At 39.7% G+C, this 112,618-nt stretch overlaps 4 protein-coding genes and 2 long non-coding RNA genes across 9 annotated transcripts; 5 read left to right on the forward strand and 1 right to left on the reverse strand.

Annotated features, from left to right (window-relative positions):
* Nucleotides 1–327: 327 nt before the first annotated feature.
* si:ch211-215c18.3 lies at nt 328–5,116 on the reverse strand. 2 transcript variants are annotated; one of them, XM_040032855.1, is made up of 4 exons: nt 4,940–5,116; nt 4,718–4,843; nt 2,789–3,136; nt 328–2,713 (listed from the first exon to the last, which is right to left on the reverse strand). In XM_040032855.1, the coding sequence occupies exons 2-4, from the start codon at nt 4,788–4,790 to the stop codon at nt 2,607–2,609; spliced, it is 528 nt and encodes a 175-aa protein (XP_039888789.1). In that variant the 5' UTR covers nt 4,791–4,843; nt 4,940–5,116; the 3' UTR covers nt 328–2,606. The 2 variants fall into 2 exon arrangements, with proteins under 2 accessions (XP_039888789.1, XP_039888788.1); XM_040032854.1 differs by having other exon boundaries at nt 329–2,713; nt 4,953–5,114.
* A 2,651-nt stretch (nt 5,117–7,767) lies between these two features.
* LOC120734204 lies at nt 7,768–10,887 on the forward strand. The gene is made up of 4 exons (XM_040032852.1): nt 7,768–8,072; nt 8,588–8,631; nt 8,717–9,040; nt 9,177–10,887. Exons 1-4 carry the CDS (start codon nt 7,891–7,893, stop codon nt 9,281–9,283), a joined length of 657 nt encoding a protein of 218 aa, XP_039888786.1. The 5' UTR covers nt 7,768–7,890; the 3' UTR covers nt 9,284–10,887.
* Nucleotides 10,888–12,519: 1,632 nt separating this feature from the next.
* f11r.1 (F11 receptor, tandem duplicate 1) lies at nt 12,520–19,744 on the forward strand. Its single transcript, XM_040032851.1, has 10 exons — nt 12,520–12,794; nt 16,881–16,940; nt 17,286–17,402; nt 17,973–18,122; nt 18,217–18,419; nt 18,510–18,612; nt 18,731–18,838; nt 19,001–19,013; nt 19,145–19,199; nt 19,589–19,744. Exons 1-10 carry the CDS (start codon nt 12,743–12,745, stop codon nt 19,622–19,624), a joined length of 897 nt encoding a protein of 298 aa, XP_039888785.1. The 5' UTR covers nt 12,520–12,742; the 3' UTR covers nt 19,625–19,744.
* A 3,143-nt stretch (nt 19,745–22,887) lies between these two features.
* On the forward strand, nt 22,888–42,682 carry ubash3ba (ubiquitin associated and SH3 domain containing Ba). 2 transcript variants are annotated; one of them, XM_040032850.1, is made up of 15 exons: nt 22,888–23,482; nt 23,669–23,843; nt 36,368–36,421; nt 36,671–36,857; nt 38,248–38,446; nt 39,149–39,318; nt 39,434–39,642; nt 39,732–39,876; nt 40,062–40,182; nt 40,280–40,402; nt 40,551–40,643; nt 40,951–41,095; nt 41,189–41,295; nt 41,566–41,675; nt 41,784–42,682. In XM_040032850.1, exons 2-15 carry the CDS (start codon nt 23,716–23,718, stop codon nt 41,919–41,921), a joined length of 1,929 nt encoding a protein of 642 aa, XP_039888784.1. In that variant the 5' UTR covers nt 22,888–23,482; nt 23,669–23,715; the 3' UTR covers nt 41,922–42,682. The 2 variants fall into 2 exon arrangements, with proteins under 2 accessions (XP_039888784.1, XP_039888783.1); XM_040032849.1 differs by having other exon boundaries at nt 22,893–23,843.
* A 4,125-nt stretch (nt 42,683–46,807) lies between these two features.
* On the forward strand, nt 46,808–68,308 carry LOC120734207. Of its 2 annotated transcripts, none has more exons than XR_005695981.1 (2): nt 46,808–51,866; nt 65,571–68,308. It is a non-coding gene; the product is annotated as an uncharacterized LOC120734207 (long non-coding RNA). The 2 variants fall into 2 exon arrangements; XR_005695982.1 differs by having other exon boundaries at nt 46,820–48,605.
* Nucleotides 68,309–72,726: 4,418 nt separating this feature from the next.
* Nucleotides 72,727–100,849, forward strand: LOC120734206. Its single transcript, XR_005695980.1, has 2 exons — nt 72,727–72,778; nt 73,710–100,849. It is a non-coding gene; the product is annotated as an uncharacterized LOC120734206 (long non-coding RNA).
* The last annotated feature ends 11,769 nt before the right edge of the window (nt 100,850–112,618 follow it).

Consider the following 112,618-nt stretch of genomic DNA (forward strand, 5'->3'; position numbering starts at 1 on the left):
ATCATGCATATGACTCTGACTAAATAGAATAAAATAGAATTCAACTTTATTGTCATTGCACATGTCACTAGTACAAGGCAACGAAATGCAGTTTGCATCCATCCAGAAAGTGCTTAGCAATAATATAGACATATTACAAAATATATATTACCAATAATATAGATATATAGCTATATTACAAATATGGGTCTATTATAGGTATGTTACAATGTACACGGTATGAAGGTATGTTATGAATATGCTATAACTATAAGTATGTACAGGCTGTAGTGAGTGTACAAGTTATGTACAGGCTATGAAGAGGATATAAATATGAAAACTATACAGAAATATGAAATATGAACTATACAAGTTATAAACAGTTGTAGAACTATAATTATTATAGTATGATCTATTATGTAAATCTATGTAAATCTATTATGTTCCACCATTGCAAAGGTGTAACTCGTAATCACACTGATTATAATCAGGATGCACGACACAAAAGATCTGGGCCCCCAAAAAACAAAAACTAATGTTGATAATATTAATAATTACACCTGAGATTTCCTGTAATATAGCCGTGTGTAGTGCCGGTGACAAAGACCCACAGGCAATACAATATGAGACAAGTTTATTTTTACAGCACCTTTCAATACCAAGACAATGAATGTGCTTTACATACATTAAGTCATAAAAGGCATTTTATGTATAGGTCTTTATGGATACTATACTACACATATAATGGCTTTCTATATATTGCAAAAGTGCTCCCTCTACTGGACAGAAATAGTAAGGTAGCAAAACCAAAAAGAATCAGAATCAATATTGCTAACTTGTTTTGGTAGTGTTTAGACATGTGTACACGTGTTCTTCTATCCTAACCTGAAATGAGTGCGAGATAAGACTCACCTCTTGTCCTCCAACTATATTTTAATTTGTTTCATACATTTTATTTCTGTGAAATGAGTCGGCACAGGGCCAAGCAATAAAAACAAACCATAACACAATAAATTAAAAAACACATTCTTTCAAAATAGTGACTTGTGCAGAGAAAATGCAGGTAACGTTCATAATTCATTATCTTTATTTTTCAATATAGTTTAGCAAACCTCAGTACACCTTTAGTGTTACAGTAAAACAATCAAAAATGATAACTAGAAGAAAAATATCAGGCCGTCTTCCAAGAATCATTTTCTAAATAATACTGAAAAAAGGTGCCTTGAAAATAGTTAAACGGAGAAAAACTGCAGACACAATTATTCGTACACTGTGATCATTAAAACTAAAAAATGCATAAAACAGCCTAGCAGGGCCCCAAACGTTGGTGTTGGATAGTATGGAAGGTGAGTACATTTTAAAGATAACATAATAAAATTGAAACACTCTAATATTACTTTCATATTTTGCCAATACTATGCACATTAATGTTTTAAGCAATAGCTCGTTTAAACACCCAAGGTGTGCTGCAGCGATTACTTGAAATGCAAAAAGTTACACTTCCAATATCTATTGCTTATGTTTCATATCTTGGAGGTGTGTTTCTGCTGGACTGCTGCTATTTAAGTTTTTATTTAATCAATGCAAAGCTGCAAAAGTCGAAACAGCTACACCAACTCCGTGTCTTTTTGAGCTTTGGGGTGGAATGATGATGATAATAACATGAGAAATCCTTTAAAGTAAAGACTGAAACGCGGGGGAGTGACTGCAAGATCTTCTCCGAGATCTTCGAGGGAAGGAGCGATCGTTCCAGCTATGTTATTGCTCTCCAAAAAAAGGTTTTATTTGAGTGATTTTCTTATTATCAGGTGGGCCGTCTGTGCAGATCCAGTGTCCAGGTTTAATTTAAATGAGCTAAAGGTCAAAGAGGTCCAGTGCTAGCAGGAAAGGCAGTGTTAGTGCAGTTATGTATTACTGTCATTCAAATGTCATAGCGGCCACATGAATACATCTTTAGGTTTACAGACCGTATGAGCTCTTGCGCACTCTCTATTCTTTTATAGATATGTCTCTATGATAGAAGAACAAAAGCCCTCAGAGATGACCTCCACTCTTAATATAGGCATATATAGACTTCTTCTGTCAGCTTCTCTAATATGATAAAACGTATTTGTAATAAATTTCATTAACAAAATATTTGTATATCCCAAAACTTATTTACAAGAGAGACCTAATAAAGACAGACAAACAAACGGAACCGATTACGTACTCCCACCATTTGGGGTGAGGAAAAAAAATCTGATTTAAAACAAATCATAAAAGATTTGTTAGGGAAGAAATCTTTTATCATAAAAGAGAACGAACACCCTTTAGCGCTGCATTCATTTGCCGTGTTTGCTATTTCCACTTGTCATGAATTCTTTTCCCTTGTGAAACAAAGGTGATCAAGGTACTGAGGTGACAGTGAGGTCTAATACATACAATCTCTTACACATCAGCGGTACATTTTTGAAGAGTAGTCCAATGCTAAGGGAGAGGTTATTTAAAATTTTTTATTCAGTCTTCATTTAGAGAGCTTCTACTCTCTGCCTATAACTTGATTTAATGCACAACCATCATGCCAGAGAGAGAAATAAATCGTGTACTAAAAAAGGCCCACTGAGTTGCTATCCTGTGAAAGCAAGAGATCAAGGACTCAGAAGACCCACACCCACAGGAAGTGAAAACACCAGCGATAAAAGCCAAGGTGCTGATTTGAACATAACACTGATTGCAGAGCAGATTGGAAGAAGCCCTGTAAAGGAGAAAAGCTTAAGTTTAGTTTCCACCGGTGTTTGTGGGAAACAGATAATGAGTAAACACTACTCACTGTGATGAACGGCCATGCTGTTCTCCTTCCAAGTGCTCCCCTGATAAACCCTGCAGGTGTAGGTGTACGGCTTCTCATCGGCCATCGGCGCCCAGGTGAGGCGGCACAGATTAGGGTGGACCAGGCTTACGTTGCTCCTTCTACGGTCGTCTATGGACACGTAGATGACCTGGTTGGGGAAGGTGGTCCCCACCAGCCGGCTGTCCTGCCGATACTCGCAGTAGGGGCCGGGGACCTCGTAGGTCTCCGGGAACTCACAGTCCACCCTAACATTTCGCTCCAGGTAGGTGAGACATGGAAACATCTGGGGCCCACGTGGAGCAAACAGGAATGTAGTCACCGGGTTCACTGAAACAGAAGCAGCCAGGATGTTTGCTCTGTGATGGAAATTTTTAAGATAAGACGATAAGATTTCAAATTTAAGACAAGAACACACAGAGAGCGCAATTACCCTGAAAGTCAAAGGTTATACTAAAACTTTGATATTTTATGCTAAGGTCAGCAGTGGTAATACGGACCGAGCGTAGTATATTAATCTTTTGGTGTCATTGTGAAGTTATATAATGTTGTATTGAAAAAATAATAATTAGTGCTCAGACAAAGAATGTGCTTATCTCCCCCAATATTACTTTTAAAATTTGGAGATAGTCTAACGGAAATAAAAGCTTTTTCTTAATTTGTTTAACCTTATGGTTTCTTTTTTTTTTCAAGGTCACCTTTGATCTCGGGCGCTAATATATTGCGGTGAAGTTTGAAGACGATCCATGAATACAGTTTTTACCGGTTTTCACATTTGGTGTGATCTTGATCATTAAATCAGTGAGTCCAAGCTGTTATTAACAAATTATTATGAAATATAATTTCATTACCCATTATTAGTGTTATAACACTACAACTGAAGTAGAATGTTTTTCACTTCAAGATACAGAGGCCATCATTCACAAGGCTACTCACTGAGCTAGCTAACAAGCTAATTTAGCATGTAAACATAAAATATGACCCTGCAAATGTTTTTATTCACATTCCAGTTCATTCACACAACAGTGTTGTGCGTCTTTCTCAGATGAAGAGATTAAAAGTAACCCTCAAATATCTGTAACTCTGAATAATAAATGAATGTTAGCTGCTATCGAACAAAGTGCTCATGTGCCAAGATATTCAACAAGCTAGCTGGCATGTGTATTGTTGTTGGGCCAAAGTAATTGTAATTGTTTGATAATTTACATTCTTTATTTTGTATTAGTTTATTTTGAAGATATAGCTTTGCTGTTCACACTAACTTAAGAGAGCTGCGGGCTTCTTGACTGGTTGAAAAGAGAAATGGCAGGGACAGCAAAAGTGTCATTGGGAAATAAAGCCAAATTTATTACAGCTTTGCTTGAAAAATATAGTTTATGTACAGCCAATTCATTAACTAATTATAATATTAGACAAAGACAACAAATAAATACAAAATAGAGTTTTTAAATGATTATTTTATTAAGTGCCGTTTTTATTCTGAACATTGCTCTCTCTGTATATATCTAACTATATCTATTCATGTGTGCCTGTGTGTTCTCCTATCCACTCAGGTCAAAAGTTATAACAAATAATTTGTGATAAAAGACTCTTTCCTTGTATATTACATAATCTATATGAATCTTTACTGATCTCTGTGGTGAAACTGAGCAACAACATCTTCACTGCAGTAACACAGAAAGATTTTTGACTCGATCACAAGGACTGTGGAGCTTAAATTTCAGTAACGGTTTTTTATATATATATAGATAGATATCTATCTATCTATATATATATATATCTAGATATCTAGATATATAGATAGATAATATCTTTCGTGTTATCAGCATTCTCGTCCTAGTAATAAATTCCAATTAAAACGGGGCTGGATGCCAATGGATGGTAACAAAAAGAGTAATTAAAGAGACATACTGTGAGTCGTCTGATGCGTTATCATTATGTTGCCAAAGAGGAGACAGCCTATGACGGACAGGTGCAGCTCCATGGCGATAGACAGGCTATCTGTCGGATCAGATCAACCTTCACACCAGCCGGAGCCTGGCAAAGTTCATCATGGGACAAAACGTTAAAGTTACGCTGCCGCAGAATGCCACCACAAGATATGTCAGACAAACACATATACGAGCATGCAACCTTCAAATCGCACCTATTAGCCTCCTGTAGCCTCTAATAGCGTAATTCTAACAGGCCTGGATGTGGGGCTCTGTCTGCAGCCCGAATGCCGATAGGACTACGCCCCTGCGGTGTCCGTGCACTGCAGCAGACTGCTGAGCGGTCCACGTTTCAGGCGGGTAAAACTGAATTCTTGCCGCAAAACAAGAGTTCCCCCTGCAGGTCAAAAAGTAGAAGCACAACCGAGAAATACAGCAGTCACTTCTCTGCAAGTACACGCGGGGAAGCATGCTGAATCCAAACTCAGGGGAGCTTTAAGCATACTGATAGCTGACATCATTTCTCTTCAGTAGTCTTAAAAAACATTTTACCCACGGACAAGTAAATGTGTAGAGGTGGTGTTTGTTATTGCACTGTACTGTATATATTTGCTTCCCCTAAATACTGACTTCCTTATATTTTTAAGGACTAAATGTCAAATCAGGCAGTGAACCCTAATAAGTGGCAGAAGAAGCCTTTAAATTCTTAGGACAAGTAAAATGAGTTTGGCATTTCAGTAAAATAGAGTACCTATAGTATTAACATCCCTTCATGCTCTAGTCTGGTGTGATCAGTGTTTGTTGGTAAAACTATATAAAACACCTAAACTAAAGAGAAAGACATTCTAGCAACTGAAGACGCTGATATAGAGCTATATTTTATTAAACTTTAAGACATAAATATGACAAATATATATAAACAATAACCTTTATTATAGGTACATCTTGTAATACTGGGCTGGACCTTCTTATACCTTCAGAGCTGTCTTAAACCTTAAAGTCATAAATTCAGCAAACATTCCTCAGAGATTTTTTGGTCCATGTTGACAAGATGGGCTGTAGTGTTTAAACGGTGCTCAGTTGGTAGTGAAGGACCCAAAGTGTCCCTTGAGCAGTGTTCTTAGCTGACAGCAGTGGCATCTGGTGTGGTCTTCTGCTGCTTCAGAGATGGTATTCTGCATACCTTGGCTGTAAAGAGTTTTTGTTGCCTTCCTATCAGTAGTCTAGCCATTCTGACCTCTGACACCATCAAGAGTTAATCACACTGAGGCTTCCCCCCCCCCCCCAGTCTGTAAGCTGGTTCTCTGAGAAAATCCCAGTAGATCAGCAACCTGTCTATCACCAAGAAGCATGGCATGTTGAAAGTCACTGAAATCAGCCTTTCCCCCCCCATTCTGATGCTCAGTTTGAACTTCAGCAGGGCATCCTGACAATGTCTGCATATATTAAATGCACTGAGTATCTGCCATTTGATTGGCTGATTAGATGTTTGTGTTAACAAGAATTAGAACAGGTGTACCTAATGAAGTGACTGGTGAACATATACAAAACATTTAAAAATAAAAAAGGAAAACGAGGCAGTTTTTCATATATGGACATTACATTTTTAGATATAAATATGACATTTAACAGAGACAGATGTATGTAGCCTATCCACTGTCACACACCTGCATTCAAAATTTACTTTGGGGTCGCTGTAGCTCAGGAGGCAGAGCAGGTTATCCACTATTTGTAAGGCTGAATAGAAAGCACTTAAGCATAGAAAGTGTTTGTATGAATAAGTGTGAATGGGTGAATGAGGCATGTTGTATAAAGTCCTTTGAGTTCTATATAAGAGCCAGTTCATTTACCATTTTAGTTTCTTCCTTTCTTTCTTTGGAAAGGATAACACACAATACACATTTGACCCAGGAGGCATACCTCTGTACACCAAGAACAATAATGCTAAGTTTCCTAAAGTGGAAGAGAGATACCAGAAGCATGTATCATATTCTGCATAACAGAAAACTGTTATTTAGTAACAATTTCTTGATGATAATATAATACTAGTTATATGGTATGGCAACAGTAAAGGAGGAAAATACTTATTGGAAAAGAACAGGCGAGGGCTCGTCTTTCATCTGCAGTGTATTAGCAGCAGAGGACCAGCAGGGTTCACAGCTACAGAGTCTCTAATGAATACTTTTGGCATGCGGGGATCATCGCAGCCTGCACTCTCAGCTATTTATATTCGAAAAGGAGAAGACAATAAGAAAATGCAAGAAAACGTAGCGTCAGAATATTAAAAGGGAGGAGAGTAGCAGGCATCCTCTGCTATCAGAGACTGCTGAGGGTTGTGCCTTTCAGAGACCTCTGCAACACTTCTGTCAGGGAGACTGCTTCAGCATGGCAGCTGTTCAGGAAGGATCTTGATGAAGTGGATAAGCAGTGTGATGAGGATGCAGGGCACACTGTGGGTTTGGCTCTGGGAACTTTAACAAAATCTGGACAGTGCTGAGGATTTTAGACAGTATAAGATGATGTTGGACGTTAGATACAATTTTTACAACCCCCCCACCTGATTAAAGTGTTACTATTAAAAGTGTTTTGAAAAAGTAGGTGTGTAGTATCATATTTATGACAGCAATTCAGATTTACATTATATGGGTCTTTACCAGATTTAACTTAGTGCACAGTGCGGTTGTAGGAGTGGAAGCTGTGGTCTCTTGTTTGGCTTTTAAAAGCTTCTTCTTTCCACTTCCAATAATGTTTGCAGATTTATCCTCCCACATGATTCGCTATCAGGTTAATTAAATGACTGCTGATAAAGTATCAGCAGAAAGCTACTATATGATCCTGTCATCAGCCTCGTGATCTCGTGGTTTCTGTCTCCTTTTCTTCGTAAACGAATCTCCACATCTCTGTGTTTAAAATTCATGTTGGTGAAAGTAGCAGAGAAACTGCTGACACACATAGCGCTTGCACATATTGAGTAGATCAGCTGCGGAGGTGTGCCAGCTAATCAAATCCTCGTCACCACGTATCCCTTCTCATTCATCTGCCTCCTTCATTCTTTTCAGAATGAAACCAGAGGTTTGTGTACTGACACGTGATCCTCCGTCCTCTGGTAAAACAGCCTGAAAATCAATAGAAAACTGTACACAGTCCTAAGAAATGTCCCCAAAGTCCACCGGAGCAGCATTTTCTCCCCCTCCCCTCTCTGTGTCCCCCCCTCCCCTCCCTTCCTCGCGCCCTCCCTCTCTCCCCTGCTTCTTCTATAAGCCGACCTCTACTGTATCTACCCCCAGCATCACACTGCAGAGCACTGAGGAAGACTCAAAAATGCATCAGAGAAGGTGAGAGGGATTCATGCGCTATGTTTGTGCATGCTGTTTAATCTGAATGGCAAAATATCGAACCGTGGCATGCACAATGCATTTCTGTCATTCGGTTATTCTGGATGAAGTATATGGTCCAGCTGCTCTAAAGCAAATGTTTGAATGCAGGCAAGGGTTGGTTTGCATCAAGCAAATAAAATGAAGTGCTTAGTCTATTCTTTCTACATATCGAGGACGTGAATAATTAGCCGGTATCCTCTAAAGAGGTTAAGCACGGAAATGTGTCAGTAAAGTTTGTACTTCGATTCTTTGCATTGTGAACCGTGAGGCTGGATTGTGATCGATTGTGTAGCGTTAAGGGTACAGCGACTTTTCTGTGGTTTAGCACAGAGCAGCAGAAGTGTGATGTTCATGTCTCCGAAGTGACTTGACTCCACTCTTTACAGCTGACTCAGATTTATTTGGAATCCAGCTAATGTCGAGACAAACACAATAAAAAACTCTTAACTTCCTCTTTTTGTTTTGTTTTTTAGGAACCTCGGGAGAATGTCTTTGTTTACCACCATATTACTCTTTGGTAAAACACGCATCCTCACGTGAGCAACCCCAAATGTATACGTTTGTGTTCTTAATTCGGATCATCTCTTCCTGCTTCATTATAGGCTTTGCATCTGCTCAGAAGGTGATTCAGTTGTCCTACTGCTCTATAGACGAGGACCACCTCAGGATGGACTGCAAATACTCACTTCCTTCTGAGTCATCAGAAGTCTTTTGCAAGTACACGCACGGTGAACGCCTCTTCGACACCACTGACCCATCGGAGGAGCAGCACGCCCCCTTCAAGAAACGTGCCAAAGCCCGCATCTTCCCAGGCAACATCTGTCGCCTGCTGTATAAGAACCTGCCCAACGGCAAGTCCACCTTCACCTGCAACATCAAAGTGGGCGACTCGGCCCCTGTGACCAAAACTTCGGTAGTCGAGAAGAGTAAGATGCTTATCCTCATGCTCGTTTGACCCATATGTGCACTTCCTGTTGTTTTTACAAATAAGAATAGAACATGTGAGCTTGACAAACAAAACGCGCGTCCTTGTGAACCTGTGTTGCTTTTTTCTTATCGCAGAGCTCCTCCTCCCCTGTTCTGCATGGAGTGTCCTATTACAAAGCTGCAGTGGCCTACTGTTGACCTTGATGACCTTTCCCATGCTGCTGGAAATTCACTGGCTGTGAAGAAGGCGCCAAACTGCTGCATATCTTAACACTGCAACCATAACCATCTGGTCACTGATGCTGTACTCCCCCGAAGTTGCGTGTATGCACAAAGTGCAATAAGTTAAACTGAATGTACTCACAGTATATATTTGGTATGTCACACACTTGCACACTTGGCATTATGCACTCAATACTAAGCACACATACTGCTGCATATACACTATACTCTAAACTAATATCAGCTCTAAGCTATAAGTTACCTGTTGTATCTGGCAGACTTTCAGTAGGGTTAATGAGAAAAAAAGCATGATTTAAAATTGAAATCCTAGATTCTGCAGTGTTCACTATCTAGATTCTATCATCGTAGCAGATGTAGTCAAAGATATTGACAGATTGCTTCTTTAATAAGACAAAAACTGTCTGATTTAGAGGGTTTTTAAGAAGGGATGGAAACTAGTTTTGCTGTTCCATCTAATGAGTGAAATCTTCACAGCTCTAAAGTGCAGCGCTGCACTCTCCAATGTGAATTATTGCTGAGTCACGTCGCTCGTTAAGGTAAGCAATCTATTTTGCCTGACTGAAATCTGTCCCTAGTGTCTCCTCCTGGCTGTCAAAAAATGACAGCAGATGGCAGTGACCTTGTGCTGCACAGGCCCACTAACGGGAGACCGTGCTGTGTATTTGTCAATAGAAATTGGATGGAGCAATGAAGATAGCTGACAGGGTTTTAATGTAAGCTTCAAATGATGTTTTGACTTACTATTGCATGCAATCAAGTTTCTCTATTCTATCGTGTTCTATTCTATTCTGAGGAGAGGATCAATAGTCTGTATCAAGTCCCTCAACTACAGTTGCAAAGACACCCAAACACAGTTTTTTTCAATTTTGCCTTTCACGTGTGCCTAAAACACATAAGCCATGTTTGGCTGAGGCTTATTTAGTACATGTTTGAAACTATAAGCTAAGTCAGATACTCAGTCTTTATGAATTTATGAATTTACATTAAAAATTCTTTCACCGGTGCAGTGTTTTCTCCTGAGGTCAGCCTGTTCTGATGGCTGTTTCCAGCAGGATAACGCACCATGTCACAAAGCTCAGATCATCTCAGTCTGGCTCCTTTAACATGACAATGAGTTTACAGGATTCAAATGACCTCCACAGTCATCAGATCTCAGTGTCATCGGCAGCTGTGGGATGTGGTGGAGCAAGAGAGTTGCATCATGGATGTTCAGCCAGCAGTTTGTGCCAATACGGACCAAAATCTCAGAGGAACGTTTCCAGCACCTTGTTGAACCTGTGACATTAAGAACTGAAGTGATTCTGGAAACAAAAGGGGGTCCAGTCAAGTAGTAGAAAGGTGTATCTAATTAAGTAGCCAGTGAGTGTATACAGTGTCTGGTATTTCATACTATACTAAAGGCGCATATCCTTTGGCTGAGCCAAGTGAGTCAAATTGTATTTGAAGGTGTTGAAAAGCAACAGTGAAAGAGAAGGAAAAGAATATCTCGTTTCTATAAAAATCTGTGACTGACAGGATCTGTTTTGAAATTGCATCCTTTAACTGAAAATGAATGAATAATAAAATGAATGAATAAAATTCACACTTGAGTTCAGCTTCTGGAAAGTAGTCCTTGTAAACAAGAAATACAGTCCAACTACCATTTGAAAAAAATTATTTTACTGATTGTTTGTATTCTGCCAAAACAGGAAGATACAGAATAAAGAAATAATATGGATTTTCTTTTATAAAATACATTTTTTTTATAAAGTTGTATCATTAATCTCTCTTTTAAATAGAAATAACGTTGTTAAAATGCACATGCACATATACATTTCATGATCACAAGTATGTGGTGTCTCTATGCCCACATACCTTTGGTTGCATGATGTCATTTTACATCTACAGGCAATTTTAAAAATGCTTCTTCCTAAGAGTGAGCAGAAGATCTGATAATATGTTATCAGCATGCGGTTAAACAGCAACATTTCCAATGAAGCGCCAAACGAACCGAGTAACTCCTGTCATCGTGTTGCCCAATCCCGTGTGCCTGTGAGCATTATTTGAACAATTACTCAGTAACATGCTGGCGTTGCGTAACAAAGCACGGTGTCATCTCGGGGTCCAAAGTACCGAATCATGTACTGATGAATCCTTTGCACAGTTTCACTTTCCAGCACTTCTTGTTAACTTTATCTTACAAATAACAAGTGATAATATGACAAAGTTTTGAATATTATGATGCAAGAAACAGTCCATATCAGCCAGATGTGGGCTATATTTAAATCATGAATTAAATATTACTAATTGATTAAACATAAATTCCAATACAATTACTCATGCAGGGGAACTTGCCTTTAAAATGAGAGGAAATAAGAGACACACAAGCTAAAAATACAATCTGATTCATAGATTTTGAAAGGTGAAAACAGATGGCAGACAGAAAGTCAGGCAGCAGTTTGACTCTCATTGTTTGTCCAGATTGCAAAAGCAGTAAAACCAGGCTTACTGGAGGTGGTTTCATTGTTTGTTTGGTTCACATTTATCCACTTTTTTCTGTTTCTGTTTCAATAAGGATTCATTAGTTAATGTACCTAAAATAAACATGCATTTAAACACACATGCTTAAATATGTATTTTTTATATTGGTGTGTTTATTAGCAATTCTCTTTTTAATCTCTGTACATATGTTTAATAAGACAGATTGCTCTCTTAGGACTGAATTGTGCTGCATACAGCTCGGCTGTACCTTTAGTATAATGACAGCAAAGCTTGCGATTTTAATGTTAAGCTATATCCCGATTAAAATGAAATGTAATGGTGCTAATAATAAACTTTATTTATGCAGGACTTTTCTTAACACAGTTAAAACGTACTTCACATAAATGCATTACGAAAAAAGGGGCCAAGAAGCACACACAAACATTAAAACAAGGTAAAAAATATAAGAATCTGTACGAATCTATTCAAACAGTGCCATCGAAAGTCTACTCTGTTCCTCACTTCTGACTCAGCTGGAAAACATCACGGCAGGACCTAACTGCAAGCGCTTGCATGGCCTACAAACACGCACATCAGTTCCACGCAGAACCCACACAGCTGAGAATGTGTGTGGGTTAAAAGACTGGAAATGTCTAGAGTATTGACAAACTAGCCATTGCACATGCTTTCCTATCGGGGAGATGTAGTTTCTATTGGGCGTGTTCTAGTCAAACCTGTTTTTCTCCATCAGCGTCTGGGCGGCACCTGACAGGATCTTATTACCGGAAGTTAGGTGTTTGTAGTCACCTGCGCTGATTCTTTAGGTAACAAGAGGTGTTTACTCGAGCTGGAAACGTCGAAATAAGAGAAATAGGAGTCGGTGAAACGGAGACCATTCGTTCTTTATTCGACACAAAGAAGATTTTTGCGTACTTTCGGCTTGTTTTACTCGAATTTTTAAAGGAGAACGCCGTCGAATAATAAACAAGAAACCCGACATGACTGTGAGAGGAGTCCTTTGGCTGCTTTTGTTCTCTGGCGCAGCAATAGGTGAGAAAACTTGGGATTTCTTTTTATTTATCTATTAATTTTTTTTAAATGTTTATTTATGTGCTGTTCTTTTAGTCTTTGTAGCCATTCAACAGTTGAAGCTCCGTGTTTTTTTTGTTTTTTTTTTTTGTTGTTTTGTTGTTTTTTTGCTTGTTTGTTTTTTCATTTTTAAAGAAGATAGTAATCTTGTTTTGCAGTAGTTTTTGCCAAACCGTAATTATAAGCTTAACGGTTCTTTAAAAATATGAGCAGGTTCAGTTACAACGCCCTAGTCTTGAGCAAAACCATGAAAGGCCATTTTGAATTATTACATGACTGGAATTGTCCTACTCTTAAAACATCTTAACCTTCCGTTTCCACACCACCATTACTTTTACACAAATGTAAAGATGTTTAGCGAGGCCATATTCAATCAAATGCAATTCATCAAAAGAGCTGCTATTTACTTTGGTAAGTTCTTAAGCAGTTTCCTGTCACATGCCCACTTTAAAGGGGTCAGTAGGTATCGGTCAGTATCGTTTGTCCTGTTGTAATTCTCTGTGAGGTGCAGTGTGTTTTATATACAGCACGGCTTTTTGATAATCATCTCTGCAGAAAAACAAACAAACAAAAAAGGTGAATCTTCATGAAAAAAAAGCTCTTTATGGAAAAGGTAGGTTAATAGTAAAAATAAGAAAACTGTGATCAGGGACAAAAATCAGTTTAGTTTAGTGATTCATCCAGATACCCCCCCCCCCCCCCCCCCCACACACACACACACACACCCCCAGACCTGAACAATATCTGTAATATTATTCGTACTTCCGCCTTAATTTAAATGTCATCTCCTCGTTATTCTGTATTTTCCTTCCAAGTTTCCTTCTGCTGCTTGATGGTCATTTGTGTAATAGTGTAGTTATCAGTTTTAAGTTTGTGTTGTTTGCTTTTTTTTTTTTTTTTTTTTTTTTTTTTTAAAGGTTAATATGGAGCTGCTGCTGCTTTTGTTGTTGTGATTGTTTTGCATACAGTTTCACATTTGTCATTATACACACGTTGAGCGGCTTTTTATCCTTTATACTGTCTCGGATTTTCTGAATTGCTTGCAAGATGTCAAGTATTTTCACATTAATTTTTCTGGATTGGTATTAACAGTAAACTCAAAGTCTGTTCAGGTTATCACGTGTGTATGTTACGTACAAAAATAAAACAACTCCCCCACAAACTTGTAATGAAGTGAGGATTTTCATCCCCTACCATTCCTCTGTAGCCTCTTTAAAATTTGAGCAATACAATAAGCACACTCTGCTGTATGAATCAAACTCTGGCTTGTCAGACGAGTTCCTTTAAAACTTGTTTCACTTCTCAGGTACATTTGCTGTCAGGACTTCTCAGTATGTATGTACACTGAAACTCTAAAAGTATGCAAACAAGGAAGTCATGGTGTGTTCTTTCAGTTTGCACTCCAACCTTATTTTTCCATCAAACTTATCTCGGTTGAGATTGCCTATAAGAAATGCCCACAGGCTTTAGGTTGGTCTGCCATGAAAACACATGCCAGCAGTGTATTTGTATCAATGTTAATCTGAAGTTTAGCTTTATTTTTATCAGCACCTTGTAAAAAAACGTGATGAATGCTCACAGAATGAATTTGCACTGAGTTAATAATTATCTGCCTTCTGCTGTAGTTGAAGCTTCTCTGTGCCACCTAAGCTTAGCAGACAGGGCAGTGGTTAATCATGTAACTCTAAAGTAATGGCAGCTGTGCAGTGTAATGTGGAGTGGGGCAACAGATGGACATGTGGTGTGACAGAGAAGCTTTTTACTGGCTGCATTAATGATTTAGTGTCCCCGAAGCTCCGCTGACGTGCCTGAAAAGACCCAGTTTCACTCAGAGAGCCGATAGTTTCACCGGAAGCTTCCTGGTTCAGCAGACAGGAATGAGCCACTTTTGTTTTGGTGTTTTGCTTGACCACTCCCTGAAAGCTTCTGAGCATGCTCCAAGTGTTTAGGCAAAGGGTGTGTTTTTCAATCCTCAGTGCTGTATGCCTGATTATTTACATAATGGAAGATTGTGGTCTACTGGGAATACCATATAATTTTCCTGGTAATACAGAGGGAGGACTTGGGTTTTCTGATCGTGGCCGTCAGCCTAGAATGATTATTTTAATTTATTTAAATGAATGAAAACCTTCGATTGATTTTTAGACACCATTAGGTCTCTTTTGTTAAACAAAGTACAAAAAAAAAAAAAAAACTTTGAAATGATGTTACCTTTTGAAGCCTGAGTAATAAAATCTCCTCCTGGCGTCTCTTCACCTATTCCTGCATGCCATGTTTGTGGAGTGTTAAAACTGGGTTTATTAAAACCCAATTTTCAAAGCAGCAAGCAGAGCACTATCTGTGTATGTGTGTAGGGTTTTTGTTCTTTTTTTTAATCTGCTTTTTGTGTTCAGCAAATGGTTGGCACAAACTTCCTATGCTTCACTTTTCAGACAGGTTAGACCAGCGGTCCCCAACCCCCGGGCCTCGGACCGGTATCGGTCCATGAGTCATTTGGTACCGGGCCGCGAGAGTTGAGGCTCAGGTGTGAAATGTATGGTTTTCACGGTTTTTATCGGTTTTCAGCGTTATTTTGTTATCGTTTCTATCGTTTACTCTGTTTTCCTGGGTCTTTTCACGTGTGTTATGAATAAATCTTCTTTTTTTCGGTACCAGTACTAGTTTTATTGTGTTGTGTTTATCTGCGACACCTTAAAGGCCGGTCCGTGAAAATATTGTCGGGCATAAACCGGTCCGTGGTGCAAAAAAGGTTGGGGACCGCTGGGTTAGATTACACAGAGTACATTGAGTACACAATGAGTATTTTTAAACCCAAAAGGTTCCTATCCTGCAGGGCCTATTGTTAGTGTGTGTTATCAATAATCTTTTTTTTAATTTTTCTTTTTCTTTTATAAACCATTATGGGGTCTGTGTGTGTCCAAGTAAATGGTAAGGATATTGCTTATAGGTTTATTCAGTAAGCTTATTGTATTTTATACACTGGCTTATTTTAATATTATGTTGTTGTCTCTTTTGGTCATGTATATATGTATTTTTTTTATTTACACTGACAGTGCACATGTAATGAAACGTGTATAAATTACATTTGCGTTTCAAGAGTGCTTGGCCCGTATGCAGCCATACACACAAGCAGCATATAGACAAAAGTATAGAGCCACCTGTATATTACGCATACAAGAGCTGCTTAGTTGTGGAAACCTATGCTGTAAAGCTCCTGGTGCACTTTTTTCTTTTTTTTGTGTGTGTGTGTGCTGATATTAATGCTAGAGGTGGTTTGGATCGCTGGTGACTCAGTAACTGCTTCCACACAGTAATAATAGCACTTACAGCTGATCATGGAACCAGGGGCACCTCCAGAATGTTTTCATAGGCGTGGCCATACGGGGGCCACTAAAAATGTTCGGGTGACACAACAAAAAACAGAATTTCCGGTTTTATTATGCTTTGGTCAAATATAGGTTACCTGGAAAATATAGCAAAAAAAAAAGAAAGAAAATAAGTTGATATCACTAAAAATATGAAAACCAAACAAGATTTGATGACTATCATCCTTAGGCCCCCAAGTTATTGTTTCTGTTACGAGTTAACTAACATTAGTTTATGTTAGTTAACTATTGGCTGCGACCGACCAACCAACCTGGTGATGAAATGTTCCGTGCTGACAGAAGATGACGCTAAACATGTTTTTAAAACTTTTACTTTAACCACTTCTTTCTTAAATAAGCTTCACAGACAGAGTTGCATCCATGTCAGCTTTTATGAACAGGGCTCCATGAAGTAAATTAGTCATGTATCGCTACATGTCCACTTCAACACTTGTACCGATCACTCATATCAAACCTTCCATTACACAAGTTATGCTTTCCCTGTTTTGTAGTTTATTTCAGAGACAAAGAATGGTAGCTCTATCATGACCGTGCATTCACTTGCATTATATTCCTTTAGGCTACAAGCCAGTTCGCTTAAAGGAAGGGAGTATTTTGGACTTGACACTTGATGCTGAGTGTTCTATTTATTTACTTGTTTTATTTTAATCTGTGTGTCTAGGTGTAAGTGGATATTCGGTCACTACTTCAAAGGCAAATGTACGAGCGGAAGAGAACACAGGTGAGTTTTAAAACAAAATTTTGAATACCATACCACCTTTATTTATAAAGCACTTTAAAATAAACCAGGGTTCACAAAGTGCTGTTCATGTAAAAAAATAGCATAAACAGAAAATGAAATCAAACATGTTAAAAATAGAGAATTTAAAAAAACAAAACAAAAAATGGGATTGTGAATGATTACCCAGGAAAATTGCAAGCTGTCTATGATGTGTCTGCTAAAATCACAGATTCAGAGGTTTTCAAGATGAAGTCCTATAATAAGACAAAACTGCATTTAAATAATATACTGCAGAATTATGCAGGTTAATGGTGTCACCACACAAGTTTCCCTCTCTCTTTCCAGGTGTGGATTTGACATGCTCATTTTCGGGAGACTTTGGTTCAAACATTTTACTTAGATGGAAGTTTAAGGACCGAAAAGGCTCTCAGGTGTTTGTGGTTCACGATGGGAAACCAACAGGTAAGTTTGACGTTTCTTTCTTTTAACTGACACTTTAATTAGTTTAACTAAAAAAACAAAAACACATGAGGCATGTGAAATAAAACCACAATTTTCCAAAAATTCTATTTTGATGTCACTGTTGACAAAATTCGGTGAATGTAACAAATATCATCAATATCAGTCACGGTGATCACATTGGTGCCTGTCATGGTCCGTTTTATTTGACAGATCCAGATTTAGATTAAAAGAAAAAACTAGTTCATTCAGCATTAATCTCGTTAAAATGACGTTAACGCCAAAACTGCATTAACGCGGAAAATCTCTGTTAGCGAGTTACCGCAGATCGCCCCATGCGTGGGGGCTGCACGGCGTTAACGAGCTAACTGCACTAACACGTTGACGAGCTAACGGCGCTCGCCGAGTTAATGCAGTTATGGCGTTAACGTCATTTTAATTAGATTAACACTGACAACACTAGAAAAAACCTTTTTCTGTGACCAACCAAATAACTTGTCCTGAAACCCATCTGCTGAATGTGGTGTCTGAATACTTCCATGTTGGTTGCGTAATGCTGCGTTTCTTCCACAGCGCCGTATGCTGACCGTTTGAATGTGTATGGTGGTAGCAATCTGAGATTCTCCAAAGTCACTCGTAAAGATACTGGAGTGTACACCTGTGAGATAACCAGCGCTGACAAAACCCAAGTTGGGGAAACAGAAGTGACTCTGACTGTTCTGGGTAAGACTATATATCACATTTACTTGCTGTAATGAAGACCGTATGTTGCCATTTATAAGTGGTCCAGATAAAAACTAAACATTTTGTCCTACAGTGCCTCCATCTGTGCCATTTTGTAAAGTCCCCTCATCGGTAACAACGGGCAGCACAGCCATCCTGTATTGCTCTGATGAAAGCGCTTCACCGCGCCCCACATACAGGTGGTACAAAAACAACGTTCTTCTGCCTGATAACCCTAGTAACGTTGCTGGCTTCAAAAACGCCACCTACAAGTTGAATTCAACCAGTGGCGAACTGGTAAGCTTTAGCTAGTTACATGTGTAACCTTTACTATGACTGATATGGTGTGTTGGCCTTTAAGTTTAAAATATACCTGTGTGGCCACAGAAATTTCCTGCTGCAGCCAAGATGGATACAGCTGACTACTACTGTGAGTCTGTCAATGATGCTGGCCCTGCTCAGAAATGTAGAGCTATGAAGATGGAAGTTCGTAAGTTCCTTTCACACTTTAAACTCCACAAAATGCTTTCGCCTGAGCCATTTCTTCCTTACCTCACAAAGAAAGTGTGCTGGTTCACCTTATTATGTTTCCCTGTGTTTTCTTCAAGGCGACCTAAACACCGGAGGAATTGTCGCTGGTGTAATAGTGGCTCTGCTGCTTGTGGCCCTACTGATATTTGCCGTTTGGTTTGCCAAAAAGAAAGGATATCTGCCTGGTTAGTTTTCCACATTATATTCAAATCAGACTTTTACCGTCCTCATTGTTCTGACGATGATCAGCGAAAAGTTAGTTTGTTGATTCAGGCAGGCAGAGGTCTAAAAAGTGTATCTGTAAGAAGTACTCTGTGCTGATGTTGTTTCCTTTCTTCCTATTACAGCAAAGAAAGAAAGGTAAGTGCATATTTCTATGCATTTAAATGTTACTTAACATTAGTGCTTTTGGTTTAATAATGTAAAAATGATAGCGATCTATATTTGGTGATGTCAATACTGTGTTTTTTTCCCCCTCATTTTTCTTGCAGCAGTCCAAAGATGAACCCGTCTTACCAAGCAGCACCTAGTGGTGGTGGTGATGATGTAAGTACAACGTTGCCTTTTATTCCACTAGCAGATTCATTGTTATAATAAGTACTTTTAGCTCTCGTTATAATGAAGTGTGCTTGGTACATTTGAACTTTGAAATTGCCAGAAAATTGAATTTTTTTTTAAATTGGAGTGTTACTTGAACCTTCTAAGCTAAACTAAATATCAGTTTGCTTTATCGAAGGTTAAATTTTACATCTGTTTTTTTTTTTTTTTTTTTTTTTTTTTTTTTTTTTTTTTTTGTGTGCAACTAGTCAGCATAAACTAACTCATGTGTCACATGTGATACACTTTGCATACAGGGCTAAAACATGGTATCTGTGCAAAAACGGATTAAGTAGAGCTTTATTTTGATTGTGTTGTTTGATATGCTTGTTTCTCAGGCGGATTTCACACAGAAGTCATCATTTGTGGTATAGTGTACGAGCAGCAGTGGCGACAGCAAGCGCTCTGAGCGAGATGTCTCTTAAGTGTGTGGTTTTCCAGGAGTTTGAAAGTTTGTACAATGCAGTTTTTATAGACCATTGCAATATATATATATATATATATATATATATATATATATATATATATCTTTTTTTTTTAACCTGAGCCAGCTACAGTAGTCTGTCAAATGCATCAACACGTGAGGTTCATGCAGCAACACCCTACAGGAAATAAGGAAATAGATAACTAATGAACCTTGTACTGTATCTCTTTACTGAAATAAACTGTGGCCACTAGTGACCTATTTTCAGCAGAGACCAATTTTCTGCTCATCACCGATGTGTGCTTTTCTGTGTGCTTTTTATCTTCTGTCTTATGAAGAACAAGATTTTAAAGATATGCGCTTACTTGTGAAAACAAGGTTAATTAGAGTACCCTTACACCACCACCAGCAGCAGTAAATGAATAAATATATTTATTTGTTATCTTTACATTGAGGACAGACGTATATTGCTGCATTTATTATATTTGCTTTCCCATCACATTCATTTCCGCTAGCACAACTCTCTTATCGGTCTTTGTGGGTTAGCTGAAATGTTAACAGAGCCTCAATATCACGGCCACGTTTTTAAAGGTGTTTTATTTTTTATTTTTTTAATTTCTTCTTTTTCCAACCACAGATCTGATGTAATGTACATGATAATTTTTTTCTCTCTTTCTTTGTAAATAAAACTAATTTTAAAATTTGGATAGCTTCTTGGGATTAAATGGTCACTCTTATACCCCTTTCACTGCAGGAAAATGGTTCAATACTGTTTCCAAATTCACATAATGACTTCAGTTTATTTTAGAGGGTATGTGTCTGCGTCTGTGCGCCTTTGGCAACTAAAGTCATGAACTGCTACATTCCGTGTGTGTGTGTGTGTGTGCGCGTGTGTGTGTGCGCGTGTGTGTGCGCGCGTGCGCGCCTTTCCTGCTTAGTAAAAAGGCTTCCACTTATTTGGCATAGAGCCTGTTTAGGAAGGGTGAGACTTAATGCTGAGAGTGCGCAACCGTGAAGCAGTATTAGCAGTAAGCTAGCACACCCACCAATTTCACCATGATTCACACTGGAAAAACTTAACATCCATTTTATTCCAACAAGGGACCGACTGTCAGGTCCCAACCAGTTTATTTTTGGCTAGAATGCTCTGAAGGCTTCAAGATTAGGTGTACAGCCAGTACTGAACCGGTTTCCTGTTAGTGGAAAAGGGGTAAAAGTTTACTTTGTGAATAGGATTCATGGAGAAGGTTGTATGAAGTCAATCCCTTGGATCTACTTGCTTCTGACACATTCAATTTTCACACAACATATCTTAATGAAATGCTGTATACCTCTGGACGCTAACATTTAGATAGTGGTGTTATGAGATCCGAGTATATATTGATGGCATTCGATATTTAAGTGGATGTTGTTTTGTCCTTTTTGTATAAGTGTATAATTTTTCTGTGTGCTTATTTATAATAAACTCTTTTAAAATAGGTCTACATTTGTCTCGGAAGGGTAATATTTAGCTTTTGTGTCATCTACAGACTGACTGTTTGACTAACCAACCCTCACTGACCCTATAAATACTGCTCTTTTTTTTTTTTTTATAAAAATTAGTTGTACTTGCAAATACATGCTGATCCAATAAAGTTAAAGCACATGTACATCAATTCCTTATAAGCCTATTGCCGCATGTTAGATTTTTTTTGTCTGCCATGTATAGACTAAAATGACAGTGGAACAGCACTTTTATTTTTGAAACTGGGGAAAGTTCATTATACCCTTCTCAAAAAATAAATAAAGGAACACTTTATATCATATGTGTGGGGGAAAATCATGCTGGATTTCTATTTTAATATAGATTGGGTAATGTGTTAGGAACGAAAGGATCAACCTACAGAGGGCTGAATTCAAAGATACTCTTAAAATTAAAAGTACATTTTACTAAAATTTCACTGTAGCAACTTAAATTGTACTCAGGAGTTAGACTGGACAGTCTAAGGTGCAACCTGGTGGCATTAGATAGACAGAAACGTAATGTCCCAGAGGAGTTCAGCTGGATTTAGATCAGGTGAACATGGGACCTGTCAATGTATTAATTCTTTCATCCTCCAGCAACTGCCTGCATACTCACCACATAAGGCCCAGCATTGTTGTGGACTCAGGAGGAACCCAGGAACCCAGGAACAACTGAACCAACGTAGGGTCTTACAGTGGGTCCACAGATTTCAACCCGATACTTACTGGTAATCAGGGTGCCGTTGCCTAATCTGTAGCGGCCTTTGCTTCCATCCATGGACATGCCTCTCAAGACCATCACTGACCTACCACAAAACCGGTCGTGCTGAGCGATGGTGCAGGCAGCATAGCATTTTCCACAGCTTGTCCAGACCCTTTCATGTCTGTCACCTCTTCCCATGTGTGAAAAGCACAAGGCAAAAACGTTGTACTTTCAATTTCTGGTATTCTATGGCAAATGCCAATCAGGCTCCAAGGGGCTCAGCAGTGAGCACAGGGCCACCTAGAGGACATAGGACTAACTAAGAAACCTCTCTGTTATTTCCCTGACCACATACAGTAGGTTTAACTAATTTAATCCAACACTTTGATTAAAAAGTGTTCCTTTTGGTTTTTGAGTAGCGTCCATCCACCAAGCAACAATCCAAAGCAAATGCTGCCCGTCAGCTTTGAGTATGGAGCGAGGAATCCAGGTCATCGTAAAACATTTTTGTTATAATTCTGAAGTTTTAACTGTTGTTTCAATTTATGACTATTGGGATGTATGGAAAAATATACCTAATGCTAAGTATGCGTGATGGACACGATGGGCAGTGGACTGAATAAGAAGTAAACATTTTTGTCCATTGAGCTGTATGAGACATGTCGCCCTTCATTTTCAATACATGGCCACACGTGCACAAATATATAATCATAGTCATGCAGATGAGTTTAAAAATTAATGCTTCGTTTCAAACACGATGGGGTACTACTTATTATCATGATTATCTATTTTTATTGCAGTTCTTTGCTCTATTTTCTCCTTTAAAAGTGTACCTCACACACAAGCTGAAACGCTACAGCTGTCAATATGAAAGAAAATAAAGCTGCCATTAAAAAAAGTTGTGCTATTGTCTACACAGATACATTTTAAAATGACAAAAATCATTCACTTAACTGCAGGAGGAATTCACACATCACCGCGATCCGTAAGAGTTAGAAGTACCTATATTTCACGTAGTAATGTAGGGCAAATTGAGCGGGTTACTGTGGCAACTGATGGTGCTCGGATCCCCTTTGCCGTGCACTGCGCATGCGGAGTAGTGTCGACACCGACTTTCGCAGACAGGAAGTGTGACCAACTTTTTCCACCATCCAGCCGTACCTCGGCTCTTTACATCGCCCTTTCTCAAGTAATCTCATTACTTTCATCGCACACGTATGTAAGCAGAGGAGTGGGCTTTACTTTTAGTTTCACCCTGGTTCCGTTTATAACAGCTTTCCTGTCCTCTCACAAACAAGCGTATGCCCCTTTAACTGAGAGAGAGGGGCCGCGCAGTCAGACCTGCGACCGTTTACAGGCTGAGCCTTCCCCTCGCTCCGGGATTCATTCATAAATAAGACATCGTTTCGGCGTGGAAAGGCTGACTTTCTCACTCGAGCGCACCGGATGCGAACAGCGAGCGGGAGTCAGACACTTTCGCCTCCGCGCTCGGCGAATGTGGATCGGGGGCACGGCTGACAGCGCAGAAGTGACTTTCCATGGCTGAGCCCCCTGCTGTTGAGTTCATGTGCTAGTCCGTCAGGAGGCAGCTTGACAAGCTAAGTGCGTTTAGACCAAGTCTCACCATGCTCGCTTCCCCGCACTGTTTCGTGATTTCTACGCGCTTCCTCTTCAGCCGGGGCAGCCTGCTTTAAATAGCTCGCCTCTTCCTTTCTTCTTCTGGTTTACTCTCTACACCCATCGGTCTATCTATATCTATACACATCTATTACTTCCAACAAATGACAGTACATCGGAGGAGGGGTGGACCTGACGTACCGATGGAGCAGTGAGTTATGGCAGCTAAAGAGGAACTGTATGCCAAAGTGACCCCGCGGAGACAGCGCCAGAACCGGCCGAACACCATCAAACATGGGTCCACTCTGGACGTACTGCTGTCCATGGGCTTCCCCAAGACCAGGGCGTGAGTATACGCAGCTTCACACACTGCTCACACCATTAAACACTGTAGAGCTGACCATCAGCAGCCTGTCAAAGTTTTCCTTTATCTGCCTTTCGGCGTCAACATCAGCAGCTGATCAGCAGCATCTCCGCAGCTGGAAGGAGAGGCAGCGAGTCTGCTCAGCTGTGCGTGTTTGTTGATACATACTATCGCCCGTGGGATCTTCTTAGATGACTCCCGTAAAGAAAAATGCTACAGCAGCTTTACACAGTAGGATTTCGGCTTATCTATTGTGCCATGCGTTACTTTTTTTCTTTTCTTTCTGCGGTGCTGCAGAAAGTATTTAGTCCAACAATATGAACGCAAGCTACTCAATTTCAGCTAAAAAAGACAGCAACAATGACTTAAGCTCAAGTGTTGCCTCCCCAGCAAACCCAAGTACCTCAGTGCTGCTGTGCACGCACCTGTCCGTGTGTTGTTTGGTCTTCTTCCCACTGCTAGGGTAATAAAAAAATGGCAGGAGATGTTTAGTGCTGTCCGAGGCAGTCTTTTTTTTTTTTTTGCTTTTGTTTTTTTTTTCAATGAGAAGCTGACCCCCTGGGCCTCTCCTGGATGTGCCTCTCAATACTTCTTTTCATTCATCCCTGAGCAAAGAAGTTGCCAGGAAACAAGCAGTACTGGCTTGTGATTGTAGTCTGTGGATTATGTAATTATACTGGAAAATGACAATGTGTGGTCTGCTTACTACTATTGCACCCCCGCCCCCCCCCCCTCAAAAAAAAAAAATCATATAAATAACACATTTTCTTATAAAAAAAAAAAAGAGGGTTAATCAACAGAAGGATGCGTTTATTGAAACCAGGAAAGAAGAGAAGTTTAAAAAATGGATGCGCAGCTTTGTTAGTGAGTAAAGTTATGAACATTTCTGTCGCTGAGCCTTTTATTTCACTCGAGCCTGTGGGCAAAGGAGCGTTTTATCAAACATGATGTGGTTTGTGTAACCCGACATACTGAAGAGGTGTCAAATTTTAAGTTCTGCACAGAGCTCGGTTTTTACATCTCAGCCTCCTCTCGCTGCGCAAACTCCACATAATCACATAATCTGCAATCATAGTGTCTCTCATTGCTCGCTCTGCCGTTGACTCCCACATTACATATATTTCAGCAGCCTCATCTTCTCACACAAAAGCCTTTCTGTATGTTCAGCCTCTCCCCAGGTATCAAAAGAAAGCTGAAATTACTGCCACAGCAGACAAAAGTGAATTACCTGAGAGCGCCGCGATTAACATCGAGCTCTGATGCTTGTTTTGCCGTCTGGATCGTACAGATAGAAAACTGTCTGATCATTTAGAACAAGGAGTCAGAATTTAGCAGTGACAGTTGGCAGAGTTTTGCAAGTAGGCCGAAAGTGTTGAACAGTCTTTCGCTTTTGTTTAAGATGCAGCGTCTCCAAAATTAAGCCTTTTTATCGTCTGCAAAACTGGCTGAGGTCATCCCGGCTTTGATCGCTCCAGGCTGAAGCTCTCACTCGTTCTGCACAAAGAACCGATGCAGACAGAGCAACCTGTTTGCCAGGGCTCGCTTCTATTATTGATGACAGACTGATACACTTTGATTTGATTGAGGCTATTACATTCATAATGGAGCAGGATTATTAGGAGCCACTGCCTTCAAGGCTGTCTGGCCTCTCTGGCCTATTTATGATATTAGAAAACAAACATAAAAGGTGTTTTGTGCACACTCCCCCTAGAAAGCCTCATGAAGTGTGAGGCTCCTTTTTTACTTATATGACTAGTGATACCAAAATATAACATGACATTTTTATATTTTTGGAGCCTAATTACATGTGTGACTGCTTGCGGTTCTTTATCCCATTTTATTTTTAGGGAATCAAATATGCACAGGTTTTACTAACCATTTTCTGGTCTTGAAATAACTGCACACAAAGCTATTTGTTTTTTTCTCTAAGTGGAACATTAAAGACGTAAAAGATGAGGCGATAATGTCGCTCTGTATCTGATCGATGTGTAAACAGGCAACTGCTTTCGGACACGCTTGTCACGTCTGCTTTATCAAGCAATAATGCAATACGTCCCAGTGTTGTCTCTGTACCACAGACAGCTTTGCAGTAACCCTCTCTAAATGAAATACTCGTGTCAGAAACGGAGAAATCCACGATTAAGACATTTGGGGGCTGTAGTTCGATTCACTTAAAAGTTATCTGTGTTCTGCAGATGTGTTTCAAACGGTCAGAATCTACTCTGACGACCACGCCAGACACGTTGCTGTAAAATATCAAAAATAAACATCTGCTTATTAGGTTTTGTTGTCAGCTTCTCTCCCAGTTGGTATTGTGAGAGGGAGAGGTACTAATAGGAAAATCAGTTATCAGTCATGGCTCGAGCGAACAGCAGCTTCATTGTGCTAGAGTTCTTTTTTTTTTTTTTCAAGGAGTAGGGAGCATGAATCATGTACACACACGCATACACGAACACGGAGAATTGGGCTTTCTGTTTTAATTGGGCAGCGAGGGGTCTGCTGAGTCATCCAGGAACTGGCTTGTGTAATCAGATAGGACATGGACGGACAGTGGTCTCTCTTTCTCTGCGATAATGGTGTCAGATGGTTGGAAGACGGTTTGAAAACTGAGCCTTACAACACAGACTTGCCATAATAAAAGACCGAGGACATGATATAGAGTTAAGCTCCTTTTATTTGGATACTTGACCAAATATTTGGTATTTTAGCTTTAGATTAATATTATAATATTAATCTAGAGTTATATGACTATGGGTAGTTTTTCTTTTCTAGAAAATAAAAATGGCAAATATAATTTTATTTTAAATAAAATCTATGCCATAGTGAGCAATGTAAAGGGGCTGGACCTCTACTGAAGACAACTGGTGTATGATCACAGCATCTTTTCTATGGTAAAGAAAAGTGCTGAAACTCTCCATTATGTAGGCTCATCATTATCTAATCCCTCTGCAAAGAGAAGACTTCAAGAGAGAAAAACGTAGAGATTTCAAGGCGCAAAACACTCATCAGCCTCAAGAACAGAAAGGCCATTACTGAGCCGAAAATGGCCAAGCCGATCACTTGACTGACTTGGCCAGTCGAGCATGCATTCCACATACTGAATGCAAAAATGAAGGCAGAAGTACAAATAAAGAACAGCTACACACAGCTGCAGCAAAGGCCTGCAAAGCATGACAAAGAAAGAATCTTTGGTGAGGTCCACAGACTCCAGACATTTTTTGAAGCTACACCGAGCCATCTTCTGGACTTTTGGTGATCTTTTGTTGTGATGTTATATCCAAGCTTCTGGCCACTTCCAGATATGGTCTGTATAATGACAGATATTTTGTAAACAATATGTTCTGTGAAATTCCTTGATAAAGCATTTGCTTGCATTACTGCCACCGTAGTTAAATATTAACTTTTGCCATGAGTTTATATCCCCAGTATTCTCCGGCCTGCTATACTTTATCAGTAAGGCAGTTGCTCTGTCTTCCTTCCTCCGTCCTGACTTGGATCCTGACTTTTCTCTGACCTCCAATTATCAATAAGTGTGTAACGTCAGAGCAGTGTATTACCTGAGGCTAAATTTGACATAACTATGGTATCGGCTGACTGTAGGTACCTGTGCCGATGGCAGATTTAGGCGCAGTTTTACAGCTCGTGAGAAAAGTCAAGAGAGGAATTAAGCTCTTGATTTAAACAAATGATGAACTATGTTAAGAGAAACTACGAGAAACAGACAGCGTGTCTGCGGCTTCTTCATGTCAGCCATGCATGAAGCACAGACCTGCCTTGAAGCAGCTGTAAGAAAAAAAAATGTGACTGAAATAGAAACAAATTAGGATATGAGCCAGCATACTAATTCGTTAAAATGCCTTACCTCAGTGTTTATTGTGGCAGTTTGGAGCAACTGAAGCGTGAAGCTGATGACCACAATGCACCAGAACAAGAACCGCAGGAACAAAGAGCAAAGCGGGGAATTAAAAGAGTAAATAAAATATTTAGACACCCTTTTGCTCACTTTTACTTTCATGCTAACAGGATGTAGACAAACTAGAAGAGGTGAAGGCTTTTGTAATGCATTATGCAGCATGACCACTTCTCAGTCAGAAGGTCTGTGCTTCATCCCAAAAGTCACATAAACTCTCGTGCATCCAGGATTGTCACACAGAATCCAAAATCTGAAATAAAAATATATGTTATGGGGTAATCAGGTGATCAGGTTTTAATAAGTGGCGTATTAGAAAATATAACATCATAACTAAACACAAGTTCTAAGAAAATTGCTGCTTTTGAAAGGCTGGGTCTGTCTAATATCTGGCAGTTTAGCATAATAAATGCCATAAATGTGCCCTTCATTTGTTTATTTGGCCTAAATCTGGTGTTGATTGTGAAATAGAATGCAGCCCTTCTGAGCTCCAGTATAAACCCTGACAAATGCTGACCAAAAGCCTCTGTTTTGTATTCCTTAACACGTGCAATTATCTTCAGGCACTGCCATGTCTGTTGGTTTCTGACAGTGTGTCTAAAGTGAAGAGGGCGATGGCACTGCGGTTGCTGCGCCCTAACGTATCTATGCTCAGATAGCATAATATGTGGTAAATTTGTCGTTTCTGTCTTTGTTTCTGTTCTTTCTGTCTGTAAAGGCTTTTGTTTGTTTAAGAGGAAGTCGGTGTGGGACAATGTTCTCTTGCCTGCATCGGTTTCATAACTCCCGCCTCAACCATAGCAGCTACATGCATTAACTTTACTCCCGTGTAACACGCACCAAAGGCATCAATGAGGAACCGTTTAAGTTTAACTGAGGAAATCTTACAGCAGTCACTCAGTGTAGCTCATGAGAACATCAGACGTGTTAGTGCCTGCTTGCAGTAACAAACTCTGAGCTTGCATTGCAGACGGCCAAGAGGAAGTCGCCCATTTCCGGAAGTGGCTTGTGACCTTTAGAGTGTGCTCGTTTGAGGGTTGAAGGGTGGCTGACGCAGGGGATTCGCACGTCTCTTCTGCATTGTAAAAGCCTTTTATACCTCTTGAGTTGCTGTACTTTTTTTCTCAGTAGACAAATGCAAAACTTTAGGAAATGTAAGCAGTTAAAAACTCTATTTAGATTAAGCTTTTATTTGTTAACCTGTCGACAGGCCAATTTTAATCTGACCTTTGAGACCTGGAAACAAAATTTTCAGGTGTAATTTAACCCCAAAAAAACCCCCAAACTAGAATAAAGATCCTGATTTTAGTTTTCAGAAAGCATCCATGTGCGTGCCAACTGCAACTCTTGAACATTTGCTGTTTTGCTTTGCTTTGCATGACACATCCGCGGACTTTTGATGAATGCTGTGCTATGCGTCACAATTTTGGCACCGAGCCTCACATATTCTTAGTGAAACATTTGCCCTGTGCACTCATTTCACTGACGTCACGGGGCACTAAAAATAGCATGCTAAAACAGCACATTTTGTTTTAGTTATTTTAGAAGCATTTCTGATCAATTGCTCAAACGGCAAAGCTCGGCGAACACAGCGAGCGACTAAACATTAACTTTAGTAACACAAACGGCTCACAGTTCATTAACTGGTGTCAATCTCTGACTTTCTCCGTCGGATCTTGTGGATTTGATGTGTCGATTGTGTGGAAATAATGAAGAGTAGAGGCCCATGTCACGGGCCGTACACTGCTTGCTTTGTTAGAGGGGTGATACTGAAATGTTGCTTTGATAGCTCTAAAGAAAGCTCTGAATGTACAACACCAAGAGATCAAAGTATATATAGTTATGTATTCTCTAAATTTATTTCTTAATTTTTTTCAGTATTGAGTTTTTGTTTTAATTCAGTTTAGTTTCACTTAGTTTCCTTATTGCACTTCAGTTTTTATTATTTGAAAAAGCTAGTTTTTGTTTAGTTTTCAGTATTTTTAGTTTTTGTGTTTGTCTTTTTAATTACTTAAATATTGAGAGTATTTGTAAGGTGCAAGATTTAGGAAAATCAGAATTGGTATTTTAATAAACTGCTCAAAAAAATCATCAGATCTCAGTGGGAAAGTGATCATGCTGGATATCTATACTGATATGAACTACGTAATGTTTTAGGAACACGTTTGATGGAAATGAAAATGATCAACTTAGAGAGGCCTGAATTCAAAGACGCCCTGAAAAAAAAGTGAGGTTAGGCGGGTTAGGGGCGACCGTGGTTCAGGGGGTTGGGAAGCTCATCTTGTAACCGGTTCAATCACCAGCTCTCTCTGTCTTGGTCGTTGTGTCCTTGGGCAAGACCCTTCACCTGCCGCCTACTGGTGTTGGCCAGAGGGGCCGATGGCGCGATATGGCAGCCTCACTTCTGTCAGTCTGCCCCAGGGCAGCTGTGGCTACAACTGTAGCTTGCCTCCACCAGTGTGTGAATGTGAGAGTGAATGAATAGTGGAATTGTAAAGCGCTTTGAGCGTCTCGAAAAGTGCTGTATAAATGCAATCTATTATTATTATTATTATTATTTTGCTGAAATGTATTTGCTGCAATTCAAAACCTAATGGCTGCCACGGTGCCGTTGCCTAGCCTGTAGAGGTCTGTGACCCACCACCAAACCAGTCATGTGATGTTAGAGGCAGTATAATTTTCTACATGGCTTTTCCAGATCCTGTACATGTGCTCAGGGTGAACCTGCTCTCATCTTTGAAAAGCACAGGGTGCAAGTGGACCTGCCAATCCTGGCATTTCATGACAAACGCCAGTTGGACTCCACGGTGCTGGGCAGTGAGGACAGGGCCCGCTAGAGGACGCTGAGCCCTCGGGCCACCCTCATGAAGTCTGTTTCTGATTGTATGGTCAGATACATTCACACTAGCGGTTCCTAGCAGATTGCTGCGGTCACCTCTAGTTTGCAAACACAAACACTACAAACACTCACAAGCTGAGATGCCGTAAAACTAAAGAAAGTGTCATTAAAACTTGAAATATCATTTATCATATATAACCTGGCTTCTACACAATATATTATGTTGAGAACCAGTTAGCTACCAATATATCTTTATGTCATGTTATAATGTCATCATGTTGCCTAACAACTGCCTAGCAATGGCTTAAAATATCTATTTGTTGCGGTTATGCACCTACAGCACCTTATAAAAGCATCATATTGTTTTCATTTCAAGCCATTTCAACAGAACAAACAGGCCAAACAACACTGATGCACGGGCATCTACTAGTAGATTAAACAGACAAGATAAAACAAATTAGCTGTAGAGGTGTTAGCAGGCAAATGTCTAAACATTAGTGTGCTTACAACTTTGCGCTGCTTCCACTTTTTGTGCAAAGCAAATTGACCTCAAAGATGTGGCTAGTTTAATAGTGGGATTTTCAAACTTTTCAGGGTCAGAGATGGATCTCTTGATAGAAAATTTTGCAAGGACCTTTTTATAATCCTACCACAGATAGCTGGCTTAGTGTCACTAACTCTAAGGAAACAAAATGCCATAAAGCATCTCTTTCAACATATACAATAAACCTACATAATGGAAATGTTAAGTCGGTGAGCATTATTGCTTTGTTGGCATGAACGCATCAGCCTTGTTGTGTATAAGGATACTTGTAGGCAATGTATCGTGAACTATAATGATGAATCAGCTGTTCCGGCCTCATGTCTGGCTTGGGCTTACCACCCATTTGCATAGTCTGCTAGATTGGCCGAAGGGGAGCCCCTTTCCTCTCCTGATGGGGGCTTTCCTCAGGCTGCAGTCTGGTTTTAGCAGCATCAGTCCTCTCAGCCCTGTGGCTGTAATAAGTGGCAAAAACTGTGTGGCTTGTAAACAGGAAATGTTCATTTGCCTATTGAGTGAAGTCAGGAGGGGCCCCTGGGAGCATTTAACACATTTGTGTGTGTCCTAAGATGTGTTGATATGCTTCTTTTTTTAACTTCTGTTCTTCATTTGTGGTTTGCTACTTCTTTGGAAATTTATGTAGCTAACCTGCATGGAAAAATATCCAGTTCAGCTGTAATAAACAGTCCGCTGTATGTTTACACATGTGAAAAACCAGAAACACTGCTGTTTTAACACGCAACACAACACTTTATCTGAAGTGGGCTTAAATGTGGAAACAGGAACTAAACACAGTTGCCATGTGTGGCTGCCATGAAAAGCTGTTTTCTGTATTGCGTGCAGCCGTGGTGCATGTGCAAATTAAGTTAAAGCTCCATTCAATAATAGTCACTTTCTCTTATACTTCCGCGTGACGGAAACTATTACTAATCCAGAGTGCGTTCACTAACAAATATATATACTGGAACGACATAGAAAAACCATTTGAAACATGGAATTAATTCATGGTAAAAGAAAACGCATCGACTGCTATAGTCAAAAAGTCTTTGCCTTTTTTGGCATTTAACATTTTTAGTAAGTGAAGGCTGGAATAACTGGTTCAACTATTTTGTTTTCTGTACTTATGGCAGTGTTGTCTTTATTTATCATTCTACTCTAAAGTGGTTAAGGTGCATATATTTATTTTTAATGAAAAAAATAGACAATATTCTGTCTGTCAAGACTCTACATCTTGTCCTCACTTGGTCTTAAAATTAGTTAAATGTAACCATTATATTATTTATTTAACTTATAGATTCGCCTTTAGCACCAATCCAGTCGTTAAGTCTGACGTCACTAGCCGTGTCTGGGCCTAAACTCCGCTGCAGGTCCATATATCAAACGATCACTATGGCATTACTGAGAGTTGAAAAACTGTCTAAAGTCTTTCATCTTTAATAAAATGATCAGCGTTCTGCTCTACCAGGTGAGTTTAACATCCAGGCATCCATGAAAACGGAATTTATGACATTCAACGGAGTTAGAAGTTAGCAGGGAGTTAGCTCGCTAGCTTCTATCTAAATACAATATAGCATGTCCTGACTACCGGGTTTTGGAAACAAATTAAAACGCACAGCTCTGTTATCACTTCCAACATAAATGAAGACAGAAAACTAAACAGCAGTGACGTTTGTAGGGTTACTGAAGTTTGGCTAGCTGGTATATAATGATGTGCTACGTGACCGCTAGCGACACAACTATTTTAGGCCGGGAAGTAGGATTCATCATGTCATCACTTAACGACCGGATAACTGTATGACTGTCTCAGTCTCTCACATTGTTGTGGAGGATGTTTGACCCACTCTTCTTTCCAGCGTCGCTTTAGTTCAGCTGACTCTGTAACATTTTGCCATACAGACGACTTCATGGCTGACTCAACAGCTGCCAGGTGCTAAGGTCCTTTTACTGAAAAACAAGCCGAAATCATCACACCTCCACCACTGTGCTTGACAACCAGTATGAGGTGTTTGTCCTTATTAGAAAACCTTCGAAATGTACTCTCTTTTTACCAAGACTGCATCCAAATATCTACACTGATATGATCTACATGGGTTGTGCGACGCCTAGTTCTTGTTATCAGTCATAACCACTCTGTAAAGTAGGCACTCGTCTGAGGTTAGATTATGAAATGCAAGCAGGCCTGTAGGAATTTGCGGTGGCGAAAGTATACATGACACCTTTAAGCATGTCTGTTGGTGTACTACGACTTCCTTGTGGTCCCGCATGTCAGTCAAAATCAGACCATGAAAGTAAGGCTTTAAAAAAAGTTAAAGATATTTCTGAAAACGGCCTCACCACAGCTTGGAAATGATTGCAAGAAATACCAAGAACAACGCATACTTAAATCAGCTCATTTCTTTTTCCAAAACTATTAGAAATGTGGGAAAGTTTAATAAAGAAGGCACCGAATTTGAAAGTGGGGTTTTGAAAAAAGTATTGCTACATTTATAATTTAGTATAAGGATATTTCATTTTCAAAATGTGGAGCAGTTGATTATAATATTCCAATATGAGCGTTAAAAATTGTGGAAAGATTACCTTCTTTATTAAACTTCTGGCGAAGGAATACATCACATGCATGTGATTTCTTGCTTAATCAGTATCTTAATATAAAGATATTCTTTTCTAAGGGAACTATGCATGGAAGAGCTCATCGTGAGAACATTACACTTACAAGTTTTAACAAGTTCCACCAGAGGAGTGACACTAGAGGTTTGAGTGTGAATACTCTGGCCACCTGTATAACGATTCCAAAGTGAGCCATCAAGCACAATCATGAAGAAAAATGGTAGCAAAAAAAAAAAAAACACAGCACAAACCACAGTGAAACATGCTGCAACGAAGCAAGCCTGGTGGTATTTAGCACGGCTTCCTCACAGGAAGAGGCTCCTCTGTTTCTCCAGGCATGAAAAAACCTGCTCGGTTACTGTTACCTACTTCAGTCGAGGACACTCTCACAAAAGACATTCGGAAATCTCAAGAATTTTATTTATGGATTTAATAAAGGAGGAAAAATCGACAAGTTTCAGACAGACATATTTCTGAATCGGCTGTTAGCTGAAACGTATGATTTGATCAAACGTGTCAGCATCGATGTTTTTACTTTGAAGTGTTGCCAGAGTCGGTAACGATGTCCTTTTCACGTGGACTGATCCACGAAAAGCTTAAGCTTAAACTCCAATCTTGTGCGTTACATTTTCAAAATACACACATACAAAAAAATCTTTTGTTTAAAACATTGCCCTTTTTAAAAATCTGTGCCACACAGATGAATAAAAAACGGCAACACCATCCTGCTTGATGGTGTGTTATTGTTTATACATGGATCGGGGGTTCTTCTCCTTTGAAAAGCTTTTTAAAAAAAAGGAAGATTAAATTCAAGTGCCATTGCATCAGTTTGCTCTGTGACTCCGCACTAAGAGCATTACTATTATTTAATATCGCAAGGGTTCACTCTCATAAAATACCAAGGAGATAAGAAGCAAGAATCCAATGTTCCAGCCTGGATTGGATTTTGTGACGTCTCAGTCACATCTGCATGTAATCCCATCATGCCTTCTGAGAGAAAATCCCCTTCTTTTCCTCCTCCACACAGAACCAGGTGGAATCTTTTGAAAAGGACAACTGACTCTCTTTCTTAAAACCTCCTCCTTACAGTGGTGGTGTAGTGCTGAAATAGCATAAATAATAGATTAACCATAGACTAACCAAATTTTTTGACTCTCACTGTAGCTGATATATAACTCAAGTCTTTATGTAGATCTGTGTGAGCCATCTGTTAGGATCCTGTAAGGCTTGACGCTCTCAGCGTGCACGCTGTGCTCTTTCAGTGCGCGCTGCCCCAGGGTTGGGGGATTTCGCCGTATCTAGGACCCTCTCACTGGGACAAATTTAAAAATAGCTCATTGAGTTCGAACATCAGGGCGGCACAATGACCTCTGTCCGCATCACGCTATAAATTCAGACAAATGGTGACCATACAATGATGCAGAATACGACCCCTTGTTCATTTTATGGCTCATTAGATCTGCCATTAAGAGTACCAACAAGCAAAGCTCTCTTATGTGAGAATAGAGATATCATTTAGAAAAATGTGACATTATTTTGAAGGTTTTGCTTTTAGGGTTATCTGTTGCAATGAATGAGAGCTAAACAGACTCAGAGTTCTGCTTTATTTTCAAGCACCCTACAAAGCTCAAAGGAGATGGAGTTGGGTGGCTTGTAGCTGAGCTTTAAAGCTTAAATGCTACAAAGAAACGTGCAGTTACTTAACATGAATTCCCTGTTGTTTAAAAATGAAACTGTCTACTTCCTTTCTTTACTCGTTTATCAGGAATCCAGCTCTTACAGGCTGTAATACCAAGCATAAGATATATTCGACAAAACAGCAAAGTTTGTGCTACAGTGCACCAAAGATTTGCAGTGCGTGTGTGCTCTGAACCTTCTAAATTACCGTCTCTTGCAGATATAATCTGTGTTAGTCCTCTAAGAGCTGAAGAAACCTCCTTGAATCAGCAAATCCCTTCAGAGGCAGCCTGCGATAACAGAGCTTTTATAAAAAGATGCTAATTAGATTTTGAACACTCGAGAGTAATCATTCAATCAGCTCTCTGTTTCAGGAAAAAAAGAAAGAAATTAGAGTATAAAATGACACAGATAAATCTTGTGGTAGGAACCGTTCATTTTATATCATTTTAGAACCAAAGGCGTTATTTTATCTGTCATTTATAGCAGATCTTGGTATCGTGACACAGGGGTTTTGTTGGCCTACATTTTTAAGCAATGAGACGAGTGATTTGAATGTGTTGTTACCGTACTCGAGTGTGCTCGGCTTCAAGTTCAACCTCAGTTAACACTAACACAGGGAGATGCATCTCCCTGTAGGTGGCCACACCTAACTGATGATAGAACCAGACTGTCCTAATGCATTCTTAGTTCTTAGCAAAGAAGCTAGCTGCTTCAAGTCAGAGTGTTTCATGAACCTCTGGTATGAATAATGAAAGAATCATTGTGTGCTTGCTGTCTTTTTACTGGTCTCTCTGGATGTTTGTTCTTTGTTCACAGTCACACGGAGACGCAGCAGTCTCTTCCTAATAAATACAGTCCGGAAGAGAAAGTATTGATTTGTGTGGCTGTGCTTTGATCTCCCCCTCTTGCTTTCTCTTCCTGTTTTGCAGCCTAAAAGCTCTGGTTTCGACAGGAGGGAAAAACGTCCAGGCGGCTTGTGACTGGTGAGAGCAACACATGTGCACACTCATATTTACGCTCCCTGTTGTTATTGCTTAACAGGAAATCAAATGGATATTCTTGACAGGGCAAAAATATACTGACCTAATGTAACATTTTATTGACACGTCAGATTGCATTTACAACCATCGCTGCCCTCTGCTGGACATTAGCTGCTCCTTCCTTTTTATCTTCCATTATCACAGCTTTTTTTTTCTCCCTCTTTCCACTTGACGTGATCTTGGTCACTCCAGGCTCTTTTCCCATGTCGATGACCCCTTCCTGGATGACCCTCTACCCAGAGAGTATGTGTTATATCTGCGACCAAGTGGGCCACTGCTCCAGCAGCTCACGCACTTCTGGAAGCAGTCCCGCCTGTCTTGTGGCAAGAACAAGGCACACAACATCTTTCCCCACATTACCCTCTGCCAGTTCTTCATGGTCAGTCTCAACTTCCTGTGTGTGTGTGTGTGTGTGTGTGTGTGTGTGTGTGTGTGTGTGTGTGTGTGTGTGTGTGGGTGTGTGTGTGTGTGTGTGTGTGTGTGTGTGGGTGTGGTGTGTGTATTTAAATTATGTGTGCTCACCCAGAGGAAGTTGTTTTCAGTTTCTGCACATGTACAGTAAACATTTAATATATGCTGTCACATTTCCGTGTGAAGCTTGCTGCAGAGAACGCAGTGAACAGTTTAGAACTGAAAGAAGTGCTTGCAAATCCAACATGTTAGATTTGAGTTTGCTGCATTGGTTAACCTCCCGTAACCTCGTTGTGGTCTTCAAATTTAAAATCTGTCCCTCAGTTGTTAGCTAACTTATGACCCAAGTTCCTCTTTGTTAAAGCATTACGTCTATGTGTAGAATTTCAGCCCAATTTCTCCCAGTTCAAAGTCTTGCATGCATAGACGTGCATTGTGAGACAGGATTTGAAAGTGGTGAGTGTCACAGATGTCAAGGTGCGGAGCTGAGCAACTGAAAACTCTACTGTAAACATCATGGTAGTCAAAGGGACTGTGAGAAGAAGACCTTTGGGGCCAGTTAGGAGAAAGTCAGAGTTGCAAGCAAAGCAGATTTCCTGGAGGTGTCACAAGTGGGAGAGTGGTGTTAGGTTTGGTAGACAGGTAGAGCTGGATGTCATCAGGATAACAGTAGAAGCTTATATTAAAAAGTTGATTAAACTTACAGAAAATATATTCAGTGGAAATAAATAAGTAATGAATAGAAAAGGACCCAGAACAGATCCCTGGGGAGCACTGGCAATAACTGGAAATGGGTGGGATTTTACATGAGTGTGACCGAGAGCCAAGAGATGGGATTTAAACTAGTTTAAGGGCGCGTCTGCGATTCCAATACAGGCTAGTCTGTCTAGAAGGATGTTATGGATATATAGTCAAATGCTGCACACAGATCAAAGTGGATGGGGATGGTTGATAGACCGGAGTCAGCTGCCAGACTGTAATTGTTCACAAAGGTTATTGCCAGACAAGCGAGCATAAACTTGAGAAACAGCTATTTTCACAAGGACTAAAAGAGTAAATTGATATAGAACAAAAATGACTGATAATATTGGAATCTGAAGCAGGTTTTTTAAATACAGGAGTTATCACTGTTGATCTGAGAGATCAGGGAACGACATCTGTGACAGGCCTTCTTTGTTCTTCTAGTTGCCAAAGTTTTCTATTGATAGTCCTGTGTAATGAAAAAGGATCTAAACCAATGTTTGCACTAAACTCTATATTTGCCCATGTGCATGTATACATCTATACATATCACTAGCAATGACAGAGTGTTCAGTATATCACTGAGTTTCCTGTGTTGTTATCTCCTTTACACTCAGTGTACTGATGCGAAGGTGGAGGCTCTGTCCGATGCTCTCCAGACCACCATGGCCAAGTGGAAAGGTCGCATACCTATGCCCCTCCCCCTGGAGCTCTACGTCTCCTCAACCTTCATCGGTCTCTTCGTGGAGGAACAGATGGCAGAAGTTCTGAAGAGTTTTGCTGCTGACTTTGCCACTGAAGCCGCATCAAAAGCAGGTTCAAGTCCTCTTTTTCCCTTTGGTTAAGAGGTTATACATGAACGCTGTCTTGCAGACGCAGTGTTGGATACTAATGCTCCCAGGCTCTCTGCAGCAATGATTTAGTTCAAAGGAGTAGACAGACATTTGCATGCCTAATTGCTTTCTGACTAAGAGTTTTATGAAAGGATCAATACAATTCTCTCTTGCTTATCCCGTGTATTAGAATTATTTGGGCAGAACTGCTTAATGTATTATTATTTGGGGCTTGGTTCGCTAGTTGATACCATATCCTGGAAGTTCCTTTGCCTGGTTAAGAGAGTCCATCATGTAGCCATTGACGAAAAACTACAACCATGGAACTGTATCATGGTACAGAGCCAGGCTAGCTAATAGTAACATGAAAGATAGGCTGTATGCTATCGTCAAGGTTAAAGGTCAGAAGTGGTACTAGTATTTTCTATATTTTCAACTGGTGCATCCCAAGAAACCCTTAACTTTTGCATGGATAAGGCACATATTAGAGTTAGGCTTAATATGGTTGGGCTGAATTGGGGGTACTTGTAGGCTTTGGAAAGATGCTGAAGGCCAGGATCCAGGTTTTCCCATAAAAATATACCACTGTGACACGATCTGTAGTGTTAATTACTTTACCTGCCAGTGCTTTTATTATTGTGGATGACTGGTGTGTATATGCTGTTCTTTTTTATCCTTAATCCAGATGTTCATGTTGAGCCCCATAAGAAACAGCTTCATGTCACGTTGGCTTACCACTTTCAAGCCAGTAGCCTTCCGGCTTTGGAGAAGCTAGCCAAAAGTGTTGACGTGTCTGCAGGGTGTGACTGGCTGGCCGTGCTCTTCTCCAGGGATATTCGGTTTGCTAATCACGAGGTACACTCTCATTTAGTGCCATCTCTTAACAAGCATGTTTCCGCTCCTCAGTTGTAGCTCTGGCACTTGAAATTGCTGCCGTCTTAATGGCTCTTAATCATCTGGCCCCCCGCAGACACTGCAAGTCATGTACCCGTACATGCCTCAGAACGATGACGAGCTGGAGCTGTTGCAAGGAGACTTTATTTTCATGTCTCCGATGGAGCAGAGCACCGCTAGCGAAGGCTGGGTGTATGGCAGTTCGCTGAGTACGGGGCTGTCCGGCCTCCTGCCTGAGAACTACGTCAACCGTGCCGATGAGTCTGATACATGGGTCGTCCATGGGTAAGGAAGGGGAAAAGGGTTGCTGTGCCCTTTTTAAAACTATTAACAATTTAAATCATTTGTGTTTTGTTTTTTGTTTCATTCTCTAGGTCTTTCTCCTTTCTTAACTGTGCCTCTCCATCGAACTCTAGCAGCACTGTTGGTGGGCTATTTTTTGATGGACAGCAAAATGACAGTTTACTTGACAGTCTTGTGGATCCTCCCAGCCTTCCAGGCCTCTGTCTTCCTATGCAGGTACAGCCCATGTTAAAGTAAAAAAACAAAAACAAAAAAACACCACAAACCTCACTGTTGTCCTGTAACAATCCCAGTAAAGAGTTTGTTAATGACAATAATTACTGCGTGGGCTCCTAGCAGAGGCTCCAGATTAGTGCATGTTGTCTTTAATGACTCACAGTTTCAAACAATTCTAATCGTAGGTGTCAAGACCAGCTAGTCAGCCGTCCCTGTCCAGGATGAGGCTGTTTGTGTGTCGCCATGGAGAGAGGATGGATGTGGTGTTTGGCAAACACTGGGTCACTCAGTGCTTTGACTCCAAAGGTAAGGGTTTAATAGGGGGATGACCATGTTTTTTACACATCAGTATGGCATTAAATACGTTTAACTTGATTTGTTATATTTTATTTGTGTTGTGCAGGCAGATACATTCGCTCTAATCTCAACATGCCAACCAGTCTCCCAGCTCGAAGTGGTGGGCACCGGGACTTTGATAAGGATTGCCCAATTACTGTCTTTGGCGCCACACAGGCCCGTCTTGTTGGTTGGTATATTTTACTTTTATATCATTTACCAGTGTAAAGCTATCTGAGATTCTGAAGAATTGAGCTTTTTAAGGCTGAAATTTTTTATTTCCCATACTGCATGACATTCTTGCCTGTGGAATCACACTGTATTTTGTCCTATCTCAGGGGAAGCCCTGTTAGAAAGCCATACAACAATAGACTTTGTTTACTGCTCTCCTTCTCTTCGATGCATTCAGACTACTCAGCACATTCTTCAAGGTAGGACCTCATCTTCACAGGCGTCAGTGTACTGACACCAGCACCTACTCAGCTTCTTTCTACTGTGTGATATTTTCAATGTTAGCTTTGAGTCATAAATCTTTAGTTCAGGTCTTATCACAGTGAGGCTTTTCTAGGTCCATTTTATAAAGTGTAACGGGACCTTCGTAGTATTTATTTAGACACATCAATATGTCTGCTTTAAAAAGGCAAATCCTTTTTAAAGGTTACCTTGTTTGCACATATTTATACATTTCCTTTACATTTTACTCCAAAAAGAGTAAATCTCAGTTCAACTCTCTGCCAGGTCTCCAGCAGGACGGAAAGACAAAAATCCGTGTGGAGCCAGGATTGTTTGAATGGACCAAGTGGGTTTCAGGTACATGTTTACCTTCCTGGATCCCTCCAGCTGAGCTGGCTGCTGCTAACCTGAGTGTGGACACAACATATAGGTACACAGCAACACTAACACTATGGAGGTTGTGCTGTTTTCTCTGATCCTACAATCTACTTCACCCCTAGTATCTATTTCGTTTTTCTCCTAGACCTCATATTCCCATAAGTAAATTGACAGTTTCAGAGTCCTATGACACCTACATCAGCAGGAGCTTCCAGGTGACCCGAGAGATCCTGACTGAGTGCAAAAACTTGGGTAAAGTATAATAATTAACATGTATCCAGGATTTTTAAGTAATTGCTTAGTAAGCATTAAATGTTGCCAACATTCACAGGTTAAAACAGCCACTTTATGTAGATAAAACTGTAGTTTTCAGTGTTGTACTTTTAAACTTCTTAGCTAGACTTTTTAGCTCGTAAAACACGCGTATCCAAGAAACTAAACATCATCAATGGCTTAGTTTGGGACAGAAAGCTTATGGTATCTGAGGAATGTGACTCTATGTTCTCTACCTCTTTCACACAGGAAACACGGTCCTGTTTGTGGCCCATGCTTCCTCCCTGGAGGCCTGCACTCGCCAGATACAAGGCCTCAACCCCCAAAACTCCAAGGACTTTGTCCAAGTTGTCCGAAAGGTCAGTGTAGCGTTTCAGTTTCAGCGCTTCTTTGATTTCCTTTGTAACTTCTCCCTTTCCCAATGCTTTTTTTGGACAACATGCACATCTGTGTCTTCTTTTGTACAGATTCCTTACTTGGGATTCTGCAGTTGTGAAGAAATGGGAGAGACTGGGGTGTGGCAGCTGGTCGACCCACCGATTCTGCCTCTGACACATGGGCCCAATCACAGTTTCAACTGGAGGGAAATGCTAATGCAAGATTGAAGGATATGCTCTTTGGCTCTCTTATCTTGAACTGCTGAACAAAAAGTGGCTTCCATCAAAAGACATCATGCAAAAAAAAAAGAAAAAACAAAAAAGAAGCGCATAAATGAAGGCAAATGTATTCAAACACACTGCTCAGGAACGGGAATGTACAGTTTGTGTGGAGATTACAGAAAAATGTGTTACAGTTTGGGCGGGACTTTGCTGCATTATCCTCAGCGATATACTTGTTAACCCAAAATGTAGAGGTGCTGCGAGGAATGTAGATGGCTGTTTGATTTGTTGATGGTTGCCGATGAATCAGGTTTTATGTCACGAGAGGGTGCCTCACTGTGTCTGCGGGCCCCTCTTTGGCAGAGAGGGGAGTGGGTGACGACTTTGTGTTCTGCTGCCTTCTCACACACTGTGACCAGAATTAGTTGAGAAAGACTTGTGTATCAGAAAAACTATATTGCCGTGGGTCAAAAATAACTATTTAACTTGTAGCTGTGACCCTCTGGTGAAAAAAAACAAACACAAAAAGCACAAAGGAAATGTTGACAATCAGACAGGGCAGAACTGATCTTCATCGTTTTTTGGTGCTCAGGTGGGTAGCTTGTTATAGGTTTGATTCCTGTAAAATGTCATATCATTTTCTTCTGTGTTGACATTTACATGCCCACATGACTCATTTAATCTTGCTGTAAGCCATGGCCTATGGGATTTGTCTGGAGACAACCAAGTCAATATGACCAAGAAAATTTATATGATAATATACAGAATGTTGCTGTGTTGTTGTTTTTTATCGACTGAACCTTCTGCTTGCTTTCTCTGACAACGACAGTACTTTTTCGACAACGTGATGAATTTTACTTTTTCTGGATTACATAAGATACCAGTTATTTGCTGCATGAATCTGAAAATCCACCGATACTCTAAAAATTAATAAAACAAGGTTGTGGAGCTACGAAGGCCAGCATATATCAGCCCTCCATGTCTTCTGTAAAGACCTTACTCCCTCTTCTCGTGCAGCAAGAAAACGAGCATAAGTGGACACTGCAGTGCAGTAGAGCAGGGCTGCCAATATCCCCTTACTGTAAACTGTCTGCACAAATGCATATCAAATAAGTTTAGTTGCTTTAGGGTTTATTCTGTACCAGTTGCAACATCGGATTTGTTTTTAAAACAGTAATGAATACAGGGACATCAAACTCATTTTACACTTTGATATTAAATCTCTGAGCACAGGTTTAATGTATTTGTATTTTATGTTATGTATGTGTGGTGCTTTTGCACCACTATATTTTGGATACAATGTACTCAACACCATTTATTTGAAGGCTTTAGGTTTTTCTTGTGTTGCAGATAAATTGCATTTTATTAGAGCAAGCTATTCAGCAACATATAAGTAATTAAAATTATTAAAGAGACATACACATGAATGTATAATTATGACAATATGTATAATAATAATAATAATAATATGTATGAGTCTGAACATTGCCATTCTACATAATTAGTACAGGTACTATTTGAGGTAATACCTGTACTATATATGTACTTCAGGTATTTTAATGTTTGATTATACAAACTGAGTACTGTTAGGCTACCAAGTAAGGTTGTAATTTTTACTAAAGTAAAAAGTCTGAATGCTTTTTTCCACTTCAAAACAACTGTCCACCGCAGAGTTATATTTAAAGTCTTGTGCAGAACCCCTGCGCATGAATCTGAAAATAATTCTTTTCTATGATAACTTTATTTCTGATTAAATATCTGGATTTCCTGGAGCCCCCTGTGCCACCCTATTTTTTTTTTTTAAACCCAGTGGCATACATCTCTGATTAAAAACACTTGTGCAAGTCATAAACGAAAAGGAACTAGTTTTTTGCAGATACTTAGACCATTCACACATTTTATTTTCAGACATCATGCTGCCAGATGTGGTTTATAACATTTCAGACTTCCGTTTCTTTCAATTGCCTACTATAAACCTTGCACTGCCTGCAAAGAGGATTTCTTGCTTAATGTGTGAAATTTATCAACATTTTATGAATCTGACATATTAATTTAGGACATAGAAGAATTATATAAACTCACAAATAATACTATGCTAGCTAAAAGTAATTGCGCTAACCTGTTCACCTGAATTTCCTCCTAATTGTTCGAGGCGCTTAGTATAATGCACTTTTAATAGTGACGAAACTTTAAAAACTACATTTTATTTTAAATCCGTGGGACCACTAACAATATTTTAAACTCACTACAGGTTAAAGCGCACAGGTGAAAAGCACCTGGGACATGAATAACTACTGTATTAGCATGGTAGCCCCACAAAGGAAACTTTCTAGCTAATACAGGTTCTTCCACGTGATATGAGAAGCTGAGGAGGATATAAGGTATGTTTGATTTATGGCCTACTGCTTATTGCATAGTCTAGTTGTCAGAGTAGTTAAAGCCGATATAGTGTATAGCAAATATTACATTAACAGTATATCTTGTAGTATGTTAAGAGGATTGAAGATTCAAGAGTCAGTTACTACAGGTGGCGCAAAAAAAGAGACTTAACATAAACATACTGACATAGTATAAATAGAAATACAATAATTAAACACAATTTACTGACATGTAGTAAAAAGTAGAACGTGTGTGTATACACACACATATATACACATATGTTTATGTCTACACAACCCGTAAATACCTGCTCATACGGTAAGATTGGGTCTTAATATTGCACTGTTTTAATGAACATGAGCTATTTACAGGCTGTGTGCATGTCTATGTAAAACGTATTCAAGAGGGTTGTAATTGTGTGAAGCTGAGCTGTATAAAGTGCACTTTACGTGAGTTATTTAGCACATTATAAAATGTATATAAAGTAGTATGTCAGATTGAAGCAACATAGCTCAATCCGCCTTACAGTGTTTTAGATACTGTCACATGAAGTGCCTTTAGTTTCAATTCTTGCTGTAAATATGTAGCCTCAAACCTTTTTTTTTTTTTGTTACTGGCTTTTTTGACAACTGTAGGGATTATCTAAGGATATGCATCTTGTTCTAAACTGTATAAAAAACGGAATTATTACAGAATTTTAAATATAAATTATCACTAGGAGTAAATTGAGTGCTTCTGTTTCTCCTCAACATCACTCACACGTAAACTCTTGGCATGCAACACAGCGCCATCTAGCACTCACGCTAGATGGCGCTGTTAAACCAATCTCAGAGTCCCGCGTAGTCAGTTACTCACAGGCTCACAAACACTATGAGCCAGCAATTTCTAAATTCTGCCCCGGGTAACATGTAGATTAACACTGATCCTGGTGTTTGATTTGTTTTGCCTCAGAGAGCTGTGTGTTGGGCCTGAGTGGCATTTAAACTAATTCAGTTGTAGGTTCCCTGCACTAAAATCTAAGAAGAAAAATAGGACTTTATCTAAAATTGTCAAATGTAGTATTTTGACAGTGAAAATTTTTATTTTTTTAAATTGGGAATCGGAAAAACATGGATTGTTTTACTTAGCAGCGATTACTTAACAATTGCTTTTGATTGTTATTAATAATACATTACGAAGTAGTGTAAAAGACTAATGTTTAATGATAGCTGATCAACACATCATAAAGAAAACATCTACACAAAAACAGCACAGTAGGTATTTTTTAGGGCTTACTGGTTCGGTTATGATGGTTTACATTTCATGTATACATTCTTTGGTAAGGCCCTGAGGGTAGTCGCAATCTTGACCAACATCCCTTTAAGTATTCTGCAGGTGTTCATAACTTGATCACACATGTAAATAATCTCAGTCTATTAGTTAATTAATTTAGACAAATTAATGTTCAATTCAGCATAAAGAAATGCTTTAACAAAAGTCTGTAAACACAGTTCTGTCCTCTCCGTTGGTGCAGAGGCCAAGCACAGGCAAAGAAAGAAACCATGCAGAAACTGAGCAGATATTTTTGTTCAGAGGTGTGCGATTAGGCCTTGGCCCAGTATGCATTCTCCTTCGTCGAGTTATGCAGCCGCTGTGCTACACTTAAGATTGAATAACTAACTAATTGGGGTTAGGGTTTGGAAGACCGTAATTTTTAATGCTGAACAATGAATTGGTATTTTTAAAAAGGATTTCTTCCTTTATGCATGTATTTTCTATCAAATGAGTCTTGAAACATCAGTATGATTTTTTAAAACTTATTGTGTTATTACTACTTAGATAATCTCTTAACTATACGAGCTGTTTTTATACATCGAATTTTTAAGTCTGTCCTTCTTTCCTGTGAAAGCGCATTAAAGTTTTGGGTTTTTGGGGGGAACTTTGGGCATGGATTGCAGTGTAGAAACTGGAATATTAATTTAGTCGTTACGGTGATTAGAATGTGAAACAGTTACCTGTTTGCACATCTGTCTGGCTTTCATTTTGCAGTTGTGTCAAATTAAACTCAACTCACTCTTGTGTGAGATATCCTGCTCTTCAGTTGCTAAATGCTCCACTGTGTTCACAAGCTGTTTTCCTGCTTTGACTGTGTTTGGCTGTTTGAGCAGACCACTTAAAGTGTTTTCCAGAGCTTTTTGACTAAAAAAAGGGTTTTTGGGTGGGAGCAGTGAATCAAAACTGTGGAGCTGCCAGCTTTAAAACCCAAACGGTAAGCTGAAAAATGCTAAAACGAAGTTAAAAACAGAGGTTTGTGACTTCTTCCATTAGAGATAAGTGCTATGAAGACTTTCACAGTCCAATATTAAGGTGATCTGTAAATAATAGAAGAAGATTGTCGTTGATGAATATTTATGGGCTTGATTATAATGTCGATTTTACTCTGGGTTACATGTGCCACAATTACATTGCTGGTCTTTTTTATTTGTGTCCTCCGTCTAAACTTTTTGGAATTCAGAGTCATTGTGAGAGGTGTCTCTTGGCAACTTTGAAGGTCTTCAGACACATTGCAGAACAGCATTGGCAGTTTGCATGTCAGAGGAATCTAAAGTGGCTGTCATAAGTCCTTGGGCCTTCGTGTTGGCAATAACATGAACCAGATTACTGGGGGTCCTGACATATAGCTAAGTCAGTTTGGAAAAGAGTCAAAATTCTTGCTCTGTGTAGCGCCTTGGCTAGTTTATGACAAAACCAAGAATTATAAAAAAACATTTTTATTTCAGTACTACGCTTGACAGCATGACATCAAATGTGAAGTCATTGGCTTGTCACTCGAGCAAAGCAGCTCTAGCAAATAAACATGAAAATGTCAATTTTTCACAGAAGCACAAGCTTAGGATTAGGCAACCCGTTCCTGCAGAGCTAGTCATTCTGACCAGCGATAAGGTTGGACACAGCTGTCACGAGTTAAGTGAGGCCATAACACATCATCACGATGAGCTGAAGTGCCTGCAGAGCACAAGAACAGAAAAACATGGATATACTGTACTGTTACAGATTGATGGATGTCTTAGTGTTAGTGCTTCTCAATGTGGGGTACAGTTATTAATCGACTTTGGATATGTGGATGGACTTAAGCGCAAACATCATCAATCATAGTGGTACCAAATGAACAAACATTTTGGAGAGCTAGCAGAAGATATTTGAAAGCAGCATCCCTCCGAACAAAAACTTTTCCAGGAGCCTTCACCTTTACTGATTTATTAAAACAGGTTTCACCATCATCATGGCGAGCATTCGCATCTGCTCTACTGGGCACACAATGCAAGCCGTTACTAACTATAGTCAGTCGTACTGAAAATTCATAAGAAAGGTCAGTTAATGTGAGAGATTTCTAGCTGTTTGCCAGGATTAATGCAGCATGTGAAATATATGACATATGGCCATGCTTATAGGTCTTTGATTGCACAGGTATTTTTCATTCATGTATCTCTGTGACGAGTCACCTGAAATTGTGTCAAAGGATCATGAAATCTGGGCTATTTAAAGTAGAGCAGCTAAAGGATTACTGTGCATATAAAGTGTGTATCTTTTTTTCTCCGCACCACTGAAAAGACAGAAGCAAGCAAAAGGTTTGAGCTTTTTTTTTAAGGATTTAAAACGCTCGTGAACATTCAGTTTGACTGTTTCTGATTTTTATGTCAATAAAGAGGATCGTACTTTTAAACAAGTGTGGATAAAAACAAACATTTCACACTGTTTTGCTCTGCTTTGTCGTACAGAAGCAGTTCGGTGTTTTTTTTGGTTTTTTGTAACCAGGAAAAGACGACAGTTCTGCATTGTGCGTTGAACCGTTAACAGGAAAAAGTTGAAGAAAAAGAAACTTCTGAGCCCCTTTCTCTTTGTGTCTTGGAGCTGTTTAGGAGAGAGGGAGGGGAGGTGCGTGGAGGGGGAGGAGGAGGAGGAGGTAGGTGGAGTAAGGTTGGAGTTCCACACAAGGGGCGAACTGCTGGCAAAGGAGCTGTTTTATACTGTGCTTCTCTAAGCTGTCTATGCCTTCTCTGTTTGTGTTCACTGGGGGTCTGCGTGCACCTGTGTGTTTGAGCACTGGTGTCTGTCATTCCAGTTGGTTGTTTATCAGTGTTGTCATGTTAGCAGCTCATGCAGCAGTCAGTAGGAGAGAAGCAGAACCGGACCTGCTAATAACAAAAACTCAGAGCAAAGGAACGGTGTTTGGAGAGTTTCTGCCTCCATCTTGAGACGAAAGAAATCTGAGGAACAAACTTGCCTAGCTGGAATGAAAGACTGACAACAAGCAGACTTGTGGGGAAAAGGGTAAGTTTCACAAACAGCTAAAGTTACTTCAGGTTGTTTGGTTTGAGCCAGGATCACTGTGAAAGTTTTCACCTTGTTTATTTTGTTCCAAATTCTGTCACAAACCTCAGTAAACTGTACAGGACTGTGGCAGTGGTACACTTTTCTTGGACTTGAGCTTCTGTTTGTGCTCTTTGTGTATATGTGTGTGCCAACACGTTTGTGGGTGTGTGTTGAATTTTCTGTTGTCTAGTTTGTGGTTAATCTTAGCTGCTCTGCTTCTTTCAGGATGTGTCTTCTTTTGCTTTTCATTTGTTGCGACATCTCACATGTCCAGAGGTTAAAAAAAATAAAAAATAAATAAAAAGAACTGCACACAGGACAATGTGACGGCTTCACTCCAGAGCAGACAGCATTTACCCCTGCTGGCTTAAATTAAGGCAGTTCACTAGAAAACCCTTAATCCATTAGCCCTTACTGAAATGATGCTCACATGTTTAAAGTGGGAAAAAAAGTGTTGTTGCTAGATTATCTGCATTTGGAGATTTCAACATAGGGCCAGTCTGAGCACAAATGACAATATATCGCAGCAGGAGTGGATCACAGAGAACTGTTCTGCTAACTTTTCCAATGATGTTGCTGCTTTAAGGACTGTAGTGTAAAACATTTTACTTATTGGTAGCTTAAATGGATGCCAGCAGACAAGGGCAGAATTGATCAACCTGGCAATGACTAAAGAAGGTGGCACCAAATGACAGTTAACTCATGGGTCAGCATCATGTTTTTGAATTAACTATGCACAGTTATTTAATATGTTGCCCTTAATTATGTAATACTTGATACTTACCAAAACAATCATATATGATGGATTTGCATATCTGTGTACCAAAAGAGGGAAAAATTAGGAATTAAGGATTCGTTCTTTACAGTTCGGTGTGTCTGTGCATTTTGTTTTGATAACGTGTGAGTTTGATCTTTCCTCGGTGTCCACACTGTCCCCATCATTTTCCCCTGTGAATTCATTAATTTGATAAGCTCCATCACGAGGAGTCATGAAGTAGTGACTAAGTAAAACTGTTGGGGTAATGGGTTAGACCGCCTGAGTGTTTAAAATATCGATGCTGTTTGTTGACAGTATATTGATAACTTTTTGCAGGAGGAAGCTAATGGCGAAGCAAAGGAAGTTGATATTGCCTCACTGATATTTTTTCACCCCTAGGCTGGGTTCATATGGTCATAGAAAGCTTTTGGTCATGGAATTGGGAAATGGCAAATAAATATACTGGGAAACTTTAGAAAAGGCAAGACTGTGAATTTCTGAAGTACCTGGAAAATGCTAAATTAGGTTTCTATTGTAAAGTTATAGGGCATGACTTGAAAGACCAGTACCCAGGACATGAAGTGAAGACTATGTTGACTCATTTGGCGCTTTTAGAATGAGATAGCTAGCTAGCCATTCGATTGTAGATACGCTTTTGGTACCTCAAGAATATTAAGTCTCTTCTCCAGAACTGTCTCCCCCCCCTTCCTGGTGTGACACCTGCTAGCAGATGCACCGTTTCCTCTTGCCCACCATGAAGCAAACCATTGTGAGGAATGTGTCCAGAAATGTACCCCAATTTGCAAAGGAACTGTGGATGCTAAAGGTGGCTAACAGCTAATTTAGCTCTTACTTGCTATCTTCTCTGAAGATCGTTCCATTACAAGGTGGGGTATTTTTTCCAACGCTCCTACAGTAACTGTTAATTATGACTACACAATGAATTATCATGGTTTGGCACATTTTCTTTCTATAGACATTTTCCTGGTGTGTTGACCTTAAATGTTTATTTCATATTGAAACGTTTTTTTTTTTATCCCTTGAAAGGCTACTTGAAGTCATCCTTGAAGCTCTTTTCTGAACCCAGTGATTTCTGTCATATTTGAGGGCTTCTTATTGAACAAAATGACTGGGTTTGAATCAGAAGTTATAGTGAGGGTAGTCTCTGCCTAACTGCCCTTAGAAAAACCCAGAAACTATTTTAATGGTCATAATGATATAGACTGAGGTGTCAAAACTCATCATTATGGGTACTGGGGAGGTTGTCAAATGTTGTGTTTACGTGGGAAAAAGCTGAGACATATTAAGGTACCACTGTAATAGATTTAATCATTTTTATTTTCATTTTCAATGCAGATATTTTACACAACCATGCATTTCAGAGAATATGTGGTGATGAACATTTGCTTAAAAGTCATGTAAGTTTTGCTGTATGAGCCTAGTCTGACTCAGCATTGTAATAGAGGACTATTCAATGCTACTCAATTTGCCCTTTCTCCCAAAAGTCTTTACATTGTTCTTCCATATAACTTTCAGATTCAGAGAAAGACAGTTGGTAGTTTTATTTATTTTTTTATTATGATGCTAAACAGCCAAACCCATTTCTTGCTTACCTTACTTTCTTACTTACATGCACATCTTTCCCTCAAGCACACCCCACACATAATAATCTTAATCTTAAATTTAAATGTCATGTAAATTGATGCTTCTTTGGTATGGGAAATAAAATAAAAAACCCATCAACAACATAGTGACATTTAAAAACTGGTGAGTCTTTTGGATTGTTCAGAGCGACCAAAGAGAGGACTGAATGTTTGTAGCTAAGCTAATGAGCAAGGTAACGTCCATATAATGTTAAAATATTCTTGTGGTACTCTCTACACAATGTCTGTGTTTATGAAGGAAGAACCAGAACTTGGTGGTGCTGAAATCAGCTTCTGGGCGGGATCAGTGTGTGAAGCATCCACTCAGTTTATCTTCATTGAAATTTTGTGGGGATTCATTGAGATTTTCTACATTATATTTGTACACTTACCAGTAACCCCTACATTAGAGTGCTTTACAGAACAAAAACAAGAAGAAGTAGTCATGTTAAGGATGATTAAAAGCGATGAATTCTAGGTTCTGTGTACATGCAGTGCTGAGATGCATAATTTAAGATTGTGAATGCCACGAGCTTGAATGCACTCAGAATGGCTCGACTCAAGTTAATGTCTGTTGTGTGTGATTCTGTTTGACATGCTGTCCAAGGATATCCTGCAGGGAAACAGATTAAAATAGCTCTCCTATTTTTTTCTCAGGTCTCTCCAATGATTTGCTACTGTTCTTCAAAATACTGACCAGCGTCACCATGACATCCTATTTAGTGCTCACAATAGGGTGTGCTACAAACCTGAGGCAGCTGAAAGTGTAGGACAGGAAGAAAAAGCAGAGGACATATAGGATGGTGGAGTTACCTCAAGGTATGCTTCAAAATGTGCTTGGTTTCAAACAGAAATGAAGGTACTGTATAGGTATAGTAGAAAGAAAATGTAGAAAACAGTGTTGGAGGTTGTTGGGAAGAGAAAGGGATCTTTCAGGCTCTGCATGCTTCACATTCTTAGCTGCTGATCTCTGTGGAAAATAATAACAGCCGTACTTGAAGGTCACACCACCACAGCCAGTGGTGGAGTCAGCCTCGTTACTGGCTACAAATTGGATGTTTATAAAGTTATAAAGTGCACTTGTCTTCTCTAATTATCTAATTATAGCGGGATATTGCAGTTAGAGATTACTTAAGTTATTTGGAATGATTTTGTTGTTGTGAAACTGTCAAGTACTAAAGGTGTCTGCTCAGTACACTGTGTGGTCGATGAGACAGGACTATTTCTTATAGATCTACAGTAGTTAAGCAATTTTATAGAATGTATGAAGTACCCATCACAAGTGTTTGCCTGAGGTCATATCATTGTAGGGCTCCAAGGATATCTGGACATATTTTTTTCCCCTAGAAAATGTAAAAACTGAAAGCACCGTCACAGACTAAAGTTTAGGTGAAGGTGAAAGAATGTGACAGAGCACCTTTTTTTTCCTGCGGTAATCAGCAAGAGGCTTAGGTCTGAAAAGACAGTATCAGGCAGTGATCACACACCATTTCACTAAACGGTTTAGAGTAATCCCTAAACAAACCAAAGGCCAACCAACGCATTAGTGTCTGTGAAAACCTCTGCTTGGCTGGTTGCAAATGTGGGACATATATCTCTTTAAGTATAATCCTGGGGTTTCTGGACAAATAGCTTCGATGTTCTACCTAAATCTTCCCTAAAAGATTTCCTGTATATTTTTTAATGTGGTTGATTTGATGTATGTATTCGGGAAACTAAACACAAAACATCTGTAGCATCATCAGAATGACACTAGAGAGGACAAATTTGAAGGGTAACACTTTGTATGAATTATTATTTGTCAGCATTGTGCAAGCTGTAATCCTCCATAACCTTTCATCTACTTTTCTTACTTTCCCTGCTCCTTGTGTCTGCTGAGGTAATGTTTCGTAAATTAGTGCAGTGATGCAACATGTCATATCCTTTTTTTTTTTGCTTCTCTTTACATTAAACAAAGCGATTGCAATGACTGTCATTTCATCTCATTAAGATGAACAAAACTAATTTAATCCAAATTGTGCTGCTGTCAGACTTGTCAAGTTTTAATTGTTATGTTCATATCACAGCCTAGCATAGAAGTGTGTGCAGTCACTTACAAAGAGTAAGATTAGGTCTTGCTCATGTAAAGCTGTTAGCCATGAATTTTATAAAATTGAACAGCTTTGTTGTTTGGATGTTAAAGCTTGAGTAATCGACACAAGAAATGCTAAAATCCCATTCCGGCTTTATAGATTTAATTTGACTATATGAACACAGACACACTCCTGCTGATTGCTTGTTCTTTAGGTGTTATTTATGCAGTGATTTTTTTTTTACATGCAGATCTATGGATTGAGTCAAATAAAAGTATCATGCTTTGTAAAGACAGTGGGCTGAGATCAGTGTTCTGAACCGGCTCTTTTGTCTTTAGGACAACCCCTCTTAAAAGGAATAACGCTAATAAACGAACTCCTTATGTGCCTGCCACACCGCACGCCTGCTATCAGTGGTAAAATATGACCGTTTTACATTCCTTTTTCACTCTTCACCTCGCTCGTTTGACGAGCTCGTCTTTTTCTCTGTCTCTTTATGTTCTGTTTTCTCTTCCTTTTCTCTCTCTTCCTGTTTGACTTCTATCTGGTTTCTTCACAAATATGTTGTCTGGCTGTTTTGTCTCGCCTTTTGTCCCATTTCACCACGTGGTCGTTGCTGTAAACTAACCTCTGTTCTACTTCACCCTTTTTAATGCCAAATGGGAAAGCTGTGTATTTATTTAAACAAAGAGTTTAATGAAAATTTTAGTTGAATTCTTAAAACAATGGCAAAATTAAATGATGACTTGATATGGAGTAAGTAATACATCACTGTATCCTTGCTGCAATGTCTCTAATAATATACACCATATGGACAAAAGTACCAGGCTGCCTACCCATTACACCTACGGGAGCTGCTCAGCCATGGAAACCCATGCAGTGATGAATGTGCAAAGTTTTTGTGCTGATGTTAATGCCAGAGGAGGTTTGGAGCTCTGCAGCTATTTAGTCAGCAGTGTTGGCAACTTTTACGCACTGTGTGCCTCAGCACTCGGTGACCTCACTGTAACTTTATGTGGTCTGCCACTTTGGGGCTGAGTTACTGTGTTTCTGAAACTCTTCTAATTTGCAGTAACACCACTTACAGCTGATCTCAGAATATCTAGGAGGGAAGACATTTCACAAACTGACTTGTTGTAACCGTTAAACCCTGTTACGGTACCACGCTCAAACTCAGTGAGATCTTTAGACGACCCATTCATCCACAAATGTTTGTGAAGGCTGACTGCAAGGCTAGGTGCTTGATTTAACAATACCTGTGGCGACAAGACTCAAAACACCTGCATTCAAAGATTAAGAAGTGTGGCCCAGTGCTTTAGTGCACTTTTGAATTTATTCTAAAAACCTGGTAACACACAGACTAGATGAGACTTTTTACTTCCTGCTCCTTTCAAGTTATAGCCCCCCTTTATGTAATGAAGCTGAAAATCCCCCAATTAAAGCATAATTAAGTGGTAAATTTAGTCATTATGGCAGCTTGCGGGATGAATTGCAATGAAATCATTTTTATGGATCTTTCTGACTTGTGCTCTGCTTCTGAGAAAGAACTTTTTGTTTTGGGTTAATGCGTATTTAAGCTAGGAAAAGTTTGTAGAGTGGGATTTAATTACATTTCTCTGTAATATTGAAGTTTTTCCTTTTTAATTGAATTTCTTGGTGATTACTGGAAAAACGAGTACGCTGTGATATACTGAACTCAGCTGAGTTTCTTGGAAAAGATAAATCTGTTTGAATGTTGGATGAAGCAGACAAAATGTACCTATAGATTAGTAATCTTTAGCTGGAAAAAATGACTGCTTTTATTGTTTCCAATCTGTTGCGTATATTAGGCTCAGTATGTCATTCCCTTTGAAATGCTGCCTGCTTCTTAGAAAATCTGGCTATTGACGAAAGAACATGACCAAAATAAATAGCACACTGTGAGGGGATTAAGGTTGTTTAAGAGCTTCTAAAATTACAGCCCCCAGAACATATCCAGATGTTGCCTTCCTGATCCTCAGGTAACACAAGTGGCAGTGGGGTGGTGTGTAGAGGAGCTAGAGCAGTTCATGCAGAGCACCCCTCAGGTGTGAACACTTAAGATTTTTGCTGTCCTAGACTCCAGCTGATGTGACTATCATGCAGTATGGAGTTGGCTCTGTGTGTCCTGCTGATCAGATGTTGAGCCGGTTAGAGAAAAAAAAGAGAGAGGTCATGATTTTTCAGTATATTAATCTTTGAAGTTACTCTAAGGTTAGCATCTTAATACAGCAAAAAGCAAAAATTTGTTTTGGTGTAAAAAAAAAAGAAAAACGAACATAAAAAGAAAAGTACTGTTGATTTTACAAAGAGAGTGATGTGACGAGATTCTGTGTAAGAGGTGGGAACTCGGAGAATTTTCTGAACTGATTTTCCGACCAGCACATTTTTTTCTGAGACTTTTTTTTCTCAATGCACAAAATATATGGAGAGCAATGTTTCAACCAACAAATAATTTACTAATGTTTGCAACACAGACTTTCCTGCTAATTGTATCAGTATTTTATTGATTGCACTTCACCTTGAAATGAACTGAGTGCACCTGTGTTTTGATTGGCGAAGATTAGGTATTAGTGAAGAATTAGTGAGTCTTCTTCATAATTCTAAAACACTCTTTCAGAGCTACATATGGGATATCCTCCAGCCTTCCACATGAAAGAAAACGAGAGACAGATTTGTCATTGTATAACTTAGTAGCCAACATATGAAAATTACATGTTCAAAAATATGTTTCATTGAAGAAACATATATCTGAGAGTTCCTCTTAATTAAGCATTTATTAGGCGTTAGACTTCTGTACTTCAGGAGGTAGAGCAGGTCATCCATTAATCGGAAGGTTGGTGGTTTGATCCCTGGCTGCTCCCAGTCTGATTGCTAAATATCCTTGGGCAAGATACTAACCCCAAGTTGAATGCATTTGACACATTGGAGTATGGATGTGTGAGAAAAAGCAAAGAAAAAGTGCTTGTATGAATGGGTGTGAATGGGTGTGAATGGGTGAATGAAGCAATGTGTGTAAAGAGATTTGAGTGCTCAGACTAGAAAAGCACTATATAAGAACCAGCCCATTTATTATAACTTAGAGAAATCATTTACACAGAGAGCAAATTTGAACCAGGGATAAATGTATAACAGAGTGAAGCCATGTAAAGGTTATTGCACATTGCTCTTAATACATCAGCCTCCTCGCTATGGAAACTACTGGTGTTACAGAGATTCCAGTTGTTCTTCAAGTTGGGCAACATTCTCATCAGGATGACAGCTTTTACTTAAAAGAAAAATGTTCTCCATTCTTTACAGTCTCTTGTGTGATTCAGGACATATGCTTCCGGTGGAAGGAAACAATCTTGTAAGCTAGCATTTTGGTGTATCCACAGACATTCTGGTTGCATTCGTGAAGCCACATAAAGTCACACTACCACCTCTGTGTTTGAGTTGTGGGATAGTGCTCTCCCTGAGCGCTCACTGTGGTTGTTTTTTTCCCACCTCAAACATGCTGGATCCCATTTGAACTGAACAAATTTATCTTGGTTTCATCTGCATCTGACCATAGAATGTTCTCCTAATGTCTATCAGATGTCTCTTCATATTCTGTAGCAAAGACCAAACCTGCAAGGTTTTTGTTTGTGTCTGCAGTGTATAGGTTGACATTATTCAACGTCCTCAGACTGTCTGAGCGGTTACAGGAACATTAGTAACTCCTCTGCAACGTCTGAAGCACTTTTCAGTTTGTCTAGCATTTTTTTTCCCCATATGGAGCTATGATGCAGGAGGGTCTAGAATTGAGTTCTGGTGCTCACAAATCATAATTATGATCAGGTAGTTGGACTAATTTGTATTTACACATATATATTTTTTCAGTGATCGGGGTTTTCTATGTTGTTGGATTGGCTTCTACTTCTACTGGTGCTTTTTTTTTCACAGTCTTACAGTCTTTCAAAAAATATTGTTTTTTTTATTGTTCATAACAGGAACTATGCTACTTTCAATTATACAGAGGTCAATCTCAGCATGATTGATTTTTGTATAGGATGGCAATAGAAAAAGTACTAGGTAACTCTGAGATAGGGTTTAATAATTGGAGCGTGGGCAGCAGGAGCTTCATTAACTGCTCAGCTGTCTAGTGTTTAAACAGGAATGTTGACTAAAGTGATGACAATGATGCTCATGCATTAGTGCCACATGGAAGAAACACAGAAGAGCATGTTTTTCTCAGGTGACTGATTCAAGGAAATTATTAGTCTAGTCAGCAAAAAAGTAATTTCACTGACACTTATGTAGAGAAGGATTTTATGGTAGGAATGCAGTGCATAAAACCCTTTGTTTTAAAGAGGCTATTGTTCATCTTTGCATAAAAACTTTATATAGATCTCTATGCATATTAATTGTAAACTACTTTGTATATTGAAACAACATTTAATAATTAAGTCAACTTAATTTAAGTCTTTCTTTGGTTCTGTTTTGTGACTTGTACATAACTTTTAGTGGCTTAACTTTACTAGTTTAAAGTTTTTTATTTTCATATTACCTAAAGTGGTATAGGGCACTAGGAGTAACTGTCTATTATAATTAAATCGGCTCTCCTGCTCTCTGTCTTCTACTGGTAAATATGCAGTGAAACAAAAAGTTGAGAAGAGGTGTGGCTACACCACACCAAACTAAACATAACACATACCTTATGTTTTCTCTTATTTTCTTCTCATTTGATATACATGTGGCACATTTAATATGAATCTGTTAAATTAACCCTTTCACACATAGCGGTCACTACAGTGGACAGTCATCAAAGGCTTTTTTCTTGTATTTGTGTCAGTGTTGATGGTATACTTGCACATAAACCACTACATTGGACACTGATGTGTCACTCCATACCCTGCCACCCACTGGTCGTTTAATGTTACTATAGATGTATGAGGTGTGTCATTGCAATCATTGTTATTTAACCCTGTCAGGATTTTTTTCTTAAGTATTTTTAATCATCTTTTCATGTCTAAAGATGAATAAAAATACTTGATTAAAAACTAAAAATCCTGATTGAGGTTGTCATAATTCATGCATGGAAGGGTTAATACAATAATGGAATAACAAGCTTAAAAGTTGCCATGATTGACAAGCGATTGGTGATTATCTGGACCATCATTGATCCCCAAGACACAGCACTATATGATTAGATTGCTTCACAACTAATTGTATTTTTTATGTCTTTGTGACAACAAGTAGTTACAAACAAATTCTGTTCCTAAGATGGAATTTGATTACGAAAACTTTTACAGTTCTTTAGAGAAAGTATTAAGGAGCTAGAAAAAAGCTGAAAAGCTGTCAAAGCCTGGGGTCAAAATGGCTACAAGGACAACATCAACACAAAGACACAATGTGCAGGTCTTATTAAAAAAAAAACATCAAAACACCTGCAGAATTCTTTACAACTTCATTAATCATCTGCTCATTTAACCACTACAAGAAAAACTGTAAGGATGAAATTCTACCTTAAGAGAAAGAAAACACTGGTACCTTAAACCAAAAGGTATTTTGGCATATCTCGAGTTTGTAAAAGACAGACAGAATGTTCCACAAATTTTCTGTGGACGGATGATAAGTTGAAGAAGAGCTTTTTTTTGTCAAAAATCCACAAAGCTATGATATGAATGCAAAAGGCACCACATAAAATCCTGCTCGCACATCTAAGCCATGTTGCTGGGAGCAGCACAGTTTTTCAACTGCCTTGATATCTCAGAGCCTGGACATCTTGCATCAGTTAGGAAGCAGTTCATTTTAAATTATATCAATAAAATTTACAGGATGCTGAGGAAGCAGTGCAGGATAATAAGCAAGATGGTTGAAATGAAACCATAGGAAAAATCAGAGTCCCAATCTTAATCCAAAGGAAATGCAGTCACATGACCTAATGAACTAACACAATAGTCTGTTTTTTTAAATATGTGAGCTACCAGGGTGTTTACTGCTAATTTTACAAGCTTAGCGTTAGATAAAGCAGCTATTAATCATCTGTGTATTCTCAGTAATAATAAGTTCAGTAGAGGAGTTAATCAATTTGCCACAATCTTCTTATTTTACTGCTCTAGGTTATGAAATTAAACTTTCTTCTTTTTCCTTTACTGTCTATTTCTCAAAGTAAGCCTCTGTGTTGTTGGCTGAATCAGCATCTTGAGTGGAAATATAGACCTTTGGGCCAGAGAAGAGGCATTATATCTGCCTGCAGGATGCCCTTGCTGAGTGTGCAAGCTATCTGGAGAAAAAACACAAAAGTGTACATTTCCAAAGATTATCCTTACTCTGAAGAACCTGTGGATACTATATATACTTTGAGAACTGTATTTGTGTAAGTTTCATTTTTGCTAAAATCAAGCACAAAACAAAATGTGAAAATTAAATAAGTGGAAGAAAATATGTGGCTAGATAAACATAAACATACATATTGAAGATTGTTCACCCAGTATCCGTAAGGTCAGTCTCAACATTACACATGCATATAAAGTGTGTTATAAATAGCAGTTTGCTGCAGGCTCTTGGTCTGGAGCAAATAATTTTTCTGAAATTCTTTCTAATTATCAACAGATACAAAAATGGTACTGTCATCTGCATAAATGGCAATGCGTAAGTTATAGCAGATGTCCTAAATAGCCGCCCTGATCGACTTTACATTGTCATAATTTTAATGTTTGATTGTAAATCTCTTGGATTACTAACTTTCGTTCATGTACCAGCTGATGATTTCAATCCATATGCAGATTGTTTAATTAGACCATGATTTAAAAGATTAAAAGCAGCACTAATATCTACATGTGGAGTAGCAGATGTGGGAATTTAGAGTTGATATTGTTTTCAGTCAAACTGAACATTTTTGAACGCAATACTCTTCCGGAGTTTACTTAAAAAAGACAAAATATACTAGGAGCATGATCTTTATATTTATTTTTTAGTCAGTTTTGCTTTTATTGGATAGTTGATAGCACAGAGACAGACAGTGATTTATCCACTCTGTGATCAGAACATTATATGAAAGCAATTTAATGTCCCTGTATATGAAATAATGGCTGCAATGTAACAAATCATGGTCAGGTTTGTTGACCTTATGAGACCTATGGCACACACATTTTCAGTTTGCACACTTGGTTCGAAAGTGACGAAATTACAAAGCCAGTCTGAAGAATTTGCTTTGAGATTCCTTTTTTGTTTTTTATATTGGTGCATAAGGTTTTAAAAAAGCCACAAAGGTTTTAGTTGTGCAGTCAGCACCAGTCTCAGTGTTACGATGGCCTAGCAAAGTGAAGACCACATTTTTGCTTGACAACCAAAGGGTGGTTTGTGCAGCATTAAAAAGCTTTTAGTTAGATTAAGATGCATCGACTGATTGGTGGAATATTATTTTAAACGGACCCGGAGACACTGCCTTTAGTTTCATTAAAGAGATAATAATAGTACTTTGAAGTAACTTAACATTATTTCAGAAACTAAAATTGAAAACTACAAAGTCAAAACAGGTATTATTACCTTTTGTATTTCCTCTAAGTGTTATCAATTTATTTATTTTTTAATTCAAAATAAATCATGCCTACTTCTTCTAAAATTAAAGCTCTTTGTCCTTTTTATTCTGGTGGCCAAAAAGAATCTTTAATAACTTCACGGCAAATGTTTTCTACAGTTTCAGGGACAGGATAATAATTTATACTGAATAAGTTAAAACCAATTTTTTTTTATGTCCCACTCACCAAAAAGCATGTTTTCACACCACCACTTATCCACTTTTCGCACTTTATTATTTTGTTGAAAGGAAGAAAAGTATTTCAAGGATATATGAGATTTTTTTTCCCTCCTCCATCATTGGAGTGGCTTGTTGTTTGTGTTTGACAGCAGTCGGCATGCTGATCTCTGGTAGGGGCAGAGAGAAACAAAGTAAACATACTTGTGCTCGGACATACCTGTCGAGACATTGATGTGCTGTGTTAGCAGTTTTATTGTTAACAGCTGGATCGATGACTAAAAAACAGTCGGACCACTTAAAGGTTACAAAATAAACATTTGTAAATGAGGTTACAGAGTTGGTCCACCCTCTTGACATCTGTTGGATGGATTAATATGAAAATTTGTACATGTGTTGGCCCAGAGGTCATCACTAATGGCTTGGTGATCCCCTGAATATGCAGCTAAATATCTCATGAAATACTTGGTTTGTCATAAATTTTGCTACGTGGATCAGTTTTAATACATGTTACTCAAAACGTCTGCTAACCGATGATCTCCCCGTTACTTTCAGCTGCAGTGTGAACATGGTAAACATTAAATCAGAGGGGTGTACTGTGAAGTGAGGTTAATGAGTCAGTGAGCTACGTTGAGCTTAAAGACATGGCAACGCATACTGCACAGCTTACCTGGTCCGTTGGAGGGTGTGCTGTTTTGGCTTGCATAAGTATAAGTAGTATTTTCACCACTTATTTCCCTGAAATTATGATCTAAGTGCGATAAATGGTCTCATTTGATAAAATATTTTATGTACGCAAAACTGTTGAGTTGCTACTGATTGAACCCATGCAGTACAACTTCATCTGTGTCAGCTGTATACTATGTCTTGCAAGGAATTTACTCAATTGATGATGTTGGGGTTGGTTTTTTTAATTTAATTTATTTTTTTTGCTTGAATTTCTTGTTTGAAGCTCTCAGATTAAAAGACTGGTTATTTAGAGATATTTATCACATTTTTTTCACTTTCATGTCTCATCTAACTATGTTTTTTTCTCCATCTCCTGCTAAGTCAGCATTATCCCACAGCCTACCCAAGTGGTTTGATTAGTTTGGTATCAAGTGCAAAGTTGTTTGGACCCAATATTTGAGTGGCGACAAGTTATTAAGAATGAGGCCAAATGTTTAAAAATGCCCGAATTTCCTCTTTCTAAACCTGCCTGATTATTTGCATTTAATTGGCTGCAGCTGTTCTGGTCTCTAAATGAGACTGGTACCTCTGAATTGTGTACCCTTTCACTGTGGGCTGTTTGGATTTATCTGGATGAAAAAATCTCAGCTTGTATTCCTTTGTATACTTGATAGATTTGTTTGACATGTAATTGTCTGTACATGTGACTTAATTTTTTCCCCCATACGTGCAAACAAACATTTGAGTACACACAGTCAAGAAAATACTTCCTACCAACCAGTTAGTGGAGCACCGAAGGGCCTCCTGGTTCCTGTGTATTTCACAGAGCTTTACTTTTAGGGCGAGCCTCGCTACTTAGTTAAACAAAAGGGCCTCCATGTTGGTCCTCTAGGTAAACACACTTTCCTGAGAAAACACGGACACAGTTACACTTTAACCTGCCCGGGAGGCCACAACTACATCCTCCCGGACAGTTTAGATCGAACTGGGCTATAGTTCAGACCCTCAGTGAGAATCATGTGCTGCACGTGAAACCATGCAGGCCTGTCAAACAATGGTGCCTTTGACAGCCGTGCTCCCCCTCCCTAGTCCACAGTACAGTCAGAGCACTGTCTCTCTAGGGCTTGGATGTCACTCCCCATCTCTGTTGTGCTCCCCTGGAGCTGACCAGCTGGCTTCTAGGCTCTGGGATGTGAAAAGCAGCAGCACAGAGGAGCTACAGTCAAAGTTTAGCCCGCATTAGCTCTTCAGAGAGGCCAGGAGCAACTCAAGCCAACCAAGTTGAAGTTGTTCCACGTAAATAACCTGATAAGTTCAGCCACTTGAGAGTAGCCTGAGCTGGTCCTTTGACCCACCTGACATAATATCATCTTTTTCCCCTTAATCCTGCTCTGCAATGTTTTTCACATTTTCACACACATTATTTTTACATACACACTAACCACAGTGTAATAATCCTATACAGACAATATGCAGAATTTGCTTTCTCAGCATGGCAAAAATGTGAATTATAGTCTTTTTTAAGCAATGAACTACAATTAAAATCACTCCCGGTTAGCAAAGACTGCAGGGATTGAGCAATTGCCTGAAGAAACACAAGTCAGTCAAATTTTAATAAAATGCAGATGGCTAAGCTCAAATGTGTTTCATGCTCTGGATTCTCAAGTATCCACAAGGCATTGCAGCATTAACAATTGTTCAGCTCTATAAGTCGCTGGCGTGCAGTACAGGTACTGCATGTCGTGTCTAATTCACAGGTCATTCTAACTACATGCAGCAATGTCGCTTGTTGAAGTATCTCTGCCTGTAATGCAAAATAGAGAGAAGAAAGCATATTACTGTGCCTCCATTACTGCACAAACAAAGGTTTGAGTGTGCTTTGAAGCCATTGTGACTGGAGACATTTTTGTACACTCAGAATGAAGTGGCTGACTGAGGTCTCAAGCTTGAACAGATTTCAACATTAGGAACACTGAATAAAGCATTCTTATCTCTCTGCTAGATGATGGACATATAGGCAAGCGATGAGAGTTATATGATGTTATAGTTATGCAGAGCTGCCACCTCCCCCAGGCAGCGGCGGTCATGTAAACAGACAACGCTCTAGAGGAATGCTGGACTCTGTGACCTCCCGCCCCGACTGCTGTTACAGTGCACTGAGTTCAGTTAAAACAACCCTCCCCACGCTGCGCCTCCCCAGAGCTCCGCCTCGCCCGCCCTAGTCTGAGGCCCCTCAGGGTGGAAAAAACACACCTCTTTCACCCAACACCGCAGCCTGTTCACATATACATATACACGTACATGAACAGACACACACAGAAAGACAAGTGGCCCTTTTCTTTGCCATCCCAGCCATCAGGACATCAAGCTCCGGTTTCAGGCTGCCTTGTTCTTTGGTTAAACGTACTTGGTCCTCCTTTTATTCCTTCGTTCCTGTAGAGTTAAAAAAAAAAAAATCATGGGTATACTGTTCAGTCCTATATTTTCAGGCTTAGTTGTTTCTTTTTTTGGGAACCGGAGAATTTAATTGTAAAATTAGCCTGTCCCTGACACTGAGGAGCTCTAAGACATTCTTTCCTCTTACCAGTCAGTATTTCAAATTCGCTAACTGATAACACTGACCTCAATTTTTGTTAGAAAATAGAACCGAATGAATTTTTAAAAAAATTACTTTTGTAAAAAGCTTGTTTTTCTGATTAAACTCTTTCCCCGCTTTAAATAAACATTCAGTGAAATGTGGTTTGGGAGGCGTATACTACAGTGTCAAGCAGACACTGCCATCTGCTGGAGTGCAAATTGAGGTGAAAGAGCAGGTCAGCAAGGATGAAGGCTCTAAGATGCTGGTTTGTAAAGTCAAACAGACTTACATCTGACAAAGTGCTGAGCAGCAGAGGAAAAGCAAGACAGACACTGAGAGCCACATCTAACAGAAATTCACTCTGTTTCTCAGTCACACACGAGTTGTAACCCCGCTAAGATCCCTTGAATAAATCAAGTCAGTCAGAGGGAAGACCTAGTTAAAACGTAGCATGAAGCTGAGCTGCAGCTGCTTATATGTCATGGTTTATGAATCTTAAGTGGATTTTGTAATTGATTGCAGAAGCAGAGTGATGATTATCGCTTTGCTGGAACTCGTCACATTAAACACGAGAGGCCTAACACATGTATGCGTTACTTGTGCACACAGTTAGACATGTGGATGCACACATACACAGAGGCACACACACATGCAGACACACACACTCACACGCACACAATCACAGTTAGCCGTTGTCTGAGGAAATGAGGAGCTGTCTGGTGCCATAGCAACCAATGCGGATATCCCACCCTTCTAGAGCAAGACAGAAAAAAAAAAAACCAACAAAAAAACAAAAGTGGCAATGAGAGATTGACAAGGCCCTAATGAGATCCCTGCTACAGAGATTATCTATCTATTTATCTGTCTGTTTGTCTCATCTAGCTACTGTCTGTCTTGTGGTCCCATTCGGTTTATCACAGACCGAATGGGAAAAGTAGAAAACGTTAAACCGCAGCTACGGCAACATCAAGAAATTTTAGGAAACAAAATGTAAGGAACAGAATAGCCACGCGTGGGTGAGAAAGGTGAGCGCACACTGATGTGGAAGGAGAGAAATGAAACAAGGCAAGACAAAAAATGCTCAGACTACTCTCTGGGGCACGTCTGTCTGTTGTGAGCACTGAGCCATTGCCTAAAAACACAGACACTGCCGCAGTCTGCATCAGCCTCCCTTTCACCGCCGTGGCTCCCGTTTGAACTGCGCTCATATGTAATACTATTATTCTGGCCCATATACCAGGTTACATAACACTCCGAGCCAAATCCTGACCTCAATCTGCAAAACAGTCACTCTTGCACTGATCAGAATGTTAGATTCCTTATGAGCACTGACATATGTGGAGCACAGCAACAAAAAAATAGTCAAGACGTCACAGGACTGTTAATAGCCAAAGTTTGCTGGTTTGGTACTACCTACTCTGCATATGAGCTAATGATCATTGTTATTGTTTTTTCCCCTTCTGTAGGTGGCTCTAAGAACTTCTGGAATGGATGGAGAGCACCAACTGCGTTACCCCCCACCCGGTAAGTTTAGCCCTTATCGAGTCTCACTTCCTGGGCTGGCCTGCAGGTGGAAGTCACACCCACGGCTATGTACGCCACAAACAACATCCCTGTTGGAAAAAGACTCCACTCCCATTTACTTTTCCTATCTATCAAGTCTGTGTGATGTGATAATCATTGTTTGTGGCCACTTCATATCAGTAGTACAGCATGAGTGATAGTCTGTGTGTCTGTGTGGTGCTGATGCTATTTATGTCAGCAGCGTATGGCAGAAGACCACAAGAAGTGACTCACAGCACTGACATGACCTAAATCTTTTTTTTCTTTACTGCAGTGTCATTGTGTTGTCTTTGTGTGAAGCCAGCCAGCTTTGCTCACACTGTTGGGCTTTGATGTGCTGCCCTGAAGTGAGTGTGGAACATGTCAGTGAAACTGTAGAGTCAGAGAGATGGCTGAATGAGACTCGAGAGAGGCCGTGACTTTGACTTGTGTGAAAAAGCGCTTTATAGATTAAAATAAATGTGTCTCTTGTTAGACTGCTAGTCAGGGATCATCGTAGGGGAGGTAACCCCTTAGTACAGATCCAACTTTTCCCTAAAGATATATATTATCCTCACATGACCTAGTTTTACCATTTCAATAATTCTTTGTGGATGAATTTACAGCCCTCGAAAAATCTTAGTAGAGGTGCCTCAGTCCTCCACTGCACCTTTACACTTGGTCCACTTGTGAATGAAGTTTATTGAAAATCATTGGGCCGTTCATCTGCCTCCATGCTGTTGTTCTGTTACCTGGCGTGGCCCCGAGTGCCTCCTTCTCCTCTTCAGGAGTGCAGCGGCTGCAGCCCCACCTGACGCACTTAACTGTTTGCCTACTGATCTACGCCTTGGCTCGAGGAGATGGATGGAGTGGGGATTGGACTACCAGCCAATAACAGTCCTCATTCTGACAGCACTGAAGTGACTTGACACATGTATTCAGCCAATCAGAGAACACTGCAGCAAAGGAAGAAGGAGCCGTTAAAAAAAGGGGGGTGTCTTCGGTGTCCTGTGCTTTCACAGGTTTTGCAAGTCACAGCTAAATTGCAAAACTGAAATCAAACCAAGTTGTGCGGTTATTAACTAGCACGTAAAACCTCAACACGGCACTACTAGATGGGATTATTCATAATCAATACTGTCTTTGAATATAAGGCCTGTAGTTGATAGCAAAATGTTGGTTTTATGCTACATTGTTTAAAAGTAATCACTGCAGCTATTAATAGGCTTTTATGAGCAACACATCCCTGTCACACTGTTGCTCTTGACTGCAGTGGCTAAAGCACCATGGTTTGCTTTTCACTTTTGAGACATTTGAAAAGGTTGGTTTTGATTTTTGTTGGTTATCATTCACTCACTCATAGCTTGGATTCACTCTCGGCTTATCTGGATCTAAAAAGAGACCGTCTTCCAGCAATGATGATGCATATAAAGGAAAGAAAAGCTTTCATCTGTGGGGCCTTTAGGTATATTCACCACCTCAGAAATATGGAATGCCGTCCTAAAGAATCAACCCAGGATACAGGTTGTTATCTTTAGAGTCTGTAAAGTCAGTTACCGCAGTAAAAGGTCTATTACCTTGTCTGACACAGCGTGGCAGTGCCGTCTTAACGGCTGCAGACACATGCCACATATCAGTGTCCAGCCGGCAGAGGACCTCTCTATTAGTGTGCCCCTAACTGCACATGTTACAGTCCCCTTATCGGTCAATATTCCCTGGGAGCTTAGATGAGAGGTGGTTGTCTTGAGTTTTTATCTTGCAGTGCTGGTTGGTGATTGTGTTCGAATGATTTTTGCATTTTAACCAGATGGATACACGTTTATTTTTCACCAACGTGATGTGTGTTATGTAAGTAGGGTGTGGTCTAGTTGGCATCTGTCGGTTTACATTTAAGTACAATATTTTTAAAAAGTAATAAATAATCAACGCAGCTTTTTATTACTCAGAAATATGTAATATATTAACAGCGTGAGCATGCGCGCTTTATTGAGAGGTGATCCCGTGTGGTCGCTGCCTTTATCACCTTTGAAAAGGATATTTTCTGTTATTAGTTTTTAGCTGATTATTAATGTAACATGTTAAATGAAATTTCAACAAACTTTTGTGGAAAGTTCAGCTGTGTGGTTAAAAAAACAAACAAGTAATTAGTTTGTGTTGTGAGTCTGGATCAGGATGCAGGTCAAGGATTATTTTTAATGAATTTTTAAACACTGAGATATGACAAAATTTAAAAAAAGAAGCATTTTGCTTTTGCTTCCTGAGCATGAGTGTGATTGGGTTATTTTGACAAAGATTATCATTCTTTGTTTTGTTATCCTGACTTTTTGGAAAAATGTTCCTTCCATGAGCCTTGTAGGGTTTACTTTAAAGTCACGATATGTCCGTTTTTTTTTTTTAGTCTATAAAAAAAAACAAAGTTTCAGTTCTCGGGACGAAAGTCACAACAGCCGGTCCAATAATCCTTTGGTTCAGAACCTATAAAATCTACTTTTAAGTGACATATCATCATCTTCCGAACAACCATGTTTATATTCCTTTTGTGTTTGAACACTTACGTCGAAAAAGGTCATGTGATACCTGGGCCACAGGATAAGTTTATTTGTCTGCGTGTTGTTTTCTCTGTCTATATGAAAGGTAAAGCACTGATTTAAAAAAAAGAAAGTTGCTTATTAGATCCATGTTCAGTTTGCTTCAGCCAAACCAGTTTCTTTCTGCTACGGTTTTAATGGCAAAGCACTTACAGGCTTATTCACCCCTGGATCTAGTGCTGGGTGTATTGAAAACAGAGTTTGAAAAATATTTGTATTTAAAAAGTTAAAATGTTAGATTAAAAGATCAAAAACACCTCCTAGTCTCTTACTTAAATTGTCATTAAGGGAGCTTGTCATAAGCAGCGATTCACCTCTCTGTAATATCTTACGCTACTGTTTCTGCAGACCAGCATGTATTCATTACTCTGCACTGTTCTGCATGTTTACATGACTCATTTACAGACTGTAAATAATCCGTTCAAAATGAAGGGCTACAAAATTACAATTTGAGTTCTTTTTTTCATCTAGAAAATACATTTCTTGAATTGCTTCGTAGCAACATTGTTATATTTTACAGGTAAAACAATCACAGGACAGTCTGTATATACAGTGCACTCTCTCATTCAGAACGTGTTGATATTTAATGATTTCTGCATATCTGTGCGACTTCAGTATTCAGGTACCGATCAAAAATTAACATGGTTTTTGATTTTATCCCGTGACCGCATCAGTATTCACGTTGATGATCAGCTCTTTTAAAATTGCATTGTGAGAGCCTGCAGACTGTAGTAGCTCTACTCACTGTGTGTATCTTTTTCCTGCCTCCATCCTTCCAAGCCTTACAGCTACAGTTCATGACTCACAAGGTACTCTGTGTGTGTGTTTTCTGTTTTATTTGTGTGCCTGAGCGTCTGAGTATACTGGAAAAGGCTATAGAGGACACAGTCCTGCATGGACTGTCAACGCTGCACAGGAGTACGAAAAACAGACATACCGGATTATTCCAGATTAGGAAATCTATGTACTTTAGTGATCGAGGATATGATTCAATGTTCTTTGGGCGGTGTTAATGTGGTTGAATGACCAGTGTTTTTCATGTGGCCTCAAGAAGTGAAAGTGCGACTGAGTCATCAAATAGAGACACAATAGAACAGGAAACCACAGTGGTGCCTACACACCCTAGTGCCGTAAGCACACAGTTGGGTTACTTGATTGCTAAATTTGAAGAATTTTGCTTGCTCATTATGGCTTTCCACTGTTCAGAGTCATGTCTCACGTGTTTGGAAAGACACACCCAACAAGTGGTCTGATTTATTGCTTTGGAAACAAAAGGATTTGTTTTACAGAGGGATGTGCGGTGTTGAATCTTTCAGGCGAATTACTCACCGACATTTGAAAAAGAAGGCAATTGTGCTTTTTTAGTGTTAACTGTGGATGAATATGTATTGAAGAGAAATGAAGTAGAAGAAGAAAAAAATGGTACTGTACTGGCTCACATGGTGAATAGTGATTTATATTTTAGGAATTAGACAGTCTATTAAAAGTCAGGTGAAACAGAGAGGAAAATTTGTGAGGTTGCCGAGAACTACTGCTGTCATTTCCAAAATGCGTCGTTTCAAAATGATTAGACTAAATGCAAAAGTCCTACAGGAGAGAGGGAGAATATGTCAGCTACACAGATGTAACTTTACATGTTACTCTGAACATGTCTCATGCAGAAGAATAGCTTTCAAAGATTAGTTCCCTGTAGGAAATAAATTAATCTCAAGAACTTCCTATTCAAAACAATACAACATATAAAAAGAAATGAGATTTTCCTGACAATTTACAGACCATTTTTACTCTATATTATATCTTTTAAGGCATAGTGGCATCAACTATACCTATATGTCTTAAAGCGATATGTGAATGATTTAAAATTAGAATTAAAGGGCTGTTCCTATTTGTTGGATAAAAATAGCGAGGGATGACTTAGAGTCTGCTACTGATAATTATCGTGATTCTCCTTGAATGTAGCTTGCGGTCAGTGTACCGCTGTCTGGGGAATCCTGCATGCAAATGTTAATTTCTTCTTGTTTGCTGTCTTAATCTGGCTTTCATTCTTCCTGACCAATTGCTGTCATCTCAGAGGTTCAGATTATTGGCTCTCCTTTCCCTCCTCCACAGCAGACATGTGTAACAGTCTGGTAATGTCTGTGTAATATTTGGCATTTTCCAAACTAGGGTGATCCGCTTGGTGTTTATTAAAATGACTCAGCTTCCAGAGAGTGATGTCCAAAATAAAAAAGAGCAACTTGTTTGAGGTGAAAGGCGTGACCACACGCTGTAGACGCTACAAAGATGCAGTGTCTATGACATCACCCACAGGTTTGTGAAGGGAGGTTTTCACGCCAGGATCTGGGTTAGCCAGCCCAAATTTAGGCAAAGAGGAGGTGCATGGAAGGATATGCAATAATGACTGACTGTGAGAGGCTGAGACGCCTGCCTGTCAACAAAGACACTAGAAAGATGCTCTAGATTTAGGAGCCTATTGGTCTTTGAGAGTCTGTCACCTGTCCTGAATCTTATAGAAACATTTATCAAAATTAAGCAAAATTCATTTTGTTAAGAGGGTAAACCTCTCTGTTTTAAGAATTTGCCAGACCTGCTGTGCTTTTTCAGATTCTTATATATTTAGATTCGAATTTTGGTGACTGTTAAGTTACGTGCAGGTGACGCATGTTGAACGTGACACGCGAAACAAACGCAAATAGGTGGGATGATGAAGTGAACATAATACACAGGAAAATCAAAACAACTGGGACTTCAAATAAATGTTTTTTTTACACCCCCATAGATGTTAATAAGTGCTGTATGTCCGATTGGCACACCCATTATGGAGGAGATGTGCTACAATCTTTATAGTAAGATATATTGTTTTCTGTAATAAAAGTCACAAAATGAAATCTTTGCTAATAGGCAACGAGTATGGTAACACCTAACAGCAGCCTTTTATGGGCAGATATTTTAAATTCCATAAATTAAATAGAATTTGGTCACTGAGATTAAAAGACTGCATGTTTAGAATTAAAAGGGTTTCTTTTTGTTTGTTTTTATTTTTAAATTGAAGGCTGGAAAATTTACCCAAAGTAAAGTTTACAAAGCAAGTTACAATTGTGCTATGCATGTGCAAATTTATAGGTTATGGCTTTATGAATGGCTCAGTCTAATGTGTTGACACTATCATGTTTCCCAATATCTGAACAAATGCTATTCTAATGAGCACTAGCGAGGCAATTACCAAAGAAGAAATTATGGTAAAATGTCTTCTTTGTAATGTCTCTGCTAATACGAAGTAGTAGATGTGAAGTTCTGTTGTGGTTCTTGGATGATTTAGACTGAGTGTGCAGGACTGTCTGGTTAGTCGCTCACGTTTTCCCTGAAAATCCTCACCTTGATGCGTGTCTGACTTCAGTACTTCAAGCCCTTCACCTTTAATCCTCATTTAGTGTCATGTGATCATTTTATCCTTTTCACACTAATGGTGTGATTTGTTTCTGTCGTGTAACAGTGGGTAGAATTTTAATAGGAACGCACTGTTATTGTGCTCAATGTTTGTGATCTTTGACTTTTTCCACTTTTTTGATATGATCTTTAGCAGCTGCCCAAATAGCATAATTGTGTGCACAGTTGCACAAACTCTCTTGATGATTCACTGAGACATTTGGTGCAAATTAAGTTGTGGCACAAATATGACTCCCAAAATAATACTTGAACAGAGCAATTTAGATCCAGTCACAGCTGAAGCATACTTTACACACAGATAGATTGATCTCTCCGTCATGTGCTTGGCTCATTGGTTGCTGAGGTCCTGTGGTAATAATTACTTGGTGAAACTTGGTGTAAAGTGCACAGTGTTTTAAATTACCAAGAATAATTTAATGAGTAGTTCTAGTGCTTATTCATATCTATAAAGTAGCTGGGTCCTCAAGGTTTCTGGATAGTGACACTTTTTCTGTAATTTTGCCTCTGTTTGCAACCACAGTGGATTTTAAGTCAAATAATCAAGATGAGATTCAAGTGCAGGTCAATTCACGTTTAATTCAAGAGGTTTTACCAAAGTTTTAAATGAAAGGTTTACACTTCCACATTTTCAGAAGGTCAAAATTAATTGGACAAACGAACCTAAATTTAAATACAAGAATCGTTTTCTCCCCCTAAAAGGGAGGGTGTGCAGTCGGTTCCATTTGTTTGTTTGTCTGTCTGTTTGTATGGCATCCACAGTTTTCATTATATAGTGTTCAAATGTTGTGTGATGGTAGATAACAACATCTTAGGCTAGGGCTGTTTGATATAACTATATATATCGGATGACGATATAAAGACGTCTATCATTTCATTTTATGCTATCGTTTGTTTTGTGGTGTCGCAAAATAAACTGTTTACGGCAATATTTTTTCATCGTTCTGATGGTCACTGTAGTGGCTATATTAATTTCTTCTTTCTCTCTTTCTCTTATATTTAATATAACCACACTACAGACGGACAAGCGCATGTTTTATGCGTTGTCGTTAGCAACAACGACGGTAACACCATCGCGTGTCCGCTTGTTTATGTTCCACGTAAACCTTTCACAATAAAGCTCAAGATCCTGTTGAGACTTTTCAAAATAAACTGAATCATGTGAAAGAGCAGATTATTTACGGATGAGAAGTAAAAAAGAGCCGCCAGGTGCTAAAAAATAAACCTTAGACTCAAACGTTAGAACAGGCAACTCGCAGCACGCCGTGTAATAAATACTCACAAAGAAAACGGCGGCCGTTACAACTTATGTCTAAAAATGTATAGTTTCATGCATCGGTTAAAACACTCGACTCCAGCTACATGACGCGCAGCTGGAAACACTTCCCGCAAGACGAGCTGCTCGAGATTCACATAATTTACAGAAAGTGTTACATTTTTGTGATTTATATCGTTATCGGGACAATAGAATTCTTATATCAGGATATGAGATTTTGGTCATATCGCACAGCCCTATCTTAGGCTGATTTCATTTTGGCAAAAATCGGGTCAAGGTCAGTAAAAACTGACAATCATTTATGGATCCTCTTCAAACTTCACAACACTATACTAGAACCTGCAGGACGTGAATACTTCGGATGACTAAGCATTTAACCTTGATCTAACATTGTTAGCGCCCATGGACCTTGAAAAAAAAAGTTAAGAAACCAAATCGAGTAATATATCATATGAGAGGGCATGAAGAGAGCGGTACGATACACTTTTTATTTTTTCGATGTAATGCCCTGTGACATCACAATGACGCCATAAAGTTTCGCAAAATCACACACTGCATAAATATATGTTAACATTTACAGTTTTACAGTTTAGAAAAGCCAAAGATTTCAGCCAATTCTGTAAAGATAATAAAATACACAATTTTAATATGTAATGCTTTTAGGTCATAGAGCAAATTTACAAATCCTTTACTGCCTTGACTGATTGCCTGAACCCTAGAAACCAAATATAGTTTTCTCCTTTGAGATGCTCCAGACCTTCACTACAGCCGCCTCTGTAGTAAAGGGTTTCTGTTTGTCTGTGCGTCTCACTGACCTCAGTCAGGTGACTGACTTGAATGTTGGAGAATATTATCTTTCTTTACTTTAAGAAACTCTTGGGTTTCTTTTGCTATAAACTTTAGATCATTATCTATTTGCATTGTGAAGCTCTGTTTGATCGGTTTTGCAGCATTTGGCGAAATCTGAGCAGAGAGCATTGCGCTGTACACTTTATAATTTACCCTGATGCTTCTTCTATCTGCAGTCACATCATCAATAAACACTATTGGTGTGGTTCCAGTCACAGCCATGCATGCCCATGCCATAGCATGTTTGACATGTTTGACAGATGATGCGGTGTGTTTCGGATCACGAGCTGCTCTCCTTCTCCAAATTTTTCTCTTTCCATCATTGTGGTACAAATTAATATCGGTTTCAACTCTCCAATTTATATTTTCCTGAGCTGTGCAGTGTCTTTTCAAATGTTTTCTGACAAAGTCTAATCTGACCTTCTTTTTCTTGATTGTACCCAATGGCTGTTTCTTCTTGGCAGTGATACACTTACCTCCTTGAGAGTGTTCTCGACTCAGTCGTGAAGTTGTTTTTCCTGATATAATTCTATATCAAGCACTAAAGTCATTTTCTGTGGTCTTTCATGCTTTTGCATTTTGCTGAGCTGGCCACTGCATATATGAGATTGACGATAAGGCCACTCCTGAACTTTCCGCTACCTCTCTGATAAGTTTATGTTGGTTTTTTAGCCTAATCCGGCCTCCTTCTGTCACACCTGTATATCTTTGGATCTCATATTGAGAGTTCCAGTGACTATGCAAGATCAACACTTGGAATCAGCTCCATATCTTTTATATCCTTAATCTGTCTTGGGATAACAAGGGACCAGGCCTCACCTGGCCATGCAACAGCTTGTCAACTTTCCAGTTACTTTATCTGAAAATAGGGGACGGTGTATAAATATGGCTTACTTCTTAAACACCGGTGATATCTTTGTTAAATTCCTTAAATTAAAGCTGACATTCGATTGTTTGTTTTAATATTCACTGTGGGACCATACCAAAATATAAATTGCATAGTCGTGTCTTTCAATGTTATAAGGTGAAAGTGTAAAATCAGACTACTTTAGCAGATTTTAAAATGTTTGCTCTGTTTTCCGTGGATAAAATGGGATCATTCTAAGCAGTAATGCTGTTAATTTAAAAGAAAATGCATCAAACAACTTAATCGTCTCCTGAAATCCTTTCGCACAATATTACATGTCAGATGGAGATCTATTAGGCCGGTCCTTCTGTAAAGCTGGCAAGAGACTTGTGGCCATCCCATCATTAAGTGGGGAATTATAAATCCTGAGAAGTTGTTAATCGCCACAGTCATTCAGATTCCATATAGACTCTACACGGCTGAGGACATCTATGAGCTGTGGAAGGGGCATGGTCCTGGGGAAACTGGGCCAATGCTATTGGACCCAATAGTGTTTAATTAGAGGGAGAGCTTGGCAGGGACCGATGAAGGAGAAAGGCTCTCAGGATGTTAGTCCAGGGTGAGAGGGTTCGCACACAAAACAGTGGCTTTTCATCACTGCATGACTCACTCAGTTTGTGTGTAAAGTATAGTGCATGTGCGTATGTGTGCGCATGTAGGGGGTGGGGGGAGAGAGAAAGTGAGAAAATGTGTATGTGTGCTTGTACTGTTTCCGTGTGTGTGTGTGTGTGTGTGTGTGTGTGTTTCTTACCTCACTGCTCAGGCATTCCAGTAGAGAAAGTGGTGTGAAGTGAAAGAGTGGCTCTCACAGTGTGGGTATTCATGGATCGGGCCCCCGTGGGCCAGTCAGGGCTCCAATGTTCACAGACAAAGCCTCTCCAGCCGGACCCAGACACACTCATATAGAAAGGGGAGCAACAGAAGGAGAGGAACGCAGAAGAGGGAGACAAGGTAACAAGGGGAGAGAAAATTGGAGAAGGGGTGCGAGGGGGGCAACAGGAGAATGTCTGTTGGCAGCTCCCTTCTCCCAGGAATGCAGGTGTGATCGGTTACCGTCTATAAGTGGACCAACCCAAATATTTTCTGCTCTGAGCTACAGCCTGGAGTTTTGTTTGGGAAAAATCTAAATGGATGCCTGTCTTTTTTGAATATTGTGTTTCAGATTTCCTAAGGGTTAAACCCGAGATGCTTTGTAGTGCCTCTCATCTTTACTGTACCTTTACTTTAAATAACTGTTACACTGGAAACCACTTGCTAACCCCGTATTCATCGGCACCTTTGTCCTTTTTTTTCTCTCCCTGCTGCCGTCGGACTCCATAAATCTCTCTCTCCCTTCTGAGGAAGTGGCTCCTCCCTTTCTTTTTACATCAGCCAATCCTCTCCCTCTCCCAGTCCCCTCTACTCCCACTAGCATTAAGCCAGCAGCTTGAGCTCTTTGGATTCCATGAAAGTTTATTCCACTTGGCCGTCCCGTCACTGCTCCCCCTGCCCTGGCCCCTTCCCTAGATCGGGTAGCCTGGTTCACTGTGTCCTTAAACAACCCGTGTGCATGTACAGGAAAGGGGCCCCGAAGTAGGGAGGCCCATCTCTAATCCTTACTTTTCGAAGAGACAGACTCGCACTGGAAAGTCTTTATACTGGCTTCTCTTTATTTATTTCTGGCTACAGTCATCACACAGTCAAATTACCACAGTCATCAATAACAGTGTTATCTGGTAGAACAGATGTGGTAAAACAATATAATACAGTGCGTACGACGACTGCTTAGCATGTACTCTGCAACTGATAGGAATCATTTAGAAAAGATACAAAAACATACATCCTGAAGAGAGATGTTTTTCTTCCACAGCATCTTTTCATGTTAATATCTGGAATATACAAATATTTTTTTGTTTTCCCTTTTGGACAGTTTAAGAAAGACCCCTACAGTGCAGTATTCACAAGGCGTTTGTGATGCTTTATAACAACTTTCACGTTCCCCATGAAAATCTCAATCAAAGGGCTCTTGTGCATCATGACTTTTGAATCGAATTTGCATTTTTAAAGAAATCAGGTGCAATTTTCTTTGAGATACATTACGTATTTCTTAAATACATTTATCTCATATTGAGCTGTAGCTCTCCTCCTGCTTGCAAACGTGGAGCCCTTATCAGTGTTAAAATGGATGGGTGGGTGGCACCTGCTACCATGAAATTGATGGCCCTGTCCTGAAGGTGCATAGTCACACAAATTGTAAGTGCACAGCAGCCAAGAAATGGCCAGAAGACAGATGATATTCGATATGTGAAGTTAAATTAATCATGAGTCCACTGATATCAAACAAAAGCTGTTGATTATGAATTAAAAATGTGTATTTTTTGAGGCTTTCCTGAAATGTATTGTTTACAAAAGTATATTGCTCAGTATGTCATCAGTTAAGAATTTGTGGGGATGTTGTAGTAACGTGGAAGATAAGATTTTGCCAGTTACGGCTGTGAAAGCATAAAGTAACAAGGATACTTCCCATTAGACCTTGTTAAAATATTTCCCCGTGAGTTGGACAGAGCATCTGGTTTGTTAGAATTCCTCGCCATTAGAATTCCTTACTGAGACAAGAATTGTCTCTAAGCCATGAATTCACCAAACTGCTGAAAACTGGAATAAAAAAAATCAAAAAAAAAATCACCAAGGTCACAGCACTGGCACAAAAATAAGATTTGCAATATGCACATCTTAAAAGTTTGATTACAAGCTGGTTAAATGAATGTGCTGGCATTAACAGTAAGCTGTTTTTTGAATGATTCTGTTGACAACTAAATGCATAAACCTACTATAATGAATGGAGCACCGTTCGATTTGTGCAGATGTTTTAGGGTCGACTGATTTGATTACACTTTAGTAATAGTAATAATAGGTGATAAATTAATCAGGATATGGCAGTACAACTCACAGTAGCTATAAAGATGCATAAAGACGACTAAAAATATACCTAGTTATATTGGAAGGTATAATTAACTCAATTCATTTAATGATATTTTATCTTCCTCTTATGGATGGTGCTTTGATAACTTCTAAAATCTGTAGATGAAGCATACATGATGTGACTTCAGTTTCTGTGTATACCGAACCTACAGGTGGATGTTGGGTGTAGGTATGCCTTGTAAAATCCTAAGTTGGGCAGCTAAAGCGGGGGTGGAGCATTTGAGAAAGGGGGTGATGCAGTAAGTGGTGCAGGATGCTGTCTGCCTGAGCTGTCTTAAACTGCTATAGCTACACCCCGTGTTTAGAGATGTAGCTATTTATATTGGGTTTAACTGTAAAACCAGGAAAGCCAGAAACCACAGTTACAAATCACCTATCCAACAATGTTGGGCAACTTCAGATGAACTGTTCTACAATACAAAACAGGCACAATCACTCTTTTACATTATAAACTAGGGCATGAATGGATGGCTATTAAATATGAGTATACTGAAGGCACAGTAGACACACTGTCATATGGCTCTACGATCCCAGTGACTCCTGATCCCCTCAAATCCCTGATGAGCTAGAAGCCATGACCCTGGCATCTGCCAGCAGTAGCAGAAGAAGCAGGAAGCTATGACTGAGTCACACCTAGACAGATGCTGCGTATGACAAAGTCTCAGCAGTGAAACTGCCAGCAAGCTCTCTGCTACTGAAACTCTCACAGGGCAAGATGAATCGTTAAACATCGATCCCGACTTCTTTGGCTCCAAACTACACTAAATTATGCGAAGCAGCTGCTTTACATATTTGGATCACCCTATAAGGTTTCTGTTTGGTCTAAAACTGCTGTAAAATGTGGTCGTCTGAGACGTTCATCAGTGATATTTTACAGTATTTTTTGAGTGTGTCCTAAAAAGGGATACTATTTAAAAGACAGCAATAGTTGTGTTAAACCTTAAACTCGTGTTGAAATTCTGTCCTTCAGATGAACAAAGTACTTAGAGATGCCTGAGAGAACGCCTGGTCAGTCACTCTGTGCTCCTGCTGGTATGTGTTGCAGAGGTGCAGCTGATTTCAGATGCAATCTTTGTGGAAGACTTTCTTTTCAGCAGCAGTGTTTAAGTTGATACTGCATATGTCTCAGATGGAAGTAACCAAGCAAACAAGCATCACACTCAAATTTAGCAACAAGCATTTAAAAGGTGCGGTTTAAAGTCGTACAAATACAAAAGATTTGTGGCGATTACTAAACCCAAACGAAGGCTTTTACACACCCATACAGGACTTTTTATTGGATTCCCATGCTCATGTTTTTAAAATATATGTGTCTAACTTGTTGGATTGGTCGGGATTGGGGAAACTAGTATCACATTAAGCAGGAAACATCGTTCCTGAAAAAATTCTTCAAATTCAAAGATGCAAATGAATATCCAGTGAGACATGAGATGTAGCAACACTAACGATCATCTATAAAATTTGAAATAGCAGAGACAAACAAATCAAATGTCTGACTGACAAGATTTAAACAGATACACTTCTTTAGCTGTATAAAATGTTAATGTTACTCATTGGATTTTGCTATAGTTACGGTATAAACCTAAATAAAAATGCTTGCTTTTTAAGAAGAGGTTTACTCTGGCTTTCCATTGACTGCACTGAACACAGAAATGTCACTAAATACTTCCAAGTCATTGCAGTCAGGGTGAATTCAACCACCCCAGTGTGTCAGACAACACTTTGTCCAGTCAACCAGGTTTGAAGACTTTATTTTCCTAAATTAGTTCTTTGGTTTTTAACATCTGTGCTGCACTAATTTGTTTTTCCAAAGTTGCGATTATTTATTGTTATAAATTGCAGTATCACTCCTGACAGTTAAATGTTTTGTGAATTTAGATTTTACTCCTCACAGTTCAAGTCTTTCTATCTGCGAACACCAGAATTTAGAAAGAGGATTCTGTCTATGATTAAATAAAGATTCATGTTTAGTTTTTAGTCACATGGATTTAAAAATCTAAGTAATGAGATTATGACTTTATTTTTTTTCTCATAGCCACTCCGATTGTACACTGTGTGGAGGCCAACGGTATATGAATATTTAAATATACGCACATGTATTTTCCCATCTTTAGTTTGCTGTGTGTGTTTGTGAGCAGGTATGCATTTGTGCGTACATACATGTGGTGGTGCATGCATGCGAGTTAAGTTTGATGTGCGTAAGTGAAGCTGTTTGTCTCGTTCTGTCCTGTGTGTTCAGAAATCTCCTTTTGCTGCAGACAGTCTGGGGTGCAGAAATGGTGCGGGGCGTGGGGGAGGTAGGCAGCGGACATGGCGGCAGGCCAGAATCAATTGGCAGTGTAATGAGATGGCCTGGTGCCAGGTAACCATGGAGCTACCCTCTTTGCCTGTCTCCCAGTGCAGAGTTCAAAATTAAACTGAATGAATGAGAGAGAGAGGGAGGAGGGGGGGAAGAAGGGGAAGGAGGGCAGGGAAATGAGGGTCTGAAACGGCAGGAGTGGAGGGTGAGAGAAAGAAAGAAACGGCAAAAGAGGAGGGTGGCTGATGAGGGGCTGTGTACTATTTCTAAGCTCCGCTGTAAAATCTAACTTGAGCCCTTATTTCTGAAAAAGAGGAGAATGGAGGGGGTAAACTCAATATCCAGCCAGGGTTTTTTATACTCTGGAATATCTCAAAATGCTGTTTCTATCCGTCTTCATTTTGCTTCAGTGCGCTGCCAGTTAAAAGTAGACTTTAAAGGGAGGAACAAGTGCACTTCACGTAGCAAAAAAAGAAATCAGACTCCATGAGTTTTTATCCTTGATGTTGTCCACGTTGAGCTGCTTCCTTCCTTTTGCGAGTCTAAAAGCATTTCTTTCTTTAATTTCCCTGCAAATCTTTGCATTTCTTCAACCCCCCTCACAGGCCCCACACTCTTCTTCCTGTCACAGAAGATGTGTTAATATTGAGCATTTGGCTGCTTTCTTAAAGTGATTAGTTCAAGTCAGTGGATCCTTCAGATGAATAGAAATTAAGTAATTAATAGAGTAATTACATCTTTTTCTTCTTCCTACAGCCTTTACCCCTGCTATGTCATTGTGCTTGCTCTTTTTTTGTATCTCTTCCTGCACATCATCTTCAAGAAGCCACATTGGGTAGTTTTTCAGTTCTGCTTTGGCTGACGTATACAATGGTGAAACACTGGTGTACAACCATGATTACACCAACTGAAGATCTGTCAAAACCTTTTATTAAAATAATAATAACACTGAATGTGAAAATGTCACATTTCAAAGGCTCTTAGTTTATAATCTGCATTGATTTAAATGTGTTAAGTGAAAACCAAAGTGCAAATTAAACAATTTTTTGTTTTTGTTTTTGAATGATTCGCACTATGAAGGCAGTAAAGTCAAACAAATGAAGGAACATTTTTTTTGCACAGTCCATCACAAATCCGAAACTCTGTATAAACTTATTTCCAGTGACAGCAATTGAGTTTTCTGCACTAAAGCTTACGTCTTCAGTGTGTTAGAAACTGGCTGAAACAGGGCAGAGCAAGCCACATATCACCAACATTTCTGCAACAAGCCACTAGTTTTTATGTGGTGATGAAAGTAAATAGATGCTATATTTATGTTGCCACCTGTCCTGATATGACCTGCGCTTTCACTGGGATGTCGTCTTCATTTTCTAGCATATTTAGAGAGGGGGAGTGCTTGATGTCCTGTCTGCACGGTACACCCTGTACAGTAGAAAAGCATGCTCAACAGTAGGCCTCATAGCCTGCGAAAAACGGCCAGGCACTCTCTGCTGAAATGGCCCAGACTTTGAGACTTTTGAGTGCACATTGACAGAGAGACGAGACAGTGGGCCAAGATGTCTGTGGTGTGGATTAATGGGGAGGACTGGAGAAAGGGTGCCGCAGTTGTGCGTGAGCAGAATATTTGATGGGAGAAGCGAGAGGAGGGAACAGTGAGGGACAAGCAATTGAAAGAAATGGGTGAGATGAAAGGGGGAAAAGATATAAAAATTGGACTGCAACATTCAGAAGCAAAGATGTACGAGTGTGAATGAAAAAATATAGGAAAAAAAATATATGTTGCTGCTGTCTCATGTATCCCACTGGTTCTTTATCCTGCTCTCTCCTGCATGAGTGCGTCTTTTCCACATTCATCCTGCTGCACTGGGTTGATTATGGGGATGAATTCGCCATGAAGGCCGTCCTCACGGACACCTGAAATATGCATCCTAGTGATGTTAAGTAGAGTTATTGCTAAATATGTTAAAGTTTTTATTTTTTTCAAAGATGAAAAACAATAAAAATACAGGCACAAAAGCAGAGAACGAACAGTTAATTTTTGTGGGTACTAAGTAAAGCAAATGTCGAAAAAACTGTCATATAAAACACTTTAATTATGAAAATTATGAGGAATTCCTTAATCGTCTGCACATCTTTAATCATTAAGCTATTTTATTAACTTTTATTAACTTCCTCTTGTGTATCTAATGCCCTTATCTGCTTTTATTTGACTCAACCAGCAATAATTTTCCAAAAAAGACAACATTTGGGGGGCTTAAAACATGATATTTGCATGACTTGACTTGAGTAAGCTTAGTATGTTCTGTAACCGTATTTAACAATTATACCAAACCAAATTATAAATCCTACACAACATTGTTTTTATTTCACTTTTATATATAGATTTGACCTAAAATCTCAGCCTGAACCCTAAACTCTGGTGGATTTCACAGGTGTTACTGCACGTTTGTGGAAGTTCATGAGAAAATACATTTGGAGTGGGTGGTTATTTTATATTTTGACTGCTATACCCAAAAAATTAAAATCACCCATTATACTTTTTTATTTTTAGGTACTCATGAAAGGATCATTATTATGTATAATGCTATTAGACAAGACAAGAATCATGGCTGACATCACTGGACCATCCTTTTACTGTGGGAAGCACTAGCTGCCAAGAAGTCACTTAGTGTCAGTAACAGGAGTAACTTAGGGTGATATATAGGTTCTTGTAGAAACTTCTTTATCACAGACACAGCTATGACTCAACTGTGAATCATAGCCTTAACATGATTAGACATTTACCAATGAAGTAATAAAACAAGTGAGAGTGAACTATTGATGTTGCCTTTCCTGTAATCTTCCACATATCAATATTTGCAAAATACACAGTATATAATTCTGTCCCTTTAAACATTTGAATGGGTTAAACATATTATAAATAATGTATTAAGCCCAGAATAGTTTCGTGTTTACATTTCAGTCTACTGATGTTATGAATTCAAAGGTAGCAGTGGTATTGTTCATGTCTCAGTGTTCTTATCAGCACATTCTTTCCAAATAAAAATATTGCAGCTTATCTTAAAAATGCTGTGGCTTTACAACATGGATGCAATAACAGTTTAAACAGTGCATCATGATCCTGAGTGATCTGAGTAATAAATACCCCCTGTGATGTGTAAATATTCATGCATTTTAAGGTATTTTACATACTTTAAGCTCATAATGAGATTAAACTCCAGCAGCCTGTTAAGGGCCTGTCTTAAAAAATGCACAATTCAGTAAAAGTACAGAAAAGAAAACCAGTGTGAAGTTTTGATTCAACAATCCTACAGGTTCAGTAGTAACACCCCAATTATAATGCTGAAGGTGTTTTAAGCCCAGTGGGTATCAAGAGCTATAGCTAGCATGTCATTATAGTAGAGTGTTAAAAAAGGTCATTATGTATTAATAAAAGCCTCACTCCTGGGGTGGAAAATACAAGTTGGTTGGATGTACAGCATCCAAAGAGGCTACCGACAGACCGGTGCAGCAGGACAATAATAAGGGCACGTATTGTAAGGAGACAGTTAAAAGGTCACAAAATCTAATTAAAACAATGAAATCCAGTTTTAATCTATGTGTCTAAGACCTGGATTATGCAGCACACTTGTCACTGCATTCACTGACATAATGTTACCATATGAAAAATGTTGGTAATGATTTTTTGCCTATTGTTGGCAGCCCTCTTTCTCTTCCCCACTTTCCCAGGCTCTGAGAGTGGCTTTAAGGGGTTACCTTGTTAGAGGTTTGGGGTTATGCCCATGTCGGTCGCTCTGTTTTCTCCAACCTTCTGTTTTTGGAGAGGCCCTTCTCTGTGTCGGCACCGTGACAGGGTTCTTGGCAATATCCTGAAAGTCAAATCTGTTCATTTAGATTCAAGTGGTGACCATGGAGCAGACAGCAGCCCATTGGCATGCTGTGGCAAAACTAGTATCCAGGGCAGTTAATATCCTGAACCCAACATTTGTCCTTTTTCATAACACTAACAAGCTGATATGCATGGAGGGGATCCGTGTGTGTGTGTGTGTGTGTGTGTGTGTTAGTTGTTGTTTTTTTTAAGAATGCCGCATACTCAGGCTTTCTGTGCAGTTTTTACCAGATTAAATTTTGCTTTTAAATTAGCTTATTCTGCAGAGGTCAGGGTCAGATACAGCAGCATCTTGCTGTTTTTCTAATCTCTTGCTTTAGGAAACTTTGGTTGGGTGGTTGCTTATTGGTATGAGCTTCACTGAACACGCTTCCAGTCAGCAAGAATGTGAGGCAGCCATTTTAAAATCTGAAATGGTTCTTCCAGTGCTGGTGAAGATGACCTCACTGGGAGGTCAGTCCCTCAGATTTATGTTGGGTATATTATGTGTATGATTAGTGATTTGTGTAAAACAAATGTAGACGCGCATCTGCTGAGACGCATGAGAGAAAAACCTTGTTGCTGTGAGTGATAAAAACAAGTGTACAGATTTAACCCGGAAAAATTTCAGATGGCTTCACTAAAATAACTGCAGCATCTTTACTAATTTGGTTATTAAATATGATGTCTGGAAAATAAAATCCCTTGCCCTTTTGAATGTTTCTAGTAGAATTTTGGCTTTATATCAGATAGGTCGTGCTTTTTATGCATCGTGACTGCAAGCAGCCAGTAAACAGCCTTCAGATACTCCACTAGAAATACCCAAATGTAAATGTAGTACTACCGACTGCAGCAGCCATGCTGTTTAACTACTGTACTGTTGTGACGTCAAGAGTGGTGCTGAGTTCAAATAGTCACGAGAGGAGACTGTTCAACATAATCAGTGATGTTTTTATTTGAAATTTGGGATTCAAGACGATAAAAGTGAGAATATAGCACAAGATTACATTTTGTTTTTAAAAACACTGAATTTATGTAATATAATAAAATATCCATTATTGATATGCGCATATTTTTAAAATAGAAATTATATAGTGGTTGAGCAAAAGTCACCTGTCCTGTGAGGCATCTGAGAGCATTTTTTTAAAAACAGCAACAACAAAAAAACAGCAACAACTTGCAGAGCATCAGGATTCGAGCATGTGCACGACGAACAGTAAACCACATGAACCTCACTCATTTACAGTTGTAGCTTTCCCCTCCCCACGGTGGCCCGAAAAGAGTTTCCAATGGACCGACAACACAGCTGTACGCCATTCGTCCGGTGTGAAAGACGGCTAACGGGACAAAGGGCACGAGTGAGGAGAGGGAAACGAGGGAGAGATGCTCGCTGAATCGCCCAGCCCACCCCTGTGCAGGACGGGGAGCACCTCTCTTCCTCTCTGCTCATAGCCGCTTTCTCCCGGCCCTCAGCCATTTTGGAGAGAGCAAAAAGTGGCTGCTTTCTCTCTCCCTCTCTCACTACGTGGCATAGCTTTAGAAAGGTTTCGGCTGCTGTGTTTGTAGCAGCAGAGAAGACACACTTTGCAGCTTGCACTTTGGGAGATATTATGTTTGCAGAGAAAAAATTCTGACGCGAAAACAAAACCCTTCCATCTCGACTTTTTATTTTTTAATGAATTTTTCCTTTTTTTTTTCGTTTCCCTTGAATTCAGCTGCTAAGCCTCTCTCCTCCTTGCTGTGCACTTTTCACTCATGCTGTTTCCTTTTCTTTAATAACTTGCGCTGTAGTTTTGGTGGCCGGTCCAATCCCTCTTTTCTTTTTTAAAGTCATGTTTTCTCATCTCTCAATTTGATTTTTTTTTTTATGTAACAGAGTTCAAGACAAAGGGATATGTCCATATTTTGGCAGCGCTAAGAAGAGACAGAGCAGCAGCCAAGGATCCTGCTGGGATCCAAAAAAGCCAAGCAGAATGAAGCACCAAAAAAAAAAAAAAAAAGAAAACACCACCCTTTCCTTTGCTTGGTCAGAAATTCCACTTTCTCTGTAGCCAGCCCTGCGCTGCCACTCCTCCTCATCCACATCTTACCGCATTCAACCTTTTGCCATTTCTCTCTTGCCGTACCTTTTTTTTTAAAGCCGATTTGAGGTTTTTGTACCCCGGAAAATGGGGACTGGACAACGGGTTATGAGTGCGTAACTAGGAGAGAACAAGGGGATGTTTTCTTCTTACTTTCGGTTGTGATTTAGCGTATTTTTTTCTGCTATTAGTGTTATTATTGTTGTGCTTCTTATAGTTTTTAGTCGTTTGTGTTTTTAAGGGTGTGCTTGGATCACCACGTGTTTGTGTGGTTTTGGGAATGTGTGTGAACGGGTGTATACTCCCTGTGAATGTTAGACTTGCTGCTCTGTTCCCAATCAGTTTCTGATGATTTACATTCTGCTTTTTTTGTTGTTGTTTTGTTTTGGTTTTTTTTTACATTTTTATTTTAGGTTTCTTGATTTCTCCTAAAGCGTTGGCCTACACTTCTCTTCGAGCCTGACTTCATCTGAGTGTAGAGGACGTTTGACCACCAGGTCCAGCTTATGCCTTACTGGTATGTTGGCGATTTACGAAACTTACAGTTTTCTTTTTGTGGAAGCGGTTCAAAATAGGGTCTAACCCACACAATGTGACGCGTGCGTGATTTTTATTTTATTTTTTTAAACTTTGCTTATTTTTCGATGGTGTTCGCTTTATGTTTTCTCTCCAGAAAATTTTCTAAGGTCCAGAGAATTGCATTATTGAATTTAATTTATTAGGTCATTGCAAATAAGAATCACTTTTATTTTTATAATAAAAAAAATACTTTGTATTTGGCAGCGGAGCGATTAAATGTGATTTGTATTTTGTCTTTATTTTGTCTTATTTAAGAATATATAACTGCATGTGCTGGATGTGTTGTAGCATTTGCTTTTTCTGCTCTGTTGGAGACGTGGTACTTGTTTTTATTTTAATCATAGTGTGATATTTCATAAAATTCGTGCAGCGCAAATATGCCTTTTTATTCAGTGCAAATTCATTTTCTTTAGTAAAATATTTCCTAGCGATGTGCGTTCTTGTGTTCAGATGTAAAACTATTTACAGTATACTATTCTGACATTTCAAAATTATACCTCAAAAGAATGTGATCAGTGGGGTAAACACACAAACACCGCATCTATTACAGTCATGTGCCCCGGCCTGTCCTGTGTACCATGGCCTAATTTCCACGCTCATCTCTATTAGATGCTTAAAAAGGACACATTGTATATCCCCACACTGAAGCAATCTTAATAAGTACAAGAAGTGAAAAATACATGAAAGGATTGATACTCAACGCGTGGATTCATTCTTTAAATATCGCTGAAATAGACTAAACTTTTTAATGTCGATGCATATTTTAGTTGCAGAAAGACCTACATGCAATGAAAGCTGTGCCATGTTGAGCCTTATCAGCGTTACAGTGTTGTCCATTGTGGTTTGAACACCCAGTAAGAGGAGTGCTATGATGAATCAGTGGAGCTGAAAGCTTCAGACAGTAGAATGAGTTGTCTGCTTAAATGTTTGTTGATTTCTCTGCTTCTTATCCGCTCTCAAAGTGTTAATGCCAGCTGCCACGAACCCGTAGATCCGAACTTGTGGTGACTGGCTGCACAAGCTCGTATCTATAGGTATGTGTCTTCCTGGTAAAAACAGCATCTGCCCAGTGCTTTTAAGAAAGGCGACTAGATCACTGGAATTATTTTGGAAGCAGGTTTTGACTGGATAACCATAAAGAGTGGCATTTCTTAATCCTTGATTCCCACAATTAAACAGCACTGACCCTGCGTGACCCTGTATCCTAGGATGCAGGATATTCTCTACCAAACTTATCCCACGTGTGCCGCCTCGATGCAGTGACCCCACCCAAATTTGTGGGTTGGGCTAAATGACGATGTGTCACAACATTGTACATGACAGACTATCTTTGGCCTCTACGTCAGTGTTGCAGTTAAGTAAGGAGGACAACTTATTGGTGAAATTTTTCTTCAGTTTCTGGTAAAATAAAATTACATTGCTTGTGGTAGTTTTGAACTGCTCGCCCGGCCCTACAGGGCAGCCATGCTGCAGCTTCCTCCAGTGTTCCGCAGGTTGAGGTAGTAGGTTGTATAGTTCAGAGTGACACCACAGGAGATAACTGTACAGCCTCCTAGCTTTCCCTGAGGAAACACCACACAATCTGTACACTGATGGATTATTTCATAAATGCCAACATCTGTGCAATATTTGTGTATGAGAGTTTTATCGCCTGGTTGTAAACACAGCTTCTCTGTCAGGTGGTTTTGTGTCTGTTTCTTAATACACTGAAATTTCTTCTGTTTAATTCAAAGTGTTGTTTTGGGGTTTTTCGTTTTCTCCTTTAAGCAGATATGGGAAGAGATAAAGATATTTTGCTAAAGACTTGCATGAACATGGCAAACACTGCATCTCGTTTGACACTTGGAAAACAAAGTTGAAACAATGACAGCACAGATTAGGGAGGGGGGGGCAAAGAGAAATCATTTCAAAATATGAGGAAAAGCACTAGCATGCTGCTGCAGTGATGTTTGCGGGACGCTCTAATGAAGGAGATGTCACTGAAGGGAAACACACCATACAGCCGCAGGGGAAGAACAAGGTCTTGGCGGCCAATTATGCACAAAGTTCACTTTCACTTAACCAAAACGATATACTTCCTCTGCGCAGCTATGTGGTAAAGACACTGCTGTGATCAAAACAGCCAGTAACAACTTTCACTGCTTCAAACCAAGAAAACCACAGGCCCCTGAAATTATCTAGGTTCCTGACTGCAATTTAGAAATGCGCTGAATTACTTCTTAATTTTGGCTGTGTTCAGTTTCTCGGGCTTTGTCTCAGACCGTGTGACCTATATCTGCTCTTCGGGCATATTTTCGTTGCATACTTTTGATCTCTGTTGGATACTACATTTTTTTAAACTCCCACTTTAAGGTGTTGGAATAGACGCTGCCAGCTATGCATACACAAGAAATTAATGAAAGTGTTGTTATTTAATTTGTTTTAACTGTTTGGGGAAATATGGATCTTTATGAGTAAAAAACAGTTTTTAGTTGTCCTGCCATAAAAGTATTTAACTTGCACGTAATCTGTTAAGCCTGAACTGTAAATATACATTAGACACTGGATGTAGCGCCGCTAGGTTAGAGATGGTATCCTACTCCTGTAGTGCGGTATGCTGCTGTGTACAGATGTGTAGTGCGGGGAGTGTCATGATGATGAAAGACTGTTTCCACTTAAACTCTATGCTCTCTGTCCTAAGGCCACCGGGTTCGAAAGAGGTGGGGTAAGGAGCTCTTTGGGCCAGAATGAAGAAGGGGCCCTTGGTACGGGGCAGCTTTTGCAAGAGCGCAAGCATTCAGTTACAGTAGATACAACGTGAATCGACTGTTGGGTTTTTCACTGTGCCTAATTATCCTTGCTTACTTTTTTCTCCCCCTCGCCCTTCTTCTAGAAAAGCGTATTCACACTTCTTTCTGTGCTCGGTGGTTTGTTGTTGCCATGTGGTAGTGCATTACATTATACAGCAGGAGGCATAAAGGAGCTCTCCCTGACTGACCCCCCACCCAGCACACACGGCCCACCCTCGCTGTGGAATCTGTGCAGGTTTTTTGTCTTCTTTGGAAATTTCTATAAATAGTCCCGGTTGACTCTTGTCGTGTTAGTGTGCGAAGACAAGGTGGAAGTAAAACTGAGCATAAATGAAGGGACCCTTTGCCGCACTGAAGCACACGTGATGCCTTTCAGACATCGTGACATGTGATGTCCGCGAGCAAGGAGAGATGCCTTAAAAGTGAATTTTCGATTCAAAAAAACGAAGAAGAAGAAAGAAAAGAATGAGGCTCTAATGATACAGAGAGAAATACAGCAAAATGTAAATGAGAGCTGAAGAAGTGAGAACTGTCTGCCTGATTTATTATTTTTAAATTGACTTCAAAATAAAAGAATGACCTATTTAAACCAGCAGGGGGAAAGGGTTGGGGGGCGATAGTGTTGAGACCACACAGGCCATTTTTCTGCTGTCACTGATCTCAGCCTATTGTGCGCTGTCCGTCAGAAGAACCCTGGTAATTCCCTCTGCTCCCCATTTGTCTCGCTTTCCTACCATCTTGTCTCGTGTCTTCCCCCCCCCTTTTTTTTACAAGCCTTTTCCACTGCTTTACAGTGACTAATACTGATAAAATATAAGACCACCACACACACCACAATGCTTCCAGTTACATTTCCTTTGAAGCTCCCTGAACTGGTGCGTTCACTCTCTCTTGCTCCCTCCTTTTCTCTTGTTCCCACCCTCCTTTTCTCCATGAAACGCACGCTGTAATACCCAGTCACTCACAGACACAGAGGGCGAGAGACACAGGAACAGAATACTGGACATGCTACTGGAGCAGGATTTTTCTTTTTGTTTGCCTTAAATGAAAAAGGAGCTTGAAAGAGACATTGTAAGATAAAACTGTGACTTCCTATTTGACTGTCTTTGCCTTCTCGTTGTGCTACTGTATGCTTTTGTTCTCTTCACGTCTCTCTCCCTCATTTCTCTACCTTCCCTTATCTCTCTTTCTCCATATACTAGGCCTTTTGTCTGTGTAATTTCAGCTGTGGGGAGGGAAATGAATGGGTGATATTTAGTTCCTTTCCCACACTGCTACTGCCGTTTTGATTCTATATGTAACAAACAGAAAAAAAAGGGGCAAGCAGAGGCTCTTCAGTTTTTCAGCCTTGGGGACTTGAGCCTGCAATCTATGAAGCATGGAAGGCAGAGGAGGGAAAGAAAATACAGAGGCACAGACACAGGCCGAGAGGTGTGATACAGCGAGACTAAAGCACCAATCAAGTGCAGAAAGAAAATATGAGACAGATGAAGCCAAGAGACGAACAGACAGACAGACAGAGGAAGAAAAAGATGGGTAGTAGTGTCACATGGAGAAAGGGCTGAGCAGCAGTAGGCAGAGGGACTACAGCAACAGGCGTTACACATTTTTTCCTATTATTCACTCCTGTCGCTGTTTTGGCACACTGTGTCTCAGTCTTTTTTTTTTTCACAGCTACTAACCAGATCTGCCAAATTCTGCCGGTAACCTGAACATCCTTCTTGTTTTTGATTTCTCATGTAAAGCTGTGACTCATATGGGGGAAGCTTTGGGGAAAGCTGAGATTGTACATTATTGAATGTGCGGGGCGATGAATATGCGCTTTAGTGCAGTAGAGCTCTTTTTAGTTAAAAATCAGACGTCTGGGGGGTTAAAATATTACTTTATCACTCTCTAAACTCCTGTTTTTCTCTTTCTGTATGGCTTCCTGTCATTTGCTCTTATTCTCTTGTATTAGTCAGCATACGTGTAACATTACTGGGCTGTGGTTCTGCTGTTTATTTTTGTGATTTTTACTGTTGGACCCAAGCTAAACAGAATATTTTTTCAATTCTTATGCTGGTTTCTTTTTCATGGATTGTTTTTGATTTATTATTGTGCATTTTTCCTTCCCCTGTAATACTAAATGTATTGTTGTCTCAGTCACCCTCACTGCTTTTCTATTCTATTCTCTTTTTTCCCCCATGTTCACCTACATTAAATCGTTAACCCAACATCTGCCCTCCCTGCCATCTCTCCCTTCATGTCTCTGTCTCCTTCTCTTTCTCTCTCTCTGGCTGCACATGGTACAGTCTTGCATGTCTGAGCAGCAGACGGCTAGACGGCAGCAATCTGCTAGAGCAGGCTCATGTGCTAGCCCGAATTATCCATTCAACAAAGCCTGAGCTAGCAGCACTAAAATCTTCCTCTATTCTTCTCTCCAGCATTCATTTTTTTTCTCCCCTCTCTCTCTCCGATTTGTGCCCTGCTACATCCTCTCTCCCTTTGCTAGGCTGACCGGCACAGGCGTACAGAGAAGACTGCGGCAGCCTCCGCCACCTCGGTCAGCTGGGTGAGTTTTTTCTTCTTTTTTCTTTTCTCCTTCCTTGCATCTCATCTTACCGCTCCTCCCAGCCTCTTATTCCTCCTCCTCCTCCTCCTCTTCATCTTGTGGGTAGTCAGATTTTATTCTGCGACCTGACAAATGAGCTTTCCCTCCATAAAGTCAAGGCGGCATGATTGACAGGTGCGGTCTCAGAGGACTGACAAGCCTGGCATGTCACGAGATCTCACTGGCATAGAGGGAGTAAGTGGTAAGGAGCTTGGACTTTTTTAGTGTTAAGGGTGTATTTTTATCAGCGTGAGACAGTGGCGTCAATTTGTAGTCTCTGCTGCTGTAGTCATCTGGCTGCTGCTGCTGCTGCTGCTGTATGCGTTCACAGTGCGGGGTTTGGAAAAAAAATCAAAGATGTTTTACACAGATTATTATTCTAGGTTTGGTCAGGTTGTGACAGGGTGGCAGAGCTATCCTTATGATTAGTGATGGTAAAGTGCTTCTGATTGGGTGTGTATGGCTAGAGTACAGTGTGCACAGCATGAGTCTGTTCAGTTATCATAAGATTATATATGGTTAGGTTTTATATTACATTTTCAGCGTGTGCTTACTGATGCATATCGATCTTTTGACTCATATATAACGATTTTGTTTGTAAATGTGATCATGGATGAGCTAAATGCTAACGCATGGTGGGGTTGTGCATTTTACCGAGACCAGACTCGACTTAAGGGGCAAAACTGAGACTTAAGGTAGAGCACCGCACAAATCGAGGGATAGAGGGAGCTGTTTCAGTCTCAGCCACAGTGCTCGTGCAGCAGATGATCTGCTGTACGTTGCACAGAAAAGGCCAGACCAAAAAAAAAAGAGCAAGCTGTACCTCTCTCATTCCCTGAGACCCTAACTTGTGACGTTTTGCTGTGATGTGCACGGGTTGGGTTCTTGGGAGCTGCGAGGGGCACTCACACATCTCTAACTCAGAACAAAAAAAGGAAAAGGCTTAACATGGCGGAAAGACACAAAGCACGATGAAGAAGGAACAGTTTTGCCTTTTTATTTATTTATTTATTTTTAAAAACTAGACACGGTGACATAAGGTTCGTTTGAGCCACGAATAGTGCAAAAATAAAGCGCGAAGGGAATGAAAAGTACGAACATTGGGTTTCTTTCAGGATATTGAGAGTCTGAGAGCCAGAGGCAGGCACAGTGTGCAGGGCACTGGGTGGGGGAAAGGGCGGGGGAGTGGGATAGATAGAGGAATGTGGGTATAAGGGACATGTGACTGAGATGGAGGGACGTCCAGATGAGGTGGGGTGACATGGTGAAAACACCCACATTTACAAAATCCTCGGTACAATGAATGAATGAGGAATTTGTGAGTTAGGTTACACCCTCAGTGACTAATGTTGCACATGCTAGCATAGACAAACCACACAAGAACCGCACCTCGCTGTTTAACCCTGCGTCATAAACCGTATAGTCATACATTTAAAGAAACATGATGTTGACAAAATAAATGTAATTTATACGCAGCGGGGAGGAAAATTATAATATAAACAGCATAACTTGAACACACAGCAAAGTGCAAAATGAAAGTCAGTGCTTTAGGGTATTTTATTTTCACTACTCAATCCACAGGCTCTTCATGCCTTATCTTGAGAGCAGCACAAAGTACTAGTGAGAGCGTGACTCTGAAAGCTCAGTACACTTGTGTTTGACCTCATGAAAATAATCGTCTTCCTTTTTCTATTATATCATCGATACCTACCCTTATATGCATTCGGCCCGCTGTTTTTTTTCTCTTCTTGTTACAAGCGAGTGTGAAGATAATGGTGCAAAACAGAATTACACAGTTGAGTGGGAATTGTAAGACACCTTGGCGTGCATGTCATAAGGTGACCCCCTCATCAGCTATGGATGAAAGCACAATTGTAGCGGCTCTCAGGTGCATTAAAAGGCTTTTATATAGTTTGTTCTGTGTTTTAATGGGCATCATTGGAGAGTAGGATGAGTGTGGCAGAACTGCTCCCTGCTTTGATGCATGCATGACAACTTCAGGTATCAAACTGCTGAGGACTAACATACAGTCCTCTTATGTTATATGTTTTCTATAACTAACATCCTTTGTGTCAAAATATGCACAAACGTGCGTCTGTTTGCGTAGTCGATCGGCGAACGCAGTAACGGCTTCGTTCTTCCTCTCCTTTTATTCATACTTGGATGTCCCCCTTTTGCATATCTCCTTCCTCCTCCTCACCCGCTGTGAAGTTGCTGCAAGTTTTCCAGGGAGCTTCAGCAGCATTTGAACCGGGATACTGTTTGATGTTTTGTCCTCATTCTTTCATTAGCGTGGATGGGATGTGATTATGTGCTTGAAGGACAGGTAGCTTTGAGCTCCGATTCTTTTTCTGAGCCTTAATTTGAAGCTGTGTTTCACCATTTCTGACTCTAGCAGCAGCCTTTTTTCTTTTTTTTTGGTCCATACAGCATCCTTGAGGAATTTTGAGATTCATTAAATCGGGCATTTTTACTATGCGGTCAAACACTCTTAATGAGCAATGACTTCTGTAAATGTGCAACTCATTTGCATTGTCACGCACTTCATATCTTATTGAGAGCTTTTGTCCTCTGCCTGGTTTCAGTTTACTGTGTGAGGATGAAGCTGGAAGTAAGGATGCAAGCAGCATGTGATGCAAGTTAGCCAAGTTTCTATGAGGGTAAAGAAGCAGAGCATGCTGATAAATAATTAACTACCCTGTAGAGTAAAATCTGACTTGCTGATTTCTTGAAGATGTTTTATCTTTTGTTAACTTGAATCCACTGCTGCAGACAGCTCCATATATTGAGGACGTTTTCTCTGTAATAGTTTGTTTAGAATAAGAAAACACTTTTTATTCTCAGTATTATCCCAACACTGTGATTTCCCATGTGTCTACAGAATATGCCCGCCACACACTGGATGCACATGGACGTTGTTTTCTGAGCTCATCTGGTCAGCCACTCATGGCCTTCATTTAGCCCCAAAACAATCAATGAAAATCAGGCTTGAGCATCTAGTCCATCTATTTGATCCAAATTAATTCCTAGATGGGCGTCCATTGGACTAAATATAACTGTACAAATATGATCACACCTCACCCAGCACGAACTGATTGAAAAGGGGCAGAAAAAACAACTTTGACAGACGTCTCAACAACTTTAAAACATGAAAGGTAAGAGTAGCTTCTTTAGGTCAGAGGGAAAGAAAAGACACTTAGAAAAGCGTTCCTTCACATGCAAACTTAGTTGAAAAGAGAATGATGAAAAGATGTCTTTTCAGGGCATTGAAAAGATATTTCTATGCATATAAAACTACTGAGTAATTTTCTGTTCTTTACAAGTCTAAAAGACATTTAAATAGTACACAGCTATTTAGGATTTCATCATTTAAAATCTAGTTGAATAGTGAAAGTGCTGTAGATGACTAGATTGTATAGTTGCAATAAGATACACATACATACATGTCCTAGGTGTCCTGTGACTGCTACTTTGGGCTATAGCAACCTGGAAATGTTATGTATATGCCTGCATAGCATGTAGAAGCTAAATGTGGTTCACCTTTAAACCAGTTACTAAATGACTCCCTTTTTTTCCCACTGTGAATCCACATTTAACGGTGCTTTGGTGAAAATATGTTATATAATAATGCTGGGTGCTACATCTATCCTTGACTGTAGCTCTGCAATCAGCAAACTATTTTAGCACATTCAGTAGATTTCAGGTGTGCGTGCTACATATCGACACTTGTTTCTGCTCAACTCTGCTGGTGAGCTCAAGTCTTTTGAATTTGAAAGGTGCGGTTGAGTTTATTTGTCTATCAGTCCCAGTCTTTGGAGATCAATTCCTAGTCTGAAATAGGATCAAATTTTCAAAGGGATGTGTCTTAAGGTTGGTTACCTTTCACCTTTCACTTTTCAATCACATCTCGATGTTTCTTAGAACCCTGCAAACATGAACTTTTTAAGTGTTTTTCCTGGGAGTCTGTTTATTCTTCAGGTTTTGTTTTTTAAATGTAAATGTGGTAATGTGATTTTTTTTTTCTCAGTTTAGTGGGGATTCCTGCATGGAGCAGTGCATTTGCAGCAGTAGGTTATGGTGTCAGTGTTCACCTTGTTCAGCACAAACATGGAAAGGAAGATTAGTTTAGACAGGCGGCGAGAAGGAAGGAAGAAAGATGACTAGTTGTAGAGTGTTTGAGTGTTTTCTGCCATATATAAATATATATATATATATATTTATTTATTTATATACTGTATGCACTGTATCTGACTGGTGTCATTCACCCACAGTTGTAGGCACACCATGTTTTTTAACCAGTCCTCTATGCATGATTATAATTTAATCGAAGCAGTAGTGCTGTGCGATACTGAAAATGTTGGTACTGATCCAGCGCCAAATAAATACAGGCCGCATACTGCCGGTAACAGTACCAATACTTTTAATCTATGAAGGCAGATTGTGGAGGGGAGAGCAGTGCGTCATCATTTATGAGAAGAATCCTCAATGTGATAATTCTGAATGCATTTTAATGACCACTAAATAAGTCTGATTTTTACTTTCCACGATAATTATCCAACGCAGTAAAACACACCTTTTCAGCTTTTCATGCATTCTGAAATTTTTGAAGACCCTGAAGCGTCAACCTCTGTTGTTTAAATGTGCTTTAGGCTCTAAATAAAATAGATATGACAGTCAACAAAAAAGGTTCCCACATTTTTCATAGTGCATGTTTGAGGTATATATTTCTAAAGAAATTATTTCTTTAACACAATTTAGCGGGCTACGTAGAGAACGTAGAGGATAGAGACGAGTATCGATGCTATTGCGCTGGTATTGGTATCAGATCAATACCAATACCAGCGCAATAGCATCGATACTGGTATCAATACTATTGATATTTGGATCGATAGTGATTTAGTGAAGCAGCAGGTAACAGTTCCCTGAGGTTTATGTGGATTTAAAGGTGCTGAATAAAGAGCTGATACTGTAAGTTACAAAACCATACACTGTGCACTTACTGTACTGTAAAACTCTTTAAATCTCATCAATTTAGAGAGTTTTTTTAAAAACTTTTTTTTATCTCTAAATATGTGAATAAACGTGTCTAATGTGAGTTATTAGTATATGTTGGGAACTGCAGATGTATCAGCTCTATATCTTTCTTCACCAGCCATTTCCTGCTCTCACCCCTTACGCTGTGACCTCACTGCTGCACTCTGAGTCCTGAGATGCCCTCTGATCGCTAGATGAGAGGCAGGACTTGAATTCAGCTTACTCTTTGTCTGCTGGTTGTTACACTAGCTGCTCCAACAGCAGCAGGAGCAGGTGTGTCTACCTCCTGTGCCATTCCTCCCCCCCCTCTTCCTGTTCCTTCATCACTGCAGTACGGCAGCTCTGTCTGGGAGGCAGCCATTCCATTGTTCTCGCACCCCCCTCTACCTATGAGTGCTCCTGTAGGTGCTGGTGCCGCTCTGCCCGCCCCACCCCACCCTGTGGAACAGGCTGGCTCCAAATCACTGTTATACTTTTCACTTACGTGCCCTGAGTAGGTTACGCTTATGTCTTTCTGTCTCTTCTCTCCCTGGACAGAGCTTGCTACACTCGCTGCTGCACACCGCCGCCATCTTGTTACTGCCTGTGCTACTGGTCTGCCTGCCTTTGCTGCACTCAAACCAAATCATCAAACTCAGCCTGCGGTTGTTTCCATGCCACTCCTGTTTGTGCGCAGCTTTGTCACAACGCAGTGCTGCGCACCAGCTACCGGACACATGTCGTTGCTGCACAGAAGCACCTGGAACTTTTATCTGGGTGTTTCTTTAATAGCTGCCACAGATTGGATGCTGCAGACGGTGTTGTCAGCACCTCTCAAACCATCAGTAAGATCTGTACCATTGTAATACACACTATGCCCGATGTAGATTTAGCTAAGGACTTGACATGCCGTACACCATTAAAACAAGTAAAAATAAGTGAAATGTTATTTTACAAATTTACAAATGATTCAAAGTGGCATGTCTTCTTCGCAGGATTTAAGAAAATTGCTCCCGTCGAAGAAAATCAATAACCACAATCTGTCCCTTATTCTGTGTATATATTTCTCTCCAGAGCCCATATGCCTGAGCACATATACTGTATATGCTATCTTTGTGAGCTTGTGTGCTGTAAAGAGAGGGTGGGAAAGAGAAAGGAGGGGAGTGAGAGAGAAAGAGAGGAATCAAGCGTCGGTAAGAAAGTCTTCCTAATTCTGTTTGGCAGAAACTGTGCTGTTTAACCATATGTGCAGAGAGCAGGCTTTGCACATGCTCAGAATGACTCAGAGGACACGACTTTCACATGTCTCAACGCAATTAGATTAACTAATAGATAATTTTCCAGCAAATATAAATAAGTTACAGTGAAGTCATAAATAATTTAAAAAGTGTGCACTCTACCTTGAATTATTTTTGTTGTACTCACAGTATGAGGTTAAAACATGGGCATTAGAAGGAGAGCGGGATACAAACACAGCAAGTATATTCCAGCTTATGGAAATCTTATTCCTGCATTTAACTGTGCTTTGGTGCAAAACAAGTGGAAGTGTGTAGGTGGAGGCCAGAGTGATACAGCAGTGAGTTCAGAAGGTCTTCAATCCTCTAAGACTATATGCCAAGAAGACACCATGCTAATGAAATCATAAAGACGGTGAAGAAAACAAGCTGTCCCTGGAGAATACATCCATGCATCGGAGGTTGCCAGTTTTACTTTACTTGCTTCTGGGTATACATGTACTGTAGCTTTGCAGTGATACTGTATTTATAAGGTCAAAGGCTGCTTTGCTTCAGGGTTAAAATGCTCTCAGCCTTTATCTTATGATTACCTTCATCAGGTCAGTGAAGATCACCCTTTGCCCCACCAGCTGAGTGGGACAGCGGGTTACAAGAGGTATGCAAATCACAGTAATATTTATTATGTATAACAAGGAAGAAAATGTAAAAAAGAAGAAGAGTTTAAATCACTGCTGATATTCCTATGAAATACAGGGTACAATTAGAATGAGATAGAAATGATCAAGATGCAATTAACGTTCATACTTTAAATATTGGACAGAAATATGACGTTGAATAATTTTGGCCACTTTTATACACAGTCCGCCATCTTTAGGTGCTTAAATGCAGTCGAACGAACGCTCGTTATAAGTTGGGGGTGGTTTCAGTTACAGAACCAGCAGTTCTGGCCTATTCAGAGAGCTCAGGTGGTGGAGCAGGTGGTGGAGCAGGTTTGGGCAGGACACTGAACCCCTAGTTGCTCTCGATGGCAGATGAGCTGTCTGAACACGTGTGGCCTATAAATGCCGATCGTCTAAAATTTGTACTTTTAATACTTTGTCAGGAATCATTTGCGGGCAGTCTGATTTCCGAAACCTTCGGATATTAATGCTTCTGCGTTTCTGCAGTTGTTTGTTTACGCGTCTTGTTATCAGGGAGTGAAATTCATACTCAGTCAGACTGAGATTGGCCGAGAAAGTTAAATCGTCTGCATCATGGTTGACTATAATCAATGCTGACATTGCTTGTTGTCCTCATTGTGTAAGGACGGAATCATTAGAAACACCAAGTAACAGCCTATTACGTACAGAGCAAAGAATTCGTAGTTTATCGAGCTACCAGGTCTCACGCAGAGTTAACTTTGAATTGATGATTAAAAGCAAACAATAGTCAACTGATAGTTTTCATGAATGTTATTAATCTAGTTTAAAATTTCAAATTCAGTTGGAGTTTCAGAGACTTCAGAGCAGATCGCTGAAACAATACCGAAGCAATATTGCTGCATTTAAATCCATATTTAAATCCGTCCGTCCAAGTCATCTTTAGGCAAAATGCAGGATATACTGTGGACTCATTACCAGTCTATCACGTGGCTAATACAGAACACTTGCAGTCCATCAGCTAAGAATGGCTGCATGATTAAATCCCATTTAGAGGAATTATTCACTGTCAAAAAGTCCAATTTATGCAGAAAGCACATAAGAGCAAATATGAATTTCTTACTGGAAGGTAAGCTCCATACTGGAACATCACAATACAAGTTCAGAGAGCCTGTCCAATGAAATAATTCATTATAATCCAAAGTGAGCCTTCATCAGCCTGGGAGTTGTCCTGCTATGTTTTTATGATCCAGTTAACAGAAATAAAGCCCTCAACTCTCCGGCTTGAGTAATGACGTAAGCAGTTAACGATTGGAAGAATTTCTTTTTGGACAAGAGCGGAGGACGTTGATCATTCAGGGTCAACAATGAGCGCCTCATTTGTTCTTTTTTCCCCCATTTGTAGTATAAATAGAAGCAGTTCAGCCTTCAGTGGAGAGTTTGTGGAGCATACTTACTGAGTGTCGAATGCAAAGATGTTGCATTCTTTATTATTCCATATCAACTGTCCTGGAATCCGTTACACCATTTCCCAGAATTGCAGTCCAAAAAGTATGTAAATCCCAGCTGGGAATGGGTGTAGAATCCCAAGGTTTGTGCACGTGACATGAACTATTCATTCTTCTTCTTTTTCTGTCAAAGCATGACTTCTTAAAAAGAGTTACAGGTGTATCTGGGCCCACCTTCTTGTTACATATATATAATGCACAGCTGTCAAAAGTAAATAAAGTAGAAATCACAAACGTCCTTTGTCAGGTGTTCACATTTAATTGCTCCTTCAGAAATAAATGCAAAATCTTTGGAAAACAGGATAATCTGCTAACAAGTGCCATTTCCTTACCCAGAGGACCCATACTTGAGACTTTGTTTCTCCCAGAATAAAATGTTTCCTCATTTTCAGTGAGGAACCAACCAAAAACCAAAAGGTTTTGACATTCATTGTTCTCCCAGAAGATGCATCTGCAGGCAATCCCTAACTTTCTCCTCTAGTGCTACCAGCACAATGATGTACAGGTGTATGTGGTTTTAAAATTCATAAGTCAGCAAATACTGGATGGATTTCCATTAAAGTTTGTGCCGATATTCATATCCTTCAGTGTACCTGTCTGCATTTTTTTTTAAAAGTGTCCAGTGTTCCAGTATTTTGGCTTGCGATTAAACAACTGCAAAGCTAGTGATTTGCTGCATTACTTACATATTGCAGTCATGAATAAGAGAAGAGACTAGCCTTTCCTGGTAGACTGCAGTGAATTATCTTCACAGCAGCAGAGTAGACATAGATTGCATGACATGGTGCAGTTTGCACATGGAATGCAGAAAGATTTCAGGCACTGAGTGATGAAGGCCAGATGTTTGAGTTATGCATAGGAAGTCAGTGGCCTACAGTTGGTACTGGGTACTGTATGAAGCGATGATGCCAGAAACCATCGCCGGCATATACCATGTAATTAAATTTAAGGAAGCCCACTCACATATTACAGCTTGTATATAAAAGCAATACATGTTCCAGGTTTGAAAAAAACAGACATCAAAAAACATTACATAAACACAAGTGCCTAAATAAAAATAGAAACGGTATATGAGTAAGAGGTGTTGCTTATGATTCACCTGGTTACAGTTTGCATAGCAACTAATTCTAGTTTTTTTTATATATATATATAAAGTTTTGCTCAAAAATAAAAAATAAAGAAAAGCTTAAGAGTCTGAGAGGTTGTTGTGAATGTTGTGGATTTAATGATTGGTCAAAAATAAATAAAACATAAATATAAGTGAGGTCATTATATCGATATCTTCAATTTTGTCCTTCATTTGTAGATGTTACGGAAATTGATCTTTTTAAACTTGGAGAAAAGAAACAAGTTCAAAAGAGGACTTGTTTACCAGAAAATATTCCTTGCACATTGATTTGCAGCACGCAGTGTGGTTACATTATTAAACTATAGACACCCAGCAATGGTAAATATATACTGAAACTTACCTCCTCCTCCTATAGACGGTTTTCTCTTGTTCTTTCTCCCTCCTTTTTGTCTCCTCGTCTTGCACACAGTTACACATGCACACTCCCAGCCTGTCTGCGTCTCACACTCAAACACGCACACACACACACGCACACACACGCACCGTCTTTTGTTTGGAGTCAGACGGCATTGAAGGCAGATCCTGTGGCCCTTCTGAGGAGAATGTTAATATGCCCGCTCTGGTCTCTCTGGGGATGCAGAGAATGGACTCGGGCTGCTAATGCACTGTCACACTAACCCCGCTAAGTATTCTCACAGTTAGCAACAGCAGCGCTGCTCCCAGAACTGAAATGTATTTAACTAAACTCGCAACCTACTGAATCGTAAAGACTTACTTTAGATTGTCCTTTCACAAATAACTGCCTCATTTGCCCACCTTTCTGTGCCTGCAAACAGAGATATGGCAGGTGGGCTATTTGTTGAGTGCAGTTAGACTTATTTCACTTTCATTAGCACTTTACTTATGTGGACTCATTAGAGACAGTTTGCTCCCCCACACTGAGGTAGGCTTAATGGATTATACTAACGACCTACACAAGCACACGGTATTCAGTTACGTGTAGAGTTTAAACAAGTCAAATTATCTTTAAAGAGTTTGGGCTCGGTATCGTTTTTGCTAACTTTGGCTAAAGGACGTATTTTTGCTTGTGGTTCAGTGAAATCCTGCTATTTGAACTGTGGTCACCTGAGTGGAAGGAAAATGTTCCCCACTTACCAAACTGGTGTGAGGAGTAACTATGTTTTCATTTATGGCATTAATAAAATAAAACTATTTTTGCTATTTAAGAGCATTAAAAATGAAACCTAAAATGATAACATTTACTTCATGTTGTATATTGGCTGTGGTCATTGTGTCCATGTGCTGAGCCTGTGGATCACAGTTGCATGCAGTAATAGTCAAAGGATATTTAAGGTATTACTATATAAACTATGTATTATCATGGATTAAATATATTATATAAGACATTTTATTTTGTGAGCAGTGTTTTCCTTTGATAATGCTGGTTTAGTACTTTAAAAATCTAAACTATGATCAAGATCCTGTTACTCACTACTTTTCGAGCTGTCTCACGCAGTGAGCAGACTGTGGATCATTGACATTGCTGCCTTGATTTCAGGTGTCGACGTGCATCAACATGCGTCAGCGCTTTAGAAAAGCACAGTTTGCTTCCTAGGGTCTTGACTACTCAACAAGTCCTCTGTCAAACCGATTATATCGGCTCTTTTTAAAATCTGAAACAACCGTTCCTGAAACAACATATAGGAGTAGTGCTAAAAACAAATCCACCTCACCTTTGACCAGGAAAGCAGAGTTTGACTCTCATCTGAGACAACTTTCACTTGTGGTTTGCTTTCATGTTTACTTATTTGTTACGGGAGGATTCAGGGTCACCTGCACCAGCCTTAACTGTAAGTTTTATCAAAAAGTAAAGTTTCAAGCCAAATCACTGACATTGTAATTTTGGTTAAAATATACATAAATAAGATCATTTTAATATGTTAAAGCATTTTTCACATTTCAACATGCTGTAGACCCTTCTGAAAGCGGAAGAAAAAAAGATGAAAAGACAACGAGGCTGGCAAAATGGAGAACATTTCCACCTGAAGCCGCTAACAGCATCCTCCATGATAATTACTGTCTTTGCTGTTATGACCTATTTTAGGTTTGAGATGCTTCTTTTCAGACTATTTAGTTACTGGTTTTAAACCCAATTTGCAACCCAGATATCAATTCAAGTCATGGTGGAATTTTTAGCACCCATTCAGTCACTGGCCGTTTTGCATTAATAGTCGTGTTTTGTCGTTAATGGTAAACTTTTCAGCTCTATGCTGCGTGTCGCAGCTTTTGCTTTTACAGGTTTATTACTTTTCCTCCTGTTTTCTGGCTGTGAGCAAGGAAAATGCAGCATTGCACTATCTGTCCCGCTCCCCACCCCATCTTGCTCACCAACTGAAGTCCTTTCATAATGAATGGCAAGGTGCTATAATAGCATTCAGGTTGCCATAGAAATGAGACTGGGGCCTGCATGTGATCCCCCCACCCCTCCCTTCCCTTTTTCTTCTTATTTTGGAGCGAGGACTGAGGACTCTGAGGTAAACTCTTCCTAAGCCCATCTTTACAGTCAGCTTGACATTTTACCTCCTTTCGGCTGCTGGGCCTAGATCTGATTTGTTAAGTTAATGTAATTGATACAAGTGACAGAACACATTCCTTCAGGATCCAACAGTGTTTTTCACTCATTGCTTGCACCTTAAACAGCCTGGATAGTTTTATCCCACATAAATGAAGCTGATCTGTGGCAATGCAACTTCAAAATGAGTCTGGTCTCACTGTCATTAGCTGCGATGTGATTTTTCTGGCTTTGTTCTCAGACACTATTGTTTTTTTCTCTTTAGCCAGACTTTCTCCTATTTCCTGCTCATACAACAACTTTATGGTTTTTTCCACTTAACTTAAGTAAACATGTTTCATTATATAGACGAATGGAAATTATCCAGATTGTCACAAGCCTGTTGATTTAGTCTGTGTAGGTTCTCAGTCATACAGGTCATGGTAATCAAATGAGCTTGGAAAGAAAAGCAACTGGACTCATTTATGCTTCTTCAAAGTCACTGGTACAGATATGTGGATGACACTTGGGTCAAAATCAAAACCCAAGAAGTGGAAGCCTTCACTGTTCACATCAACTTTGTGGATAGAAACATAAAGTTCACCAGGGAAGATACAAAGGATAAGAGTTTGCCATTTCTGGACTGTGCAGTGTGAAGTTTACCTGAAGCCCCCCACACACGGGCCAGTACCTACTCTTTGACTCCCACCACCTTCTGGAACAAAATCCTGGAGTAATCAGGACTCTACAACACCGGGCAGAAAATGTTCCCTCTAAGCCAGAAAAGAAAAAGAGGGAATGCACAAATGCAAAGAAAGCTCTTAAAACATGTGGTTATCCTAATTGGGCTTTCATCAAATCAGCAAAGAAGGTCAGACACCAGCTGGGGAGAAACAGAAGGACAAACACAACAACATTGTCATTCCTTATTTAGCAGGTTTGTGTAGCGAGGAGTGCTCAGACATTGGAGAAACCAAACAGCCACTTGATAAACGCATGGCACAACACAGAAGAGCCACCTCGACAGGACAACACTACAGCTGTACATTTGCATCTAAAGGTCAAAGGTTACTCTTTTGAGGATGCCAGTGTCTACATTTTGGACTGAGAAGACAAATGGAAAGAAGCCATCTATAGCTGTGTCACAAAACGTCGGCTGCATCCTTCGGAGGCCGCATTTGAAGGCCGATTACGTCACAGCCAGGCGATGAAGGCTGTCCCAATTCGTCGACTCCTTCGAATGCGGCCGACAAATGCGTCCTTCATTTCCCCGAATTTGAAGGATGTGTCGGGTGTGTCCTTCGTGGCCCACCATATCCCAGAATTCATAGCGCAGCCCAGCCAAATTTCAGCTGCCAACAATGGCGGCCGCTACTAAGTTTTAAAATTAGTCTTATTAATCTTTCTGGGTCGCAAAATAACCTTTTAACATATTTTCAGGCCAGAAAGTAGCTGTGTAAATTACAAATATCTGCTTGGTTTATCAAGACATCGCATATTTGCCAAAGTGCTCTGACGTTTTCGGAGACGTCTGTTACCCACCAGCTCGATAGCAAGCCGGGGGTTCAATGGTCCCTCGAGCCGGCGAGAGCAGCGGACTCCCGGCTTCATCGTTTTCAGACCCCCGCTCTTTTGCTACTCAGGTTAAACATGATATATAAGTCACTCGGATAACTTAAAAATGTAATTGTTTGCCTTTTTTCTGTGTTTTATTTGTTCCGGAGTAAATCGGTTTGGCTGAGATCAAAGTTATTAGATTAGATTAAATAAAACTTTATTAATCCATCGGATGGGTTCCTCCGGGATTTTCACACAGCTGAATAAACGTTAAACAGAAAACTGATTAAACAGAAGTGTGAGACGGTCGAGAATTTACGCCAGTGTCCTGTTATATTTTAGATAGCAAGGAGCAGACGGCCGAGTTTATTAAACTCCACCGACACAGCGGTGACACAAATCTGAAGGCTAGACCGTCCCATTTCACAACCTCGCACTTTCGGCCTTCTCGGTCTTCTCGGTCTTCGAAGGACCCGGCCCACGTAGACCGCAAAGGCCGGGTCCTCCGAAGGATGCAGCCGACGTTTTGGGACACAGCTTATGTCCACTGTGAACGGCCATCTTTGAACAGAGACGGTGGGTTACGACACCAACTGTCAGCCACCTACAGTCCAGTTTTGAGACCCCTTCCCTGATGCTGTAACGCCCACTCACACCTTGTGTCAGTTGATCACATGATATGATGAGACAAGGCCTCACAATGGTTTCACATGAAACCTCTGCTGATAATGACCCACACCCTTTTTCAAATCTTGGCTCATGTGATGAGGAACATGATCAATAGTAGGTAAACGACTCTCTTAAGGAACAACTAGGGCTTAAATACCTGGGACTGTCCACCATTCGGTCCTAGAATTGAAGAAGCTTCTTGGATGAGAGGTAAAACGTCTTCAGGAAACTTAGAGAAGTCCAGTCGCTTTTCTTTCCAAGCTCCTTAGATTACCTGTTGATTTAGATTGATTCTGACTGACCAACATAAGCATGGTGGTAAGAACAAACTTTACCAGTGTACACATTTTATAAATCCAGTGATAATTTCGCTTGTACAGTTATTTCTTGGACAGGTTAAGAACATTTCTATACACACACTATTCGCTAGGCCCAATATGATTATGGATACATATAATGTGAATACAAGAAAAAGCAAACTTTGAAAAAAATAACAGCAAAGAAGTGGATGTGCATGCAAATTTAGCCAAAGGTCAGATTGTGCAGTGCTCTGAGAAATTGCAAAAAACCTTCAGAGCTACATCTCCGACTCTCCAGGCCTTAGTTAACATATTAAATGTTAAAGTTCATGACATTACAATCAGAAAAAGACTGAAAAGTATGGCTTGTTTGGAAATGTTGTCAGAAGAAAGACTTCTCTTTGAAAAGAACATTGCAGCACAGCTTTAATTTGCAACAGTGTATTTCTCCGAAGTGGAGATGTTTGGGCATAATGCACAGTGCCATGTTTGGTGAAAACCAAACGCAGCAAAGACCTCATATCGACTCTCAACCGTTAAACTCAAACGTGAGGCCATCTGTCCGACAGCTACAGCTTGGCCAAAACTGGGTCATGCAACAAGACAATGATCCCAGTCCCATACAGATGCATACAGATCCCAACACCAGCAAATCTACAAAAGAAAGGCTGAAACAGAAAAGAATCAGGTGTTGCAGCTCAGTCAAAGTCCAGATGTCAACCAAATTGAAATGGTGTGGCGAGCCCTTGAGAGTGCTGTGCATAAATGAACTGGCTACAATCCTCAGAGAACTGAAGTAATGCTGTAAAGGAGAGTGTGAGAGAGAGAAACTCATAGAAAATGATTACTTCAAATTATTACTGCTAAAGGTTGTTAGGCTGACTCATTGGGTCTGCTTAGTTGTTTTCACTCCTTTTGCATTTATATTCATTTATTTTTTGGGTCTGAGATTTTATTTACTGAATTTTAGGACCTGGCAAAAAAACAGATGATTTATTTCTAAGTTAAGAAAACATCCGCTTCAGGCACATTTATAAGCATCATTTAATATCAGTTACACAAACAAATGAAAATATATCTCCAATACTTTATAAAACCATCCATCCACTTCCGCTTATCCTTTTTTTTCAGGGTCGCGGGGGGCGCTGGAGCCTATCCCAGCTGTTATAGGGCGAGAGGCGGGGTACACCCTGGACAGGTCGCCAGTCTGTCGTAGGGCTAACACACAGGGACAGACAACCATTCGCACTCACATTCACTCACGCATTCACACCTATGGGCAACTTGGATTAACCAATTAACCTATCCCCACAAGCTGCACGTCTTTGGACGGTGGGAGGAAGCCGCAGTAATGGGAGAGAACCCACCTTCTTACTGTGCGGCAACAGTGCGTGGTTTTGTTTTTTTATAAAACCAAAAGTAGATTATACATAAAGATTAGTTCATAATAATTTATAATATTAATAAACACTGGTCAACACTTAATTGTAAATGTTTCTGCTTTTACCTTCGTCAGCCTCAAAGAGTTTAAACAATGAAATCATGACAGTCAAATCTGCTGTTTGTTTCAGCTAGTGAATTATTCTCCTTTCACACCTTCATATTTAATGTTGACAGGGGAAAAACAATCTCAAGTGGATATTGGTTCTTCCTGGTTCACATTCCCCTTTACTCCCCTCTGCCCTGCAGTCTTTCCAACGGTACGTTTAATGTTTGGTGTGCTGCCAGCGCCTTTTTCATTTTTGATTTTTCATTTCTTTTTGCTTGTTCAGTACTAGTCTAGCTGTTCTAAAAGCCATTTAGTGAGCTATGCAAACATTTATTTTATTCAAATACAAACAAAATGGGAAAAAGTAAACCATTTAGCTACTGCAGTTGTCTCATTCCATGGTGAAATGTCCTCTCTGCAGCCACAAATTCTGTTTACTCACTGAGTAAACGTCAGTTTTACTGGTAACCACTGGCATCAAGGGTTGTAGGTTGTAGACCCAAATTCAAGCTTCTGAAGCAGACTTTATAAACAAAAAGAAAGCTTTATTGAGGTGATGCAGGTAATCCAAAAGGCAGCAAAAAAATCAAATAAAGAACAAATTCCTCAGCACACAAACAAGAGACAGCAGAGAAGAACATCGTATGACTCATCAAAGAACTCACGAAAACCGAGGCTTTAAATAGATAAAGTAGGTAATCACGAGATTGGAAACACCAGAGCAATGAGACACACCTGAAACTAATTAAGACAACAACAAGCGATGAAAGATTAATGGCGAGGCACAAGAGACGGAGGACTAACAGAATAAATCAGGAGCTAACTAAAAGGTGAAGCATGTAATACAGAGAAAGACTTGACAACAAGGCGCAGGATGACACCATGGAGGCTAGACCAAACTAACACTTACAAAAGAAACAAGAACTAAAAACTAAATGGAGTCGAGAGAGTAAGCAGAAACTAGAGACAATAAGCACGACCATTTAAAAAAATCCTTACTATAATTACAGAAATAAAGGAAACTTTAAAATAAACCAAAAAATCTCAACAGAAAACTGAAAATAGCCAAACAAAACCCACAGACGTGGTCTCAAAATTTAGTTTTCTCATTTTTCTTTCAAAACGCCCCTAAACAGGGTTCTTTCATTTAATTTTTAACCCTACTGAACACCTTGATATCAATTTTTAAAAAACAATTGCAAAAACTTGTTGTTAATTATAGTAGAAAGCAACATATCGAAATATCTGCTGCCAAGACATTCAAAGCAAGCTAAAAGTACCAAAAACTAACAGGCCCAACTTAAAAGATGATACAAAATGCTTTCACTGTAGCTAATTTTCCCCTTCATAATCACTGTACAGTTATTTTATTTTTATTTATTTATTTATTTTTACAACTCCCACTTCAGGATTGTTAGCTGAAAATTAGAGGAATGGCTGTTTGCACTGAAAATATGAGAGTAGAGATATACAGTCCCTCGCTTATAAGATAAATAAACATGTGTTGTTATTACCTATGGATTTTTTAACAGAATCATGACAGTTAATGCAGTTTGCTGTGCACTGCAGCAATTGAAGAAATTTGTGCATGAGGTTTGGTGAGTGTATTTCTCCTTTTTTTATTTGTATTTGATTCAATCATTAGATATCTGCATCTGTGTTTTGCACTAAAACCTAAGCGAATTAACGAAGCTGCTAGTTAGCAGTGATGCCACTGTGGCTACATCCATCTTGCGTATACAGTCCTAGTTAAAAACAGCAGAAAAGAGAAAGCTGTGTGCATGACTACAACCTCAACGTTGCCATATAAATGTGTAAAATAAAAGCTATGATAAAGTAAGGTGTCTGAAAACAACTCGCCTCTCCCTCACACAATATATCTGTTTCTCTCTTTAAAAAGGTCTCGCTGAGCAGAATGGGAGCCTGATATAAGCATCCAATTCAAACGTAACCAAGGTTGAAATATCTGCCAGGATAAAAACCTGGTTCATCATTTTGATAATGTAACCTATTTTTTTTTTTAACTCAGTCTGCTTTTATTTGCAGGCCACTGAATAAAATCAAGGAATTTAGTTGTGTGCAATCTGAAATTAAAAGAAGTGCGTTGGTGAATGTCGCACAGAACAAACTTTCACTCCAACAGGCGTCTTTCATTCATCTAGCATTTACAATAGAGAAGATGCAAGCACAGCGCGAGGGGACTAGAGATTAACACAGAAGCAGTGTAACCTTTAAAGTGTTGTTTTATTTACAGAAGGCTCAAAGAAATGGCTCGGATATCAGGGGTTTGGTGTATATTTCTCAAATCATTTTTATGATTTTTCAGGATATTGGTTGTAATATTGTTCATACAGCCAGGTCAGATTTATAGCAATACAAACAGATTAACCATTGCTCTGACTGTGTCGGAGTAGCTAGTCAGACTTTAGGAGCTTTCTCTGTGGCCTGCTTAACTGTTGTGTTGGTGTCACGTGCTTCACAGCTGTGACACACAGTCTCTGGATGGCAAGTAAGATGCACGCTACCACCTGAGGAAATTTTTCCAAATTGCTAAAACCTTTGCTAAAGACATTTTATCACACATGCTTTTACAACAGCTCAACAAGCAAACAGTTAGTGAGACAATGAGTCTGGTCGTTAGTTTGACCTAAACTCTGTTATTTTTTAGTTCAACACAGTTTTATTTATATAGTGTCAAATCACGCCAACAGTTGTCTGAAGATGATTTATATTGTAAAGTAAGGATCCTACAATAACAGGGAGAAAGGTTTTATGGCCCCATGTCACGCAGAACTTAGCTCAAATGGTATGTGAAGATGAAAAAGTATAAATGTGATCCTTCAAGAACTTTCGAAACACGACCCGCGTGCAGTAAAATACCTCCGTTATGAAATACTATCTCTAAGCATCAAATAATCCAATCCCCTGCTGAGGATGAGGATAAAGGAATTATCCGTGCAGAGGGTAAGACTGCTGAGAGGAAAGGTGGGATACCAGCATGAGCAATATGAATTAAAGTAATAGCAGTTTATGCATACAGAAATTACAGGTGATGAATGGATTCCACATTGTATCCAGATGTTCAGAAGCTTCCGATGTCTACGTTTAAATAGAAACAGAAGCAAATCATTTCAAGTGAACCAGAATTAGCCAAACTACATGTAAACCCACTGTGATCTTGACTGTCAGAAGTACACGTTCGATTTGGCGCTTGTGCAGTCTTACCTTTGCACAGAAACCGACCGCAGGTTTGTACCTTGATGGCTAGCGAATCGCGAGACAGCCTCACTGAGGAGTCTCCGTGTTTCTGTCATGGACTTGTTTTTCGCAGGTCTTTGTGGCCATTGCAACCAAAGGCTCTTTTGGCCAAAATCCACGTGGCACAAAAAGGCCGCAGCATTCCTGATGTCTGTGGCTAATCTGTGGTGTCAGCTTGTGTTAATGCCGCACCGCCACATTTGAGGACACACAGGGCCGGGGAATATTAAAAACTCCCATCAGCAGCATTCCTCCAGAAGAGGGCGGGTCTGATGAGAGCAAGGGTCACCTAAGGTTAAACTCTGGTTGTCTGTTAGAGCAACTCCTACTCCAACGGTTTGCTCCACTGGACAGAAGGTGGGGCAGAAGCAAGACGGAGGGAACGCACTTCAAAGAGCGAGTGCTTTCTTCTTGTCCGTCTTCATTGAAACTGGGCAAAACGAGCTCTGTGGGGGATTTTTTCCCTGCTGTTTGACAATTTAGATACTCGACCGAAGATGCTGAAAAGGACACGAGGTCAAATGGGTACTTAATCATCTTCATCTCAACACGCCAGACACTTTCCGCATCCCACCCCAATTGACCTATAATGACCATGAGATATTGTTCTGCTAAATTTGAGAAGTCTAGCAAGTGTAAGGTCGGACTGTTGCTATAATTGCCACATGTCAAATTTCACACAGCCATGACACTTTTGAGTGCGGGCATTTCTCTTCAGGTATTCAGCCCTGCAGCTTTCGAGCCTAATTTGAATACACAAAGACTGAGTTAGCATGCATGGGGGGAAAAAAGACAGCTTTTTATCTCTAGCACAGCAAACTGCAGCCCATAACAAGTCATACGATAGCTGAAAAATTCAAGTCATTTCTGGTTGTTTCAGGCTGCTGTGCAGACATGTAGCATGTGCTCTGCTCTCCCTAACTCCCAGAGGGGCAAGGACAGGAATGCATTTGGGGTCAGGGGTCGGACACGTGCACTGCTGTAGCCTGGCAACAGGTGCTGTGCAAGAACCGCAGCCAAGTCATTAAAGAGTACAGCAATCCTTCAATTAGGCCAAACATTTTCTTCGTTTTCATCTGACATGACAGAATTTGCTCCTGTCTTTTATCTGTTCTGTAGTAATACTGCATATGAACATATTCAGCTGCCTTTATTATTCTGTTTTCTGTTGAAACTCTTTAAACGAGCCGAGCTGTAGCTGGAACATCTGCACAGAAAGAGAAGCTCATAGCTGAGAGGTTGGTAGTGTCTCAGGGAAAAGATAGCTCTGTGCCAAGGTATTCCTTCCCTCCTGAGAGAGGCCCCGCCATTCAGCGCTGTGAGGTCAACAAGTACAGACCATTACCCACAATGCCCTTGAAGAGAAAGAAAAAAACAAAAAACAAAAAAAATATTCAGGGCTGTTCCTTTAAGATGGTAAGATGGGAGCTGCCTGAATTCACTCAGAGGCATGGC

The sequence above is a fragment of the Simochromis diagramma genome, unplaced genomic scaffold, assembly GCF_900408965.1.
Source record: "Simochromis diagramma unplaced genomic scaffold, fSimDia1.1 OVJJ01000216.1, whole genome shotgun sequence".
NCBI classification, from domain to species: domain Eukaryota; kingdom Metazoa; phylum Chordata; class Actinopteri; order Cichliformes; family Cichlidae; genus Simochromis; species Simochromis diagramma.

What these genes read in the sequence shown, in the direction of transcription:
- si:ch211-215c18.3 (XM_040032855.1), bottom strand. Translation starts at nt 4,790, where the DNA reads ATGGAGCTGCACCTGTCCGTCATAGGCTGTCTCCTCTTTGGCAACATA. An exon ending in AACGCATCAGACGACTCACA is followed by an intron (nt 3,137 to 4,717) that starts GTATGTCTCTTT and finishes CTTCTGTTTCAG; the next exon opens with TGAACCCGGTGACTACATTC. An exon ending in CAGCATGGCCGTTCATCACA is followed by an intron (nt 2,714 to 2,788) that starts GTGAGTAGTGTT and finishes TCTCCTTTACAG; the next exon opens with GGCTTCTTCCAATCTGCTCT.
- ubash3ba (XM_040032850.1), top strand. Translation starts at nt 23,716, where the DNA reads ATGGCAGCTAAAGAGGAACTGTATGCCAAAGTGACCCCGCGGAGACAG. An exon ending in GTCCAGGCGGCTTGTGACTG is followed by an intron (nt 36,422 to 36,670) that starts GTGAGAGCAACA and finishes TGGTCACTCCAG; the next exon opens with GCTCTTTTCCCATGTCGATG. An exon ending in AGTGTGGACACAACATATAG is followed by an intron (nt 41,096 to 41,188) that starts GTACACAGCAAC and finishes TTTTTCTCCTAG; the next exon opens with ACCTCATATTCCCATAAGTA.
- f11r.1 (XM_040032851.1), top strand. Translation starts at nt 12,743, where the DNA reads ATGACTGTGAGAGGAGTCCTTTGGCTGCTTTTGTTCTCTGGCGCAGCA. An exon ending in ATTCAACCAGTGGCGAACTG is followed by an intron (nt 18,420 to 18,509) that starts GTAAGCTTTAGC and finishes GTGTGGCCACAG; the next exon opens with AAATTTCCTGCTGCAGCCAA. An exon ending in CTAGTGGTGGTGGTGATGAT is followed by an intron (nt 19,200 to 19,588) that starts GTAAGTACAACG and finishes CTTGTTTCTCAG; the next exon opens with GCGGATTTCACACAGAAGTC.
- LOC120734204 (XM_040032852.1), top strand. Translation starts at nt 7,891, where the DNA reads ATGTCCCCAAAGTCCACCGGAGCAGCATTTTCTCCCCCTCCCCTCTCT. An exon ending in TCAAAAATGCATCAGAGAAG is followed by an intron (nt 8,073 to 8,587) that starts GTGAGAGGGATT and finishes TTTGTTTTTTAG; the next exon opens with GAACCTCGGGAGAATGTCTT. An exon ending in AACTTCGGTAGTCGAGAAGA is followed by an intron (nt 9,041 to 9,176) that starts GTAAGATGCTTA and finishes TTCTTATCGCAG; the next exon opens with AGCTCCTCCTCCCCTGTTCT.